This window comes from Schistocerca piceifrons, chromosome 8 (assembly GCF_021461385.2).
Source record: "Schistocerca piceifrons isolate TAMUIC-IGC-003096 chromosome 8, iqSchPice1.1, whole genome shotgun sequence".
NCBI classification, from domain to species: Eukaryota; Metazoa; Arthropoda; class Insecta; order Orthoptera; family Acrididae; genus Schistocerca; species Schistocerca piceifrons.
Genome location: NC_060145.1, coordinates 17,112,476 through 17,213,722, shown reverse-complemented (window position 1 = coordinate 17,213,722; position 101,247 = coordinate 17,112,476). Strand labels below are relative to the sequence as shown.

The window sequence follows — 101,247 nt, the reverse complement described above, 5'->3', positions numbered from 1 at the left end:
TGATGTCTAACTACACACTAGTAACCCGGGTAAAATCCAAAACTTGTCACAGTGTCTAACAGAGAGAATGCACGTGACAACAGATGATGATCGCCAAAAGGAAGGGGAAGTTAAAGTTTGTGGCTCCTTTGGTGCTTCTGGAGAAGAGTATACTATTTGCCGACGTTGGGTCTGACTCTGACTCTGCCACTCCGAAATTTATATGTAACGATGGATTACAAATATTTTAGAGACTCTTGGTTCTTAAAATGGTGTGGAGATTCTGGATTGATTGTTTGCAATGAATCACAGAAAGCGGAATAATGTTGGTATAAATCACTGTATTACAAAATGAAGATACAACATGAACATGTGTACACAGATAACTGTGTCACAGCAAGCTCCAAATACCAAATACAATCTCCTCACAGGAGCTCAACTGCTGGTGAGGTCCACACAGCGCCTCTCCTCCAGGCTCTTTCTTCTGGCAGAAGAATTTAAGAGGAAGGAAAAGGACTGGAGAGGATTAGGATCGGTTAATTGAGAGGAAGGTTACAGTACTAAACGGTGAGGGCATTAGTCCTGCAAATCCGAAGCAGAAGGGAGAGGGTGTGCTAAAAGTGGACGGATCCAGTCAGAGGAGTCAAACTATAAAAATGAGGAAGTTAAGACACATGCAGGAGGAGGTAAAAAAACGGTAGCCAAAATATAAAAACTGGGAAAACAGAGGGGTAAAAGATTGGTCTTTGCAAGGGGGAGTGGTCATTGATCCCGGACTGAGAAAACATGAAGAGAGGCCCCAACCACAACCACCCTGCCCCTGCTCCAGGAGAGAAGCAAAACCTTATATCTGAAAATATAAACCACTTTATGGACCAGTTCAGCCATCCATTAATCTTCTGCTAATATTAAATTTAGGGATTATGAAAGAGTATACTTAGTAGGGAGTGCAAAAAGAAGGGAACATTACACCAATGTATGGGATACTGTCAGTCTGGCTCCACAACCATATTGTGTGGGTAGTTCGTTATGCAAGAGGAAACAATGAGTGAGCCTACCCGATACCACACATACAAGACTTTGTGCAAGTACTCAGCGGAGCACACATCTTCAGTGTCTCGGACTGCCGCAAGGCATACTTACAGATACCAATGGAACAGCGTGACATACCAAAGACAGTAGTGATAACACCTTTTAGCCTGTACGAATTCTGTTACATGCCTTATGGTCTCATAAACGAGGCCCAGCCTTGGCAGCGTTTTATAGACTCACTCCTGTTTAACTGCACATATTGCTACGCACACCTCAAAGACACACTAATTTTTCCCCCTCCGACAGGGAACAGTGGCTGCCAGAAGACAGTTTCCCTCCAACGCATGAAACCAGCCTGGACGATCGAGGAACCTGTACCACACCTCCTCGAGTCGAGGGTTCTTCCATCAGGTAATGACCCCGATCTCACACAGACTTCCCACTCCCCTGCGCCCCACCATTATCAGATGTGCACTGAGCCTACACCTGTGGGCAACTCAGTGGTTAGGTATGACAATACTCTACCCTTGTTTCACACAGGCACTACGTGTGACAATCCACAACCTCAGGCTCAACCACATGTTGTGTGGGACATTACCCTATCCCAAGTGTTGGCATCCAATCCCCCACAGAGTGTTCCAGTGTTTCTCCTGAACTACGTTACTTTTCCCCCCCCCCCACCCCACCTAGTGCCCTCTACACGCACTGTCAATTAAATTCGCATCTCAATAAACGCCTCTGAGTGCCGAAGTGACGAGCTTTCCTTGCAGCTCCACGAGGGATCCATCTTCGTCCTCCGCATTGGGGAAACTTCACGTGGGTCCACACCGACGTCACATATCACCATCCCGCGCACAGTCCCTATCCCAAATGGGGTGGATACACCTGCCATAGCTGCAACGTTCAGCATCGATGGGATGCTCAAGATTTGCATCGCCCTCTCTGCCTGTACTGCAACAACGACATCTTCTGTGCCAGTCCAGTTCACACGTGCAGGTCGACCAGTCTGCCCCTCCCCCCTCCACTGGATGGTGGACTATACGAGCGCTAGTTCACCCTGCACAGACAGTATGGACTCTTAGCATACGCTGATATCAACCAGTGAGCATCCCACAACGCCACTACACAGGAAGACACCCACGTCCTTCCCCCAGTAATCCACACTCCCACCAGGGGGGGGGGGGGAGGGGGAGGGGCCTGTGGCGACAGTCGACCGCCAGTAACTCCACCACCGAAGTGCAGAGTAAATAGTAAATGGTCTTTGGAGAGTCAAGATTCTTTGGGCGTCCTGTCTACTACTTGACTGAGTGATATGCATGTCATGAAATACTGCATTGTTTTTCTTGTGTTTTCTGTAATTATACAAACCTTAATAAAAGTGTCTTATCATAATAAGTTGGAGTTTTCTGTGCATGGTGTGTCGGTATAGCCAAAATGTTTATGGTAATAAGGATATAGAAGCTACAAAAATTTCCTTTCTTGAACACCACACCAAAGAAGGATCAATTGAAATTACATGTATTGTACTCCACAGTAACGGTTTTAAGTTACCAAAGCATAAAGTGATTGGAGTATATAGGCCACCAAATGCTGATATAATGTCGTTTATGGATAAACTTAGTAGTTTTGTTGGTCAGGCCAGTTCTAATGACCTTACTATATCAGGTGACTTTAATATAGATGCAAGCTCAAATAGTATAGTAAACTTGAAACTGTACTGATCTCATATAATCTTGTAAATATAGTGAACTCTGACACCAGGATGACAGACACATAGATAAGGTAAATTACAGTAACTTAGATTTTCTTTATTCTGACCACTTCTGTCAGGTGATAGAATACAAACATTCAGTTGTGCCTAAAATAACAAAAATTGTGCTACAGAAACAAATGCTGAATACCTCAAATATTAATGCTCTTAAAGACAAACTAGCGAATGAGAAATGGGATTTATGTGGAGACTTCAACATTCATATTGGAGAATTTAATGATAAAGAAAGAGCTTTCATGAACTTAGTAAGCAGCTATGGGCTATTTGTAGGAAACTCTCTACCAACAGATGGAGCTATTTGTCTTGACACAATTGTGACAAACCTAAATAGTTGGGACTACAAAGTAAGTGTGGTGGATCCTATACTAGCAGATCACCATGCAGTAATCACGAAATTCCCAGCTGGCATTCAAATTATGTATTCAGAAATAGAGTTATTACAAAGAAAAGCTTAGATGATTTCAAAACTACAGTGTCTTTTATTGATTGGCACCAAATAATTTATGAATTGCCACCAAATTATGCATTCAATCACATGTTCCAGACCCTTAAAGTGAAATTTGATGAACATTTCCTAGTAAAACCCAAGAGATATTCAAATGCTAAATCAAAATGTAGACAAAAAACTAACAAAGTTAAGATGTGCTATACTCCTAGACTAGCCAAAATAAAATGTATTGTCCAAGTACTAAATGACAATGTCATAGCTTCTAAAGATATAAGGATAGACTGTACTCTAGTTATTTACAGACCAAAAGGATCTACAGAAAGGAAGTAGAAAAAGCAAAGAAGGAAAGCAATGCCAGATTTATTGAAGAAGCTCACAACCCTTGTAAAGCAGCATGGGACCTGGTTAATGAGCACAGGAAACAGCCCACCTCTTGCTCTAATTCTTGCAGTCCAAATGAGTTTAACGACTATTTTATAAATAAATAGTGGAAAACACAGTGGATGAAATTCCTGACTTTGGAATAGATCCTGCAGCTGCTGTGAAATTTGAGAATAAATGCAGCATGGTAATGTGGAAGAGAGTGTATCCAAAAGAAATAATAAAAATTGTAAAAAGCTACAAATCTTCAGGGAGCCCTGATATTTATGGCATTTCCTGTACTATGTTAACAACTATAATCAGTGAAATTGCACAGCCATTAGCAGTAGTAATAAATAAAAGCCTCCGTGCAGGGGAATTTCCAGACCTCCTGAAAGAAGCACGCACAGTGCCTGTTTACAAAAAAGGCAGCCCACATGAAGTGTCAAGCTACAGGCCCATATCTATAATACCAGTACTAGCGAAGGTAATGGAATCTACACTGCTGGCCACCGTAAATGCAACACAAAGAAAGACAAGAGGTAGCACAACAAAATTTATTTAGGAGACATGTTGACCAAGTATCAAATGATTACGTTTACAGACGTCTGTGACATGTGGTTCCTGCCAGAATCAGTAGCCAGAGTAGCCGCCATTGTTGGAGATCACCGCTGCCACACGTCTCGGCATTGAGTCAAAGAGACGTTGGATGTGTTCCTGGGGTACAGCAGCCCAAGCAGCTTCCACACGTTGCCAAAGCAGCTGGGGATGTAATCTGGGTCACTCGTTGAGCAACCATGGACCACATGTTTTCTATCGGCGAAAGATCCGGAGAGCGAGCCGGCCAGGGAAGCAATTCAATCTGGTTATTGACGAAGAACCTTTGGACAATGCGTGCCACGTGTGGTCGCGCATTATCCTGTTGAAATATGGCTTTGGCCGAGCCCTGAAGGTAGGGAAGGACAACTGGCTCCAACACCTCGGATATGTAGCGCCGGCTATTTAAAGTACCGGCAATGCGTACTAGAGGCGTGCGAGAGTAATATCCAATACCGCCCCATACCATAATACCCGGTGCAAGACCAGTGTGGCGGTGCATAATGCAGCTGTCCAGCATCCTCTCTCCACGGTGTCTTCACACTCGAATCCGACCATCGTGGTGCTGCAGACAGAAGCGTGCCTCGTCAGTAAAGACAACGTCATTCCATTCTGCCGTCCACATCCGTCTGTCATCACACCATTGGCGACGGAGACGACTGTGGTTCTGCGTCAATCGTAGACGAAGCAATGGATGTCTTGTGGACAGACCACTCTGCTGTAAACGGCGTCGAATGGTACGCGCAGACACTGGATGATGCGTTACAGACGCAATGTGCTGTGCTATGGTTCGGGATGTCACTGAGTGATCCGTCACTGCCATGTGCACAATTTGCCTATCAGCACGTGCAGTGGTGCGCCGAGGTGAATGCGATCGACCACGTCGGTCCATCGTACCCTCCTGCATCCAACGGTCACATATCCGCATTACAGTTGTTTGGTTTCGTCCAACACGACTAGCGATTTCTCTGTATGATAATCCACAATCTCGGTAAGCCACTATCCTTCCTCTGTCGAACTCGGATACTTGATCAAACGATGTTCGCAGTTGTCTACGAGGCATAACTGATCGTCTTGTGAAACAACCACAAGGTAAACACACGTGCCGAACGTACACTCGTCGAAATCGCCAAGCGTTAAATGGCGCTATGAGGTGGCGCCACAGGCGCACGTGATGTGCGTCTGCGCTGAAATTCTAATCAGTTGCATATCTCATCGCTGCAAACCCATGGTGTAAATTTCACTTGATTCGGATGCTTCCTTCAGGGTGTTGCATTTACGGTGGCCAGCAGTGTATAACGAAAGAACAACTATTAAGTTACTTTGAAGGAAATAGTCTCTTTTATGATGCACAACATTGCTTTTGGAAGGGCAGGTCAATAACAACAGCTGTACTTGACTTAGTTACAAAAATAAGTCAAAGTTTTGAAGACAAAGGTCTATAGCACTAGTACTCTGTGACCTTAGTAAGGCATCTGACTGCATCCCACTTAAGGCCCTGCTCAGAAAGCTAAAAAAAATATGGTACAGGGGGATCTGTACTGCAGACTCTTGAATCCCACCCGAGAAACAGATGACAGATTGTCTCCGTGCAAATAACTGATTCAGGTGAGAAGATGCTACAGCATGGTGTGCCACAGGAATCGGTAATAGGGCTCCCGCTGTTTTTTATCTTCGTAAATGACATAGGCTCCAATGGGCACACCTTGCAGTTTGCAGATGATACAACCTTGTTCTCAAAAGGAGACAATGTTGACGAGACAGTCCAACAAGCAGAAGTTTTGTTCAATGAAGCTAAGGCCTGGTTTATCATGAACAAAATGAAAATTAATGAAGGAAAAACTCAGAGGAAGATATGCAACCTCAGCAATGCTGAGTATTCATGTATTTTGATAATGTTTTATCTTGATGCCGTCTGTCCAGCTGTGGCTGGTGAATGACATAGAATTGGTAATAAAGGTAATAATAAAGGATTCTGTGTACCATGTAAAAGGGTTGGATGAGAAATGGAATGAATTCTACTCTACCCTACTGCATCGTTATGAATATAGTTGTCCAGTCAGAGAAATCTGGAAGGTAGTTAAACACTGTCAATATGGAAATAATCCTAGACTAAAACTCCCACCAAATCTGATTAGGCTCAGGCAGCAAGTACATTATCTAAACCAGCTTTATAAAGCTACTACTATGCAGGTTTTCAAGGAAAAATACAATAGGGCCAAGCAAACTTTTAAAAAGGAAATTGTTGACCTAAGGAAGCACATTAACAGCAAAACCATAAAACAGTCTGACAACATATGCAAAGCATCTAGGAAGCTGATTGACAAATACTGAAAAGGTCTCAACAAGATGAACATGGAACCACTCAGCATAAGATATGATGGTTACATTATAAAAAAACCCGATACTATATGTAATATTTTTAATAACTACTACATTTCTGGCGAACAATCAACCCATAAATATAGATTCACACGTAGAGACCCAATACCATATCACCCAGTGTACCGAATTTGAATTTATGGAAGTGAATGAGCAGGAGGTTCGCAGGCAATATACATGCTAAAGAAAAAATTTTCATCTGGATGGGATGGCATATCCAGTGCTATTACTAATGCATGCTTTAAAGAAATATCTAAACCTCTTACTCACCTGATTAACTGCAGCATTAGAGAAAACATGTATCCAACGGTTCTAAAAATGAGTGTAGTGAAACCAGTGTATAAAAAGGGAAGTAAGGAAGACGTCTCCAACTATAGACCAATATCATTAATTCCCACTTTTAGTAAAATATTCAAAAGCATTATCCTTTCTCAGCTAAGTGCTATTTTCACAAAACATAAACTGCTTGTAGATTTGCAGCATGGCTTCAGAAAAGAGCAAAGTACAACCACAGCAGTTACACAGTTCATCCATGAAGTTTACTATCTGTTGGACCAGCAGATGCAGACTGCAGGTATATTTTTGGATCTGAGCCATTTGGTACTTCTGTAAAAGCTAAAATGTTATAGTATTGGGGATCAAGCCACGAATCTTCTAACCTGAATCGTAAGCAAAGCACTAAATTGTCATACAAACTAGAAAATAAAATCATGAACTCCAAGTCCAGAAGTGAACCTGTGTTACAAGGCGTACCACAGGGCTCAATCCTTCGACCCTTCTTACTTATATATATTAACGACATTGCACAACCTATTAACTCCCATATTGTAAGCTATGCAGATGACATGTCAATCTTATTCTGTGGGAGAGAATCTAATGAGCTAGAATCTCTTGCTACTAGTGGTGTAACAAAATACTTCAATGATCAGGGACTCAAGGTGAATGTCACCAAATCTCAACTACTGGCATTTAAAACAAGCAGTTCTCACTACAGCAATATGAATAGTGCGTGTAATATCTCTGCAACAGAAAATGGTAACTGTAAATGCTGGGTGTGAGTTGATGAAAATTTGCTGTGGACATTCCACATTAATTTCATATGCGGAAAAGTCAGTATTGCCATGTATCTCCTCAGCCAGCTCGCAAAGATAGTTCCCAGCCAAGCACCCAAGCACTTAAATTAGTATATTATGGAACGCTTTACCCCTTTCTCAATTACAGAATTGAACTATGGGGCTGTGCAGCTGATGTACATTTCAAAATAGTACTACCACTACTACTACTACTACTACTACTACTACTATTACAGAAAAGAGCAGTAAGACGTATACATGGGATGGGACATAGAGATTCATGTCGTGAAGTGTTTGTGCAGCACAAATATCTGACAATGTATTCTCTGTGCATCTTCAAAATAGTTGTATTTTTTATAAGTCAACCAACAGAAGCTATCGAGGGCAGTGATGTACACGATCACAACACTAGAACAAAGTGTAACTATTTCCATAACAGAACAATGTTAAAAATGACTGATAGAAGTCCATATATCAGTGGTTTGATTTGGTATAAAAAGCTTCCAAACGCTCTAAGAACATACATGGGAAATGTTTTTAAAATAAAATTAAAATCTTTTCTAACAGCAAAATGTTTATATTCTTTCAACGAATTTTAAAGATAGTGATTGTAACATGAGGCATTAGGAAATCAGTTGTAATGTGATGAATGTAAAAAATAGACATAAGAAGCAACAGCTACAGAATATAGTGTATTTTATAAGTGTAAATATAACAATAGTATTAAGTCTGATGTTTGCAAAAGCCATCATTACGATGGCTCCATGCAAAGAAAATGCAAATAAAATAAAAAATAATAATAATTTTCTTGAGCCGTACCATTGCTTTTCCAGGATTTTTGATACTAAACATAAATAAACAAATAAAAACACATAATTACTCATTTACCACTTTAAACTTTAGAATGCTGCTGCTAGTTTTGTCTATTTAAATTTATTTATTACCAGAAAGACAGTTTCTCTCAGTCGAATCCCATATTCCGACATGTCATTTAAAAATGGTATAGATTCTGCTAAACTGGCTATGATTGCTCGATGCAGCTCTACTAGCCGCATCCGTACACACTTTGTTCATATTAACCGGCCAAAGTATTGCCAAGATATTAGCTTTTGAACTTTCACAAATTTACAATTTTTAAGACGACAATAGGTTTTAAACTATTATACATTTTTGTGGCGTGTCTAGATAATTTAGTTTTAAATATTTTTCTGTTCATGAGTGCCAACTCACGCCTCCGTATCACTCTTAGTTTTGTTTTTATCAATAATTCTGTGGCAGAGAATTTTCTCCAAGTGCACAATCGTGGCCTGGTCAAACGATTCCCGATGGCCGTTGGTAAAAGCTGATGGTAAGGTTAGAGTGTTGGGCGGTCCCCGTGAAGTCATGGAGCCAAGTTGTCAACAAGGCACTCTGCAAGCTGGTGGTGTGTCCATATTGGTGAGGGCTGTGTTTACGTAGAATGGACTGCGTCTTCTCGTCTAACTGAATTGATTATTGACTGGAAGTGGCTATGTTCGGCTACCTGGAGACCATTTCTAGCCATTCATGGGGTTCGCCATGTCACCGGCCCGCAATTGCTCGCGACTGGTTTGAAGAACATAGTGGACAATTCGAGCAAATGGTTTGGTCAAACTGGTAACACTTCCGGAATTATGGATGGCTGTAGAGGCAGCATGGCTCAATATTTCTGCAATATTTCAAAGTTATATATTTTCCAAAGCATTACATGCACAAATGTGATCGATGCACGAAAGAGCCGTAAACGCGCCTAGTTTGCTTCGTGCCCACCAGTTGGCGTTACGACTGCAGTGCCTTGACAAAATGGCGACAAGGCAAAAAAAGAGTTTTTTTGTTATGATATGCGAGGTGTTTATCAGTTACAACACTCCAGCAAGCATTCAGAGGGAATTACGGACAAGTACTGCCATGTAAACAGGGCATCGTGCACTGTTATCGACAATTTATGGACCTGGTTGACTCTGCAAACGGGAAAGTGTGGGTCGATCAAGTGGGCCAGATGCAACCGCGGAGGAAAGTTTTATATGCAGTTCAAAAAACCGATGGTCCACGTAAGCTCGAAATTGTAAAACCATGTACATTATGGAGGATTTTGGGACAGGGGCTGCATTTGAAACCCTACCATCTGCAGCTTATGCAAAGAGCAATACCGGAAGATTTTGACCGGCAGTATCTGTTTTACAACAGAATGGAGTAAGCACTTGAACATTTCACCACCGAGCTGGTACTCGACAACAAAGAAACCTTCCATTTCCTGGAAAGGTTAATCGCCACATTGCGAAAGTGTGAGGCACTGAACATCCCCGTGAAACTGTGGTCCATGAACGAGGTTTTATGTGCAGTGTCACGGCCCAAGTTGTATGGGCCGTTTCTCATCGGTGGCAACACAAAGTCCGGTACCTCTTACGTGAACACATTGCACTGGACTGGACTGCAGCACCAATGTCTGTCGCAACCTGACCACCACCAGACCCTCTGCCCCGGAGGTATCGCTGGTGGTACTGCCTCCAGGTGCTACCCGGATGGGTGAATCCACTCCACAAAAATCCCGATTGTACCACAGGTGGACCCACCTGGAGCAATTTGCCACACCTAATGGGTGTGCACCCAACTCCAAATGCTACCGCGGACTTAACATGGGTGGATCCATTTCCGAATCCTACTCCAAACCATGGGGATCCAAGCTAGAAACTATCAAATGCACACATACAAAAAAGGTACATGGGTTTAGTAAGTCAGCTCCTCAAACACAGTTTCTATCTATCACATACACGTTGGATTTTTAGTGTATAGCTATATAGAAGCTTTGATATCTGCGGTTGATCATATTCCAAACAGCTAGAAGTAAAAATGGACGTCTTCATGGTAACATAGTCATGGAGTGATATTTTGTGAGAATCAGTAGGCTTAAAGCTGTATTTAAGACAGTTAATGTCAGCACACCACCTGCACTGTAATCATGTGTCTTTTAGCAAATGTAAGAATTCGCTTCGGCAAGTAGCATTGTGTTTTTCAAGGTCGACATCTGGAAGAAGAGGAGTATGTGATCAAGCAGACACCTCATAGATTCTCTCGGGCTAGTTGGGGGGAAACAGAATGACTGTTGGATGCTAATGAAGCCTGGTAGAATAAGCGAGCCTTGTGCATATACACGTAAAATATGGAAAAATGTGGGAAATAAATATATAAAGAAGGGCAAAAATCCAGATACAGAATTGTTATACAGGTTATCATAACTAGAAATGTAGTGATGTGCAATAGGAAAACCATATGTCATTTGATAAGAGACAAACATCTTTGTAAAAAACGTATTCGTTGTACGTTCAAAGACTGGATTTATCATACCAAAACTTCCTGAAGTTGTAAAAGTGGTCAGTGTAAAGCTAATGAGAATAAGTGAAGGACCGCTGATCTTTTATCTTCCTCCCGTGTCATCGCCTTTTATCGTTTGGAGCACCAGCGGAAGAGATGTAAGTTTTGTAATCGTCAATATTTGTGATCGATATAGATTATTTAAATATATCTGTTGTGTCGCCTCCGTCACTGATTCAAGCCACTACCGCGTGTCTTAATCACTTATGTTGTAATTTCCACACGTTACAGCTTAACGTAGGTGGGGATGGTGCTGTTATGTTCGGCCACTAACGATCGGACATAATTAGTCTCCAGTCGTTAATTACTTTTTAATTAGACATTTCAGACCCTACGGATACAATTGTGTACATTAACTTTTACTGTCTCTCAGCTGCAATGGAAGTATTTTTTCTTTATAGCAACCTGAGGTAAACAATTGTCAATGTTCAGCCTTCTCCAGATATTACCCTGTATAACCGAATATTGTTACTGTTATTTCGCGTGGTAATTATGGAGTGACAATTTTACTATTTATTTGAATACAGAATATTTCATAATTAGGTATTTTAGTCCATAAAATGAAGCAAAGTGTGCAAATTACGTTTTCAAAACGGGAACATACCAGGGTTCGAACTTCAATAGTGCCAACTATTTATTTACAGCTCGCACAAAATAGATACTGACCTTCAAAGTAGTCACCAGCATTGTGCATAACACGTTGGCAGCAAAGTGGAAGTCGTAGGATACTCTTAGCAGTGCCAGTTGTGTTCACAGTTCGAGCGGCGCGGTCTATTGCCCGACGAATTTGTAGCAGTTCTGGAGCGAGTGCCGTGAAGTGTTTCCTTCAGTTTAGAAATCGAACTCACGAGGGCTTAAGTCAGAGGAAGGCAGTAGGTCGTATAGCACTTTGCAGTCCCATCAGTCAAACAAATCAGTAACAAGATCAAAACTGTATGCCGGACCAAGATTCGAACTCGGGACCTTTGCCTTTCGCGGACAAGTGCTCTACCATCTGAGCTACCCAAGCACGACTCACGCCCCGTCCTCACAGCTTTACTTCCGCCGGTACCTCGCCTCTTACCTTCCAAACTTCACAGAAGCACTCCTGCGAACCTTGCAGGACTAGCTCTCCTGAAAGAAAGGATATTGCGAAGACATGGCTTAGCCACGGCCTGGGGGAGGTTTTCAGAAAGAGATTTTCACTCTGCAGCGGAGTGTGCGCTGATATGAAACTTCTCGGCAGATTAAAACTGTGTGCCGGACCGAGACTCGAACTCGGGACCTATGCCTTTCGCGGAAAAGTGCTCTACCATCTGAGCTACCCAAGCACGACTCACGCCCGTCATCAGAGCTTTACTTCCGCCAGTACCTCGTCTCCTACCTTCAGGAGTGCTAGTCCTGCAAGGTTCGCAGGAGAGTTTCTGTAACGTTTGGAAGGTAAGAGGCGAGGTACTGGCGGAAGTAAAGCTGTGAGGACGGGGCGTGAGTCGTGCTTGGGTAGCTCAGATGGTAGAGCACTTGCCCGCGAAAGGAAAAGGTCCGGAGTTCGAGTCTCGGTTCGGCACACAGTTTTAATCTGCCAGGAAGTTTCATATCAGCGCACACCCCGCTGCAGGGTGAAAATCCCATTCTGGAAATCAGTAACAGCTTGCGATGTACGTGTTTGAGTATTGTGCTGCAAAATGATGGTCAAGTCCTGCAGAAATTGTCATTACTTCTGTCAGTAAGCTGGTCGTATGTTGTGTTCCAAAAATGAACAGCAGGAAAAACTTCACGGCATTCACTTCAGAACCGCTACAAATTCGCCGGGCAATAGATTGCGCTGCTCGAACTGTCAACACAACTGGCACTGCTAAGAGTATCCTACGACTTCCACATCGCTGGCAAGGGTTTATACACAATGCTGGTGACTACTCTGAAGGTCAGTATCTATTTTGTACGAGCTGTAAATAAAAAGTTGCCACTATTAAAATTCCAACCCTCGTATTTTTGCATAAATGGCTCAAATAGCTCTGAGCACTATGGGACTCAACATCTGAGGTCACCAGTCCCCTAGAACTTAGAACTACTTAAACCTAGCTAACCTAAGGACATCACACACATCTATGCCCGTGGCAGGATTCGAACCTGCGACCGCAGCAGCAGCGCGGTTCCAGACTGAAGCGCCTAGAACCGCTCGGCCACACCGGCCGGCTTTTGCATAAATGTTGCATCTGAAGTCATTAACAACATCACCTAACGAGCATTAGCACATAAAGAAAAATCTCCCATCTTCCAGAAAAAAAAAATTGAAATCTGAAACGGTTAAGTGTCCGAACCTCCCTGTGATGTTTATTCCGATCGTTTCTCAGTTATATCCAATGATCTGCAATGAAGACTGTGCGGGTCTGATAGGTTTCCGTTTCCGAACGACGACATCTGCCAGCGTGCTTAGTGGCCTAATACCACGCAGATCTGAAAACAAACTGCAGGAGGGTGGATTTATGTAGGGGAAAATTGTCGTATAAAAGCAGCCAAGTTCCCTGTGACGCACGACACTGTGCTCTTCTTAGTAAAATTATCCGTCCTCAATGGACGCTGCCTCCATGTCGCGGCTGCTCTATCACAGAAAGTTTCACCATCTGCAAACTGTTAAATGCTCGCCGCACCTTTGAGAAACCTTTACCATTTTTAAGTCTCTTTGTTAACGCCCGAAGCCGTGTCCTCAAGTCAGCGGCGATGGCCGCCCGCAACCTGACGCCAGGACTGACGCCAGGACTGTTTTCCAGAATATCTCCGCACGTCACGGCACCGTACTCTCTCACGGCGGTCGTCGCAAATACTGGAGAAGCGCGATTCACCGCTGGACAGACAGAGGAGCCTGCTGGCGGTACCGCTCACTACAGACGCACCCGTTCCTCTCTTTGTGTTAACGGTGTTGATTCGCCAGTGCAGCTGCTGCTAGTCTACGACCAATGGTCTCACACAGTGTTGTTGCAGGGAGGCCATTACGTGTCCTCGGATGGCAGGCGCAGCTGCGAAGCCGTCACGTTCTGTTTGGTGCGCAACACGGCGATCCCCCACTGTACTCGACCAGAACCCAGCTTACGGGTATGTCAGCCCTCACCTTCCCCTGCAGTCCGACATTCAGCCACCGTAACATACGATTGTCGCACATCTACATCCAGATCCATACTCCGCAAGCCACCTGACGGTGTGTGGCGGAGGGTACCTTCAGTACCTCTATCGGTGATCCCTTCTATTCCATTCTCGTATTGTTCGTGGAAAGAAGAATTGTCGGTACGCCTCTGTGTGGGCTCTAATCTCTCTGATTTTGACCTCATGGTCTCCTCGCGAGATATATTTCTGAGGGAGCAATATACTGCTTGACTCCTCGGTGAAGGTATGTTCTCGAAACTTCAACAAAAGCCCGTACCGAGCTACTGGGCGTCTCTCCTGCAGAGTCTTCCACTGGAGTTTAACTATCATCTCTGTAACGCTTTCGCGATTACTAAATGATCCTGTAACGAAGCGCGCTGCTCTCTGTTGAATCTTCTCTATCTGTTCTATCAACCCTATCTGGTACGGATCCCACACTGCTGGCCGGCCGAAGTGGCCGCGCGGTTCTGGCGCTGCAGTCTGGATTCGCGAGACCGCTACGGTCGCAGGTTCGAATCCTGCCTCGGGCATGGATGTGTGTGATGTCCTTAGGTTAGTCAGGTTTAACTAGTTCTAAGTTCTAGGAGACTAATGACCTCAGCAGTTGAGTCCCATAGTGCTCAGAGCTATTTGAACCATTTTTGAACCCACACTGCTGAGCAGTATTCGAGCAGTGGGCGAACAAGCGTACTGTAACCTGCTTCCTTTGTTTTCGGATTGCATTTCCTTAGGATTCTTCCAATGAATCTCAGTCTGGCATCTGCTTTACCGACGATCAGCTTTATATGATCATTCCATTTTAAATCACTTCTAATGCGCACTCCCAGATAATTTATGGAATTAACTTTTTCCAGTTGCTGACCTGCTATTTTGCAGCTAAATGATAAGGGATCTTTCTTTCTATGTATTCGCAGCACATCACACTTGTCTACATTGAGATTCAATTGCCAATCCCTGCACCATGCGTCAATTCGCTGCAGATCCTCCTGCATTTCAGTACAATTTTCCATTGTTACAACATCTCGATACACCACAGCATCATCCGCAAAAAGCCTCAGTGAACTTTCGATGTCATCCACAAGGACGTTTATGTATAATGTGAATAGCAACGGTCCTACGACACTCCCCTGCGGCACACCTGAAATCCCTCTTACTTCGGAAGACTTCTCTCCATTGAGAATGACGTGCTGCGTTCTGTTATCTAGGAACTCTTCAATCCAATCACACAATTGGTCTGATAGTCCATGTGCTCTTACTTTGTTCATTAAACGACTGTGGGGAACTGTATCGAACGCCTTGCGGAAGTCAAGAAACACGGCATCTACCTGGGAACCCTCTGAGTTCCTGGACGAATAGTGCAAGCTGGGTTTCACACGATCGTCTATTTCGAAACCCATGCTGATTCCTAAGGAGTAGATTTCTAGTCTCCAGAAAAGTCATTACACTCGAACATAATACGTGTTCCCAAATTCTACAACTGATAGACTTTAGATTCGACCAGAGCCCACTGGCTTGTTCCGCCATTCTTACGAATTTGCCCAAGCCTTATCTCAGAACAACAGCCTGTATTTTAAATCAGATTATTATTTATACAGTTTCAAAAGACATCAAAAGTCAGTTTTAAGCAAGATTCATCGCATCAAAATAAAATTCGGTTGTCCTCGCTGACTGCCGCCCGTGTTCGCATGTAAACCGTATTTATAACATAGGGGGTATTCAAAAAGTCTCTCCGCAGTGCCGTATGATTGTTAGCCGTGCGTGCCGTACGATTGTTCGCCTACCTGGGTTACTTCCCTTCAAATGGACTCTCCCAACACTCCACTGTTTCGTTTATCTCAGCCAGCCTCAGTAGTATCGTTGGTGTGTGTCGTTACGTGGTGACGTGAACGTTTAACTGTAGTTCCTTTGTTAGTTTGTTTCGTTTTTGTCACTGTTAAAATGCTAACCATTAAAGAATGTGTGTTTTTAGTCGAACAAGTGTTCAAAGCTGGCAGTAAATACACAGTTTCAGTTCGTCAAACACTTAATTCAGTTTTCCCGGAGACAACACCCGCACATCGCGATACTGTGCGAGATTTGACTAACAAATTTCGAAGTACGGGTTCAGTGACAGATGCACCGAGAAGTGGTCGTCCTAGCGTTTTGTCTGAGGATAAACTACTCGATATTTCCGATAAAATGTAAACGAGTCCGAACAAGACAGTAAGAAAGTAGGAAAACTCGCCCAGGAAATCGAAGTTAGTGTCGCAACGGCCCACACAGCCCTAAGGAAAAAATTGGAACTTCTCCCATACAAAGTGACAGTCGTGCAAGAACTGGAAAATACTGATCATGGCAAGAGACTGCATTATTGGCAATGGTTCAAAAATTTCGTTCAACAAAATGGAACGCATATTCTTAATGAAACGTTTTTCACTGATGAGGCGTTGTTTCATTAATCCGGGTACATGAACTCGCAAAATTCTCGTATGTGGAGTACTGCAAATCCATTGTGTATTCATGAGGAGCCACTTCATTCTGTGAAAATAGGAGTTTGGGTTGCAATTGCTAGACGTCGCATTGTGGGTCCCATATTTTTCAACGAAACAATAAACGCACAATGATACTGTAGTGATATTCTGTACCCATTCATAAGAGAACGTGTGTTAAGTGAAATACTGAACGGTTATTTTCAACAAGATGGTGCAACCGCGCATACAGCTCGCGTTTCAATGTCACTGCTTTCTCATGTTTTTGGTGATCGCATAATTTCACAGGGACTTTGCCTCCAAGATCGCCTGACCTAACACCACCTGACGTTTTCTTCTGGGGCGCAGCGAAAGCAATTGTCTATAAAAACTGTCCAAAATCCACCGATGAAATGAAAACTGCAATATCCACTTTCACGGCTTCTGTTACAGAAGAAATGTTATAGCTTGTGTTTGGAAACAATATCAGACGAATTGAATTGTGTATTCAACAACAGGAGGGACACTTTCAACATTCAATGTGAAAATTTGTAAGAAAAATGAGTATTCAATAAATTAATAACACGTATTTCACTGAGTTTCATTTCGGTATATTCACTGCGGCATACGGCACGCGCGGCTAACAATCATACGGCACTGCGGAGAAACTTTTTGAACACCCCGTACAATGGGACCGCGATGACAGATGACATTGAGATCGATAAGCTAAAAACATATGGAAAAAAAAAAACAGAACGTAGTTGAAATATATATCGAATTCGGTACGATATTGTAGTACTTATTGAAATGCGCGGTTAAATCCGCAGCACAGAACAGGAAGTAGGAATTGTGGAAAGGGGTCAAAAATGATTGGCTGTCAGCTGCACTCGAACACATATAACTTTATTTAGTAACCCAAACATTACAGGGCAAATTTCCGAGCGTAACTATCGACTGAATATGTCACACAATCGTATGGCTTAAGGGCACAACCTCTTTAATTTTTAAAACGGCTGAAGACCCATGGTTTAAAAGACAACTACAATAAATTTTCAAAAGGCAGAAAGCGTAAGGTTTTAACCTTAAATAATATTTCAAATGAGGCTGAAAGCCCAAACAATCTAAGACTTCACAATTGTTGTTGTTGTTGTGGTCTTCAGTCCTGAGACTGGTTTGATGCAACTCTCCATGCTACTCTATCTTGAGCAAGCTCCTTCATCTACCAGTACTTACTGCAACCTACATCCTTCTGAATCTGTTTAGTGTATTCATCTCTTGGTCGCCCTCTACAATTTTTACCCTCCACGCTGCCCTCCAATGCTAAATTTGTGATCCCTTGATGCCTCAGAACATGTTCTACCAACCGGTCCCTTCTTCTTGTCAAGTTGTGCCACAAACTCCTCCCCAATCCTATTCAATACCTCCTCATTAGTTACGTGATCTACCCACCTAATCTTCAACATTCTTCTGTAGCACCACATTTCGAAAGCTTCGATTCTCTTCTTGTCTAAACTATTTATTGTCCATGTTTCGCTTCCATACATGGCTACACTCCCTACAAATACTTTCAGAAACGACTTCCTGACACTTAAATCTATACTCGATGTTAACAAATTTCTCTTCTCTCTACATTTTATATCCTCTCTACTTCGACCATCATCAGTTATTGTGCTTCCCAAATAGCAAAACTCCTTTACTACTTTAAGTGTCTTTATTTCCTAATCTAATTCCCTCAGCATCACCCGACTTAATTTGACCACATTCCATTATCCTCGTTTTGCTTTTGTTGATGTTCATCTCCTATCCTCCTTTCAAGACACTGTCCGTTCCGTTCAATTGCTCTTCCAAGTCCTTTGCTGTCTCTGACAGAATTACAATGTCATCGGCGAACCTCAAAGTTTTTATTTCTTCTCCATTGATATTAATACCTACTCCAAATTTTTCTTTTGTTTCCTTTACTGCTTGGTCAATATACAGATTGAATAACATCGGGGACAGGCTACAACCCTGTCTCATTCCCTTCCCAATCGCTGCTTCCTTTTCATGCCCCTCGACTATTATAACTGCCATATGGTTTCTGTAAATAGCCTTTCGCTCCCTGTATTTTACCCCTGCCACCTTCAGAATTTGAAAGGAATTTTAATGTATGTTCAATTTCTCCAAGCGTATTTTATGACGAAATAAATCTCGGGAGAACAGCCTGGTAAGAGTGTGCATAGGACACAATATTTCGGCAATCGACCACGTTACCATCATCCTATGCACACTCATACCAGGCTGTTCACCCGAGATTTATTTCGTCAAGGAATTTTAATTTTAAAACGGCTGAAGACCCATGGTTTAAAAGGCAACTACAATAAATTTTCAAAAGGCAGAAAGCGTAAGGTTTTATCCTTAAATAATATTTCAAATGAGGCTGAAGGCCCAAACAATCTATGACTTAACAATGAGGAATTTTACTTTTAAAACGGCTGGAGGCCCATGATTCAAAACACAACTACAATATATTTTTACAAGGCAGAAAGCCCAAGGCTTTATCCTTATACAATCGAACATCACAACCGAGGAGAGGCTTACACTCAAGAAATTCCGGGAAGACAACAGCAGTGTGGTACTGCCAGCAGACAAAGGGAACTCCACTGTCATCTTGCAGCGGGTGGATTATGATGAGAAAGTACGCCAACTTCTGGGGGACCCTGCATACAGAATTCTGGAGTGTGACCCCACGGACAAGGTGGCCAAGAAGACTAGTGCTCTCTTGAAGGAAACAGGGATGCCCGATAAGATCATCAGACAACTACGGGAAAAAGCGCCAGTGCCACCTAGACTGTATGGTCTGCCTAAAATACACAAGGAGCGCGTGCCCCTACGTCCAATTGTCAGTAATACTGGGGCACCTACGTACACAACAGCAAAGTACTTGAAAGGTCTCCTGTTTCCATATGTGGGGAAATGTATTCACCACATCCGCAACTCAGAAGATTTCCTGCAACGCCTCAAGCAACTGCACATCACAGATTCGGACATCATGGTTAGTTTTGGTGTGGTATCGCTGTTCACCAGGGTCCCACTGAAGGACTCACTAGAACTGATTGCAGAGAAATTTGACGGTGCTCTGTTGGACCTGTTCAGTCATACACTGACATCCACGTATTTCCTGTACAGAAACCAATATTACGAGCAAACTGAAGGTGTAGCTATGGGCAGCCCACTGTCCCCTGTGGTTGCCAACATGTTTATGTAGAGTTTTGAGGAGAGGGCATTGGAGACAGCCACATTTAAACCCACATGCTTCTTTAGGTACGTGGATGACACCTTCGTGACCTGGCCACATGAGATGGAGAGGCTCAATGAGTTTCTTGAACTTCTTAACTCATGCCACCCTAATATCGAGTTCACCATGGAACTGGAGAAGAATGGCCAGCTGCCATTTCTGGATGTACTAGTCCAGAAGAAAGGAGATGGATCAATTGGCCACAGTGTGTACCGAAAACCAACACACACTGATTTATATCTGCAGGCCAGCAGCTGTCACCACCCTGCACAGAAGAATGGGGTTCTGAAGACTTTGGTCCACAGAGCACGTGCCCTATCAGACCAAGAGAATCTACCTATAGAGATAGAACGTCTCAAAACAGTTTTCTCCAAGAATGGATACACGGACAGACAAATTGAGAGGGCACTCCAACCAGCCAGTATACCACAGGTTCCTGAAGAAGACCAAGATGAAGCAAAGAAGGTGGCATATCTGCCCTATGCTGGCTCTATTTCTGCCAGAATCAGTAGGATCCTCCGTAAACACAATATCAAGTGTGTTTTGTGTCCATCCAACATGATCGGGGGACTGCTGGGGAGTGTCAAAGACGACCTGGGGTTACGAAAACCAGGGATTTACAATATACCTTGTCAATGTGGCATGTCCTACACTGGCCAGACGACAAGAACTGTGGATATCGGGTGCAAATAACATCAGAGGCACACTAGATTAAGACAGGTGACTAAGTCAGCCATTGCTGAACACTGTCTAGAACTAGATCATGCCATGAAGTATGAGGATACCAAGATTCTAGCACAAACGCCCAGATTTTGGGACAGTGTTATAAGAGAATCGATAGAAATTAAAATGGCTGACGATCTTATGACCGTGATACAGGGTACCAGCTAAGCAGAGCCTGGGATCCGGCTCTGGAATTGTTAAAGGAGCAACAGGGGCAGCTGCAACACTACACAAACAGAAGAACCAGAGACATGGAGATGGAAAACGAGCCCCTGACGGACTGCCAGGCGCACCAGACCGAAGATGGAACACCCAGAAGTGGGACTGGTGGGCGCGGACCACAGAGGGAACATCCAGAGCCGCAGCGGACGAAAAACGGAGCGGCAACGCTCCAGCAGGTCGCAGGGAATGGGCGCGGACCACAGAGGAACCGCCTGCAGCCGTTGGTGGAGGGGGAAGGCCATAGGCATAAATACTGGACCAGGTCCATTCGAGGAGCAGTCTCAGGTCGCACCTGATGAAGGTTACGAGCTACGTGACCGAAATATCGTGTAAGTACGACGCTGATATCCGGCAGAACACCCGACAACCCAAGATGTCATTAGATCGCAGGGAAAGCCTGAAGAGTTAAATCTAAGATTTAACAAGTAAGGAATTTAAATTTTAAAACGGCTTAAGGCCCATTATTATAACCCAACTAAAAGCATACAAATTCGAACCATCGGCTATGAGCCATTTAAATACATAATGAAACACCAATAAGAAAAGGCAGTACAGCCAGTGGCGCTCAGAAGTTTCCAGGGGTCGGTCTGCACTTGGAATATTAACGTTCGCTTAGGGGAGACAGGTAGCCGGCCCAACTATATCCGATCCGCCGGCAACCCAACCAAGAGACAGTCAGCGGACCCACCGACAAGACGACTTGCTTTTCCACCTGACCAGTACACAAAGAACTCCAAAGCCAAAACGTAAAATGCGTAGCCGCCCACAACCAAGTATACATAATCTGTCAAAACTACACACACGTGTTGGACAGCGACAACACGGCGAGGAAAGGACACTGCCTGAATTTCACGTCAGCGGTCAGGCCAGGTAACCGGAAAGCTAACGGCCACAAGGCAGAAAATTCCACTGGTCCACTTGGACTTCAAATAACCAAAATACAGTTGAACTCCACCGGATGGTGGCCAAACTTTCGCCAACTCGAACACTCGCTGTTGATCAGGGGAATACCCCCAAGCCGACCATGAAAACCAACGGCACAATATGAACAGACTGGCCTCGGTAATTAAATCACCAGTCAACTTAGATGTCCTGGGTCGGTGAGCCACGAACCTCGTAGCAGTCGGAACAACTTCCACACACTCCGACACTGCGTAGAGACCGCCAGTGGGCCCGGCCTACTGCGCCGCGCGGAGATTTCCTGGCTGATCCACACCAACCGACCGACTGCCACACACCAGCACGGAGACAGCACCAAAATAACGGATCAGTCGACTTCACAAGCTACACACAGTTTCACGAACACTTGCACAAAGGACTAGGCAATACTAACGGCAGCGACTGTGCAATAACAAGGACGAATCACGAGTAGGCACACACAGGCAATCCATAAACGATCGCCGGCCAACATACACGTCGTCCGACAAGACGACCAACCAAGGTGGTCCACACTCAAGTGATATGTGTGGGCAACTGTTGGGCGAGTCATGTCTGTCTGGACCTCACTGCAGCCGCGCCCCGACTGAACTTCTGCCGCGTCCCAAGTCAAACACTGCCAGGTCCGAGCTGCACTGCCAGCGCCTCCCAACTCACTGGCAGATCCCAACTAACTCCGAACACACGACAACCGGGAAGTAATAGCAGTCAGCAAAGATAATACGCCAGGGCTTATATCGATAAGCGCCGCTGCTGCCGCTCACGGACAGGCAAGGCGGCAACTCTGTGACACCAGTAATTAACATAACGAGATGGTAGTACAGTAAAAACAGAATCTCAAATGAGATATGGCACGAACACGAGCCACGCACGGCGCACGTATGTTTGGCAGAAATGCGATACAATGTTCCTTAGGACACACAAACATGTCCGAAAGAACATTGCATCGAATTTCTTACAATCACAGGCACTGAAATATCGTATTTATCCCCGATACAAGGCTAGCGACTTTCCATTAAATGTCTCCCCTGTACAGAAACTGTAGGAAGTGTACTTGTGCAGGTTAATAATTCGCAAACGACGGCATATGGAAGTTTGGGTCTCGAGTGAAGTGTGCACGGATTGTAGAAATGCTCAAGGCGACTGCTGGCGAGTAGTGGAAAATCCGGATTCGAGTCCGGGGCGGGCACAAATTTTCGACGTCGTCATTCCATTCTAGTTACAGCTGGAGGTTGCCCGTGTTCGCAACTGCGAATACGTTTCCTGTATATACGTCAAATTACTGCATCTGATTAGTGTATTACAAATCTTCAATCAGTTTATGTCAAGGTAAAGTATCCTGAAAATTATCGATGTTTTAGCTGACTATCAGCAATTAGAACATTATCTTTTTCGTGAAACAAATTCCCTGTACCGAGAATTTTTGATCTTGTGCTTCGACTGAGACACATACCTTGTTTTAAAATGCTATATACAGGAACTGTCAAATAATATGGAGAGCGATGTTCAAACGTGAGATATGGTGGCACTGATTCACAGAAGGTATCTCCCACAAAACCTGTTACGTCACTGCGAATAAGAGGTGGTTCCGAGTTTCAACAAATGTTGGCAGTGCGGGGTAGAAATTCTGAGAATGAAACCAAAAGCGAAAACTTCGAGTCACAAAATGAACGCTGATATCGTAAATATAAGAAAAGTGACGGACAATTTCAAGCAATTTTATGCTGTAGCCTAAAGTGACTGTGACGTCACAGCGTAACCGACCTTTATCACGTGAAAATTATGGTTCAGTGAACAGAGATCCTTGCGCTTGAAGCAATCGGTTGGATTCAGATCCATCGCCTGTAGTCGGTCTAAGATTACGAAAGTCAGAGGAGAGAATTCAGCAGAATCACGTCGCAGTAGCAGAGGGATGGACGGCAGGGATTTCTTTCGTTTGTTTGGTACAGAAAACAATCCAGACTTCGCCTCCACGACTAGTCTAGCTGAGCCACTCTGTCTCACATACACTACCGCCGGACTCCTCCAGTTTTTCGTTTCCTAATTCAGGGTAATCGGTCTGAAGCGCTGACAACTCTGATATTTGGACCCAACATGCTAGGAGCACACCGCTTCTCTCTCTCTCTCTCTCTCTCTCTCTCTCTCTCTCTCTGCCTCTCTCTCTCTCTCTCTCTCTCTCACACACACACACACACACACACACACACACACACACACACATGCACACGCACATACACGCACATTCTTTTCCTCCCCTCAAAGTAAAAAATCTGACGCAACATGTCGATCACTACATGGCGAAGCTGCTCTGATAAGGACGTCTGTGAATACCAGCTCACAGTTGATTGGTATCGACATCTTCTAACATGAATTCACAGATCGGCTGCGACGATAGCGTGGAGAAACCTGTTCGTCACAGATACTCTCCAGCGGTATCATATCTGCACGGCTCCGGGCGATATAAGTTTCAGCCCTCAGAGCAGTTTATCAGTCCGGTACGGCGAAACGGCGAGACATGAAGGTGAGCATACGTATCATGTTAATCTGGAGGCACGTGGGGATGACCGGGTCACGTGCCTTACAGGTACCGCTATCTTTGCTCACAGAAGCCTGCAGTGCTGGCATCCGACAGACTAGAGTGAAGTCACTGAAGTAAACACAGCCTTTACACAGCTTCTTATCTGACTGCTCTGTATAGCACTTACGTTGCCTTTTGTTCACATGTGTACTGTGACGACTCTGTGGGTATCCTGATTCGCCAGTAGTGGTATGCCTAGCTCTTTTCTGGCCCCAAAAGTACTGGTACATTCTATTTTCGAGGCGCCGTACTTTGTACTGGGAAACGATAAAGGGCCATCGTGTCTCAAAGAATAGGAACAGTTCATCTGCGAGAGAGTCCTTGTTTGTTCTGGTATTATTATCATAAATGTCACTGTTGTTTTTAAATTGGTCCATGTTATTGGAAACAAATTTCATTACTGAGTAAATGCAGTGTGAGGCTGTTGTAAGAATTCCTAACCTGTTAAACAGATGCCAACAAGATGTGCGACTATGAGCCCCACACATTATTCTAAGCACTTGTTTTGAGCAGTGAATACTTTTTGGCTAAGTGTTGAGTTACCCCAAAATATTATTCCGTACGACATCAGAGAGTGAAAGTATGCAAAGTATGATAGCTTGCTAATTTCTATATCCTCAAAATTAGCAGTTACTCTGATTGCAAAAGTTGCCGAACCTAGTCGCTTTAGGAGATCCAAAATTCGAATTTTCCAATTAAGATTCTCATCTATATGTACACCCCAAAAGTTAGTATGCTCTACCCTGGCTACTGACTTCTGTTGATGTGTTATACTGTATTTATTGAAGGAACTGTACTGCTTGCAGTAGAAAATTGGATGTGCCGTGTTTTCGCAAAGTTCAGAGCCAGTCCATTCACAGAAAATCAGTCAATAACTTTTCCAAAGACGTTATTTGAATCATTTTCTATTGGAGTCTCTTTTGCTGGATTAATAATGATGCTTGTATCATCAGCAAACAGTGTCAGTTTTGCTTCTTGTTTCGCGTAAGAAGGGAGATCATTCACATACTTCAAGAACAGCAGTAACGATCGGCAAAGAACTTAGTAACGCCATGCTTTAGTCACAAATGATGTCTGAGAACTGTAAAAATCCAAACTCACAATGTGTAGAACATAGCTCGGCTGACTGTCCTTTGGATTACTTGTGAAGCTTGTGGTGCCGCACCTCTTCATTCTGTATCGTAAACTTCTTAATTAGAAATCAAGTTGAGACAGTCTTCCGGTACAATGTCAAAAAAAAGCCTCATCGTGAGTTTCCTCTTATTGCTCTCTCACGACACAAAGACGCTTTACTAATGTGACCAATTTGGGAATGGTAGTAATGTGGTATCTTAGTGAAGCGATTTTATTTTCCCTTTTGTCGTGGTTATATAGCTTCTGATCATAAATATTAGTTTCAGTAAATATTTCTATCGTTCTATTTCTCCGTTGTTGTTGTTGTGGTCTTCTGTCCGAAGACTGGCCCGATGCAGCTCTCCACGCTACTTCATCCTCTGCAAGTCTCCTCATCTCTGAATAATTAAATTACTGCATCCTACATTCTTTTGAATCTGCTTACTGCATTCAGGCCTTCCTCTCCCTCTGCAATTTTTATCCCGAACACTTCCATCCATAACCAGGCAGATGATTTATTGATGCTTCAGGATGTTTTCTAGCAATCTATCTCTTCTTTAGTCAAGTCCCGTAACGTTTCTCTTTTATTCGTAATTCGAATCAGTACCTTTTCATCAGTTACTCGATATATCCAACTAATCTTCAGTATTCTTCTCTAGCACCAAGCTAAGAAACTTTGGTTCCTAAGAAATTTTGGTCTTATGTGAAAGCGGTAGGTGGATCAAAACAAAATGTCCAGACACTCTGTGACCAAAATGGTGCTGAAACAGAGGATGAGAGACTAAAGGCCGAAATACTAAATGTCTTTTTCCAAAGCTGTTTCACAGAGGAAGACTGCACTGTAGTTCCTTCTCTAGATTGTCGTACAGATGACAAAATGGTAGATATCGAAATAGACGATAGAGGGAGAGAGAAACAATTAAAATTGCTCAAAAGAGGGAAGGCCGCTGGACCTGATGGGATACCAGTTCGATTTTACACAAAGTACGTGAAGGAACTTGCCCCCCTTCTTGCATCGATTTACCGTAGGTCTCTAGAAGAGCGTAGCGTTCCAAAGGATTGGAAAAGGGCACAGGTCATCGCCGTTTTCAAGAAGGGACGACGAACAGATGTGTAGAACTATAGACCTATATCTATAACGTCGATCAGTTGTAGAATTTTGGAACACGTATTATGTTCGAGTATAATGACTTTTCTGGAGACTAGAAATCTACCCTGTACGAATCAGCATGGGTTTCGAAAAAGACGGTCGTGTGAAACGCAGCTCGCGCTATTCGTCCACGAGACTCAGACGGCCATAGACACGAGTTCACAGGTAGATGCAGTGTTTCTTGACTTCCGCAAGGCTTTCGATACAGTTCCTCACAGTCGTTTAATGAACAAAGTAAGAGCATATGGACTATCAGACCAGTTGTGTGATTGGATTGAAGAGTTCCTAGATAACAGAACGCAGCATGTCATTCTCAACGGAGAGAAGTCTTCAGAAGTAAGAGTGATTTCAGGTGTGCCGCAGGGGAGTGTCGTAGGACCGTTGCTTTTCACAATATACATAAATGACCTTGTGGATGACATCGGAAGTTCACTGAGGCTTTCTGCGGATGATGCAGTGGTATATCGAGAGGTTGTAACAATGGAAAATTGTACCGAAATGCAGGAGGATCTGCAGCGAATTGACGCATGGTGCAGGGAATGGCAATTGAATCTCAATGTAGACAAGTGTGATGTGCTGCGAATACATAGAAAGACAGATCCCTTATCATTTAGCTACAAAATAGCAGGTCAGCAACCGAAAGCAGTTAATTCCATAAATTATCTGGGACTACGCATTAGGAGTGATTTAAAATGGAATGATCATATAAAGTTGATCGTCGGTAAAGCAGATGCCAGAGTGAGATTCATTGGAAGAATCCTAAGGAAATGCAATCCGAAAACAAAGGAAGTCGGTTACAGTACGCTTGTCCGCCCACTGCTTGAATACTGCTCAGCAGTGTGGGATCCGTACCAGATAGGGTTGATAGAAGAGATAGAGAAGATCCAACGGAGAGCAACGCGCTTCGTTACAGGATCATTTAGTAATCGCGAAAGCGTTACGGAGATGATAGATAAACTCCAGTGGAAGACTCTGCAAGAGAGACGCTCAGTAGCTCGGTACGGGCTTTTGTTGAAGTTTCGAGAACATACCTTCACCGAGGAGTCAAGCAGTATATTGCTCCCTCCTACGTATATCTCGCGAAGAGACCATGAGGATAAAATCAGAGAGATTAGAGCCCACACAGAAGCATACCAACAATCCTTCTTTCCACGAACAATACGAGACTGGAATAGAAGGGAGAACCGATAGAGGTACTCAAGGTACCCTCCGCCACACACCGTCAGGTGGCTTGTGGAGTATGGATGTAGATGTAGATTTCACAAGCTTGTCTTCTCCTTGTTTTGTAGTGTTTATCATCCACATTTCACTTCCATGTAAGGCTACGGACCAAATATTTTCAGAGGAAACTTCCTAACCGTTAAATTTATATTCGATGTTAAAAGATTTATCTCTTTCAGGCACAGTTTTCTTGGTATTGGCAGTTTGCATTTGATATCTTATCTACTTCGGCCATCGTCAGTTGTTTTGCAACCCACATACGACAATCTCATCCACTAAGTCTTGTGTCTCATCTGTTAACTTAATTCTCTCAGGATTACCTGATTTAACTCGACTGTATTTCTTTCGACTTGTCTGACTTTTCTTGATCTTCATCTTCTACAACTCTCATTCTCCTTTGCATGTTCTTTGATAGTTAGAACAGCAGTGTGGTTTGGTGTACCTGTTGTAGAGAATCTTATCCTATCTTCAGAACTTGAAAAAGTGTATCCCAGGCAACATTGTCAATACTATAAAGTAGGTTTCGCTTTCTTTATAGTGTCTTCTATGATGTGTCGCTTCGTCAGTAGCGTCTTCTTACATTTCTCCGAACCTATACTGATCTTCACCGGAGTCGGCCTCTACCCATTTTACCTCTCTCTGAAAATAATTCGTGTCGTTATTACGCTACCATAAATTATTAAGCTGATGTTTTAGTAGCTGAGACCTGTCAGCACCGGACTTCTTTGGAATTGGCACCCTCAAATTCTTCTTAAGGACTCAAGGTGCAGGGTGACAATTATTGAACTATATGAAAAAAAGTAAATTAGTTACAAACTACGGCGTGCACGCACTTTATTCAGCATGTAAACGTCGCTACAGATACTCGGATTTAGGTTATGACATGTTCGATATGCCTGCCATCATTGGCGACGATGTGCCGCGGGCGAATAGCAAATTCTGCAGGACCCGCTGAAGCGTCGGAATATCGATGCTGTCTGTGACGTGTTGAACGGCTGTCTTCAGCTCAGCAGTGGTTTTGGGGTTATTGCTGCACACCTTGTCTTTGAAACAGCCTCGCGAAAAGGAGTCGCATGACGGGTAATCGAGGCCCATTCCAGTGGCCTCCGGGTACCCCAGAGCCAGAATGCGGTCCCTAAAGTACTCCTCCAGGTCATCAGACACTCTCCTGCTCCGATGGGGTCGAGCTCCGTCTTGCATGAACCACATCTTGTCGTTGGGACAATGGGGATGAAATCACACCGTTCAGTAGTCACTCTACCATGATGGAATATCCCACAGATTATTACCTGACTGGACATTGCACACCACACAGTCACCCGTTGAATGCGAGGAGACTTCTCGGTCGCGAAATGCAGATTCTCTGTCCCCCAAAAGCACCAATTTTGCTTATTGATGAACCCATCCAAATGAAAGTAGGCTTCTTCACTAAAACAAACCATACAACTCCCATAATTCCCTGCAGCCAACCATGCAGTTTAAACGTCCCGATGCAAACCGCTTATGACGATTTTATTTCATTTAGTTCAATAATTGTCACCCTGCATTTCACCTGTGTAATATATCTTGCACACTAGGTGGAATAGTTTGTCTTGTTCGGTTGTTTTAAGGACCTCAATAGCTCTGTGCGAATGCTGAGTTTTTCCTGGTGCTTTGATTCGCCTTCGATCTTTTAGTGGTCCAGGCGGAGGTTCGAGTCCTCCCTCGGGCATGGGTGTGTGTGTTTGTCCTTAGGATAATTTAGGTTAAGTAGTGTGTAAGCTTAGGGACTGATGACCTTAGCAGTTAAGTCCCATAAGAGTTCACACACATTTGAACATTTTTGATCTTTCAGTGCTCTGTCAAATAGTAAGACTTCTCTTATTGCCCATCTCGCTCTTTGCTCAATCAGATTACCACCAGCACTCTCGACTTCAAGCCATCATGTCAGACCACTACCTTCGATAACATCCTACCTGCTCCCCAGAACTCAAGTGCTCTTTACGTAACCACAAGCGATGTGCTCTCTGCCTCTGCTGGGGCCGTTTGTCTTGCATTGGATGATCAGTTGTCCTTTGTCAGAGTCGCTTAGTATCGGCGAATTTTAGTATCTACTGTTCGTGTCGTCGTCAGAATGATTCCACAGTCAGCTCTACTCGACCCTCAAAGCGTTTCGCATTACAGTCTTCCAGGAGAAACAGTAGGTGAAGTTTTGGTAGGGAACCCATGTCCGGAAAAGCACGTTTGAGTCTAAAATAAGTTTGAAGATGGGGTCACCTTCAAATCTCCCACTTCACGGTATGCACAGAGCGGAGACGAGTTCTGACCTGTGCTGCGCTGTAAGAGCACATGGGACGGGCTACGTTTCGAGTAACTGGAGTAAGGTTCTCTTCTACGTGACGAAGGACGTCCAGAGAGCAGCGCATCTGTGGAGCACCACAGGCAGCCCTCACAGCTGCAAACGGACCAGCCTCTTCTCGCAGCTGTTCTCGTAATCAGACAAAGGTGTTACGTGATGTCACAATTACAACAGGGGCTGAGTATGGCGCCCTCTTCTCAGTTTGTGTGTGCACCGTGAAGCAGCAGATATGGAAGTGATCCCATCTTCACATTAATTTTACTTTCCTGACAAAGAAAGTGTAGGACACAGAAGCCGAGGTCGGATGTCAGTGCAACTTCGAGTTCCAGGCATTAGAGGACACGTTCGAGTTGCAATTCCCTCTGAGCAGTGGAATGGCCACGAGAGTGCCTTAGCGTCGTTCAGGACTAGTATTGTTTGCTGTGTCAGCACCAACACAAAACAAGGAAGAAGAGCCTATGGCAGGAATCCTATATCATCTGTACAAAACGCTTGAAGATTAATTGAAAACTTTATTTCTAAAAGGAAAAGAAACTTAAGTTCTCTTTATGAAGTGACTTCTTGTGCCTCCTACTTGCAAGTACTTTACTCTCTATTACTACTCGCAGAAAGCAGGGTAAGTAATGTTTTCCTATTACTCAGTACCGATGCTCTCAAAGTCTGCGATTGAAGTGTGCCAACCAGCAATGAGCAGCTGGTTAAATCAGTGTTGACAGAGGGCGCTGAACTCTGTCTTGCTGGAGGTGTGGCACAGCCTGCTATTTCCACTGACCCTCAAGTCAGCGCGTTCTCAACTCCGTTTCACGGCGCTCCGCTGGTCGGTGTGCAGTCAATGCTTTAGCACTGCACATTGTTACCAGGGTCGGGAAGAGACAGAGCCTGTAAGTGGTGTGAGCAGCATCAGATGTCGAGTGATTACCATGAAGGATGCGGAGAAGTCCCTTGCTTGTGTGATACCAAAACCACCACCTTACGCGGTTCGAAAGAGGCCACAATGTGGGGCTTCATTTGGCCAACTGGACCAATCGGGCAATATCCAGATTTACAGGGCATTCGGTCGTGACAGTACTGTGATGTTGGGACTGCATGGGAATGTCAGGGCAGGCAAACTCGTTGTCAAGGTTCCCGTCAACCACGCCAGACCACCACATGGGAGGGTCACAGTATCGTGCACCCTGCACATCGTAACCAATTCATATCTGTGACTGTCATTTGAGAACAAATAATGGGCTCCGTGCAACAATATTCTGTGTCCTCCCACACCATTAGCCTAGCAGGAGCCAGACCTGGGAATTACCATGCCATGTGTAAGGTGTTCAATGGTTCAAATGGCTGCGAGCACTATGGGACTTAACATCTTAGGTCATCAGTCCCCTAGAACTTGGAACTACTTAAACCTAAATAACCTAAGGACGTCACACACATCCATGCCCGAGGCAGGATTCGAACCTGCGACCGTAGTGGTCGGGCGGTTCCAGATTGATGCGCCTAGAACCGCTCGGCCAAACCGGCTGGCTGTGTAAGGTGTCATTGACAAATGGCTGTGACTCGAGTGGTGCTGTGAGCTAGGGTGAGCGCGAGTAAATGCGTCTTAAATATACATAGCGTGACGTAATCTCAATACGTAGGCAGAAAGTTATTTATTTTTAATGGAAATGTTACGCTCTCTTTCATCAAATGACAACGTAACGTAACCTGCAACCAACCCATAGAGTAATTATCTCTGGAGTGAGCATTGCGTTCTGCGCATGTTGTTAACATTGAACATGGACTGTCACATGTTTTCGGTACTTCGCTGTGCATGTGTGCTTTCCGCAGAGTTTGAAGTTTATAATATCAAGAGTTTTTTTGTGTTTTCACCGTTTGTTGATAGTGTAATAGCGATGGTGAATTACTGTTGTCGCTACAGATGCGCAGAAAAATATGGGAAAGGAAGGATAGTAACTATTCATGGGTACTATGCTTAAAAATTTCGAGACGCATTATAACTAAGGCTTCATTATGTAGACCTATTTTTCTACGATTTTATGACTATATAATAGATATTACGGCTCGTACCCCCCTTCCCCCGCCCATGAACCATGGACCTTGCCATTGGTGGGGAGGCTTGCGTGCCTCAGCGATACAGATGGCCGTACCGTAGGTGCAACCACAACGGAGGGGTATCTGTTGAGAGGCCAGACAAACATGTGGTTCCTGAAGAGGGGCAGCAGCCTTTTCAGTAGTTGCAGGGGCAACAGTCTGGATGATGGGCTGATCTGGTCTTGTAACATTAACCAAAACGGCCTTGCTGTGCTGGTACTGCGAACTGCTGAAAGCAAGGGGAAACTACAGACATAATTTTTCCCGAGGAAATGCAGCTTTACTGTATGATTAAATGATGATGGCGTCCTCTTGGGTAAAATATTCCGGAGGTAAAATAGTCCCCCATTCGGATCTCCGGGCGGGTACTACTCAAGAGGACGTCGTTATCAGGAGAAAGAAAACTGGCGTTCTACGGATCGGAGCGTGGAATGTCAGATCCCTTAATCGGGCAGGTAGGTTAGAAAATTTAAAAAGGGAAATGGATAGATTAAAGTTAGATATAGTGGGAATTAGTGAAGCTCGGTGGCAGGAGGAACAAGACTTTTGGTCAGGTGAATACAGGGTTATACATACAAAATCAAATAGGGGTAAGGGGTAATGCAGTAGTAGATTTAATAATGAATAAAAAAATAGGAGTGCGGGTTAGCTACTACAAACAGCATAGTGAACGCATTATTGTGGCCAAAATAGACACAAAGCCCTTGCCTACTATAGGAGTACAAGTTTATATGCCAACTAGCTCTGCCGATGATGAAGAAATAGATGAAATGTATGACGAGATAAAAGAAATTATTCAGGTAGTGAAGGGAGACGAAAATTTAATAGTCATGGGTGACTGGAATTCGTCAGTAGGAAAAGGGAGAGAAGGAAACATAGTAGGAGAATATGGATTGGGGGGAAGAAATGAAAGAGGGAGCAGCCTTGTAGAATTTTGCACAGAGCATGACTTAATCATAGCTAACACTTGGTTCAAGAATCATAAAAGAAGGTTGTATACCTGGAAGAATCCTGGAGATACTAAAAGGTATCAGATAGATTATATAATGGTAAGACAGAGATTTAGGAACCAGGTTTTAAATTGTAAGACATTTCCAGGGGCAGATGTGCATTCTGACCACAATCTATTGGTTATGAACTGCAGATTGAAACTGAAGAAACTGCAAAAAGGTGGGAATTTAAGGAGTTGGGACCTGGATAAACTAAAAGAAGCAGAGGTTGTACAGAGTTTCGGGGAGAGCATAAGGGAACAATTGACAGGAATGGGGGAAAGAAATACAGTAGAAGAATATTGGGTAGCTCTGAGGGATGAAGTAGTGAAGGCAGCAGACGATCAAGTAGGTAAAAAGACGAGGGCTAATAGAAATCCTTGGGTAACAGAAGAAATATTGAATTTAATTGATGAAAGGAGAAAATATAGAAATGCAGTAAATGAAGCAGGCAAAAAGGAATACAAACGTCTCAAAAATGACATCGACAGGAAGTGCAAAATGGCTAAGCAGGGATGGCTAGAGGACAAATGTAAGGATGTAGAGGCTTGTCTCACTAGGGGTAAGATAGATACTGCCTACAGGAAAGTTAAAGAGACCTTTGGAGAGAAGAGAACCACTTGTATGAATATCAAGAACTCAGATGGAAACCCAGTTCTAAGCAAAGAAGGGAAGGCAGAAAGGTGGAAGGAGTATATAGAGGGTTTATACAAGGGCGATGTGCTTGAGGACAATATTATGGAAATGGAAGAGGATGTAGATGAAGACGAAATGGGAGATATTATACTGCGTGAAGAGTTTCACAGAGCACTGAAAGACCTTAGTCGAAACAAGGCCCCGGGAGTAGACAACATTCCATTAGAACTACTGATGGCCTTGGGAGAGCCAGTCATGACAAAACTCTACCATCTGGTGAGCAAGATGTATGAGACAGGCGAAATACCCTCAGACTTCAAGAAGAATATAATAATTCCAATCCCAAAGAAAGCAGGTGTTGACACATGTGAAAATTACCGAACTATCAGTTTAATAAGTCACAGCTGCAAAATATTAACGCGAATTCTTTACAGACGAATGGAAAAACTGGGTAGAAGCGGACCTCGGGGAAGATCAGTTTGGATTCCGTAGAAATGTTGGAACACGTGAGGCAATACTAACTTTACGACTTATCTTAGAAGAAAGATTAAGGAAAGGCAAACCTACGTTTCTAGCATTTGTAGACTTAGAGAAAGCTTTTGACAATGTTAACTGGAATACTCTGTTTCAAATTCTGAAGGTGTTAGGGGTAAAATACAGGAAGCGAAAGGCTATTTACAATTTGTACAGAAACCAGATGGCAGTTATAAGAGTCGAGGGGTATGAAAGGGAAGCAGTGGTTGGGAAAGGAGTGAGACAGGGTTGTAGCCTCTCCCCGATGCTATTCAATCTGTATATTGAGCAAGCAGTAAAGGAAACAAAGGAAAAATTCGGAGTGGGTATTAAAATTCGTGGAGAAGAAGTAAAAACTTTGAGGTTCGCCGATGACATTGTAATTCTGTCAGAGACAGCAAAGGACTTGGAAGAGCAGTTGAACGGAATGGACAGTGTCTTGAAAGGAGGATATAAGATGAACATCAACAAAAGCAAAACGAGGATAATGGAATGTAGTCGAATTAAGTCGGGTGATGCTGAGGGAATTAGATTAGGAAATGAGACACTTAAAGTAGTGAAGGAGTTTTGCTATTTAGGGAGTAAAATAACTGATGATGGTCGAAGTAGAGAGGATATAAAATGTAGACTGGCAATAGCAAGGAAAGCGTTTCTGAAGAAGAGAAATTTGTTAACGTCGAGTATAGACTTAAGTGTCAGGAAGTCGTTTCTGAAAGTATTTGTATGGAGTGTAGCCATGTATGGAAGTGAAACATGGACGATAACTAGTTTGGACAAGAAGAGAATAGAAGCTTCCGAAATGTGGTGCTACAGAAGACTGCTGAAGATTAGATGGGTAGATCACATAACTAATGAAGAGGTGTTGAATAGGATTGGGGAGAAGAGAAGTTTGTGGCACAATTTGACTAGAAGAAGGGATCAGTTGGTAGGACATGTTCTGAGGCATCAAGAGATCACCAATTTAGTATTGGAGGGTAGCGTGGAGGGTAAAAATCGTAGAGGGAGACCAAGAGATCAATACACTAAGCAGATTCCGAAGGATGTAGGTTGCAGTAAGTACTGGGAGATGAAGAAGCTTGCACATGATAGAGTAGCATGGAGAGCTGCATCAAACCAGTCTCAGGACTGAAGACCACAACAACAAGATATCACAGTGGCAGGGGACGCTCGTAGTACGGAGTCCCAGGGATGTGGCTCAGCAGGCGCGCGCCATTTGCTCCACCGACTCCACACGACGGGTATCGGCATCTGAGGGAAACTTGCAATTCCTTCGCCAACTTAGACGCCCTCCGGGTGATGTCAACGGGTGACACCACATTCTACACACTGAAGGTCTATATACAACACATTATCGCCATTATGGGAAAAATCGTTATTTTAGGAGAATGTGTTCAATATCGTCGTCCATTTATTGATTTCGCCATTAGAATGGACATCTAAATATCCGTGCAAAATTTTCAAATATTTTGCAGTGCCAAAAGGAAAATAGAATCTTAATCCCATTCGCCAATATGTCGTCGTCTGTGTATACACCATGTTTAGAGCTTTGAAGAATCGCGATTTAGATATATCGTCATCAACTACACAAAACTTGTGCTGTTATAATATTGCACGCTGTAGACCGAGGTGACATAAGTTATGGGATAGTGATACGATATGCAGGTACACAAATGGCGGTAGTATCGCGTGCAAAAGGTGTAAAAAGTCTGTGCACTGGCGGACTGTCATTTGCACTCGGGTGGTTCACGTGAAAAGCTTTCTGGCGTGATTATGATGGCACGACGGGAATTAACAGAGTTTGAGTGCAGAATGGTAGTTGGGACTAGACGCATGGAACATTTTATTTCGGAAATCTTTAGGGAATTCGTGTCAAGGGTGTGCCGTGTTGTAGGGAAGCAGCCTACTCACGCTGTAGTAAATTCACATCAGTTTCCATTGTGTGCCAGCCAGTCCGCTGTAACTACACTCCTGGAAATTGAAATAAGAACACCGTGAATTCATTGTCCCAGGAAGGGGAAACTTTATTGACACATTCCTGGGGTCAGATACATCACATGATCACACTGACAGAACCACAGGCACATAGGCACAGGCAACAGAGCATGGACAATGTCGGCACTAGTACAGTGTATATCCACCTTTCGCAGCAATGCAGGCTGCTATTCTCCCATGGAGACGATCGTAGAGATGCTGGATGTAGTCCTATGGAACGGCTTGCCATGCCATTTCCACCTGGCGCCTCAGTTGGACCAGCGTTCGTGCTGGACGTGCAGACCGCGTGAGACGACGCTTCATCCAGTCCCAAACATGCTTAATGGGGGACAGATCCGGAAATCTTGCTGGCCAGGGTAGTTGACTTACACCTTCTAGAGCACGTTGGGTGGCACGGGATACATGCGGACGTGCATTGTCCTGTTGGAACAGCAAGTTCCCTTGCCGGTCTAGGAATGGTAGAACAATGGGTTCGATGACGGTTTGGATGTACCGTGCACTATTCAGTGTCCCCTCGACGATCACCAGTGGTGTACGGCCAGTGTAGGAGATCGCTCCCCACACCATGATGCCGGGTGTTGGCCCTGTGTGCCTCGGTCGTATGCAGTCCTGATTGTGGCGCTCGCCTGCACGGCGCCAAACACGCATACGACCATCATTGGCACTAAGGCAGAAGCGACTCTCATCGCTGAAGACGACACGTCTCCATTCGTCCCTCCATTCACGCCTGTCGCGACACCACTGGAGGCGGGCTGCACGATGTTGGGGCGTGAGCGGAAGACGGCCTAACGGTGTGCGGGACCGTAGCCCAGCTTCATGGAGACGGTTGCGAATGGTCCTCGCCGATACCCCAGGAGCAACAGTGTCCCTAATTTGCTGGGAAGTGGCGGTGCGGTCCCCTACGGCACTGCGTAGGATCCTACGGTCTTGGCGTGCATCCGTGCGTCGCTGCGGTCCGGTCCCAGGTCGACGGGCACGTGCACCTTCCGCCGACCACTGGCGACAACATCGATGTGCTGTGGAGACCTCACACCCCACGTGTTGAGCAATTCGGCGGTACGTCCACCCGGCCTCCCGCATGCCTACTATACGCCCTCGCTCAAAGTCTGTCAACTGCACATACGGTACACGTCCACGCTGTCGCGGCATGCTACCAGTGTTAAAGACTGCGATGGAGCTCCGTATGCCACGGCAAACTGGCTGACACTGACGGCGGCGGTGCACAAATGCTGCGCAGCTAGCGCCATTCGACGGCCAACACCGCGGTTCCTGGTGTGTCCGCTGTGCCGTGCGTGTGATCATTGCTTGTACAGCCCTCTCGCAGTGTCCGGAGCAAGTATGGTGGGTCTGACACACCGGTGTCAATGTGTTCTTTTTTCCATTTCCAGGAGTGTAGCTCTGACGTCATAAATGTTGCGCAATACCTTAAAAATCAAGCAAATGACCTAAAACTTTTCTAGCATGTCAGGAATAATACTAAATTAATGTGAGTTAAATATCAGTTCGATAACTTCAGCCATTTTCGAAATTTGGACGTTTTTCTGAAAAAATTATTGGCGCAACAGAAAAGAGCTAGAGATTTCAAAATTTATATTTAGATTCATCTTTCATAATGATTTAATAAAAACAGTACTTTGGATTTCATAAATTAAGATTTTAGTGGAAATTCATGATTTTCTGGTTTTCATCTCAAAACTGAAGGAAGCAAGATAGATTAAGTAGGCTAATAAATAAGGCTAGGATGTTTAGATTTAAATAGGTTGGACGTCCGCTATGACTATGAAGATGTGAAAAGTTTCTTTTGAATACCTATAAAATTATAGCGATAGCGGATCTCAAAAGGGCCAGTTCAGAGCTTATCTACTGCGTGCATTGTAATTAAATTAATTCTCTCGCCCAAAATATTTAACTTAGCCACGTCAAAATTTTATTATCAATACTTACCTGCGTGCTGAATGCACGTTTAAATTAAGAGCTTCATTGGCCATCAGCAAAAGAAGCTATAAATTATTATGTAACTTGAAGTGGTGCGTTACTAGCCCAGCGGCTAGTCGGGAGAGCCGATTTGATCAGGCGTTCCCTTAGCCGTCCGCACCGCGGCTTTATATATAAGAACACTGCGCGAGGAAGGAAGGCCCCAGTTCTCTCCAGACGCTGAATGACACGCCATCTGTGTCGGGAGTCGCGTCGCATCGGTATCACTGCTACAAACAGCCTCGGGTGCCGTATTAAGTTACTAGAGATATGCGGAACCATGAAAACATTTCAAGTGAAGTGTTAATTCTGGGATGATTTTCATTATCTAGCTTCAGTTTGCGTATTGTCGTATTTTCACGTGCCGTCGCGGGACAGACATTCTACCAAATATTTAGCGTGGCGTTTGATGAAATATTTTCATCAAATTATGGCGAGCATTCTTTTTAACATTTAATTCGGACATTTATAGTTGCATCAGCGCATTAGACTCTGAACTGCTCTGTTAGTTAGGTTGTAGGGATACTTGTGTTTTTTATCAGTGAATTTCAAAATATACTCAACTAGTTTGGAAAACCGTTTTTGATTAGAAATCCCGGACAATCTCCTAATTACTCAGAGCTATAAGCTGCAGCTATAATGGTATTCTCAGATGAAGTGGGCACTAGGATCTCTAATTACTGGCTCCACGTTTTGTTAAATCACTTTCTGGGTGCTAAAAACTAAATAGAGAGCCAGTGTTGAGAACGGCGAAAGACAGCATCAACAACATTCTAAAAGCCAGAAACTGATTCAACATGCAAGCATTTATACAGCAATTAGATAGATTTTTTACAAATTAACCGCCGCCCCACAGTGTGTACCACATTTCAAGCATCACCTCTCACCACGGACAACACTTGACGACCGAGAATAGCAGCGTACAGTTGTCAGCGCTAACAGGGCAGCAACACTGTGTGAAATAACCGCAGAAATCAATGCGGGACGTACAACGAACGTTTTCATTAGGAGAGTGCGGCGAAATTTGGCGTTAACAGGCTATGGCAGTAGACGAGCGACATGAGCGTCTTTCTAATAGCACGACACCACCTACTGTGCGTCTCCTGGGCTCATGACGATATCCATTGGAGCCTAGACGACCGGAAAGCCCTGGGCTTGCTAGATAAGTCCCGATTTCAGTTGGTAAGAACTGATGGTAGGGTTTGAGTGTGGCGCAGACCCCACGAAGTCATGGATCCAGGTTGTCAACCAGGCAGTCGGAGCTAACATCCCATAGACGTTCGGGCTCAAATGCGGTTCCTCTCCGTAGAGATGTCTTGGCTCGAACTCGTCTAGGGGTTGAACCGTACATGTCGCATTACACGCCCTAAATTACACACTTGTGACCCTTTGGTTAAATAGTCTGGCTGATGGCAAGTTTGCGAAATACAAAGTGAATATAACATACAGAGCGGTCCAAAAAAATGTATCCACCGTTTAAAAGTCCATAACTTGCTAACTAATGGACGGAGTTGTCTCATTTTTGGTGACAGTGTAGTTCAAAGTCCAACTTAAAGATATCACTGTAGGTGTTCGAAATGGTCACGATTAACATCGACAGACAAACGATGCCGCCGAACTGCAGCACGAACTACTGACTGCAACGTGTTCATTTGGATATTTGCACTTTATTGTACGATGGATTCCCAAAGTTCATCCAATGTGCGTGGCGTTTGTCGATAAACGACGTCCTTTAGTGTTCCCCACAGGTAAAAGTCCAGAGGAGCTATGTCTGGGGAACGTGGTGGATACTCCACAGCACCTCTGCGGCCCATCCATATTCCTGGTAGATTTTCGTCGAGATACGCCCTAAAACGATTTTGGTAGTGGGCTGGGGCACCATCTTGTTGAAAGTAAACTCTTCTGTCTCCATACAAGTCTCGGATGGCAGGTAAAATGGATGTCTGAAGCTTCTGAAGGTACACCTCACCAGTAACTGTGCCATTAAAGAAGAATGGCCCCGGTAAGACAACCCACACCACACATTTACTCCTGGCAAATTCACGGTTTTGTCTACATCGACGTTCGGATTTTCGGCGGCCCAGTACATGCAATTGTGGCGATTTACTGTACCACTGAGTTTGGACTGTGCCTCGTCAGACCACACAGTCATCTCTGCAAACTCTTCATCGTTGCGCACCATGTTATTAAACCACTCGCAGTACTCCATTCTACGATCTGGGTCGTCCTCGTTCATTGCGTGTAGCAATCGTGGGATGTCGCACTTCCACTTTGCTGTCTTCAAAATTCACCGAACACGTGAGCGACTCACTCCAGTTTCACGGGCACACTGTCTCACAGACTTTTGTGGTGAGTGAGTGAATTGTTGTAACACACGACGGGAGTTAGCTGGACTTGTTACTGTTACAGGTCGTCCAGATCGTTGTTTGTGTAAATCTTTAACACAGCCTTAGGCTTCAAATTTGTCTCGAATACGACGAATCGCTAAACGTGTCGGTGGCTCTGCTTGATACTCATTTCGCCATTACCGTTGGACCTAATTAATGTTTTCGTACTTAAAATACAACTTCAAAACTGACTTCCTTTCATCGAATGTAAGCCTTGCGCCAGCTATGTTTACTCGAGTAATTAGGTGCAACTAAGAACAAAACACTGACTATCTAGCGACTGTCATCTGACAAAACAAAACAACGCAATACAAAGCTTGTGTGGCGATTGCCGGAACTACAACTATTACACTACCAAAGATGAGACAACTCCGTCAATTAGTTTGCCAGTTGTGGACTTTTAAACAGTGGATACTTTTTATGGACCCCTCTATATATAACATACAGCATACATAACTTGACAGTAATAATAATATCGGGAACTAAATTAACGACCCATAAATGATGTAGGCCACACAGTTGCGATTTGGTTAGAATAATGTTTATTTAGGAAGCAAACTAATAGCGCAAGTGACAGAGGCTCTGAGCACTATGGGACTTAACTTCTGAGGTCATCAGTCCCCTAGAACTTAGAACTACTTAAACCTAACTAACCTAAGGACATCACAAACATCCATGCTCGAGGTAGGATTCGAACCTGCGACCGTAGCGGTCATGCGGTTCCAGACTGTAGAGCCTAGAACCGCTCGGCCACCCCGGTCGGCGGAAGTGATAGTATTTAGAGTCACTGCCACACTCGAGCGCATATCCATTTGATACAGTTCGATCATTCACAATCTCATCGCGAAATAAGTCAATATTCCACCTCGTTATCTTCGCGAAAAGCTAGAGTTCATACCAGGCGCGCGGCTGCTCACCGCTCAGAGACTAAGTCCCGCGATACTACACAACGCGAAATTTTCTGAGTCGTCTCATTTCCTAGCTACCTAAACGCCGACCGTCCGCTTCCGCGTCTCCACCATCACTGACTGTTTCTGGTGTCTCCAGACGAACTGTACACTTTGGTCTCACCAGCCGAACTGTCCCCTTTGGTGTCTCGAATAGAACTGTCCCTCTCTGCCCGTCACCGACCGCGTTTTCCGCCGAATATCGTCACTCAATTGACTAGGGCAGTTCTCTTTCCTGAAGCCGTCCATCTGATTGGCTACAGCTGATTCTACATTATTTTACATTTTAAGATATTTAAATAACCAAAGCGTGACCACTTTCACGTTCTAAATAAAGTAACAATAATATCCATTACATATTAAAAGTTAAATTCTTTTACATAAAACCAATACAATTTCCTTCTTAGCTTTGAATGTCAAGGGCAGTAGCCTTGCACCAATGTCCTTTCTGACAAATACATAAAGAACTAAAGTAACTATTATGCACTAAACTATACAACAAATATTCTATTACATAATGATTCAACAAGGTGTCATGCTCTTATCGTTCACTGTGTTTTGAGTGGAGGAAACGATGATCTGATGCTTAATTGTAAATACTGATAATTTAAAGTTACTAAATCTCTTAAACAAATAAAGTTGCAGAGTTGATATTTACAACGTATGTCATTTTAATGATGCGCTTCTATGTGAAATGTCGATCGTTAAGATCGAACAAAGCGTTCCGATTTTAGCATTCAGGTCTTTGTTACAAAACTTGTTAATTTCATTTTGACAGTAAATCCTAAACATAGATGTGATCAATATTCAAGTTTTATTGGAACCACCGTGAAAATTAATGGAGGACGGCAGATTAAAATTACAGTGGCTAGATGCCCTGCATTACTACAGAATTAAATAGTTTTCATAAATGTTTGCCTTTATGACCGATCTTAGATCCGCCATATTTAACACTGCTACGTCTCCTTGGCCGCAAAAGGCTTCTACAGGGTTTCCCTATGACGTAGGTTCTCGTTTGTCTCACTCGCGCCGGCCGGAGTGGCCGAACGGTTCTAGGCGCTTCAGTCTGGCACCGCGCGACCGCTACGGTCGCAGGTTCGAATCCTGCCTCGGGCATGGGTGTGTGTGCTGTCCTTAGGTTAGTTAGGTTTAAGTAGTTCTAAGTTCTAGGGAACTGATGAGTTCAGCTGTTAAGTGCCACAGTGCTCAGAGCCATTTTTTGTCTCACTCGCACACTACAGTGTTTAGGCCTCAGTAGACAATAGACGCCTGTGAATTTCCCTAACTTGTGGTGAATCTGCGCCCTTTGTGACACAAAGTACTGAATGACAGGATTCGATTCACAGTTCCTGTAGGCTGACTCTTTTGGTCATATACTTAAATGAGATCGTAATGCTCGTTAACTCACAGCACTATGCAAGCTGGTGGTGGTTCCACAATGTTGTGGACTGTGTTTAATGGACTGGACTGGGTCATTGACTGGAAATGGTTATTTTCGACTGCTTGGAGATTATTTGCAGCCATTCATGCACTTTATATTCCCAACCACCCCATGAGCCATAGACCTTGGCGTTGGTGGGGAGGCTTGCGTGCCTCAGCGATACAGGTAGCCATACCAAAGGAGCAACCACAACGGAGGGGTATCTGTTGAGAGGCTAGACAAAGTGTGGTTACTGAAGAGGGGCAACAGCCTTTTCAGTAGTTGCAGGGGCAACAGTCTGGATGATTGACTGATCTGGCCTTGTAACACTAACAAAAGCAAAACGAGGATAATGGAATGTAGTCGAATTAAGTCGGGTGATGCTGAGGGAATTAGATTAGGAAATGAGACACTTAAAGTAGTAAATGAGTCGTGCTATTTGGGGAGTAAAATAACTGATGATGGTCAAAATAGAGAGGATACAAAACGCAGACTGGCAATGGCAAGGAAAGTGTTTCTGAAGAACAGAAATTTGTTAATATCGAGTATAGATTTAAATGCCAGGAAACCGTTTCTGAAAGTATTTGTATGGTGTGTAGCCATGTATGGAAGTGAAACATGGACGATAAATGGTTTAGACAAGAAGAGAGTAGAAGCTTTCGAAATGTGATGCTACAGAAGAATGCTGAAGATTAGATGGGTAGATCAAATAACTAATGAGGGGGTACTGAATAGGATTGGGGACAAGAGGAGTTTGTGGCGCAACTTGACTAGAAGAAGGGATTGGGTTGTACGACATGTTCTGATGTTCTGGGGGAATCAAGAGATAGCCAATTTAGTATTGGAGGGCAGCGTGGAGGGTAAAAATCGTAGAGGGAGACCAAGAGATGAATACACTGAGCAGATTCAGAAGGACGTAGGTTGCAATACGTACTGGGAGATGATGAAGGTTGCCCAGGATAGAGTAGCATGGACAGCTGCATCAAACCAGTCTCAGGACTGAAGACCACCACCACCACTACCACCACCACCACCACCACCACCACAACAACAACAACAACAACAACAACATATTCCCAAACAATGATGGAATTTTTATGGATGACAACGCACCTTGTATCTGGGCCACAGTTGTTTACGTTCGCAGCTCGTGGTCGTGCGGTAACATTCTCGCTTCCCGCGCCCGGGTTCGATTCCCGGCGAGGTCAGGGATTTTCTCTGCCTCGTGATGACTGGGTGTTGTGTGCTGTCCTTAGGTTAGTTAGGTTTAAGTAGTTCTAAGTTCTAGGGGTCTGATGACCATGGATGTTAAGTCCCATAGTGCTCAGAGCCACTTGAACCATTTTTTTTGAACCACAGTTGTTTGAAATTGATTTGAAACAGATTGTGGACAATTTGGGTGAATGATTTGGCCACCCAGATCGTCCAACATGAATCCCTTTGAATACTTAGGAGACCCAATCGAGGGGTCAGTTCACGCACAAATTCCTACAGTGGCAACACTTTCGGAATTGTGGACGGCTATCGAGGCAGCGTGGCTCAATAGTTCTGCAGTGGATCTCAAAAGACTTGCTGAGTCCATGCCATGTACAGCTGCATGTTCTACACCAGGCAAAACGAAGTCCGGCATTATATTAGGAGGTATCCCATGACTTTTGTAACCTCAGTGTAATGTCCATTAATGTGTGTCCAGACAAGTATGTGTTTGGGGTACATTGTGGAGCAGGCTGTTTGGAGAGTACAGGTGCAGAAGTGGTTGCCACCTGCTGATCTTGTCGTTACAGGGTGTGGCTCTGTTGGTCTCGGCTACTCTGGCGTGCTGCTTTGTGCTGCCATCGAATGGCGCCAACATCCTGGCCTTATTTCCCATGGGTGGCAAAAGCCACTGGATCGTCTTTCGAGAGATGCTGGTGGAGCTGGGCAGGAGGGGCCACCACCTCACCATGGTGACCCCCTTCAAGGAGGAACACGAGAACTGGGAACTTCTCAAAATGGCCGACCCTGTTATTGATCTTGGAGGTACGTGAATTTCCTTCCTCCTCTGATCCGTAATCTAGAGAGTAATTGGCAACAGCTCCCCATTAAACCCGTTTTCTAGCTGGCGGCCCTGCATCACTTGTCTGCTGATGTGTAATACGTGAGACCCACCACTCCCATACTTTTCCTTCGTAATGATATCTAGAACTCGTATACAACACAGACCTGCAAAGTAGCCAGAAGAATTTTTTACAGCCGAGTAATGACGATTAGCGTAGGCGATTAGTGGAAGGCACTGCGTCACCTTCGGCAGTAATCGCTGTAAACCGAAATGTATGCCACATAATTTCGTACAAGAGAGCCGGTTAGTGAAGTGTGGTAATGGAGATTCCACGCGAGTCAAGAGTGTAACCGTCAAGAGATCCGAATCCATATCACTGTACTGCATAGCTCAGCGGTTCCCAACATGGGTATGATTGCCCCCAGAGGGGTAAAATTATATTTTCTGAGGGGTAAAAACAAACGGTTCGATAGTGTTTCGGGCAAAAAACTAAATTTTTTTAAAAGGCTATCAGTATTATCGTTATTTTATAAGACTGTAACACTGATTATACACTGAAGCGCCAAAAAAATTGGTATAGGCATGCGAAATCAAATACAGAGATATGCAAAGAGGCATAATATGGTGCTATGACCGGCAACGCCTATCTAAGACATTAAGTGTCTGCCGCAGTTGTTACAACGGTTACTGCTGCTACAATGGCATGTTATCAAGTTTTAAGTGAGTTTGAACGTAGTGTTATAGCCAGCGCGCGAGCGATGGGACGCAGCATCTCCGAGGTAGCCACAAAGTGCGGATTTTCCTGTACGACAATTTCACGAGTGTACCGTGAATATCAGGAGTCCGGTAAAACATCAAATTTCCGACATCGCTGCGGTCTGAAGAAGATCCTGCAAGAACGGTAGCAACGAAGAATGAAAAGAACTGTTCAGCGTGACATATGTGCAACCCTTCCGCAAAGTGTTGCAGATTTCAATGCTGGGCCACCAACAAGTATCAATGTGCGAACCATTCAACGAAACATCATCTATATGGGGTTTCCGAGCCGAAGGTCCACTCTTGTCCCCTCGATCACTGCACGACTAAAAGCTTTAAGCCTGGCCTGAGTCCCTCAACACCGACTTTGGAGTATTCGTCGCTGGAAGCTTGTTACCTGGTCGGACGAGTCTCGTTTCAAATTGTGTCGAGTGGACGGACGTGTATGGGTGTGGAGACAACCTCATGAATCCATGGACCCTGCATGTCAGCAGGGCACTCTTCAAGCTGGTTCAGGCTCTGTAATGGCATGGGACTATTGCATTTGGAGTGATATGGGACCCTGATACGTCTAGATACGACTCTGACAGGTGACACGTACGTAACCATCCTGTCTGATCACCTGCACCCGTTCGTGTCCGTTGTGCATTCCGACGGACTAGGGCAATTCCCACACGTCCAGAATTGCTACAGAGTGGCTCCAGGAACACTCTACTGGCCACCATACTAACTGGACATGAACATTATTGAGCATATCTGGGATGCTTTGCAACGTGCTGTTCAGAAGAGATTTCCACCCTCTCGTACTCTTGCGGATTTGTGGACGGCCCCGCAGGGTTCATAGTCTCAGTTACCTCCGCCTTCAGACACAAGTCGAGTCCATGCCAAGTCGTGTTGCGGCACTTCTGCATGCTCGCGGGGGCCCTACACGATATTAGGCATGTGTACCAGTTTCCTTGCCTCTTCAGTTTATAAGTTACCAAAGTGAAAATTTGGAAAGAGTACGTCAAAATCTACAATAATATCTATTTTTAAGACTCTGGGAAAACTTTCCAGGTAAAAACACCAAACTGCTGGACTAACGGACCAGTCACAGTCGCATGCCCCACAAATCTGAATACTGTCGGTTCGACCGGCGGACGACCGATACGGGGCTACCTTTCAGAGTCACTCAGGTGCTCATAACGCTGTCTCATACGCTACGCGGCACTCCCGCGCCCTTCTCAGCGATCACTCGACATCTGGCGCTGCTCACGCCCTTTATACGCCCTAGCAGGCCTGTATCGACACTAAAGAAGAACAACGCTGATGCAGTCTGGTGGCCGTTCTACCTGTCACAGAGCACCACTGAGACATCCGCGGATGGGGAGTACCTACACTAGCACTTGTCCGTGTCATGTGGATGTTCCACTTTTTTTGCCGGGCAGTGTTTTGCCGGAACCGGTTAAGATGCCGTAATTCTGTTTACACTCAGATCTAACTGTCAAAGAGTCCTGTTTAAATGACGCACTATTTCTTTTCATACACTGAAGAGCCAAATAAACTGGTACACCTGCCTAATATCATGTAGGGACACCGCGAGCACGCAGAAGTGCCGCAACACGCCGTGGCATGGACTCGACTTGTGTCTGAAGTAGTGCTGGAGGGAACTGACACCATGAATCCTGCAGGGCTGAACATAAATACGCAAGATCTCGTCTGAACGGCACGTTGCAAGGTGTCGCAGATACGCTCAATAACATTCATGTCTGGGAAGGTTGATGGTCAGCGTAAGTGTTTAAACTCAGATGAGTGTTCCTGGAGCCACTCTGTAGCAATTCTGGACGTGTGGGAATTGCCCGAGTCCGTCGGAATGCACAACGGACACGAATGGGTGCAGGTGATCAGACAGGATGGTTACGTACGTGTCACCTGTCAGAGTCGTATGTAGACGTATTAGGGGTCCCACACCACTCCAACTGCACACGCCCCACGCCATTACAGAGCCTCCACCAACTCGAACCGTCCCCTGCCGACATGCAGGGTCCGTGGATTCATGAGGATGTCTACACACCCATACACGTCCATCCGCTCGGTACAATTTGAAACGACACTGGCCCGACTAGATGACATGTTTCCAGTCACCAACAGTCCAATGTCGGTGTTGTCGGGTCCAGGCGAATCGTAAAGCTATGTGTCGTATAGTCATCAAGGATACACGAGTGGGTCTTCGGATCCGAAAGCCCATGTCGATGATGTTTCGTTGACTGGTACGCACGCTGACACTTGTTGGTTGCCCAGCATTGAAATATGCGGCAATCTGCGGAAGGGCTGCACTTCTGTCACACTGAACAATTCTCGTTGAAACTTCCTGACAGATTAAAACTGTGTGCCCGACCGAGACTCGAATTCGGGACCTTTGCCTTTCGCGGGCAAGTGCTCTACCATCTGAGCTACCGAAGCACGACTCACTCCCGGTCCTCAGAGCTTTACTTCTGCCAGTATCTCGTCTCCTACCTTCCAAACTTTACAGAAGCTTTCCTGCAAACCTTACAGAACTAGCACTCCTGAAAGAAAGGGTACTGCGGAGACATGGCTTAGCCACAGCCTGGGGAATGTTTCCAGAATGAGATATTCACTCAGCAGTGGAGTGTGCGCTGATATGAAACTTTCTGGCAAATTAAAACTTTGTGCCCGACCGAGACTCGAACTCGGGACCTTTGCCTTTCGCGGGAAAGTGCTCTACCATCTGAGCTACTGAAGCACGACTCACGCGCGGTCCTCAATGCTTTTCTTCTGCCAGTATCTCCTCTCCTATCTTCCAAACTTTACAGAAGCTCTCGTGCGAACTTCAGCTGGTAGAGCACTTGCCCGCGAAAGGCAAAAGTCCCGAGTTCGAGTCTTGGTGGGGCGCACAGTTTTAATCTGCCAGGAAGTTTCATATCAGCACACACTCCGCTGCAGAGTGAAAATCTCATTCTGAAATTTTTGTTGATCCCGTTCTAGCAGTATCTTTTTCCAGCCGCAGCGATGTCGGATATTTGATGTTTTACCGGATTCTTGATATTCACGGTACATTCGTGAAATGGTCGACAGAAAAATCTCCCCACTTCATGGCTACCTCAGAGACGCTGTGTTCCATCCCTCATGCGCCGACTACAACACCACGTTCAAACTCAGTTTAATCCCGATAGTCTGGCATTGTAGCAGCAGTAACCGTTCTAACAACTGCACCAGACACTTGCCTTATACAGGCGTTGCTGACCGCAGCGGCGTATTCTGCCTGTTTACATATCTCTGTATTTGATACGCAAGCCTGTACCAGTTTCTTTGGCGCTTCAGTGTAGTTACATTAATTACAGACGTCTCGGTATCAACTTCGCTTATTCGTGGACAACTGTAGTAATTTATGCTCCTAGTACTGCAATTCTTTGGGGGAGAAACTGAAAGTCGTTTCACTCTTTAGAATCCGATTACTGCTTTCGGAGTAGTTACAACGTTTAGAACGCAGGCCTGTTTAGAAATTACACGGACTGCGCGGCCCCTCCCGCCGGAGGTTCGAGTCCTTCCTCGGGCATGAGGGTGTGTGTGTGTTGTTCTTAGCATTAGTCAGTTTGAGTTAGTTAAGTTGTAAGTAGGCTGTTTAGGTTTTTATGTTGGTAACGCCACGTAGCGCTCTGTATGAACATCACTGGCTGTGCTGTGTGCAGCCTGTGGCTGGTTGGCATTGTTGGAATACTCGCTATTGTAGTCTTGGGCAGTTGGAGGTGAGCCGCCAACTGCGCAACGCTACGCGCTGTTCACAGCCAACTGCCCAACACTACAATTGCGAGTATTCCAACAATGCCAACCAGCCACAGGCTGCACACAGCACAGCGAGTGATTTTCATACAGAGCGCTACGTGGCGTTACCAACATAAAACCTAAACAGCCCAGTGTTGCCAATTTAGCGACTTTGTCGCTAGAAATGGCGACTTCTGCCTTCGTCTTAGCGACAAAAAAAAAAAAAACTTTTTAGCTACAAAAATTATTTAGCTACTTATCTGGCGACTTTTGGAGTACTGACGACTTTTGAAGTACAAATCAAAACTATTTTGGGCCAGTATTTTCATTAACAAAACTAAAATTTTAACCATAGAATAGGTACTACACTAAATTTGTTCTTGATTTACTAAGTTAAATCAAGTTCTTAGCAGATCATGTAGCATTGTTCAGCATTTAGTAAACCTGAATGTGGGAATTGCGTACAGAGTAAGAAAACCTTGACTATAGAAAATTCATTATTCATTACCCACTAGCCTGTTATCGTCGATAACGTATCGATCTATAATTCTTCAACTTTTGAACTCCCTTTATTTTTCGAATTGACAAATAACATACGTAATATTAAGTATAATAAAATACATTTCTGTCCAGCAACCTCTAATTTTTCGAAATGTTAACTCGCAGTTAAATTATTACCACATGCACAGTGGTAACGCAAGAACAATTCGGTGGGGATATCTCAGACATTATTACGTTTTAAACAATGAACAATAAGACTGATATCGCGTTACCGAGTGAGTAGATTGTTGCGTGACCTCTAGTTCACCTGAGTTTTAATGTATTTTCAGTGATTATAAATTGGTGAAACTTATGTTGTGGTGGCTTACATAATGGATTTACCGCAGAAGAAGAGCAGTACGCTCAGAAATATCGGGATGCGTGGGAAGCAGAACTTGAATTCAATGGGTGGCTGAAACCAGCCGTTGGAGACTTATCCAAGGCAAGATGTCAAGTATGTACAACAGAGTTTGATGCCAAATTGTGTGATATTAGAAAGCATTCGAAAACTATTAAGCATAAACAAAAAATTGATTAAAAGAAAACACAAATCATCTTACCTGTGAAAATTGTTCCGAAAACTACAGTTAGAATAGCAAGCAGAGCAGAAGGCACGCTTTCTTTATTTATTGCTGAACACTGTTCTATTCTAGCTGTAGATCATTTAGGAATACTGTGCAAGAAGGTGTTTTCCGGTGATGAGGACGCTAAAAACATGCAATTACATTGTACAAAGTGCACTAACGTTATAACTAAAGTTTTGGCTCCATATTTTACACAATCATTGGTTGAAGATATAGGTAACCAAAAATACAGTGTACTAATAGATGAATCTACAGATGTATCAATATCTAAAATGCTAGGTACCGTTATACGGTACTATAGTGTAAACAATCAAACCATTAGATCAGCAATTCTCAAACTCGCTGTAGTAGAAACTGCAGATGCAAGAAATCTGGCTGCTGTTCTTGTGAATTCTTTGAAAGATTTCAAACTTCCAATCGCTAATATGGTAGGAACTGGCACAGATAATGCTTCTGCAATGGTTGGAATAAACGATGGGCTTTTCGAACAACTCAAGAGAGAATATGGTTTGAAGCATTTGGTATTGATCCGTTGCATTTGTCACCCTCTTCTGCTTGCAGTGTCACACGCCTCAGTGAATACCATACCTAGAAACATAGAGTTTCTTGTACGGGAAACCTACAATTGGTTCTCCATTTCACCCAAAAGACAAGAGGAATATAAAAAGGTTTATGAGACAATAAATTGTGGAAAACAGCCACTAAAAATTTTGAAGGTCTGTGCAACACGTTGGCTTTCAATTGAACCAGCAACACGAAGAATTCTGGAGCAGTGGGAAGAACAAAAGCTACATTTTTCACTTGCCATGGTTCAAGACAATTGTTACACTTCCGATCTTTTGTACAAGATGCATTGTGACGACTCAAATCATCTTTACATGTTTCACCTTAAACATGCTTTAAAAGACGTAAAAATAGCAATAAAAGCTTTTGAAGAAGAAGACAATGACCCCACTAAATTACTTGATACACCTGTATTTCTCATGCAGTCACTCGGACAAAACATAGTTTTTCCAACTGTTGATTTGTTGACAACACCAGTTCCAAGAGAATGTACGAGGGTTATTCCAAAAGTAAGGTCCGATCGGTCGCGAAATGGAAACGACTATGAAAATCCGATAAAGCCTTGCACAGATGTGTTGGGTAGTGTCTCTAGTATAACCCCAGTTAGCATCACGTCGCTCTTCTCATTTCTGAGCTCGCAGTGAGTGCGTAAAGATGTCTAGAAAATAGTGTCTGCCGCCAAGTACGAGGGCCTGGTGAGAAATTTCGCCTGAAGCTATGCAGGCAGCATTACATAACTGTCGTGCTGTTTCGTCTTCACGACAATTCTCAGCCGTATTCTGCAGGGGCAATGAAGATGCTCCTGCATCGGTTTCAAATGGAAATGTGAGATTACCCACAATACAGTCCGCAATTGTCTCCCCCTGAGTTTCATATCTGGTCACATGAACCGCTGTCTTTGAAGACAACATTTTGACACAGACAACGAGGTGTAGGCCAGCGTGGAGAATTGGCGGAAAGCACTGGCGGCTGCCTTCTATGATGAGGCTATTGAAAAGTTGGTACAACGCTATGACAAAAGTCTAAGTCAGAACGGCGACTACGTAGAGAAGTAACTGAAAGGTGTAGCTAATTGTTACAAGTAAAACATTTCTGATGTTCACTGTGGTTTCAATTTGGCAATCAATCGGACCTTACTTTTGGAATAACCATCGTATGTACGCGAATCGGAACCTTGGCTTTATGTTTGAACAGAAATTGTCTGAGTCAAGTTTGTCTGAAGAAAATAAAGTTTATTTGAAGAAGAGATGCATTCAATTTAGTCTGACACTCATTAAAGAATTCAACAAAGACTGCCAAGTAACGTTACGATCCTGAAAAAAATGTCAATGCTGAATGTTGAAGAAACAGTAAAAGTGAATAAAAATAATGCAGTAGCGGATGTAGCCAAAGAATTGGGTTTTAGTGGCGATTTCATAGACGGTATGCTGCAAGAATGGCATAATATCAACTTCATTAGGGGGAATAACACTGCTAACACTGTTCGATTTTGGAGTGAGGTTTTGCAGTATAAAAATGCCGCATGGGAGAATCCTTTTTCTTTGATTTCACAGCTAGCAATGACTGTTCTATGCCTACCGCATTCAAATGCAGAAGTGGAAAGAATATTCAGTTCTATGAACCTTATATAAACTAAACAACGTAACAGATTATCGTTAAAGACAATTAATACTTTGATAATATTGAGAGACCAGCTGAAGAAAGAAAATAAAGATTGTGCATCTTTTGACATACCGTCAGACGTATTGGAGCTTATTGTAACGAACGAAAGTTCCTCTTTTGCGACAAAACCAGTCGAACTGCAACATCATCTTTTGAGCGACGTTCAACCCTCTACATCAACTACAGTTCTGTCAGAGCATGAAACAGAAGAGTTATTCGATCTTCTGAGTGACGACGATGAATAGCTCACATACCGGTATGTATATATTTTGTAACCCAATTTGAGTTCTTGCTTTCTTTTGTTACAAATATAGTTGTATATTTCTAGTATATTTGACTACTGTGATTGATTCAACAATATATGTGTTGCGTAAAAGGAAGCCCCAGCTTAGAAGTTCATGTCAGCTATAAGGTGGGTCAGTGATTTGACATTGGCACCAAATTTCAGCACAATCCTGCCCAAGCCCATCGTGGGCATGTCACACGATGAGACGGTAGTTATACCCCCTCTTACCCAAGTTTCATCCGTTCTTTCGACGGCTCTGCAATGGAGCTCATAACCGTGACACACATAGCGTCGAAATCACGCGGATTCCTAACCGGTGGGCCAGGAAAACAGTTGATACAGACCGCTGCTCAGAATCGACATGAAAAGCACTCAGAAGGTGGCACAAAGGGCGTCGATGAAACCACCCCTTTTGATTCGTGCACATTTCGCTGTCGAAAACGACATCGTGCTGGTGTTACAGCTACGCCCCGCCATAGTTTCACATGGATTCCTGGTGTTACAACAACTGCTGTACAAGCTCTTAACTGACAACACGAGGGTTATTCATTAGTAATGACGTATAATGTAACAAATGAAAGATCGAGCTGTACATCGATGCTTTTTCAGTCGCAACAGCTCCAACGGTAAGTTCAGTCTTAGCGTTTTTCGCCTAACATTGTAGCGATCAAACGAACAATCACAAAATAACGAACGTCCGCCTGTACAGAGAGAGCGGCAGTACCTTTAAACCATGTAAAGGTATATTTCCTGCTACTTATGGTCTGGCTTCGATGTCTCTTCATAGTCAACAGTCGCCAAAAATTTCTCGAAAAATCACCTTACCTCTTACCTGTTACTGCGTATGTCGCCCCGTTTTCGACTAAGATGTGATACTCACAGAACAAGTAAAAGTAGACATTCTCACTATTCCGTCAAGGTACAACATTTTCATCTTCGTCATGTGATGTAACCAATACACATTGATCATCCTGATCAATAGTCTGTAACCCTCCTACCTCTCTGGCTAATTAGGCTTTTCTATGTGGCCGTGTACTTAAAGCCCCTAATCTGCGGGGAAAAGGCATCTACTCCGAAGAATAATGCAAAACTGAGAGAAGTAGATGAAGTCATAACCGAATAGCCACTGCTCAATATTTTAGCAATGACGTTTAGAAACAAAGTTTGGTTAACTTAATATATTTTTAATTACGTAAACTAGTTTTTTAATTAATAGTAGTTAGTGGAAAATTTGGAAGAAACGTTTTCAAAGTATGGCGTTAATGAAATAACCAACGGTCGTTAGTTCCTTACCGGAACAAGAGTAATTAAACTGAAACTGAACTTTATACTCGTAAGCAATTTTACGTAAGATTAGTTATTGGCGTCATGACGTATGAACAGCACCTGACGCACACTTTCAAGAAGTTAACAGCACACATCACAGTAGTCAGATAATAATCAAATAACAGACACATAGCCGCGTGGGATTAGCCGAGCGGTCTCAGGCGCTGCAGTCATGGGACTGTGCGGCTGGTCCCGGCGGAGGTTCGAGTCCACCCTCGGGCATGGGTGTGTGTGTTTGTCTTTCGGATAATTTAGGTTAAATAGTGTGTAAGGTTAGGGACTGATGACCTTAGCAGTTAAGTCCCATAAGATTTCACACAAATTTGAACATTTTTGAGCAAACACATACAACATATCAATTAAAGTAAGAGTTTTTACTGAATGTGGACAGAAGCTTTTTGTTACGTTACTCACCGTAATACTCACTGTCGTAATTGTAGCAAGCAGAAAGGTTGTTTGAATTTAGCAGTTACTTCGACATTTCTTTGTAATAAAAGTTACAAATTTTGCCAAAAGCTATAAATTAGAACTGCGCTTTGACAATGAAATTCAGTGTCCAAATTCCGTAAAGTTTTATTACCAATTTTTTTATTATGAAAGTTGCTCTAATGAATGAATTAATTAATTAATTAATTAATACTGGCTTTTGCATCTTCTATCTCTGACATCATTCATACTACAGCGAAAGATTTAATTATCAGGTAATTGTCCAAAGTTGTAAAAATTATTGTTGTTGTTGTGGTCTTCAGTCCTGAGACTGGTTTAATGCAGCTCTCCATGCTACTCTATCCTCAGCAAGCTTCTTCATCTACCATTACTTACTGCAACCTACATACTTCTGAATCTGATTAGTGTACACATCTCTTGGTCTTCCTCTACGATTTTTACCCTCCACACTGCCCTCCAATACTAAATTTGTGATCCCCTGATGCTTCAGAACATGTCCTACCACTCGATCCCTTCTTCTAGTCAAGTTGTGCCACAAACTCCTCCCCAATTCTGTTCAACACCTCCTTATTAGTTATGTGATCTACCCATCTAATCTTCAGCATTCTTCTGTAGCACCACATTACGAAAGCTTCTATTCTCTTCTTGTCTAAACTATTTATCGTCCACGTTTCACTTCCATGCATGGCTACACTACATACAAATACTTTGAGAAACAACTTCCTGACACTTAAATCTATACTCAATGTTAACAAATTTCTCTTCTCCAGAAATGCTTTCCTTGTCATTGCCAGTCTACATTTTATATCCTATCCACTTCGACCATCATCAGTTATTTTGCTCCCCAAATAGCAAAACTCCGTTACTACTTTGTCTCATTTCCTAATCTAATTCCCTCAGCATCACCCGACTTAATTCGACTACATTCCATTATCCTCGTTTTGCTTTCGTTGATGTTCATCTTATATCCTCCTTTCAAGACACTGTCCATTCCGTTCAACTGGTCTTCCAAGTCCTTTGCTGTCTCTCACACAATTACAATGTCGTCGGCGAACCTCAAGGTTTTTATTTCTTCTCCATGGATTTTAATACCTACTCCGAACTTTACTTTTGTTTCCTATACTGGTTGCTCAATATACAGATTGAATAGCATCGGGGAGAGGCTACAACCCTGTCTCACTCCGTTCCCAACCACTGCTTCCCTTTCGTGCCCCTCGACTCTTATAACTGCCATCTGGTTCCTGTACAAATTGTAAATAGCCTTTCGCTCCCTGTATTTTACCCCTGCCACCTTTAGAATTTGAGTGAGAGTATTCCAGTCAACATTGTCAAAAGCTTTCTCTAAGTCTACAAATGCTAGAAACGTGGTTTTGCCTTTCCTTAATCTTTCTTCTAAGATAAGTCTTAAGGCCAGTATTGCCTCACGTGTTCCAACATTTCTACGGAATCCAAACTGATCTTCCCCGAGGTTGGCTTCTACCAGTTTTTCCATTCGTCTGTAAAGAATTCGCATTAGTATTTTGCAGCTGTGACTTATTAAACTGATAGTTCGGTAATTTTCGCATCTGTCAACACCAGCTTTCTTTGAAATTGGAATTATTATATTCTTCTTGGAGTCTTGTTTTGATAATCTAATAAATTAATGTTCACTTCAATTTCAGTTTTTTTCTGATTACCTCGGTTCATACAAAGGGACAGGAGGGATACTACTTGGATAATGACTAGGAAAATTATTTACGTGACATGCACGAAAACAATGTTATTTAAGCAATAAAATTCCATTTACGCTAGGCAGGCTATTACAATTCTAGCTATATAAAAAGTGTAAACCCTACTTCTCTTCATGATGCCGTTGGTTTACCGAGTGACTTCATTTAGCGGTAAATAGGGCACAGGTCGATCTTCTGGCCGTACCATAGCCAATAACAAGGGCCCACAGTACTGTTGATGTTATGTGAATTACTGTTGCTGCATTTGTACTGTACCCAATAAATCCACAGCTTGCCCACATTAAACATCCGCCAAAACAACCAATTCAGTTTTTACTGCTCCGAACCTCGGAAACAGACTTTTTGTCTTCGCACTTTGCATAACCACACCGTGGAATACACGAAACCAACGACACCAATCGTCTCCTTGCGACTCCTAACTGCTACATTTTTGGCGCGCTCGCACGCCCAGCGATAATGCTTTTACAATTTATTACACTCTTTGACAATAGCTTTTTCCCTGACTAGGCCAGCGTGTCTACTTTCAAAATGTTAACATTCCATGCGTATTCTCTTTTTTAAATAACAAACAGAATTTATAACTTGACCACATATTTGCAAGAATAATATTCAGCACAAGTAATAAAGCAAACTTCGCAAAACAAGTAGAAAATGTATGATCATGGATAGAGTTGTGGTGTTACAAGCCTACTTAATAGCGGGTATGTCCACCTTCGACATGGATAACAGCGGCGACGCGTCGTGTCATGGAAGCAAATTGGGAACTTCGTAGATTGCTGGAGGGAGTTGTCACGACATCTGCACACACAAGCTACCTAATCACCGTAAATTCCGGGGGGAGGGGGGGGGAGGGGGGGCGTGATGAGCTCTGACGCCACTTTCAATCACATCCCTCGGAAGATGTTCTCCGTAGTTGAGAACGAAACGTCAGGGAGAAGAAGTTCTACAGATCGACCACGGCAACTTAGCCCGGAAGTGTTTACTGATGAAGACATTCCAGATGTGTTCGATCGGGTTCAGATCTGGCGGTGAGTTTTGGGGGGGGGGGGCGGAGGGGATGTAACCGTCCCCTCACTTATCGACATTAATGACAGTGAAAAATTAAACCGCGTGTACCTAATGGAAAGCAATCGTCATCGAAGTTAATCCGTCGCTAAAGAGGCAGGAAGGGTTACATCTAAATCAAAGGAAAAATGCAAATGAAATTGGTGGAAATTAATTTCGAAAAAGGGTAAAGTTAATAAAGAAAGTAAATGTGCGGTCGTTACGTTAACAATTAACTAGCGTTCATTAGATATTTGAGATTTGGGGAAAATTACGGTCGCCAGTCCTATGGACAACTACTATAATAACTGAAAAAGAAAGGTTAATGCACATACAAATAGCACTAAAAGCGTGGCAACTTAAGGTTGACACGTGTTGTGTGAAAACTGAATGTTTGTCAGAAGTAATAAATTTCGCTACACTCTGACTTAATTTCGCAAAAGAATTAATAAAACCGAAAAATTGAAAGTTAATTTAGTGACAAATTAATAGTGAGCTTTGTTTCTGAAGCACTACGAAATTAAATAAAATAAGGTTAGTCTTGGGCTACCTCAACAATCATTTCAAAAGCTACTTGAATCTACGCAATTTAGAAATAAGAGATTTGACTTTGACCGTGAATTAAATGATTCTGAACAATTAACAATAGTAAAATTTAGTACGTACCAAGCTGAGCTGCAGTCACAGATAAGCTAAAATATGGTAACAAAACTCGCACTCTTAATTTGTGTTTGTGTAATCTAAATATTGTAGCCAGCTATGAATACCTTAACTAAACTTTGAAATTAAAGCAGTGAAATGGAATGATATTACTTTAATGCTGGCGTTTGAATTTCGACGACACTCGGGTTCATTCCGGAAAAGGAAGGGACCCTGCTTGGTAATGCAATTGGGACAATGAGCAACAAAGATTCCTGTTATGTTGCTGTAATTTTGTGAGGCAAATGGAACAATTTTAAAAGCTGTCTTCCATGTTGGTTGATTGAAGGTTTGAAGCCGTCGATCGAGGAGATGGCGACAGTCACTCATTGTCGGCCGTCGCTGTTGCAGAAGCTGGATGTTGGCGCGCCTTCTTCTCGACACGGTCACCAGGCGAAACGGGCTCTTGATGTGTGCAGCTAATGCTTCCCGTCCGCGACACCGTGTCGGAAACTATCATAGCAAGTCGAGCGCAATTACATGCTGCCAAACCGCGAAAGCGCGGCAACTCGCGGGAGTGTCACACAACACACCTGCTCCACTGCACCACCCCAGCCAGACTCTCTCTGCCCGCGCTCCACGCGGCAGAGTTAACACTACCAAAGATCCTAAACACTTTGGTCCTCCACACGACCTATCGATGTAATCGTTCGATAGCATAGTTTTCCCTAGGCAAGACCCAGCGTAAAAATACAAATAATATTTACAATTCAAAGCAATTATACATCGACATATATACATCGACATATATATATATATATATATATATATATATATATATATATATATATATATATATATAATTATAAAGATTGTTCCCCTTTAGGAGAGCGATTGAACTTGAATTCATAATTTCATCTTCGGATGTTTTTCTTCTTTGCTTCCCAAAACCTCCTCATCCTCTCAGAATGCTCCTTCTTCCGTTCCTCTGTCCATTTTTTACCGGGCTGACGCGATGTTCTTTCCCCAAACCTCACACTTGTGATTTTATGCCGGCACTCGGTGCGATCTTCGAGATTTTTTATGTTGATCTGCTGTAGATCCCTCTGGACTTCTTTCAGCCATTCTGTGCCACATTTACTCCTTGTTATAACGTTGAATAATTTCTTTGCCCTTCTGGAGTCTTCCATCCTGTAGATGTGTGTATAAAATTTGGCTCGGCGCTTTCTGACTTCATCTGTTACTATGTTGATCTTTCTATAGAGTTCGTTTTGTGGTCTCTTCATCCAAATGCCATTTTTGTTGATTGGACCGTAAATCTTCCTGAGAATTTTTCTTTCCTGCTTTTCTATTTCCTTAATTTTTGAATGACCGTCAATCACCATTGTTTCAGCTGCATAGATTGCTTCTGGAAGAATCACTGTCGTATAGTGCCTTAATTTTGCGTCTGTCGAAATGCACTTCTTGTTGTAATGCGCCCATGTTAGCTTGTAGGCCTTCTGGAGCTTGGTGATTCTTTGTTCATTGGCAATTCCGTTTAATCCTGAGGACTGTACAGTTTCACCGAGGTATTTAAAATGGCAGAGTTGGGCAATTTTGCCATATTTTGTTATTATATACATACATGTATATATACATATATATATATATATATATATATATATATATATATATATATATATAGTAAAACAATTACAATATATAAGGACACAGAAATGTCATATCTTCAGGTAACAAAATAAGGAAAACAATTTATAGTACAATAGATGGAAATAGGAGGATACGCGTTTCCGGCGTTGTAGGGGGAGGCAGCATCTTAATTGCAGCTCACTCATTTTCCCTCGAACCACTCCATCACACTGCTGGATTTGTGACATGGCGCATTATCTTGCTGAAAAATGCCACTGCCATCGGGAAGCACGATCGTCCTGAAGGACTGTAAGTGGTCTGTAGCCAGTCTACGATAGACCTTGGCTGCCTTGCATGAGCTCCACTGGACCCGTGGATATCCACGTGAATGTTAACCAGAGTATAATGGAGCCGCCGACAGCTTGTCTCTGTCCCGCAGTACAAATGTCAAGCAGGGGTCTCCCTGGAAGAAGGCCGATTCGCGCCTATCCGTCGGCGTGATGAGGAAGGTGTCATGATTCATCAGACGGTGCAACGATCTGCCACTGAGCCAACGTCCAGTGCCGATGATCACCTGTCCATTTCAGTCGTAGTTGCCGATATCGTGGTGTTGACATTGGTTCATGCATGGGTCGTCGGCTGCGGAAACCCATCGTCAGGAGTGTCGGCGCGCTGTGTGTTCAGACACACTTGTACTCTGACCAGCATTACTGTCTGATGTTAGCTCCGCCACAGTTCGCCGCCTGTCCTGTTTTACCAGTCTGCCCAGCCTACGACGTCCGACATCTGTAAAGAGTGGTGGTCGCCCAATACCACGACGTCTAGGCATGGTTTCACCGTGATTTCGCCACCTGTTGAAGCCGCTCACCACGGCAGTCCTAGAACACCCGACAAGTCGTGCAGTTTCCGAAACTCTCGTGCCGAGCCTTCGGGCCAATGGCTCGCCTTCCCGATTCCACACACGGACAGCACGCTCACTGTTACTACATGCACCGTGCGTGTATGTAACTAGAAGTCATTCCTCGTCAGGAGACGCTGCTATCGCCTGGACTGTTCTGTGTTGGTAGTTGGTCGGTGGTCGTAATGATCTGGCCGATAGTGTACTTACTCCTTAGGGAAATGCCGCTACAAAAGGAACTATGCGACCAAGGCACACGACCGCAACCGGCCTATTGTTGGTAGGCAAGACACAGCATGTTTCCTCGGAAGTGCCCCAAGGAAGTGTTTTGGATTCCTTACTGCTCATATTGTACGTTAATGACTTAACCAAAAATACTAACGGTCATAGTCAGGGGTCAATCATTATGAGATGGATAGATGGTGCGATGGTGCACGCACCCGACTCGTGAGTAAGGTTAAAATTGCCACCCTACCATGTAGGTTAGATTTTCTGCGTTTTCGGCAGACAAGTTCATGCAGATTTCGGTTCCTCTGAACGTCTGTGTTTCCTGTGCGTGGCACGTTCTCCCCTACTATTGCAGCCACTTCATTTGTTATATTTGCAAGTCTACCTCTGAATTTCTACCGTTTATTTCATTGTAGGGCCCTCATAAGACGGAGGATAAGTGAAGAAATTCGGCCGCGCGGGATTAGCCGAGCGGTCTCAGACGCTGCAGTCATGGACTGTGCGGCTGGTCCCGGCGTTGGTTCGACTCGTCCCTCGGGCATGGGTGTGTGTGTTCGTCCTAAGGACAATTTAGGTTAAGTAGTGTGTAAGCTTAGGGACTGATGACCTTAACAGTTAAGTCCCATAAGATTTCACACACATTTGAACATTTGAAGAAATTCGTATCTTCGTACGAGATCTTATGTCCGTTAGTTCGGCTATCACTGACTTTTCCAGTTTCCTTAATATTGTGTGAGGCTAACACATCAGCTGTTTATGCGAAGCCAAGGAGCAGCGTCCGAGTTTCTTTCCAGATATCGTCCAGCGCTCGGTCCTTAGAAACGTTACTATCGACGGGACACTGAACTCTTATTTTCCTTCAGACTTTGCACGAACTGCGTTATTATGTTGGGTCGATACAATCAGAATACTAATATGCTAATTTCTCTCTCTCTTTTCTGCAGGATTCACTCTTCTCTCCTTCGGCAGGCTTCCGCCTGCTCTGCAAATGATGTTTATACTTTCCGGCTCTGCCGACGGGTGTCGGGAGTATATGGAAGACGAAGCCTTGCGGACCTTGATCGACTCCCGGGACCGGAAGTTCGACCTCGTCATACTGGAGACGTTCTTCAACGAGTGTCTGCTCGCCTTCGCGCACAAGTTTGGGACTCCAGTCGTGCAGGCGGTCGCTTTAGGCGGTGGAGCCAGCTGGATGAACGACATGGTCGGGAACCCCTACCCGCTGGCCTACGTCCCTGAAACCTGCCTACCGTACACCAGCAACATGAACCTCCTCCAGCGTGCCAACAACGTCTTCACCGCATCGCTTTTCAGACTTTACCGCCAGTTCTTTTATCTCCCAGCTATGGACAGAGTGGTCAAGGAGTACTTCAAAGACATCACGGTGCCTCCTATAGCGGAACTAGAGCGCAATACTTCCCTCTTGCTGCTCAATTCGCACTTCAGCTTCCAATACGCGAGGCCGTTCGTACCAAACGCCGTGGAGGTCGCCGGTATGCACATCAGACCCCCTAAGAAACTTCCACAAGTAAGTTGTGTACATTTTTCTCATATCTGTAAACATTAGCACGTATTAATACTTACTCCTTACGGGAAATGAAGCTACAAACGGAACTATGCGACCAAGGCACACGACCGCAAACGGCCTATTGTTGGTAGGCAAGACAAAGCATGTTTTCTCGGATGTGCCCCAAGGAAGTGTTTTGGATTCCTTGCTGCTCATATTGTACGTTAATGACCTAGCCAAAAATACTAACGGTATTATTTATTTTATTTACACGTCTAGTTCCGTAGAACCAAATTGAGGAGCAAACCTCCAAGGTCATGGAACGTGTCAGTACATGAAATTACAACATAAAATTAATAACAGCTAAAATAAAATGCTTATGAACCCAAAAAAAGTCAACCCCTAAGTTTAAGTGAACGTGATCAACAATATAACATAGCAATCAGCTTAATTCTTCAAGCATCTCCTCTACAAAATAGAATGAGTGACCCATGAGGACACTCTTCAGTTTCGATTATAAAGCGCGTGAATTACTGCTAAGATTTTTGAATTCTTCTGGTAGCTTACTGAAGATGGGTGCTGGAGTGTACTGCACACCTTTCTGCACAAGAGTTAGGAAAGTGCGATCCAAAATGCCAGATTGGATTTCTGCCTAGAATTAACTGAGTGAAAGCTGCTAATTCTTGGGAATAAGCGGATATCGTTAACAAGAAACGACAGTAAAGAATATATGTACAGGGTGTCCCATTTATCTTGACCACCCTAAATAACTGTTTGTCCAGATGCAAATTAAAAAAGTTTGAAGCAAATGTTCTTTAGACGACAGGGGGACATCAATCGGCAAGATTGCCTTCGTTGTAGCTCTGTTTTTACAAAGATATGAACGGTGGTATGACTTTCTCAAATGGCACCCTGTATTTTTTATTCGGTAATTCATTTCCTCTCCTAAAGACCTATTAAAAAGTGTATCACAGTGTACCACTCACTGAAACACAACGTTATTAATTACATAACAAACATTGTCTTTGAGCCCGGAATCAAAAACTCGTCCACTTGCTGGAGTTGTCAGAAACCAAATGAAAACCAAGTAAAATCATAACACAAAATTGACTTTGACTCTCCTGTACCATTGCCCAGGTGTAAACATTCAAAGGTGTTCAAAGTGGTGACCCTGGACACCGATACACTGGTGCACTCGTTGAATGAAAGAATTATTTATACTGCTTCCAGTGTTGGCTGCTAAAGAGCGATACGTTCCTACTGTCCTCTGGAGTTGTTGGAATATAGCGATACACAACGTCTTTAATGCATCCCCAAAGAAAAAAGTCCAGAGGATTTAAATCAGGAGACCTAGCAGGCTAAGTAACTGTTCCTCCTCGACCAACCCATCTGACAGGATACCTTCGGTTCAGAATACAACGTGCACGCAAGGCATTATGTGCTGGACATCCACCGTGTTGATACCACATAAGTATTCTGGTTCTTAGCGGCACTTCATCTAGAACAGGAGGAAGAATTCGTCTGGGGAAGTCCGCATACGCTGTGCCGTTTAGACTAACATTGATGAAATAAGAGCCAATAACTGTAGTACGAAGCATCCCACACCAGACGTTAACTCTTCATTGACGCTGATGTTCCACCTGTCTAAGCCATTGTGGGTTGTCGCTGGACCGATAATGCATGTTCCTTGTATTTACGTTTCCTTTGAGAAGGAACATTCATCGATAAATATAACATTGGAAAAGTAGTTCGGGTTGGCGAGGATTTGCTGCTGTGCCCACTGACAGAACTGTACACAATTCTGGAAATCATTCCGATGCAGTTCTTGATGTAGGTTTACATGGTAAGGATGCAACCAGTGACGTGTAAGAATACGATGTACACTGGCTTTAGGAATGCCAATCTCGTGTTCGAGCTGTCGTGTGCTCACATGTGGATTCATAGCAACGGAAGCGAGAACAGAACTTCGGCAACTTCGTCTGTGCGAATGCTACATTTTCTCGCTCGCTCGCTCGCTCTAAAACTCTGGCTCCGTATGCCAGGTGTGGGGGCAGCTTAAGCAGCGGAGCTGCTGTTCCTGCGGCGCCCTCTTTTGGGTGCAGTGGGACCTAACGTGTTGAGCTGTCCTCACTGGGTGTCGTTGATTGTGACGCCCGTTGTTTCTATGTCGGCCTGCAAGAGAAGACTACTCTCGCAGTAGGTCGGTCCAACGTGCCGTTGGCCTGTGGTGGACCTGGTGGCCCAGACCAGGGATGAGGCGGCTGCGAGAGTGTTCTGCATTGCTGTAGAACACTCTGGCGATTTGCCGGAAGCGATCCCGCAGGAAAGGGATGCCAGCTTCCTCGTCGGGTAGCGAGGCGGCTTGTGGAGCGCAAGTCGCAGCGCCCTATTTTGCACGCGTTGGAGCGTCGCAATGAGCGTCGCTGCCGCGTTACCCCACACCACGGCCGCGTATTCCAGTACCGGCCGGACAAGGGACAGGTACATGGTGAGGCCGTGGCGCGGAGGAAGTGTCGATGGAGCGTTGAGCAGTGGGTAAAGCGCACGAAGGCGCCCCACTGCCCGCCCTCTGACGTCTCGGACGTGTGGCAGCCACGTCAGGTGCCTGTCCAACGTCACCCCGAGGTATTTGCCGGTCCGCAACCGTGGGATGGGGCCCCCCACGATAGTGACCGGCGGCGGGTCCGGCGGCAGCCTCTTTCTGCTGGAGACGTACAGGGAGTACAGCAGGGGGCCGAGGACCGACCCCTGCGGCACTCCCGCTCAAATCTACTCCGACGTGGAATGTGCGTCCCGAGAGATACGAGCGCAGAAGGACCACGTGCGACGTCGGTACTCCGTGCACAAAAAGTTTGTAGACGAGTCCGTCGAGCCACACGCAGTCGAAGGCCTCGGAGACGTCGAGAAGCACCGCCCCCAGGTTCTCCCGCGTCTCCAGCGCTCGCGTCGCCTGCTCCACGAGGCGCAACAGCTGCTGGGTGGTCGAGTGGCCGCTCCGGAACACGAACTGTTCCTCGGGGATGAGTTGCTGTTCCGTCACGTGGCGTGGCAGCCGCTCCACGTACAACCTCTCAAAGACTTTTGAGAGGGACGAGAGCAGGCTGATCGGCCGGTAGTGGAGTACCATCATATGGTTGCCCGAATCATCAGCGAACCCTGTCATTCTTCGCTCTTGTGTCGTAAACTTGGCCAGAAGTTGGAAGCTGTGAGACACGAGAATCGCCCGACCAAATGACGCGCTCCCACCGTTCAACAGCCGAGGTTTTGTGTCTTCGGGACCATTTCTTCCTGTTACGGGCATTTGCGTACCCTGGTTATGGAGCACCTTCGTGTTGTTTAAGTGCTGACAGGGTTCGGGACTGAGACACCCACTTCTACAGTGACTTTCGCAGCGGTCATCCTCTTACTTTTCGTCACAATCCTCTTCAGTGACCGTGTGTCACGATCGGTCAACACACACGTTCGACCGCGTTGTGACTCAGCGGATGGCGTTTCTCCGTTTTCCCCGCATGCGGTATAAATCTTCGATACGGTGCCTCTTGAAACACCACACTCTTCGGCTCCCTCGGATACGGAATCACCCAGCAGACGAGCAGCAACAACGTGCCCACGTTGGGAAAAAATGGTTCAAATGGCTCTAAGCACCATGGGACTTAACATCTGAGGTCATCAGTCCCCTAGAGTTAGATCTACTTAAACCTAAGTAACCTAAGGACAGCACACACACGGCGACACGGACGGGGGACTGCGTCCAGGCGACGCTGGGTGGGAATGTGGGTCGGTCGAGGAAGTCCGCGCAGGTGTTGTAAACACTGTGTCCGGATGGCGCAGTGGTTCACACAACAGCCTAGCAATCTGCAGATCCCAGGTTCGAATCTCGATGTGGCACACATTTTCACTCTCCGCCGCTGCTGCCGCAGAAAGTCCTTATGCAGCTGACATCAACAGTTCGTCCCACTTCCTCTCCTTTCTCCCTGCTCCACCTTTAATTTACTTAATATGTGTCACAGGTGCAGATACCGAGTAGTATCTGTTCTTTCCGACATGTTCGAAAAAACAGTCACTACGCATTCATATAACACTTGAATACATTCACAATTGAATACTTCTTATCTATTTTTTCGGAATAATTGTTGTTATTGTTGTGATCTTCAGTCCAGAGACTGGTTTGATGCAGCTCTCTATGCTAGTTCATCCTGTGCAAGCTTCTTCGTCTCCGAATAACTACTGCAACTCATACCATTCTGAATCTGCTTAGTGTATCCATCCCTTGGTCCCCCTCTACGATTTCTTATCCTCTACGCTACCCTCCAGTACTAAATTGGTAATGCCTTGATGCCTCGGAACATCCGATCCCTTCTTCTGGTCAAGCTGTGCCACAAATTCCTCTTCTCCCCAATGCTCCCCTCCTCATTAGTTATGTGATCTACCCATCGAATCTTCAGCATTCTTCTGTAGCATCACATTTCGAAAGGTTCTGTTCTCTTCTTGTCTAAATTATTTATTGTCCATGTTTCACTTCCATACATGGCGACACTCCATACAAATATTTTCAGAAAAGGCTTCCTAACCCTTACTTCTATACTCGATGCTAACAAATTTCTCTTCTTCGGAAACGCTTTCTTGCCATTGACAGTCTACATTTTATACCCTCTCTACTTCGGCCGTCATCAGTTATTTTGCTCCCCAAATAGCAAAACTCTTTTACCACTTTAAGTTCCTCATTTCCTAATCTAATTCCCTCAGCATCACCCGACTTAATTCGACTACATTCCATTATCCTCGTTTTGCTTTTGTTGATGTTCATCTTATATCCTCCTTTCAAGACACTGTCCATTCCGTTCAACTGCTCTTCCAAGTCCTTTGCTGTCTCTGATAGAATTACAATGTTATCGGCGAACCTCAAAGTTTTTATTTCTTCTCCATGGATTTTACTTCCTGCTCCAAATTTTGCTTTTGTTTCCTTTACTGCTTCCTCGATATACAGATTTAATAACACTGAGGATATGCTACAAACCTGTCTCTATCCCTTCTCAACCACTGCTTCCCTTTCGTGCCTGCCGTCTGGTTTCTGCTCAAACTGTAAATAGCCTTTCGCTTCCCTGTGTTTGATCCCTGCCACCTTCAGAATTTGAAAGAGAGTATTCCGGTCAACATTGTCAAAAGCTTTCTCTAAGCCTACATATTCTAGAAACGTAGGCATTTCGGAATAATTATACAAATACAAATAATGAGAGTAATTTTAAATTGAAATTACAGTTTCAAATGAAATTGGAAATACATCTTGTGTCAGTTTTATATATTAGTTCTGTTTGTGAATTAATATAAGAGTGAATTAGAATTTTAGATCTACAGTTTTGATTACAGTGGGTCACCTCTACATGATGGTAGATATGAAAGTCTAATTAATTCTTATGCAGGGTGTATCAAAAAGAATCATCCGATTTTTAAAAATGTTGACTATTATGTTGTTTGAGATATGTGCGTGAAAAATGTACTGTTGGAAAGAAAAAACTCCAGTTTTACATGGTTCCGCTAGGTAGCAGCAGTGTGCACCCACTCCAGTTCTGGTAAAAATGGTGTTGCGACAACAGAGAGCGTTTTGTGTCCTACGTTTTGCGCAGTGCCGGTCAGCAATAACTGTTCAGTGAGACTTTCGTACTAGGTACGCTGTGGATCCTCCTACAGCACAGAGCATTACACGATGGTATGAACAATGCCGAGAAACAGGTTGTTAGTGTAAAGGTAAATCGCTGGGCCGTCCCCAAGTGTCTGGCACAGACGTCGAAAGCATCTGTCATAGTTTCACAAGGAGTCCGCAAAAATCCGTTCGCCGTGCAGCTCGACTGCTCAACATCACCCGATGTCTGTCTGGCGTCATACACATGAAACCATGCAAAAGACAGCTACTGCAAGTTCTTCGCTAAGGCGACAAACAACAACGAGTGGAGTTGTGTAATTTCGTTCTTGGCAAGATGGAGGATGACAGTCTTCTTCCACACATAGTGTTTAGTGACGATGCAACATTCCATTTGCATGTAAGGTGAACCGTTATAAAAGTGAGAATATGGGGTACGGAACAACCACATGAAGTTGTACAACATGATAGGGAATCTCCAAAATTTAATGTCTTTTGTGCAGTTTCAGGGAAAAGGTGTATGGTCCATTTTTCATTTCCGAGACAATGTTACAGGAAGCACATGTCTCGATATGCTTGGGAACTTCCTTTTCCCACAGTTGTAGACTGATTCGAACGATTTCATCTACCAACAGTATGACGCACCGCCACAATGGTATTTGGAAGTGCGGGAATTTTTAAATCAAAGGATTATTGAACGATGGATCTGTTGCACTGGTGCAAATTATTCAGTCTCACATTACTGGCCTTCAAGGTTGCCAGACTAGACTGTGTGTGATTATTTTTTGTGTTTTTTTTTTTAAAAAATTCAGTTTATGTGGCTCCGTTACCAACAACAATGAATGAACTGAGACATAGCATAACAGCAGCTGTGGAAGCTGTAACTCAAGACATGCTAGCTGCAATGTGGAAACAATTTGAATACCGCATTGGCATGTACCGTGCATCTCAAGAGGGGCATATTGAACACCTATGAGAAGGCATGAGGAAAAAAAAACTTTTTGAGTTCCCTATTAATCAAAAAACAAAATTCATTGTATATATTTATTAGTTTCAGAAATATAGACGTACCAAATCGGATGGTATTTTTTGATACACCCTGTATTAGTTCATAAACAGAACTAATATATAAAACTGAAACAGATTTATTTCATAACATGAATACATGAATTTTAGAGTATTGTATTTTACAAGATATGATCACTCCCATTACAACTGGATCACACTTGAAGATAGCCGTAAACTATCCAGGGAAAGCCTACTAAATAAATTCTAATAACTGCTTTTAAACGCTGCCTCTAGGAAAATACTACAACGCCCTACGTATCGCTCCCATAGGGATCATGAGGTCAAGATTACATTAATTACAGCATACACAGAGGCACTGAAACAGTTATTTCCCCATCGATCCTTGAATGGAATGGGGAAAAATCCTGGAGGTTACTCTCTGGCTTGCATCTCACAGTGGTTTACAGATTATAGATGTAAATGTTGACACAGTCTCTCGTGGGATGACGTAATGATCACGTTTGCTGACCAGTCAACTGTCGGCTGCGGGAGGCCACTACACCAGGAGTTTCGGCAGTCAGTTGCTCCTGATAAAGGTCCAAATGGCTCTGAGCACTATGGGACTTAACATCTGAGATCATCAGTCCCCTAGAACTTAGAACTACTTAAACCTAAGTAACCTAAGGACATCACACACATCCATGCCCGAGGCAGGATTCGAACCTGCGACCGTAGCAGTCGCGCGGTTCCGGACTGAGCGCCTAGAACCGCGAGACCAACGCGGCCGGCCCTGATGGAGGTGACAGTGGTGATCGTCAAAAGCTTGAGGTTGTATTTCACGTGGCCAGAAAACGAAGAACATTTACACAAGGACGTCGTCGCGAGAAGGGTCATTCTCACCTTGCTGCAGTATCTTGAACTGTTCATGAAATACTCTGGATGTGTAACTTACTGACTGTGAACACAACCAGCACTAAAGGAAAAGGAATTAAAGTTTAGGGGGAAAAAATAAAATTGCTCAACTTGACCAATGGCAGTGTTTATCTATTAGAGATGGTAAAGGACTAAGAAAATAGTGGAACCGAACAGTGTCATAGAAAGATAACATGAATATTAAATAGTAATATGATGAGTGTAGTTGAATTAAATCAGGTGATGTAGGGGAGTTTTAGGTTAAGCAATGAGAGGCAAAATGTAGTAGATGGGTGTTGTTATTTGCACTGGAAACTACCTGGCGCCTGCAAAGTAGAGGCCAGATTGGCAGTAACGAGAAAAAAGTTTTCTGAAAAAGAGGCATACGTTAACAGAGAATGTAAATTTTAACAGATCTTTTTGGAAGCATTTCTGTAAAACTTTCGTCATATGGAACTGATACGTTTATGGTAGAACAGATAGGAACAGAATACAAGCTTTTGAGGGGTACAGGAATTCTGAAGATTAGATGGGTACATGGGCTAACCAGTGCAGAGATAATCAATCAAATCGGCGAGAGAATGGATTTATAGTAAAAATTGATCAGAAGAATACATCCTGAGCCATCAAGGAATAGTTAATTTGGTAATGAAGCGTCCCTGGTACTGGGGGGAAGTAAATTCTTGAGAGCAAGACTGAATGCAATAAGCAAGCTGAAATGTATGCAGGTCGCAGTAGTTTTGCAGACATGAAGAAAGTTGCACAGGAGAGATTGGTGCTGAAAGTTACGTTAATCCATAATTTCGAAAAAGACCACAACGAGTGAAGAGTGATAACTTGTACTGCGAGGAAAAACTTAAAATTATATTTTAGTACAATTATAGCGAAACTGTGAACCGAACATTATCGCAATGTGTCGTCTACAGAGATGCGTTTCATTCCAGGACCTGCAAAAATTTCTGGATGCTGCAACAGACGGTGTGATCTACTTCAGCTTGGGTAGCGCCGTACAAAGTGCAGACTTGCCAGAAGACATAATTAACGTCTTCCTCGGTGTGTTCTCCAAGCTCAAAGAGAAAATCATCTGGAAGTTTGAAACAGATACTCTCGCCAATCCGCCAGACAACCTCAAGATTGGAAAATGGTTTCCTCAGAGTGATATACTAGGTAAGTCTGTATACCTGCCGTTTGCCTGTAATAAGAATTACAAAACATCCTCAGTATCGCCTGCCTTTTTTTTTTAATTCACTCTCCCACGTTTGCTTCTTCACCTATATTGTCATTCATTATTAAAGATCAATAACATTCTAGTGAATCACCTTTTCTTTCCCCTTCTTCCACTCTCTCCAGCATCCTCAAGTGTACTTCTGAGTGGACGAACATATCGATAATATGGCGTCGATGAGACGATCACATCAATGATCAACACCACTCGCCAGCAAAGAACATCAACCGTATTGAACTTTTTTGATAGTTCTTAAATACTTTTGAGTCACTCGACTAGGTTCATGTACATTTATGTGAGGTACGTAATCTGGCAGTCATCGATTCTCCAGTTAATTCTCCAAGTTCTATTTGGCAAACTAAGCATTACGAGCAACAGTAAAGCAAATACAATGTAAGACCAAAAAAAGACGCATCACGAAGGAATTATCCAAATGGGACGCAATTCGGTAGATATGAGGTACATTTATAGACAAATCAATGATTAAAATTTCAGAAAAATTTGATGATCCATTCAGGAGGAAAAGCTTCACAAATTGGGTTAGTAAATAACACGCTGGTCCACATCTGGCCCTTACGCAAGCAGTTATTCGGCTTGGCATTGATTTATATGTTTGTCGGATGGCTCCCCGTGGGACATCTTGCCAAATTGTGTCCAACTGACGCGTTAGTGCTTCATCACTCTGTGGAACAAAAAAGTTTCAAAGCGCACAGCGAGTACGCTCCACAGCAGTGAAGGCAGCCATTTTAACTGTGCACTGCACTGGCGCTCCCGGTGGCGGAATGGGGTACTGATTCACAAGCTTGTGGTTGCTTGCAACAAAATGACACATCTACAGATTTCGTAAGTTATCTCAATAAATTTCTATATCATTACAAAGTTGTAAAGTCTTTTTTTAATCATAAAGACAATTTCTCACAGGGTTAACAACTGTGCCGTGATTAGCTTGACGTGGACTAACCGACCTTTGCTTCAGGTGAACAAAACTGAGTCTGGAGGTTTCACGGAACAAAATTATTTATTTCGGTAACAGTGTCTGCCGAACAGATTGGAAGAGCGGCTTCTCTCTTAAGTTGCGTACCAATCCGAACGTTAAACTCGCAGGTGAAACGTTCTAAACGCGCATATAAATAGTATCCGCAAGAGTCTGGTACTCAACGAAAGTTAATAAAATGGAAATAACAGAATCATACACAATTTCACATGTCAAAGAATAAACAATACAACAGAACACTAGACATGCTATGAAACCTAGCGTCCCCTTACAAACGGTCATAAATTGTCTTCTCTGTTCATCAACATGCTTGAGAATTTCTGATGTTACTTTCTTTCTTTCTCAGGTCACAAAAATATAAAAAATTATCAGTTGCTGCTTATTAATTCCTTACAATCAGTCATAAATTGTTTTCTCTTTTTATCAACATGCTTGACAATTTCTGATGTTACTTTCTTTCTTTCTTTCTCAGCTCACAAAAATATAAAGTTGTTTATGACTCACGGAGGAATGATGGGTTTGCAAGAAGCTCTCCATAATGGCGTGCCTCTACTTGGATTTCCTGTGTTTGGTGACCAAACACCAAATCTTATCAAAGCACAAGAGTCTGGATACGGCATTATGCTCAACTTTAACAATGTCACAGAAGAATCTTTGAATTGGGCTCTAAAAGAAATTCTCACAAATCCAAGGTAATGTTTCTACAGATTACTTTAAATCTGCTTGCACAAGAACGTAAGTAGATACTTTCTTTATTGCTGTCTCAGCTGTTGGAAGCTCTCAAACAGTTGAGACTGGTGCTTGAAACTCTTAGGATGTAGCTTTCACAGTAGATAACAAATTATTATGTACTACATGCTACGCCGGCCGCTGTGGCCGAGCGGTTATAGGCGCTTCAGTCCGGAACCACACGGCTGCTACGGTCGCAGGTTCGAATCCTGCCTCAGGCATGGATGCGTGTGATGTCGTTAGGTTAGTTACGTTTAAGTAGTTCTAAGTCAAGGGGACTGATGACCTCAGATGATAAGTCCCATAGTGCTTGGAGCCATTTGAACTACATGCTGCCTAAGGGTTTTCTGGTGTTACATCTGGCTAGTTCTAAATACTCTGCCACATAAAACTGTAGATAACACATGGCGCTTCAGCAACACGATACGGTTCGATCGTCAGCTGTCTTGATACGAGAGAAAGACACGTCAGAGTCAATGCATATTCGTTTCGCTCCCCCTCCCTTTTTCTCTACCATCATTTGGTCCTGACTTACCATGGACGAAAGTGCTCACTGGATCTAATTATGAGACTTCTAATCTACCAAGTCAAGCGCAGTTTTTGCAGAACGCTGATAGAGCGTCCCAATTATATCAGTTAATAGAAGTTCTAATGAACTCTTGTATCTGGATTAGGCTGACAACGTAAGTTTTGGAATACGTTTCCTGTAGCTGGAGCGCCCTATAGCTAGCAGGCATTTGTCTCAAATCGTGTTAAACCGTTGTCACATTCTCTTAACTTTTTTTTATTGCCACCAGTTTCCATTCTTCCTAACGATCATCAGACTTAGTCAGTATTTGAATTACAGATTTATGTGGACACATATATGACGTTCCATTCCGCTCTTCATGAAGTTCAAAATTCGAACGGAACTCCAACACATATGGGTGATTCCATGTGAAAAAGTCAGAGACTTTTCTGATTTTTGTTTTTAATTAAATTTACGTCCAAATTTTCTGAATCTACAAAAGTTCAATTTGCGTGTCGTGAGAAAATTACCGGAGTTACAAAATCATTTGAGGAAATACAGTTAAACCAAGTCAGCACTTCAGTAGATGAGGATGGAGGACAAAATGTTTGCTTTTTACGTTGGCAGTTATCTAAATTTACGTTGCAGCCACAGTTGTTTCAGTTCTTGAGTTTTAAGAGCAGAACGTTATCCTTCAGACAAATTTCAGTTTTTAAAGAAAAGTATGCAGTAATTTACAAAAACAGCTACGCTTTTAGTGCCCCATCCATGACGAAAAACAGGAAGAAGCAATTATAAAAATTCTATTGATTTTAGATTAGGAGTGAGAAAACTCAATAAATACACGCAGTGACACATAAAGTAGTGTTTAATACGTAAATACCAACGTACGAATGTTGAAAGTAATTGTGTCCCATCTGTGTCAGTTTTTTATGGTTGTTACTGAAATCTAAACCATTTAACACTCCTTGTCATTTTCAAGCTATGCTGGTTGGTACAGCAAGTGCCTTAATCGTTTATACTAATAGTGACTTTTTATTTATTCAGGAAAAAGGAAAAACAATGTCAGCAAAGCATAAGACACGATTTCGAGAAAAGCTGCAGAAAGATGCCAGCAAATACAGCACCCATAAAGTAAAAGAACGCAAACAGGGTAGAAAAAGTTAGGAAAACACGAAGATAAAGGCATCCACATCTGAAAAAAAATTTATTTACTCATTGTAAGAAGGAAACTGAAAGAAAAAGGAAGTACTGGCATAAACTAAAATCTGTACTCACTGTAGATGAGTTGGAGACTCGTGCTTCCCAGATAGGATCATACAAATGTCTTTAGTCCCTTGGCAAAGCTGTTTCACGGGTAGAGAAGGTGCTTCCTTACAGCCCATCAGAGAAATCGAGTCACAAAATAAGCTTGTACGGGAAAGAAAGCCTGTCTAAAAAGGTTGCAAGCAGATTTCTTAAGAGACAAGAAAATTTCAAATAGTTTTCTGTTGATGACAACCGCAGCTGAAGTAGCCCATGTTCCTGAAATAAACCGCCGTCGCCGCTTCCTGGTGTGAAGGAAATGTGCTTTTAACATGTCAGTTTCTCAACTGGTCAGTTTGAACTATTAAGTCCTGCTTGTTGAAGGTAATAGTATTTTACTTTGAGAAGGTAGAGTCCCCATCCTTCCGTATCAGGTCTTCATGTTTTACTGATGTATGTACACGTGAAGGTGTGATATGAAGTCATAAACCGGTCTTGTTCCGCGCGAGCTAACATCCCAAAGATGTTCGGTCTCACATGCGGTTCCTCTTCGTCGAAATGTCTTGGCTCAAACTCGTCTAGGGGTTGAACCGAACGTGTCGCATTACACGCCCTAAATTAGACACTTGTGACCCTTTGGTTAAATTGTCTGGCTGATGGCAAGTTTGCGAAATACAAAGTTAACATAACATATAATAAGAGTAATAGTAATATCGGGAACTAAATTAACGACCCATAAATGATGAGGCCACACAGTTGCTACTTGATTAGAATAATGTTTATTCAGAAAGCGAACTAATAACGAAAGTGGTCATATTTAGAGTTACTGTTACACTCGAGCGCATATCCATTTGACACAGTTCGATCATTCACAATCTCATCGCGAAATACAAGTCTAATATTCCACCTCGTTATCTTCGCGCTCAGAGACTAAACCCGCGGTACCACACAACGCGAAATTTTCTAAGTCGTTTCATCTCTCAGCAACCTAAACACCGACAGTCCGCTTCCGCGTCACCGCCAGCACTGTCTCTTTTTGGCATCTCCAGCCGAACCGTCCCCTTTGGTGTCTCGACCAGAACTGCCCCTCTCTGCCCGTGTCCGGCCGTGTTTTCCGCGCGCGTCGAACATCGTCACTCAACTGACTAGGGCAGTTCCCTTACCTGAAGCCGTCCATCTGATTGGCTACAGCTTATTCTACATTACTTTTCATTTTCAAAGCTTGACCACTTTCACGTTCTAAATAAAGTAACAATGATATCCATTAGATAATAAACGTTAAATTCTTTTACATAAAACCAATATAATATCCTTCTAAACTTTGAATGTCACGGCCAGTAGCTTTGCACCAATGTGCTTCCTGATAAATAAATAAAGAACTAAAGTAACTGTTATGCACTAAACATTACAACAAGTATTCTATTACCTAATGATTGAATAAGGTGTCATGCTGTCATCGTTCAATGTGTTTTGTGTGGAGGAAACGATGATCTGATGCTTAACTTAAATACTGATACTTTAAAATTACTATATCTTTTAAACAAATAAAGTTACAGAGTTGATATTCACTACGTTTGTCATTTTAATGAAGCGCTTCTATATGAAATGTCGATCGTTAAGATCGACCAAAGCGTTCAGATTTTAGCATTCAGGTCTTTGTTAGTTTCACTTCAACAGTAAATCCTAAACTATTATAGATACGATAAATATTTAAGTTTTATTGGGATCACCATGAAAACTTATGGAGGATGGGAGATTGAAATTACTGTGGCTTGATCCCCTGCATTACTACAGAATTAAATAGTTTTCATAAATGTTTCCCTTTATGGCCGATCTTAGGTCTACCATATTTAACACTGCTACGTCTCCTTGGCCACCAAATCCTTTTGTTGAGTTTCCCTATGATGTAGGTTCACGTCTGTCTCACTCGCATATTACAGCGCTTAGGCCTCAATAGACAATAGACGCCTGTGAGTTTTCCTGTCTCGTGGTGAATCTGCGCCCTTTGTGGCATATGGTCCTGTATGACAGAGTTCGTTTCGCAATTCCTGTAGGCTGACTCTTTGGTCCAAATATTTAAATGAGATCGCAATGCTCGTTAACTCAGATCCTGTGAACGTCCATATACAGCTGAAAGCGGTTTATTTGAGAAACAAGAAAATCTCATCTTGCCAACTTACAGGTGATAATTTGTTCAAAATTTAAAAAAAATTGACAGATGATAAAATCAGCAGGCAGTTACCTTGTGTGAAGGCTGTCAAGTCTATTGTAGACCCAGCAACTGGCAAAATAGCTGGTAGAAACGTTACGTTTTTCTGTAAGCAAGAATATTCAGATACTGAAATCAAGTTGTTCGGCTTACACCCTGTGTACATTCCCTGACCTACATAGTTTCTCAGTTAAGTGATGAACAATCTTATTCTGAAGACCGGTAGACACAATAACGTCGAAGAAGTTGCAGGGCCAGAATCAGCTGTCAAAAAGATCACGCCAAGAACATTTATTACTATTTTACTGAACAGAAGAAAATTTGTGCGGCGGGATGTGGCGCAAACATTACATTTATACTTTGGTGCTCTATACAGACGAATTACATTATTACTACTGGCAGAACATATCATTTTTAAGAGAAAACGGATGACGAAAGGACTCCTGTAATGTCGCAGCTGCCGTGGTGAACCTGATGTCGTGGGGTTACAGTTCCAGGGTAGGCACAGTTTGGAAAACGCGGCACTAACTTATTTACAGAGCACATTCGCCTTTACAATGTTCAGCTCCGTGGCACACTCGAAATAGTTTTATTTCACTGATTGATACAATACAGTTATATCAAAGAACACTCCTAGAAATGTACAAACCTGATGTGCGCACGTATTGTTTCATCAACGGCCAACCTATTTGCATTCGTTGCACACGTGTAAACTATCTGAGATGATCCACGCACAAAGCAGAGGTCACAGGTCCCTCATTATTAATGCGTCTCTGCGCATGAAAACCAACACATCAGCAATACCACAAGTCAACAATAAAAGTTTTCTCGTCTCAGTCCTACCGCTCAACTGTTCGGTCTCCACAGTCGAAGACAGGCTCTCTGACAACAAAGATACATACGGATACCTTCAAACATTTATATTCTTGTAATGTCTGAATGTATTGACATTTACTGCCAAAAATAATTAATAAACAAAAATATTTATGTTTGTACCCAGAGATGTACCTATACACGTTTAATGTAATCTTTCATAACTTTGTTCTTAAAATCTTATTTAGTTCTTCCCTTTAATTCTTTTGCTGTGCTATCGGTCGTTATCTAATACTAATCTCACTTCTTCCCCCTCCCCTTGTCTCAAGTCCGTAGCTCGTGGTCTAGTGGCTATGGCTAGCGTTGCTGCCTCTGGATCACAGGGTACCGGGTTCGATTTCTGGCCGGGTTGGGGATTTTCTCTGACCCGGGACTGGGTGTTAGTGTTGCCCTCAAAGAAAATAGTAACACGGCGATTTCCTTTTCGACGAGATAATTACGCATTATTTCAGGCTTGGTGTAATTCATTTTCAGTCTTTCTTTCAAACTTACTGTTAACTACTTCCACTAACGACGCTTACCAATACTAGGGCAAACAATACAATTTCATCATCAACACAACTGTAGTTGAAATCGAGAGTATGCCCAGGATCTGAACTGATGGGGAGAGGGGCAATACAGGAAGAGAAGTGAAGGGAACGAAACACAATTTCTTATGAAATAAAACTCAGCAGTGTCCTTATTAATCACCAAACACATTCCGGGAAGAACTTTATAGTTGGTTCCTACTACATACTACGTTCTTAACGGAGAGAGTACAGTTTGTCTGAGATTTGTATATCTTGTTTTGCTGTCAGGTAGGTAACGTTGTGACACATGTACGCACTTCCTATACCGATGTTTCAGTGGTTTTTGACATCGACTGGTTAAAAATAGGAGCAACATAACGAATTGAAAACACAACGGTACTGCAAGTATTATAAATATTCAACATGTCCTCCCAAGCTACAGGATCGATTTCAACGAAACTTGGTACACCATCCGTTGTTATCTGGAAAGAAATACTGAGCAGGTAAAACGCAGCAAGTCTCATTGGGATGTGTTGGGCGTGATAACAGGGTGATGTACAGAGAAGGGGAGCAGCAGGAAGTGGACAGAGAGAGCGGGGTAGAGGATGAGGAGATGGGCAGAGAGGGGGGCAAGAGGGAGATGGACTAATAGAAGAGTGGAATAAATAAATACTTGGGCGATGAAGGGTTACTCAGCTAACAAGTAAATAATTTTGAGATTACGTGATAAATATTTGTAAGTTTACTCGCTTCTAATCAGTGTCCATTAAATACTCTCAATTTCTTAAAACTGATGCTGGATTTACACTTGTGTGAGCTTTTTTGGAGTGAGTTTGAGTTCGCTTTTTCTAAGGGGTCTAGAAGGGCATTGGCGCTTACCTGCTCCTCGCTAGTCACGCTCTTGGTTTAGGCACCTTTTTTTTAAATCGTATTTCTTCTTTGTTTTCTCAGTTCAGTAATTTGAATTTCACGATCTTCTTCCCTGGACCAGCTTCCAATTCTGATTTTTCCATTATCCTGACTAACAGTTTTAAACATATCTGTTTCTCATTATATAAACGTAAGCTGCATTAATACCTTATTTATCAAGGGATGATAACGTACCTGTATCAGATATGCTTCAATTCTTTAGGAGATGATAATGTTGACTGAAATCAGCAGCAAAAAAAGGGGCAGTTCATCACGAGTTCGTTAGAGATGGGCTGCGAACTCGGACTGGACAAGAAGGGGAAGCGACACAGCCGTAAAGGTCTCAGGGGAATCTTCGATATGTACCTCAGAACACCGCATCACGGCTGCGCTTTATGGGCCAGGATGTGGCAGAACGACACGAGTGCGTGACACAGCAGCATGGGTCCGCTTAGTGTGTTGGCAGTAGTCCACTTGGGTAGAGGTTTTTGAGTTCAGCAGAGGTTTCATATATAGATGCGTGGGTAATTTAGGAGAAACCTTGGGTATCGAAGTCGCGTGTGCACTGAGCCCGATATACAGCGGTATTCTAAGCGCTGGACCCATTTTCAAAAATTCATATGTATTCAAGTACAAGCCCAAAATGAACAAGTTTATACCTATGAAACGAGGAAGTTGCAGTTTTCGGCGAGAGGGCGGTGATGGTTTCAGAAGCGGCCGGTAGAGTTCGCAGGGCAATAGGGTCGCCATTGCGTTTCACTGGCAGTTGTGAGATGGCGACTGTGGAGCACAAGGTTTTCTGCGTTCTTGAGTTCCCGAAAAGTGAGTCGCAAATTGCACTGCGGCGGGTATTTCGTACCAAATTCAGTATTCAACCACCAACTCGCAAAAGCATTACCCATTGGTTTAAGCAATTTAAAAAGACTGGGAGTGTGGGCAAAGGAAAAAGCACAGGCCGATTGCGCGTGTCAGAGGATAATGTCCCACGGATTCGAGAAAGTTTCGTGCGCAGTCCCAGTAAGTCTACCAATAGAGCCAGTCGAGAACTTGGAAGACCCCAACCAACTGTATGGATAGTTCTGAGACGGCGTTTGCTGTGCAATCCCTACCGATCACAACGTGTGCAGGCTCTCAACCGCAATGACAAAGAGAAGCATCTCGCATTTTGCGGTTATGTGCTAGCAAAGATGGAGGATGACGCATTTCTACAGCGAGTCGCTTTTTCCAAAGCTGTTTCACAGAGGAAGACCGCACTGCAGTTCCTTCTCTAAATCCTCGCACGAAGGAAAAAATGGATGACATCGAAATAAGTGTCCAAGGATTAGAAAACATCTGAAATCACTCAACAGAGGAAAGTCCACTGAACCTGGCGGGATACCAATTCGATTCTACACAGAGTACGCGAAAGAACTTGCCCCCCTTCTAACAGCAGTGTACCGCAAGTCTCTAGAGGAACAGAAGGTTGCAAATGATTGGAAAAGAGCACAGGTAGTTCCAGTTTTCAAGAAGGGTCGTCGAGCAGATGCGCAAAACTATAGGACTATATCTCTGACATCGATCTGTTGTAAAATTTTAGAACATGTTTTTTTGCTCGCGTATCATGTCATTTCTGGAAACGAAGAATCTACTCTGTAGGAATCAACATGGATTCCGGAAACAGCGATCGTGTGAGACCCAACTCGCTTTATTTGTTCATGAGACCCAGAAAATATTAGATACAGGCTCCCAGGTAGATGCTATTTTCCTTGACTTCCGGAAGGCGTTCGATACAGTTCCGCGCTGTCGCCTCATAAACAAAGTAAGAAAATTAGAGAGATTCGAGCGCTCACACAGGCTTTCTGCGACAGTGCCACGTAAAGTTCCCTCCGCCACACACCGTTGGGTGGCTTGCGGAGTATAAATGTAGAATGTGGATGTGTAATTGTTAGTGCTGAAGGGACGTTCCACCTTAGTAGAAAAGTCAACAGACACAAAGTTCGTAGATGGGGTTTTGGAAACCCACATTCACCATTACACCACAAAAGAGACTCACCGAAGTTGAACGTGTTCTGTGCCGTATCCCGTATAAAGGTTTATGGACCATTTTTCTTTGCGGAAAGATTTGTAACAGGATTCCCGTACCTGGACATGTTGGGAGGATGGCTGTTCCCTCAAGTTATGGAAGATTCCCAGGACTTCACTTTCCAAGAGGATGGAGCTTCGCCCCCTTTGGCATCGTGTTGTGCGAGGCTTTTTGAATGACTCCCTTCGTCAGTGCTGGTTCGGTCGCAGGGGACTTCTGGCCACCGAGATCTCCTGATCTCTCACCCTGCGACTATTTCTTATGGGGTTATGTGAAGGAAGCTGTTTACGTCCCGCCTCTACCAACCACTCTGAACGGTCTGCGGAACCGGATCACTGCTGCCGTGCATTCAGTAACAGCAGACACGCTTTCGCGTGTGTGGGACGACTTTGGCTACGCGTCGATGTTTGCCGTGCAGCCAGAGGTGGTCACATTGAACATTTATTACATTTTTAAGTGTTAAATAATTATTAAAACCTAATTATTTACAAATTATTAAATTTATTAGACTGATATCAAACATTATGAAAACAACTTGAAACTTCCTCTTTCCATTGGTATAAAGCTTGTTCATTTTGGATTTGTACTTGAATAAATACGAAGTTTTTGATGCGTCCATCATTTAGAATAACAATGCATATCTGTGTAACTGTTGTCAACATAGACGACAAAAGACGAACGCGTACTTCCCTCGTCAGCGATATCCTCACTGTGGACAATGCAACGTATTGTATAGACAAGCAGCAGAATTTCTTGTTTTCCGTAGCCAGGATAAACTCGCGCAGTATCTCTGAGAAATATGGGGAGAGTTTCAGATGAAAGATATTTCTGCGTCCGGCGTAAGTTGTGGAAATGTTTATGTGCTGGAACACATGCAGTTCATCTCTTCCCCCGAACGACGTTCACTCTTAACAGATGACTTTGAGGATTTGATTACACGCTCCGTGTTGACGGACAGATCATCAGAGGAAACGAGCTCTATAGAGCGGCTGACGAAATCGTGATCGATAGCTTCTTTCCGCAAATTGCACTACGACTTTCATCGACGACTTTCACCCACCTGTTACGACTGTCATACCAGGTAAAGTAAAATGCCTTATCAGAGGCACTAAAAGGAACCTTATCCCGAGACTACACATGAAGTATAAAGCACTTCTTCGATTCTTCTTCTATGCCACCAAAGACCCACATGTGTTCGATTTCGCTTTTCAGGAGCCGTCCTTTGCCGTGAGGTGCGACTCGTCAGTTTCTACGGTTTTGCTATGACCATACGTGGGGACACTTTAGTTTGTGTCACAGGCATAGCACACTTCGCGACAGAATCCGTAATAGTCCGACCGTCGTGAGAGACACTTCATTTTCAGAAGCAGTGGCTCCTAATGTATAGCTTCTCATCAAGCAGGAAAAGATAATGACACTCTTTTCAGTGCTCAGTTTTGACGAGTCAAACCGAGTCTTCTTTCTTACTGATGTCCTTTTCTTACATTTTATGCAATACAGCTCGAAGGGGAATTCGACACCACAGATTGTCTTGTAAACATTAGCGCATGTCTGGCCGTGACATTCGACGCAATTTTTTTTTGTTCGGCATTTAGCAAGAAGCTGTACTTCCAACAAAACCCGGAGCACTTTTCCAGTGTACATATTCGACGAGTTAATTTCCGCCAAGAAAAATTTACTTTCGGTAGGTATCAAAACAGATTCAGTCATTAATATTTACGCCATTGTGTGATATTCCCTTGGCAACGCAGAAAACAAGATCCAGATTCGCCCGTCACGGCAGCGAGGTATTCGTTGTATCGCTATTATTGCGTCCCCGACTTCGGTAACCAATGCTTCTTCCAAATTACCGATGCGTGCGTTTGACGTAGAATAGTTGAGCCGTGGGGGTGGGGGTAAGATGGCACAGCAAACACATCTGCGTGCCCTTTAGAGACGCGGCATGACCGGGAGGTTGAACGGTGGACGCAGGTGAATAGAGACAAAGCAGCAATAGCACCGTTTCTAGGCCTTGGAAGGAAGGTTAGGGTTTGACGTCTCGTCCACAAAAGTCATTACAGACTGAGCACCAAGTTCGGAATGATTTCAGGATGGAAAAGGAAACTGGCTGTGCCCTTTCAAAGGAACCATCCCGACATTTGCCTGGAGCAATTTAGGGAAATCACGGAAAACATATAAATCTGGATGGTTGGACGCGAATTTGAACCGTCGTCGTTCCAAATGAGAGTTCAGTGTGCCAATCACTGCGCCATCTCGCTCCCTCGAGACCCCGCAGAAGATCTCACGAGGAAGGAGACCTTGGCCGGTATCACGGTCAAGATAAGCAGCGTCGCTACCCAATGCCAGAAACGTTATCTCGCTCAGAGTGCCCGCTGCCTGGTGCCTCCGCTGAGTCACGCACGCCGCGTACTCGGTTCAAAATGGTTCAAATGTCTCTGAGCACTATGGGACTCAACATCTTAGGTCATAAGTCCCCTAGAACTTAGAACTACTTAAACCTAACTAACCTAAGGACAGCACACAACACCCATGCCCGAGGCAGGATTCGAACCTGCGACCGTAGCAGTCCCGCGGTTCCGGACTGCAACGCCAGAACCGCACGGCCACCGCGGCCGGCGCGTACTCGGCGAGGTTGCTGGGCACACTTCGCTACCAGCCAATCCTGTTCCCCTCGTACTGTGGCACCGCTTGACTCAGCGCTGCTGCGTCTTGTTCTCTGCAACTCGCTACGAAACATCCACGTCAGAAAGATTTTCACTGGTCACGAAGCTCAATTGGACGTTGTTTAGCAGATATTCGAAAATCGCTGTTGGGTAATTTCCAAGAACGCGCGACTGTCGCGGAACAAGACAGGCCCCCACAACCGCACGAGAGGTCGACTGTGAAGAGCGGACAAATTGAATAGCTGGCCGGCGGCCATTAGAGTGGTAAACTGACGCGCGGAGTTCGAATGTTTATACATCGCTTTTGGTTATAAAATCCCTCCCCTTGAGTTAGGTCACAAACATAATGCCTCATTTAAATACCTCACTACAATATACTTTTTAATTTATGAACAAACAGCAAGTAGTCACTGTTTATGAATTTATCTTACGTACTACATGGGATCTGCCGTAGCTAAAAGTTATGTACTGGACCCCTAGCATTTTTCGTAGTTCATTTACGATAGATGTACGCAAAATGCATCAAAATACTCGAAGATTTGCCCACTATATAGACATTTTCTGACTCTACCTTGCTTCAGATTTTATGACGAGAAGTGCGTTACATATAGCATAGTGCTTTGGCAACTCACGACCAAATTATCATGTTTCAACCTAGCCTAGACCATGAAAAAACTACCGATCGGCCAACTTTCTTCAAAATGATGAAAACATATAAAATGGTATTCTGTCGGTCGGAAATCTTGCCTCCTGACAGCGTGTAACCATTTTTGTAACAGCTGTGGTTTTGAGAAAGGAAACCGTCAAATAGATGCACAGACATTATGCTAATACCGTGTTACAAAAACATTTATTAAGCAAGTGCGCTGACATACAAAACAACTTAAAATATCCACATACCTGTGAAATGTAATATTCGTTCCTTTCTCGAATTTATTTGTACAATTAATCGCTGCACAACTCTTCACCATTGTACTTCTTTTGATTGTAACGTACAGACAGTAGAATTACGAGTAACAAATACTGTATGTACGCCCCAACAAATATACAACGTTGAATCAGGGTATTCATAAACAACAATACTACACAACACATCAGACTACAACCACTATAATGGCGTCCAGCAAAAGGTTCAAATTATCCCGCGACTGCAGCGCCATCAGTGAGTCTAGTTATATTTTACAAGGTCTTTGGAACAAGACATCGATTTTGTTTACAGCGATCGGAACTATTAGAACAAAAGACGAAGATGTGGATTTCGGTTACAGCGTTGGCAACAACAAAAACAATGCATGAAAATTGTCCAATGACGACGTTACGTGTTATTCCAATACCTTGCTTGTCATCCATATCTTCGTACTGGGAAATTCCGAGGGCGCATTCTAGCAACATCTCTCAAGAAAACTGGCAAAGTCTCACAGGGATGTTTTATAGCATGTAACCGCAAATTGTGGAAGTAGATGTATAGAAAAATACAGATCATCTCTGTCTCCCCATCGCCCTTCTCTTCAGACGGATGATTTCAGGGATTACCATAATCGCTTTATGTTCTGTGTGTGCACAGACGGATCATCGGAAGACAGAATGGAATAGAAACTCTTGGTGAAATCCCTCTTCATTCAAAGCGTTGTGCGATTTCCATCTATTTGTAATGAGTTTGGTGCCAGGCAAATTAAGTTCTTAACAAAAGGCACTAAAGTTAATTTAGTTCTGGAATACACTTTCACAATGAAACATTTTCTTGAAGCTCCTTCTATGCCTCTGAGTACCCTAATCGGTTCAGTTTCGTTCTTGAGAAGTCGTCCGTTCCCATATTTTCGACTTGTTATGTGCAATTCATCTGATTCTACAAACTTTTTGACATCATCTATTGGACCACTACCATCATTAGTCACAATTACGTAAAACACTTCTCGACAGAAACCGTAATAGTCACAAACAGTACTAATCGACAGTCCAGTTTCCGATACTGTCTTTTCCAGCATGTAATCTTTAATCCGGTAGGAAACCAAGATGACGCTCTGCTTATTGTCAGTTTTAAAATTATCAAACAATGTGTTTTCCCTTATACTCGTTCTTTTCCGGCTTTTGCTACAATACAGCTGTAATGGGAACTCAAGATAGCTACTTTTTCAGCCAAGTATGACGCAGTTGTCCCCATAACAATCCAGGCAATTTCTAATGTTGTGATTCGGCAGCAAATAGGACTTACGACAGAAGTCTAAGCAATTTTCAATGGTACTCAACCTAGGGATCAAATCACGCCGCTTCTGTCGTAAGTCCTATTTGCTGCCGAATCACAACATTAGAAATTGCCTGGATTGTTATGGGGACAACTGCGTCATACTTGGCTGAAAAAGTAGCTATCTTGAGTTCCCATTACAGCTGTATTGTAGCAAAAGGACTCAGGGGCCCCGACTTATAAAAAATATTGGGGGAGCCTATACTGGGGGTTTTGCCCTGGGAAATTTTCTAAATTTTAGATGAAAAATAGTGAGTTTTAAAGCTTTTTTTACGCATTTTAGAGTCATATGATCAACATTAGAACTCCGAAAACTGGACTCTCGATAACTCGACGCTCTGGGAAGCTCGACAAACCTGATACCTTTTTTGGCTTTGAAAAAAGAAAGAAAGCATAAACACACACAGTATTTTCGTAAAAAGCTAATTTAATTTACAGTAATTATCATGCTTGTAGACTATTACAGAGCAGTGAGTATATACACTCCTGGAAATTGAAATAAGAACACCGTGAATTCATTGTCCCAGGAAGGGGAAACTTTATTGACACATTCCTGGGGTCAGATACATCACATGATCACACTGACAGAACCACAGGCACATAGACACAGGCAACAGAGCATGCACAATGTCGGCACTAGTACAGTGTATATCCACCTTTCGCAGCAATGCAGGCTGCTATTCTCCCATGGAGACGATCGTAGAGATGTTGGGTGTAGTCCTGTGGAACGGCTTGCCATGCCATTTCCACCTGGCGCCTCAGTTGGACCAGCGTTCGTGCTGGACGTGCAGACCGCGTGAGACGACGCTTCATCAAGTCCCAAACATGCTCAATGGGGGACAGATCCGGAGATCTTGCTGGCCAGGGTAGTTGACTTACACCTTCTAGAGCACGTTGGGTGACACGGGATACATGCGGACGTGCATTGTCCTGTTGGAACAGCACGTTCCCTTGCCGGTCTAGGAATGGTAGAACGATGGGTTCGATGACGGTTTGGATGTACCGTGCACTATTCAGTGTCCCCTCGACGATCACCAGTGGTGTACGGCCAGTGTAGGAGATCGCTCCCCACACGATGATGCCGGGTGTTGGCCCTGTGTGCCTCGGTCGTATGCAGTCCTGATTGTGGCGCTCACCTGCACGGCGCCAAACACGCATACGACCATCATTGGCACCAAGGCAGAAGCGACTCTCATCGCTGAAGACGACACGTCTCCATTCGTCCCTCCATTCACGCCTGTCGCGACACCACTGGAGGCGGGCTGCACGATGTTGGGGCGTGAGCGGAAGACGGCCTAACGGTGTGCGGGACCGTAGCCCAGCTTCATGGAGACGGTTGTGAATGGTCCTCGCCGATACCCCAGGAGCAACAGTGTCCCTAATTTGCTGGGAAGTGGCGGTGCGGTCCCCTACGGCACTGCGTAGGATCCTACGGTCTTGGCGTGCATCCGTGCGTCGCTGCGGTCCGGTCCCAGGTCGACGGGCACGTGCACCTTCCGCCGACCACTGGCGACAACATCGATGTACTGTGGAGACCTCACGCCCCACGTGTTGAGCAATTCGGCGGTACGTCCACCCGGCCTCCCGCATGCCCACTATACGCCCTCGCTCAAAGTCCGTCAACTGCACATACGGTTCACGTCCACGCTGTCGCGGCATGCTACCAGTGTTAAAGACTGCGATGGAGCTCCGTATGGCACGGCAAACTGGCTGACACTGACGGCGGCGGTGCACAAATGCTGCGCAGCTAGCGCCACTCGACGGCCAACACCGCGGTTCCTGGTGTGTCCGCTGTGCCGTGCATGTGATCATTGCTTGTACAGCCCTCTCGCAGTGTCCGGAGCAAGTATGGTGGGTCTGACACACCGGTGTCAATGTGTTCTTTTTTCCATTTCCAGGAGTGTAGCTCTGAAAAGACTGAAATTATATTTAAATAAATCCTAAACTATCATTAAAAGAATAAAACATAAAATATTGCCGTCGCACAATAGTAGCACTTTCATTAATAAGTGAAATAGATAATTTAAGCTTACTTTGAATAAGGCTCGGGGATCATTAAATAAAAAGAATATCTCAAAGTTAATGCTTTAGTACAGTTGATAATGTTTGTACAGTATGCCTAATACTTTCAGTCAAGAAGTATGTAAATAGCGGGTTTTAATTGGATCTTACACCCTAAAAGTATTTAAGTATTTTCGAATAAGTAATACAGGAACATAGTTCAAAATGGTTCAAATGGCTCTGAGCACTATGGGACTTAAACTGCTGAGGTCATCAGTCCCCTAGAACTTAGAACTACTTAAACCTAACTAACCTAAGGACATCACACACATCCACGCCCAAGGCAGGATTCGAACCTGCGACCGTAGCGGTAGCGCAGTTCCAGACTGTAGTGCCTAGAACCGCTTGGTCACTCCGGCCTGCAGTAATATAGTAATACAGTACTAAACTAGTACTAAGATTTCGAAACTGAAAATTTAACATTATGTATGTATTTAAGTCTCTAGTTTATAAAGATTTTTTAATATTGCCTTAAATGCCATCGTTAGGGCCAGAGTGTATTTAGAAACGTGCAAATGTCGACTGTCTGGCTGGATAATTGAATATGAAGTTGTTGATGACCGGTCGGATATCCAATTCATACAAAACATCTCGGTGGGCATGAAGAAGAGCCAAGTTGTTCAATCGCTTCTGTCCCATTGTTGATCGGAGATATGACTTCAGACGTCTAAGGGCGCTAAATGGCCGATCTGCTGTTGCTGTCGTGATTGAAACTACTTATTACTGTAAGTTAAATTAGCATTTAACAACTTCACATAACATAAACATTGACAGCTACATTCAATTCCTTTTCTGCGAAAACAATTTTATGTTTGGAAAGAATGACGGTTCAAAGAATTGTGTAAGTGACAAGTGATCCTTACAACTGAATCAATCATTGATCTGAGTCACGTTGCCGTCACATGCATGCGCCATTCTTGATTCAGTGAAACGGCCCTAACATGCTGGGCAGAAGCTCCGAACTGAGATACATATTCAACGGTTTTCACTGCATCAATATTCCTTTGCTGGAGTCAGGTCAAAACGAGGCAGGACTTTATTTTTAAAAAATGTAGCCAGAAGACGAAATCTCCGTCTTGCAGGAAACCTTTGAGCCTCATAGCCTTGTTTATTGTCTTCTAATTATTACTATCATCACCAATGACATTTTCCACCCACAAAACTTTCCTTCTGGTATTTGTGTATAGCTGTTACGCTCAGTGATTTGAAATTCCACCGGATTGACTGAGGACAAGTAGGAACACGTTTCTTCACTATATCGTCAAGAACGGCTATGTGTTTAGGAGACTGCGAAAAAAAGGGTACAAATTCCTTCCAAGTTGCTGAAGAAGATCCGCATTTGCTTATTCATGTCACACAACGTTTAACAATTAAATTTAACTAATGTGCGTAACAGTGAATGAAGCAGCATTTTTATACACCTCTTTAATCCTGATTTGAACTCCACTTTTGGGGCCACTCTTAACAGCAGCAGCGTCGTAACACTGAGCTCTCAGTTTCTCAGGTGTTACACTTACGTTCATTTTCTCTAGCTTGCTGAGAACAGCCTTAGTTACATCTTCTGCAGTGCGACTTCTTGGTCGTACAAAGGAAATAAATCTACCGTTAAGTTGCCCCAGCAACTCATCGCGGATTATTTCGACCAGTTTGACAAATTTTCACAGTCAGTGGTTTCGTTCACTCCGATAGCAAGGAAATATGTCTTCGACAGTTCATTCCTGATCAGATTTAGGCATATCTAGTAAATTAAATCCAACAGTTCATTTTGAATTGTTTTGGAGAGGCCTAAGGAAACCCGATTTTCTGATTTTTCGATATGCTGCTTCAAGACGCCGTAGAGTTCTGCCATCAGATCAACTAGTCCTCGAAAAATTCCTGGGTTCTTGGAATTTTCTGTTTCGTCATGGCGCCTTAAGGCCAGGTCGAATTTGCCGCACAATTTAATGCAGTCTATCAGTTTACTCAGGATATACCGGTTTTTGAGACATTTTCGTAAAATTTTTTTAAGTTTGTGGTACCACCCTCAGTCCAGGCACTGTCACTACTGTTTGTCAAGAGACACGTGAAACAGAAAAATGCGTATTTCACTTCACAACCACTCAGCTGCACTTTACATTGTTCTGTTAAAATGTCGTGTGTACTCTTGCCAGTATTTACACTGTTTTTGTTCTTGATTGATTTTCGGATCAAGTTATTTCACTTTTATCCCATCGGCATGCCCCAAACTTTTGCCTAATAAATTACACAACTAATTCATACTGCGCTGTGTCTGAACTCGTGATACGCTGCAGTTACTCGTAAGATAGTATAGCTCACTTCACTCACACTCAATACCTCCAAAGAAAAGAAACACAATCACAAAAATAACGCACGTTTACTGCGAACACAGTTAGCAAGCAAGGAAACTAAAGTAACGGATCATATTTCGCGCGCTTTGTTCTACTAACTGTTCGTCAAACTGTCGCTGTAATCTGTTCATCGCAAGAATAAACGTGATGAAAACACTGCACTATGTATTCTTCCGCATTTGTTGGAAACCTATTCGATTTCCGTTTCACGTTGGACTACACCCCAGCTGTCTCGAGTACTGTCGCGTACGACAATAATGGTACGTTTTGTGCTGTGCGTTACGCACACATCCACTTAGCGATAATACGGAACAGCTTTACCGGCACATTTAACTTGGACAGCACTGGCCGGTCAGCTGGTACAGCTAGTCTGCAGTGACGTGACCAGCTGCAGTTCACTTGTCAAAAGCGACGAGCAGAGGACCAATACAACTTCGAATGTCATTTAATTTGTGAGCTGAATGAAATAATACGGTGCAAATCTCCCATAATACGCTCCTTAGACGACTAGACGAAAACCGCAACACGTTATCGTTTTTAGGCAACGCAGAGGGTAATTTTTCTGCATAAGCTGTGTGTAACGTAAGAGAGTATTGAAGGATTTCAACGTATAGTTAAATATTGAAGCCACTGAAGGTATTACTTACAATCAGTTGTCTGATAATCTCTTAGCTCCTTCCTTATCGGAATCCGATAAATATATTTCTATTCTGGAAGTGTCACCTGCTACGTTGATAAAGAGCCTATCAACAACAGAATCCAAGAAGCCAACCAGGCGCTACATTTTTTCTTTTGACGAGCCGTTATACATACCGCCAGCTTTCGGCAGTGACGTGTGAAAAAGCTGCTTGCGTTAAGTTCCAGTACGACTGGCAGCTTAGTCTTTGTTACTTCTCGGGCCAAATCCCGCAGCTTGGGTCCAGATCAGTTCTGTTGGGTTCGTATTATAATGGTACAGTAAAAAAATGTAAAAATGCAGCATTTGTACGATGTGCTCGATGCTGTGAAAATGATTGTTTTTCATGTTTGTACGATACTTATCTACCTCTGTGGTAAAACGATAGACATAGTCCAAATAAAGAGGATTTGGTTTTTCATTTTTGCCTTAAAAATTAAATTGTTATGTTTTCTTCAACAACTTCTATAAAGTCTTGCATAAAACAACGATAATTAAGAATTTGTATTTGAAATGGAAACAGGAATTTCGCGTCCATTGTGTAATTAGAAACAAGAAGACGTCCATTATTCATAAAAAATGATGATGAGTTTTATAATTACGAGATGTGGGTATTTCACATTGAGCGAGAAGAAAAAACAACGATGATGCCATGAAGATTTTAATCAACGCACTTTTAACCTCAACTGGTTCACATTCCATTTCGCTAACGACTGCGGTACACATTCAAGGAGGGTTTGTGTAAAAACTGCATTATATATGTCACGGGGAAAACTTCAAAGCCTATTATCTCCGTAAAATTATGAAAAAGATTAAGAGCAGCCTATTTCTCGGCACTTTTTAACCGTGTTCCACGCGCGTGTTTGACTACGGAACAGAAAGCAGGTTCAGCCATTTTCATGCTGCACATTAACAGCGCGACAATCGGAGAACAACGCTGCAGAAGCTGTGACTGTACACGATTTTTGAAATAAAAACTACGTAGCTAAATCGAGATTAAGAAAAACGTTGATGACTGAATATGTTAAAGTTTCATTTAACGTAACTTAGTAATAAGATATCTCATACATAAGTAGGACGTATTTCCAAGAGCGTAACAACACCACAGTACGTGTGCTGCGGCTTCTGACCAATCATTGTCTTACGATGAACGGATACTTACGTTACAGCATCCTAATGCACTCTGGTGGGAGATTTCCAAACTTGTATTAACAGTGGCTAGAATAGCCAATGGAAGAAGAAAAACAAGTATCTAAAACGATTTCAAAACAAAATAGTGAACGTCGATTAACGCCTCAAAGCATAATATACAAGACAGGGATTCGATAGCAAAGTTTTAGCATTCTCACTTGGTATAAGCCTCTTGACTGTTGTGACTAAGTGCTCAAATGGTTCAAATGGCTCTGAGCACTATGGTACTTAGCATTTGAGGTCATCAGTCCCCCTATAACTCAGAACTACTTAAACCTAACTAACCTAAGGACATCACACACATCAATGCCCGACGCAGGATTCGAACCTGCGACCGTAGCGGTCACGTGGTTCCAAACTGAAGCGCCTAGAACCGCTCGGCCACAACGGCCGGCGACCAAGTGCTGTCAGAACTGAAATACTAAGTGATTTTAGGTCTTTATGTAGATTGTTCTTATTGCTGGTATTGATACTATGTATTGAGTTATTGGTTGGAAATAGAGATATTTCATTAAGGAATAATATACTGAGAAGCACTAGTTTGAATTCAAAGTTCCTTGAACGGGTTTCTACTTGATGTTCTTGAATTTACACCTTAAGTGAATCTTATTACACGCTAAAAACTTTTGCTCGATATGACGAGTTACCCCACAATATGATCCCGTATGGCATACTAGAGAGAAAGGAAGCAGAGTATGCAAGCTTTTTTTTATATATATATTTCGTACGTCTGACATCATTCTCATCGCTAGTACAGATTTGTTCACGAGCTTCAGCAATTCTGTGTTATGCCCTTCCAAACTGAATTTATTATCGAGTTGTAATTCCAGAAATTTAACATTGTCAAGCTCTTCAATCTGCATGTCTTCACGTTAAACCAATGCTGGAAGGAAATCTCTTACAGATTCTGAATTGCATATAGTGGGTATTTTCAGAATTTAATTTCACCTTTAGACCATTTATTGATGTCAGTGAAAATTTCATTATCAGCCATTTCTAAATTTGTACTGGACTTGCTACTTACTGCGAATTTTCAGTCTGTTGGGAACAGAAGTAACCCTTTCTGCTCCTCTCAATGATACCAAATACTGCTTTTGCAAAGTAACCTTGTTGATGTCACGGATATGTATTGACGTTTTCTTCCGTCTCGAAGATATTATTTAGCCTCAGCGGCTGTTCTGTGTTAGTTCGGTTAAAATGATCAATAAATAAACTAAATTAAAGTCGAAATTAGAGCAAGTGGCTTTACTTTTGAAATGTTTGAAATATCAAAAAAAGAAAATGAAAATACTTTAGGAAGAGAGGCGTCTTTGTCACTCATTGATATGCAGTACTTCTAACGAAAATACAACATGAGAACAGATGTATTCTGTAAGGGAGGAAACAGTGTCACTCGAAGCTTCCTGGGAAATGACTTCAAAATGTCGTGTCTTCCATGAAAACTCGATAACAGTCGACTAATAAAGAACTCCGGAGACGTCGTTTTTACTTAACGTATTTCACTGCTTTTGTATTTTAACTTAAGTTACGTCATGTGACACCATGTCGTTTCACGGCAACTGTGCATTTAGCATTTATCGCAAACATGTCACTTTCGATACGATTTGTTAGAAGTAAATTTCTGTTAATGTCCCATCGCCGGTAAAAGCTTTCAGGAGATTGTGATGAGACGCAGTGTCAGAAGTTGAGTGACTACACTGCACTATAGTGGGTAAAGACATGTAGTTATCAACTCGAAAGGAGCAGGTTTGGGTCCTGCTATTTACAAATATTTTTAGACACCAACGCATTTGTAAAACATTCTGGTACTTTCTTATTAATTTAATTGAAGTAAGTTGTTTAATATTTGGTGTTATACACATCTCTGCCTGTCTGTGTTGAGTTTGTTCGACTTTTTGACCATACCAGGGAAAGGGGCTGAACAAATTCTAAGAACAATAGTCTGAACCCCATCTACATTAACTTGGAAAATCGCGAAGGTAACGCGAAAATGAGTTAAAAATGTGCTAATGTAAGTAGGTTCATATATTCACCAACATATATGGATGTGACACTGGAGTTGTGTGACAAGTTCCGTTTTTTTTACATGCACTATTTTTGGATTGCACGTGCTAATACTGCATTGCATTTCTAAGGTGTGGAGGCCACGTAATATTCTGTAAACATAACTAGAAGACATTTATAGTATAGATTTTGTTTCACGAATGAATCAACATAACTAGAAGACATTTATAGTATAGATTTTGTTCCACGAATGAATCAACGGACACAGTATAATTAATTGGAATGCAACAGAAGGCTTTATTATTTATCTACGATGAACTACACATTTGTCCTTCTGGACTGACATCAAAATGAAAGGTGTGTAATTACTTTGGCAGGAAAAGAAATGAGGCAATTTCTTGCATAGTATACACTCGAGTCTGATCGGAAAACAAAGATGTGACTTATTCACTGGTCTATAACCTACAAGTCATTTCCATTTCTGCATTAAGAATGTAAAATGTTAGTTGTGACACGTTGACGCAAGGGGAGTCCACCACGGAACCTTTACTGTAAAACTGAAAACAGCAACCATTCTCATCAGTTCCATTCACAGCACAGAGCAGACACAACATTACTTTCACGTCACAGTGGGACTAAGTAGAATTATTGTCCCTAGCTGCTGGTATCATATCAACACTATCACAGTGCTGTATTGTTAAAGGGGATGCCTCACCGCTTCACTACTGAGCTCAGAATAACCTACAAATAACCCCCCCCCCCCCCTCCTGCCGCTCATCACCACTCACACCTTACTTCTGTAAAAGTCTATGCCACCACGAAAGTCTACGGCAGTTGGAAAATGTGCTGGACAAGTGCATCTCATTCTGATGTCACTTTCCAGTAACATTTGAGTGGTACAGGCTTCTCCCATTCCGAATAAAATAAAATAGAATAGAATATTTAACCTTTGAACATGTTTACATGTAATTTGTGTCATCATATGTTTTATAACTTACGGTGATTGTACAACAAAATAGAGCAGAGTCAGTTCTCTAATTTTATTGTTTTTAATTAATCCTTCTACCTGATTCCCTATAAATTCGGGGGTTTTAAATTTTTCAGTTAAACGTAGACCAAAATTTTAAATCTCAGTAGGCTAACTGATGTTACTTTCCACAATGAACGTTGTATTCAGTATTTTGAGGTTCAGGTCCCTACTTACTGATGAGTTGAGAGTAACAGTCAACCAACAATAAACAAAATTTGCATTTTTAAAACTTTTTTGTAGTGGTCATGAAGACAGAAGTACACATTATTGATGTTGCCAAGAGTGTTCTAAAACCTGTTTTCAAATTCTGGACCCTACTTATACCTCAGTACCTCTGTGAAAAGTATGTTGTTCATATTATTCAACAACAGTTAATGAGATTTGTTTCTTTCAACATTTTACTGTAGGCATAAAGTACCCCACTTCCCCGCCCCCCCCCCCCCTCGGTAATGTGCATTGTGGAAAATGCCTTGATACTGCTAGGATTAATTATGATTGACAGCTGTCCCAAATAAATTCGCTGACTGAATACCTTAGCATCAGCTGTATTAATTACAGATGTACTACCTACTGGTGTCATGAAAATTTGTGCTTGACCAGGACCGGGACCGGGACCCGAACCCAAATTTCCTGACAACCGCAAGCGGTTGCATTAACCACTTGGTCTACCCTGCATGCCTTCCTGACCGACCCAAACTTGTACACGTCATACTGTCAACATACCTGTATCATAGTCCCTTGCACTCATTACTTAATGGTCATAGCCTCGTTCTCACAGGCACATGAATACGGGGTAAAGCTGTGAGCATTAAATGATGAATTTGGGGGACTACTGTATAGGAACGTGGACAGTGTGGCACATGGAAGTTTGGGTCGGTATGCGAGGCATGCACGGATAGTCAAAGTGGTTAAGGTGACTGCCTGCAATAAGCAGGAAATCCACGATCGAGTCCCGGTCTGGCACAAATTTGTGTGTGTCACCAGTAGGTAGTATATCTAGTACAGCTGATGCCAAGATATTCGTGGTCAGAGAATTTATTTCAGTCAGTTTATTGTTAACACACTCCCTAAACCAATTTTATATCATTATTTTTTCTTTTCTTTCTCTCCTTGCACACTAATTGTACTGGGTACACGTATAAAATTATTATTTCAGATATATGGAGAACGCAAAAAAGTACTCCAGGCTGTTCCACGACCGACCGGAAAAGCCTCTGGATACGGCCATCAACTCCATAGAGTACGTACTGCGCCACGGTGGGGCGCGCCACATGCGGTCTGCGGCTCTGGACCTGACGTGGTACCAGTACCTGCTGCTAGATGTCATCCTCTTCCTGCTGGCGTGCGCAGCAGCAGCTGTAGCGGCAGCAGTCGTGGCAGTGAAGGTCATTGTGAGGCTTATTTCCAGCAAGAGTGGCTCAGCCTCAAAGAAGGGGAAAGGAGCTAAGAAGGATTAGAAGCTGTCAAGTTGAGGTCCCAGGGACCTACAGACTGTAACAAGCTGTAGGATGGATCAAAGTGAAGTCTGCCAGCTGTAGGCAGAGTGATTAGAGAGGAAATGACACACCAATGTTCAATATTTATTTATTTTTCTTGGAACAGAAACTACCTCTTGATATAAGAACGGACACAAAATAAAGTGGTACAAGAATACTTTATGTTCGTCTCAAATATCAGAGAAAACCATGGAGTGACCATATACAGACTGTTCACTAATTAATAATTGTTCAAAAACAATACTTTTTGTATTTTCTACTTACTTACAGAAGTTTTGTATGTAATTACGTTTTTTTACTACATAAGTGAGATTGTTTTAGGTGCTATGTACAATATTCAAAAAGTAGAAACACTAGAATATTGCAATAAAAATATAAACCAACATTTTAAAATAATCTGTTATTTTCTTTTCTCAAATGTTCCATAAATCACAATGTCTTTATGCAACTAGCCATACATTGTTTTATCTGTCGAAAGCTCTTATAATAAACTTATCTCTACAGCTGAGATGAAGCTAGAGGGCTGGTTCTCAGAGTAGAAGTGGTGATTCAAATCTTGGTAATGGGTGAAAACTGCTTAGGCTCTAGGAAGAAAGGTAGTAGTACACAATTCTAGGTGGTAGTGTACAATTCTTGATGTCTAACTACACACTAGTAACCCGTGTAAAATCCAAAACTGGTCACAGTGTCTAACGGAGAGAATGCACGTGACAACAGATGATGATCGCCAAAAGAAAGGGGAAGTTAAAGTTTGTGGCTCCTTTGGTGCTTCTGGAGAAGAGTAGACTATGTGCCGACGTTGGGTCTGACTCTGACTCTGCCACTCCGAAATTTATATGTAACGATGGATTACAAATATTTTAGAGACTCTTGGTTCTTAAAATAGTGTGGAGTTTCTGGATTGATTGTTTGCAATGAATCACAGAAAGCGGAATAATGTTGCTATAAAACACTGTATTACAAAATGAAGATGCAACATGAACATGTGTACACAGATAACTGTTCACAGCAAGCTCCAAATACCAAATACAATCTCCTCACAGGAGCTCAACTGCTGGTGAGGTCCACACAGCGCCTCTCCTCCAGGCTCTTTCTTCTGGCAGAAGAATTGAAGAGGTAGGAAAAAGACTGGAGAGGATTAGGATCGATTAATTGAGAGGAAGGTTACAGTACTAAACGGTGAGGGCATTAGTCCTGCAAATCCGAAGCAGAAGGGAGAGGGTGTGCTAAAAGTGGACGGATCCAGTCAGAGGAGTCAAACTGTAAAAATGAGGAAGTTAAGACACATGCAGGAGGAGGTAAAAAAACGGTAGCCAAAATATAAAAACTGGGAAAACAGAGGGGTAAAAGATTGGTCTTTGCAAGGGGGAGTGGTCATTGATCCCGGACTGAGAAAACATGAAGAGAGGCCTCAACCACAACCACCCTGCCCCTGCTCCAGGAGAGAAGCAAAACCTTATATCTGAAAATATAAACCACTTTATGGACCAGTTCTGCCATCCATTAATCTTCTGCTAATATTAAATTTAGGGATTATGAAAGAGTATACTTAGTAGGGAGTGCAATAAGAAGGGAACATTACACCAATGTATGGGATACTGTCAGTCTGGCTCCACAACCATATTGTGTGGGTAGTTCGTTATGCAAGAGGAAACAATGAGTGAGCCTACCCGATACCACACATACAAGACTTTGTGCAAGTACTTAGCGGAGCACGCATCTTCAGTGTCTCGGACTGCCACAAGGCTTACTTACAGATACCAATGGAACAGTGTGACATACCAAAGACAGTAGTCATAACACCTTTTGGCCTGTACGAATTCTGTTACATGCCTTATGGTCTCATAAACGAGGCCCAGCCTTGGCAGCGTTTTATAGACTCACTCCTGTTTAACTGCACATATTGCTACGCACACCTCAAAGACACACTAATTTTTTCCCCCTCCGACAGGGAACATGAACTCCACCCGGCCGCGATACAGGACTTATTGACACGTAACGGAGTCGAGATCAATAATGACAAGTCACAACTCCGCTGCAACACTGTCACTTTTCTGGGGTACACCGTCTCTTCGGATGGTATAGGCCCCCCGCAGGAGTGGTTTGACTGCATTCGTGATCTACCTCTTCCAGTGTCGTTTTGTGAATTATGCCGGTTTTTAGGAACTGTCAGTTTCTACGGTTGTAACCTGCCGATGGCGGCAGCAATTCAAGCCCCTTTGACTGATGCATTGGCCGGGAAACAAATCTCGGGCAGTTGCCGAGTACAGTGGTCTGACAACATGGCGAGAGCTTTTGAAGAGTTTAAATCAGCATTAGCACGTGGTGCCACTCTCGCCCACCCTTTGCCAGATGCCTGCATCTCTATTACAGCGAGTGCAAGTGATTTTGCAATAGGTGCAGTCCTCCAACAGCATGTCAATGACACGACACAACCACTCCGGTTTTTTTCCAAAAAACTATCAACAGCTCAACGTAAATGGTCAGAATTTGACAGAGAATTGCTTGCTGTTTATGAAGCTGTAAAATATTTCTGCACAGACATCGAAGGAAGGAATATAACAATTTTCAGAGACCATCGCCCCCTTGCGGAGGCTATCCATAGGCCCACTGATGACCTTCCCCCACGTAGGTTTCGCAATTGGACTTAATTTGTCAATACGCAACTGACATCCGTTACATTCGAGGTTCAGAAAATGTGGTGGCTGACTACCTATCACTTATCACTGCAATTTCGTCCGCCATTAATTTCGACGAATTGGCCCACTTACAGGACAGTGACACCGAATTGCACAACCTCTGACAGGACCCAGATACCTCCCTTCATATCGTTTCATGTAACCTACCGGGCTCGGCCACGCCACTGTGGTGTGATACATCCATGGGCACCACCCAGCCTATTGTTCCCCCTGTGCTGCATCGCCAAGTGTTCCCTACGTTACATAACCTGGCACATCCTGGTGCTAAGGCTACTACGCACCTGGTTACAGAATGCTTTGTGTGGCCAGATGTGAAGAGGGATTGTCGTACTTGGGCTCGTGCTTGTTTACAGTGCCAGCGCAGCAAAGTCGGCAGGCACACACAACCCAGTCTAGGTAAATTTGACATCCTGAAAGGCCTCTTCCAACATGTACATGTGGACCTCGTAGGACCGTTACCTGTGTCTGATGGTTTCAGGTATATCCCGTCCATCGTTGACCGCATTATACGTTAGGTGGAGGCAATACCCCTGCAGGACATCACATTGGGTTCCGTAGCAAACGCAGTCGTATCCTCCTGGATAGCTCGATTTGGCTGCCCTACATCTATCACCACCGACCAGGGAAAACAGTTTGAATCCCTGTTGTTCGACAAACTCTTCATCCTCTGTGGGGCTGATAGATTCTGCACTACGGCTTGCCACCCTCAGAGTGGTGGACAGGTCGAGTGGTGCCACAGGACTCTGAAAGCGGCTCTCATGTGCCACGGTGGTGAGTGGTGCGACGCCCTTCCCTTGGTTATGCTAGGAATACGCACGGCTTACAAGACAGACCTCCGGGCTTCACTTGCAGAGCTCCTGTATGGTGAGACCCTAGTTCTCCCCGCAGAGTTCGTCAATGACAAAGCAATCGCCAATCTATCCCACCTCCCCACGCCAGTTTAGCGTGTCCAGACACACTTAGCCACGATCCGCATACGTCCTCCATGATCACATACCCGTCCATGGGTATTCCTGCATGCAGAACTGGACTCTTGCGAGTTCGTTATGTTACGGGGTGACACAGTCAAAACGGCATTACAGCCACCTTACTCTGGCCTGCATCAAGTAGTCTCTCGCAGGAACAATACTATGGACATCCTTGTCAGTGGCTGCCAGCAGACAGTTTCCCTCCAACGCATGAAACCAGACTGGACGATCGAGGAACCTGTACCACACCCCCTTGAGTCGAGGGTTCTTCCATCAGGTAATGACCCCGATCTCACACAGACTGCCCACTCCCC

The 101,247-nt window shown here is 43.5% G+C and overlaps 1 protein-coding gene across 1 annotated transcript; it reads left to right on the top strand.

Moving 5' to 3' along the window:
• The first annotated feature begins 44,880 nt into the window (after window positions 1-44,880).
• Window positions 44,881-97,597, top strand: LOC124711681 (UDP-glucosyltransferase 2-like). The gene is made up of 5 exons (XM_047241880.1): window positions 44,881-45,113; window positions 62,172-62,755; window positions 71,237-71,459; window positions 72,984-73,203; window positions 96,927-97,597. The coding sequence occupies exons 1-5, from the start codon at window positions 44,963-44,965 to the stop codon at window positions 97,225-97,227; spliced, it is 1,479 nt and encodes a 492-aa protein (XP_047097836.1). The 5' UTR covers window positions 44,881-44,962; the 3' UTR covers window positions 97,228-97,597.
• Window positions 97,598-101,247: the final 3,650 nt, after the last annotated feature.

Coding starts and splice junctions, on each gene's coding strand:
- LOC124711681 (XM_047241880.1), top strand. CDS start 44,963: ATGGGTGGCAAAAGCCACTGGATCGTCTTTCGAGAGATGCTGGTGGAG. Junction 71,460..72,983: donor TCCTCAGAGTGATATACTAG/GTAAGTCTGTAT, acceptor TTTCTTTCTCAG/CTCACAAAAATATAAAGTTG. Junction 73,204..96,926: donor GAAATTCTCACAAATCCAAG/GTAATGTTTCTA, acceptor TTATTATTTCAG/ATATATGGAGAACGCAAAAA.